The following is a 125256-nucleotide window of genomic DNA, read 5'->3' as shown; positions in this document are numbered from 1 at the left end:
ATTTATGGATTCCTGGACGCCACATTCCAGCCGGGGATGACCCGCTCCCAGTGCCAGGAATTCGTCGCCCGTGGTGGGTTTGGGGGATATTGGAGAATTCGGGGTGGGAGGTGGGAAGGGTCCTGAGAGGGGGCTTGGGGTCCTGGGAGAGGATCTGGGGGTACAGAGGAGTTTGGCTGGCATTGAAGGGTTTGGGCGTGTCCTGGGTAGGCATTTTGGGAACATGGAGTGGTGTAGGGGTCTTGGGAGAGGATTTATGGAACACGGAAGAGTTTGGGGGGTCCTGGAAGAGGATTTCGGAGCACAGAAGAGTTTGGGCAGCACTGAGGGGTCTTGGAGTGTCTTGGGGATTTGGGAACATTAATGGTTTGGGGGGTTCCTTACCTGTGTTCCCCCAGCACTGGCCCTGGCGATGGTGCGGGACGGCTCCAGTGGGGGGGTCATCAGGCTGGCGGCCATCACCGAGGAGGGAGTGGAACGGACGGTCCTGGCCGGCTCTGACCTGCCCTGGGGTGATGGTGGCCCCCCTGTTTGAGGGAGAGCCCCCCCCGCCAGGACCCCCGAATTTGGCAGGGGAGACAATAAACAGCTCTGCTGCCTCCGGTGGATTTTCTTGGGGTCTAGCTTTGGAGTCCCCTGCTGTCACGCAGTCCCTGGTGGGGGAAAGGCCACACCCACGGTGTGACAGACACAGACCCCCCCCCCCCCGCAGTGTGACAAAGATAAAGCACCCTGCAATGTCTGTAGGTCTTGCTTTAATTACATGATCACGATCCATGATTCATTAACAAAGCGCAGGGTGGAGGGTGCTGGGGGAAGGGCGGGGGGGAGGGGAAATCTGGGGGGCTCTTGCCCCACGCTTTGACCTTGATACTGGCTGGTAACAAAACCCCCAGAGGGGTGGGAAGGGGGCACATGGGGACGGCACCCTACAGTTTCTATAGGGCTGCCCCATAGGGACAAGACATCCCCTGCTGTCCCCATGGGAGGGATCCAGTGCCCCTGTATCAGGCCCAGGGCCCCTCCATAGGGCCCCAGGGCCACTTCATAGCCTTGATGGGGGTGGTCAGGCACTCCTATAGAGTCACCTAGCCTCCAGCCCCTGGTGGGGTGGGGGTCAGGCACCCCCACAGCACCTGAGGGAGAGGTCAGACCCCCTCAGAGCCCACGGGATGGGGTCAGATCCCCCCGACCCCCCCCCCCCCCCCCGGGGGGTGTCAGGCACTGAGGAAGAGCCGCTGGTACCACTTGTTCATCTGCTCAAGAAAGATGAAGGTGAGCACGGTGTGGGGGCCCAGGCGGGCATAGTAGGGGGTGAAGCCCTTCCAGAGGCTGAAGAAGCCCTCATACCGCACCACCTTCAGCAGCACATCCTGTGGGGGGAGCAGTGTGTCAGGGGGAGGGCGCCCAAAAATAAACCTAAAAAATGGCATGGATGCCTTTCCAGAAGAATGGGGAACCTTCTTGAAATAACATGGACGCACTCAAGAAGATGAGGAAGCCTGCCAAAACTATGAGAAACCTTCCAAAAATGACAGGGATCGCCCCTCCCTCCCACAAGATAACGGGGAACTTTCCCAAAATGCTAGGGGAGCTCCCCAAAATTATAGGCATCTCCTCAAAATTACCTGAATTTTTCCCCCCGCCTCCAATGACAGGGAACACCCCAAAAATCATGTAAACCCCCCCTCCCCCCAGTTGAAAGGGAACTCCCAAAATTACAGAGGAGCCCCTCCTAAACTGATGGGGACTCCCAAATGGTGTTGCCTCCCAAACCCTGCTCACTCACCAGCCCATTGCGGTACTCGGGTTTCCCGTCTATTGTCCGCATGTTCTGGATCCTGTTGGGGGAAATTTTGGGGTTAAACAGGCGGTTTTGGGGTGACCATGTACCACATTTGTGATTATCTAAGGGCGAGCAGGGGAGCAACCCCCCCACCCCCCAAATGAACCCACCGGGTCTTGACGATGTCGACGGGCATGGAGGCTGCCGTGGTCACCAGCCCACTGATCATGCTGGCACAGAAGTGGCACAGGATGTCGTCACGGAAATGCCCTGGGGGCACCCAAAAACATCAGAGGGGAATGGGGGGAGAGTGGACTAGGATTTATAGGATTTCCCCATGGCAGACCCACCCCCTGAACTCACCAGAGTCAAGCAAGAATTGTTTGGATTGGGAGTATGAGGCAAGTTGGGCAGCGTTGACCACCACGGCACGGGCCATGGTGGGGATACAGCCCTATGGGAAAACAGGGTGTTTGGGTGAGTCCTGTGTACCCCCAGACCCTGCCACATCACCCGCTGCATTCCCACTTTCCTCCACAGACCATGCTCTCCTCACCACAGCTGGAGACACAGCACTGGGATGGGAGACAGGAGTTTGGGGGATACCCAGCTTGCCCCCCCAGAGCATGAGGACACCCCCAGATCCTTGGGGAGGCAGCAGGGGAGTCATGGGAGGATCTTGGGGTCCCACAGCTCCCACTTACCCTCCACAGCGTGAGCACCCCTTCCTCCCTTGCCATCCTCACGAGGGCGTCAAACACGTTGTGATAGCCGCGGCGCTCACCAGGGGGCAGCCTGGGATTCGGGGCAAAAAAACGGGATTTTGGTAAAAAAAGCAGAGAGGGGGGCAGGTGGGGACGTAGATACTTGTGGTACGGTTGGGGGCTCACCTGCCATCAGCTGTCATGCGGATGAGGGCCACCTCAGCTGGGGTCCCCACAAAGGCCCCCGCAGCCCCTGCCGTCATTCCCATGGCTGCCTTGGCGAGGAATGGAGGGGGGGTCCCATCAGCACCGCCAAAACGCTCCAGGAGGACGCTGTAGATGCCCAGGCGGGTGGTGGTGTAGGTGGCCTGGCGTAGAAGCCCCGCTGACAGCCTGTGGGGACACAGAGAGTAGGGAGGAGTCCCCAAAATGGGGGGGCAGGAAAGAGCTTAAGGCTCGTAGGTGCTTGGAGTTTTGAGGGATCTGTATCCCCTGACCAGCAACCTCTTGCAGCATGGGACTGACCCCAGGGCATGCAGGGACAAGAGGTTTCAAGGGGATCCCAGGGGGTTCGGGAGTTCAAGAGATGTCCCAGAGATTTGGAGGTCCAGGATGGTTGCAAGGGGGTTCTGGGGGGCCCATACCCCGTGTAGATGCCTCTCAGTCCCTCGTGGCGCAGGATGGACCCCAGGGCGTGCAGGGACGTCCGGTACTCACGGCCCTTGGCCCCGGCCCCGCTCAGCTGCATCCGATTCTTCACCAAGTCCAGGGGCTGCACAAAGACTGTAGCCCCCATCCTGAAGGAAGGGGGTCGGGGGACCCCAAAAATACTTGAACCCCTCTCCACAGCTCCCCAAATCCACCCACAGCCCTCTCAGAGGAAACCTGGGTGACGAGGAAGTCTGAAGGAGCTTTGGGGATCTGTGGGGGGACACAGAACGGGTGTGAGGGGAGCTGTATGGGATTTCGGGAGGTTTGAAAGGGTGCAGTGGATTTGAATTTATTTTGGAGGGCAGTGGTGGGTCTGGAAGGAAGCATTTGAGGGATTCGGAAGGGATTTAGGGGAGGCTATGGGGGGGTAATGATCGGGATCGGGGGATATTAAAGGGTTTGGAGCGGGGGGCTGAGGGGTTAGGAGCGGCATCGGGGGTGGTTCAGGGGTGACCTGAAAGGTCTGGGCAGGGGGATGTCGGTTTGGGAGTGCGGGATCCCGGTTTTGGCGAGGAGCGGGGGTGTGAGGGGGGAGGCTCTCACCCGGCCAGGCCGCCGAAGAGAAACTTCACAGATTTCGGGGAAGTCTTGGGTCTCTCGGCCGCCGGCGCCGCCGCCATGACGGCCGGGCCCTGGTACCGGGGGCGCGGGGGGGGCGCGGGGTCCGGCACCGGCGGCGCCCCAAGGTGACTCGGGGGGGCGCGGCGCCAGTGCGCCTGCGCGGGGCGCTTGCGCGGCGCCGGGGCGGAGGCCCGAGCGGGGAGCGTAGCTCTGAGGGGAAGCGCCGCCTCTAAGGGGAGGGGACGTGACCGCGAGCCCCGGGGACCTGTTCCGCCCTCGCGTCTCTCATTGGTGGAGGGTGTTTTGGCGGGAAGGGAAATTGCTCAGTAACCAAGAGGATTGGCTAGGGCAGCGGCGGGTAGTAAGTAGCCCTACCCTTCTCTCGCGATATTTCGCCATCTCGGGGGGCCTGAGGGGAGCCGGAGGCGGCGGCGGCGGAAGGGGTCGACGAGCGGTACCTCACGCACTTCGTCCGCCGCTGCTCAGCGCCGTGGGGTGATGCCTGTCCCGTTCTATTCTAGGCGGTGAGTGCTGGGGGTACTAGGACGCTATGGGAGATATTGGGAAGCATTTGTGACACTGGGGGGCGCTGTCAGGAAGGCTTTTTGAGTATGCGGGGAAGCACTTGTTACACGCTTGGGATCGCTGGGAGGCACTCTTGGGTGCACTGACAGGCATTGGGCACAGTCTGGGTCTGCTGGGGGCAATCTTAGGTGCATCACTCAGCACCGGCGTCATTCGGAGTCCCCCTACTCATACTGGCACCTCCCACTGACCCCCACTACTGATTCTAACTGGGAGTCACTGGTGAGGTACTGCACCCCACCCCCGCTCCAGCACTTCCCCTCCAAACCCTGTCCCTTCCCTACAGCCCCTGCCCCAGTTTTGGGGTAGCCCTGAGGTGTTGGGGGTTGTTGGGGGACACTAGAGGGCCCACGGTGCCAGGGATGACACAGATGTTAACAGGTGACAGAATCACCTTGAGATGGAGTGGAAGGGGGGCAGTGACACTGTCCTACAAGATGTAGGGGTGCCATGGCTCCACAGGTGACAGTGATGGAGTGATGGTATGCCCCAACCTCACAGCCAAGGGGGTCACCTCGTGGCAGGGGCAAAGGCACGTAGGGGGCCCAACACCTGGGTCCCTCCCTGCTGGGCGAGAGGGGACAGGGGGAAGGACACCCCATCCACCCACGGCCCAACCCCTGATACCCCAGTTCCCCCCCGTGGGGCAACTGCGGGCCCTTCCCCCCCTCTGTGAGTCAGCCCGGGGGGGTGAGAGGGGGGGAACAGGAAGCATCAGAGCCACCACATTGCCCTTATAAGGACTAGACGGGACCGGAGCAGCTTCCGCCTGCCTGCCCGGATGTCTGGTCCTACCCCACATCTACCCCTCTACCCCACATCCCCATCTCTGCCCTATAGCACCTTCTTCATCCCACATCAGCTCCCCATCTCCCTCTGCCCCACCCTATCCCCCCACATCCGCACCTCTGCCCCACATCAACCCATCCCACCACCTCCCCACTTCTGCCCCACACCACTCTCTGAACACCTGGGGCCCTGCCTCACAACTTCCCAAAATATCTACAATTCCTGTCCCCCAATTCCCCACAGCCTCTTCTGTTTCCCCCAGATGTCCCCCAGCCCCTTGTTCTATCCTACCACCCCCCAGCTGCTGCCTGCACCCCCAACTGACTTCCCCTCTGCTGCTGGTGCAGCCCCTGCCATGAATGAAGCCCTCCAATAAAGCCTCTGCCCTCCAACGTTGCCTCCTGAGAGTCGGGGGGGTGGTGGGGGACATCATGGGGCAGGTGCTGCCCCATCGTGGACTTTGTCCCCCAGGGCATGGCAGCACCCTTGGACCCGGGTATCCGGGGAGGCCTCCTCCACCCAGGGTGGAGGGCAGAGCCGCACCCCATGGCCCCGGGCACACATCGAGGTTCCCCCCCACAGCACCCACATCCCTGAAATCCCTGACCCACAGCGACTCCCCACAAGGGCACTTTATTGCTGCCGGCAGCGGGGATTGGGGGGAATGACAAGGGGGTGGGGGATGTGGTCCTGCTGGTCCCTGGCAGCTCCTGCTGGTCCCTGGGGGTCCAGGGGTCCCTGGGGGGATCCCAGGGGTCCCCCCCAGCCCCCTCAGTACTGGCTGCGCCGCAGGTGATTGGCCATCTCATAACATTTCTTGTTGACGCAGCCACCGTGGACGCCCTCCTTGCCCATGGCCAGCACGATGGCTGCAGGGGTACGGGTATAAGGTGGGGGGGTGATCCTCAACCCTCCCAAAACCCCCATCAATCCCCAGACAGACAGGGGGTCAAGGGGGAAGAAGGGCAGGAAGCAACAGCTGGGATGAGGGACCCCAGGACTTAGCAAGGGGTAGTTTGGGGGCATCTGGGGCAAGGGGGAGTAGGGACATGAACGGGAAGCAGGTCAGGGGTGACACAGGTGACAGGGCAGCAGGTGACGTGGCCGGGTGGAGCTGTGCAGGGGAGAGGACACGGGGTGACATGGAGTGACACTGGGAAAGATGGGGGCACCTGAGGAGTGAGAGTGTTGAGAGTGACACTGGGTGACACTGGGATGCCATAAGATACATGGGAGGCACCTGCAGAGGATTTGGGTCATGGAGGGTGACAGGAACTGGTCAGGAGGTGATAAAAAGTGTCAGGGAGGTGTGGGGGCACGGGGATGGGGGGTGTGTGATACAGGGTGACAGGAGGGTGGAGGGGGGCAATGATACAGGGTGGTTCCAGGGGGAGGTGCCTCTTGTTGGTGATTTTGAGGGTGGGGGGTGTGCTGAGAGGGTGACGGGGATGACACAGGGTGTGGGGTAGTTGTGACAGAGGGGTAGTTCCAGGGGGTCCCTCACTCTTGTTGGTGATGGCGGCCGTGATGTTGAAGGTGGGCGCTCCAGCAGCCCCCTTGGTGCGCAGGTCCATGCTGTGCTCCCCCTCCACCAGCAGCGAGTCCCGGATGACGGAGCAGCGCAGCCCCCCCAGCGTCAGCCCCTGCACCAGCAGTGGCCCCCGCTCGGGGCCCACCAGTGCCGCCACCTCCGCTGGCTGTCGGTACAAGGGTCAGGGGCACCCCAAAAAACAGACCCCAAAAAAAACAACCCCCAAAACCCACCTGTGACCCCATAAGGAATATAGTTGGCTGGGGACTGCCATAATCCCCCCCTCAAGGCCCACCACTTTTGCAGGCTGGACAGGATGGGGACAGGTCAAGGGGACCCCAAAGGCTCACGACCCAGGGACCACCAAAACCAAACGCAGACACCAAACCCCCAGGCAGGGCCCCTGTAGGGCACTCAGCAAACAGGGACTCTTGTAACTCCCAGTCCATGACCATAAAAGGGATCCAGGTGTCCGGGGACCTCCATGACTCCTGCCAGGGACTCCACGTGTGACCCCTGATCCCCGACGATCACCCGAGAATATAGGGATCCCCATGACGCCCCAAACTCGGGACTCTCCAGGGCCGACCCGACCAGGAACCCCAAAACAACCCCCTCTAACCCCCCCAGGAACCCCATAAAGGACCCCTCAAACAAACATCCCTGGGACCCCACATTTAACCCAGACAACCCCATCGGGACCTCAAATCCAGGGACTCCCAAGAACCCCGTCATAGCCCCTCGGGTGACCCAGCCGTCTGGGGACCCCCATGAGGGCACCCCCAAACAGGGACCAGGGGTCCGGTAGCCCCCCTCTCCCACCATGAGCCTCCCCAAAATTCTCCCCTCCCCCCCATTTCCGTGGGGGGAAGTGGGGAGGGGGGAGGGGGTGCGCGCGCGCCGCCCCTCCCCCACAGGAAGCCCCGGCCGCCCCTCCTCCACCGGGAAGTGGCCGCATTCCGCGCATTTTTAGAGGGTTTTTAAGTGGGATGGGGTTCCTCCACCCCCACACCCCCCCCACGAGACCCCCGGCATCCACTTAGAGGACTGTAATAAAATAAATGGGAAGTGGGGAGGGAGGTCGTCGAACCACGTGGTGTTTGCCCATCCCCCCCTTCCCCGCCCGCCTGCGACCCCCCCAAAATGTTCGAAGCGGGGTTAAGGAGGGGACTGCCTCGCCGCCGGTCCCCCCCCCGCCTCCAGGCCACCCCCAGCACCGGCCCTCCCCGGCACCGGGTCCCCGGGTGTAGGCAGCGCCCGAGCCCCCCCCGCACCGCGCTCCACGCTGGCGCTTTTGCGTTTTTCTACCTTTTTTGTCCTTCCCGGAGCCCGTCGCGGGGGGGTGGGGGGAGGTCAGCCCCGCCCCTCATCGGCCACTGGGTCCCCCCGCCCTCCGCGCGCTTGGGCGGGAAACGCCTTGGCGCGCTGCCCCCCCCACCCCTGCCGGTCCCGGCTTCTCACCGTGATATTGGCGAAGGTCTTGCCGGGGGCGGCGGCCCAGACGGCAGGGGTGTCGCGATAGCCGACGATTGCAGCATCCTGGCAGGTGCCGTCCGCCAGCAGCGTCTCCACGTAGGGCGCCCACCCGCTCATGGCGGCGGCGGGCGGGCGGGCGGGGCGCGGGGGCGTGGCCTGCCGCGGGGGGCAGGGCTTCGCCGGGGAAGGGGCGGGGTTTTCGCTCGGCGCTTGCGCAGTGCAACCAAGGCGCGGCGGCGGCGGAGGAGCGGCGGCGGCGCCGCGCGGCGGTTTTCATAGGGGACGGCAGGGGGCGGGGAAGAGGGCGGAACCCTCAAATAGGCGGAGCTTTGGGGCGGGAACGCCCCTGGTCCCGCGCGCCGCGGAGATTGGGGGGGTAGGGGGCTTGTTATTGCGACCCTTCCCTCATTATCTCGACATCTTCCGCCCATTGCGATCCCCCGCGTTGTTCCAGCCCGCACCGTTACCGCCATCCCCGCACTCCCATTACTGGGAACCCTTCCTTTACCGCGCCCGTTCGCCTCCTTAACCCAAACCCGTCGTATTCTGGATCCCGCGATTATCACGGCGCATGACCCCCCCAGTATCCCGACTCTCTTCCGTTATTCCGACCCTCCCCATCACCTCGACCCCCACCCTTTTATTGTGCCACTGTTCCCCGTTATTCCGACTCCCCCCGTTATCGCGACACTCTCACGGTTATCGTGACCCCCCAGACTGATAACGAATCCCCCGTCATTGCGCCTGCTCCCCCTATATTGTGAATCCCGACTATTCTGATACACACACGCTCTTATCGTGACACCCCGCCCCGCGCTGGCCCCTCCGCGCAGCCCCGAACGGGGGTCGCTGGCGGGGGTGGTAGTTCAGTGTGTGTCTCGGGGTACAGGACTCCTCGCCCCTCCCCCCGTGGGTCGCGGTTTGACTCAGACCCGGGCGGGATTTTCCGGGGGGAGGGGGAGCGGTTTCACTTCCTGCCCCGGAGTGGGGGAGGGGCTCAGCGGTTGAGATCGGGGAAGGGGGGGGGGGGGGGGGGGAAACCGTGGTGTCCGGGATCCTCTCCCTTCGAGGGGGGCCGAGGGTGCCACGACCCCCAGAACTAGGTTGGGGGTGTCGAGGGTTCGTGAGGGTGCCCGTTCCCCTCCACTCCCCCCATAAAAGGCCCGGCGGGAACTTCCACGGGAAGTTATCGAAGCCACCGCCCCTCCCCCACGCTCTGGAACCCATGGGGCTGATTTTCCCCACCCCTGGTACTCCTTAGGGGCCGAACTCCCCGCTCCGGACCTTCTCCACCCCCAAAATCCTATCCCACCCAATTCACCCCCTCCCCTTCTGGCTGGTGCTGCTTCCCCCAGAGCCTTCAGACGGCGTACTAGCTCCCCCGGTTGGGGGTCGTGTTCTCGTGACCTTTGAGAGGGGCTAAAAATAGTCTCAAACCGGGGGGGACACGTAGGGACCGTCGTCAAGTGCCACCAGCCTCGAGCACTTGTGGCCCCACCTCGTTTGCCCCAGCGGGGTCTGAACTTGATCACGGTCCCTCCAGCGGGGAGGGGCGAAGGGAAAGGGATAAATAATCCCGTGGGACACCTGTGGGAGAGGGGCAGGGTCCCACGAAAAGGCAGCACTGGGTGAGAAGGGCCCAGACCCACCCTGCACCCCTTTGAGTGTCCTGAGTAGTGGGGAGGGCAGTCTGGGATCATTCACGATCCTCCATGGAGGGACATAGGGCCACCTCAGAGCACTTGGAGCTGGGGGGGGTGTGTCTGTGGAGATTAGGGTCAGGCTGGGACCCCCATGACTTTGGCCTTGTCTTCTGGGTCCCCTACCCCACAGCCATGTTCATCCACAAGATTGCAGCACTGGAGCTTCTGAAAGCAGCCATTGGGAAGGCTGGGTACCTGGACAAGGTGGTCATTGGCATGGACGTAGCAGCTGCCAAGTTCTGCTGTGATGGCAAATACAACCTGGACTTCAAATCCCCCCCCTGCATCCCAAGCACCTCATCACCCGGGGACAGCTCTACGAGACCTTCATCAAAGACTATCCCAGTGAGCACTGGCATGAAACTGGGTGGGCACTGAGAGGGACTTGGACGGAACTGGGAGGCACTGGGAAGCAGGAGAGCAACACTGAGGACTGGGAAGCACCGCAGGGCATTGGGATGAACTGAAAGACCAGGGGGTAATTGGGAGGCACAGGGTAGGCAGCCAGGGACTCTGATAGCTCATACAAGGCTGTGCCCAGGGCCCTCTCCCTTCCCCCCAGGTGACTGGGCCACATTGGTGCACTCTAGTACCTGCTGGTGGCCATTTCCCCACAGTGGTGTCAACTGAGAACCCCTTTGACCTGAATAACTGGGGGGGCTGGAAGTGGTTCCTGACACAGGCGGACATCCAGGTGGTGGGCAGTGACCTGACAGCGACATCCTGAAGCACATCACACAGGCAGGCGAGGCTGCAGGCACGCAGCTGCCTCCTGCTCAAGGTCAACCAGATCGCATCACCATGTCCACGCAGGTGAGTCCTCTGAATCCTCGTGCAGCTCCCCGTGCAAATGCCCAGCACTGAGCCCATGCAGGTGTGATCGTCGTGTGACTCCATGCCCTGCCAAATCCCCGTATAACCCTGTCGTTACGTAGTCCATCTAGGTGTGAGTGCACGTGCAAATCCCCCACCGCTGAAGCCATCAGGTGTGACTGCACACACAAACTCATACAAACTCTTGTGAAAATCCCCACCACTGAAGCCATCCAGGCCAAGCCTGTGCAAACCCTCCTGCAAATCTCTGTGGAAGCCCCGCAAGTCACTGCGTCCACCCAGGTGCGAGTGTATGGCCAAATCCTCGTGCAAATCCTTGGGAAAAGGCTCCTTGTGAAGAGGCCTCATGCAGACTGTTGTAAGAGGCGAGGTCTCTGCACAAAAGGTGCAAACCCCCCTCATCACTGTGGCCATGAAGTGCAAAGCCCTTGTGTAAAAACTTCATGCACAGCCCTTGTGCAAGCTCATGTCCCCATGTCACCTCCCATGACCCCTCCTGTGTACCCCCACAGGTGCAAGCTGGCCCAGAGGCATGGCTGGGGGGTCATGGTAATGCACCGCTAGGGTAAGACCGAGGACACCTTCATCACTGACCTTGTTGTGGGGTCTGGACTGGCCAGGGGAGTCCCCGCAAACCCTGTCACCCTCCCTGTTTCCTCCATGACAGCCTTCATTGTCCCCCGTCCCCCAGATCAAGACGGGTGCTCCCTGTTGTTGCTCCAAGCACTTAGCCAAGTACAACCAGCTGATGAAGTGAGGGGTCTCCACGTATCTGTGTCCCCTCCCTTGTCCCCAAATCTCTGTGTGTGTCCCCTTGTCCCCACATGTCCCCAGGGGTCCTGGCTGCCTCCATGTGCCCACCTCCCCCCCAGGGACCTGGGTAGGGTGCCCAAGCCCATCCCCGTGTCCCTCCCAGGAGCGTTCTTGTCCCTGTGTGTCCCCCATGTGGCCCCCTCTTCCACAAAGTCCCCCCATTTCGTGACCCCTGGATCATTCCCATGTCACCCCACTGAGGTCTTGTCCATTCCAGGATCCAAGAGGTGCTGGGGGACAAGGCCAATTTGGCAGGGCGCAAATTCCGAAACCTCAAGGGCCAAGTAGGAGGGGAAGAGCAGTGGGGCCCACCCTGGAGGCTCCATCAAGGGGTTCCCCCCACCTCCAATAAGCTTTGTGAAGTACCAGGAGCTCCCGACTTGTGCTTTGTTTGCGGAGTGCTGGACACACACACACGTGACCTGGGATGTGGAAGTGCCCACCTCATCCCAACTGCCCCACCAAAAGAGACATGGGGAGCAGGCGAAGAGATGAGGTGCTTTATCACCCCCCCCGGGTGTCCCCGTCACCCTCCCCCCACTGTTAAATACCCCTGGGGGTAGCCCCCCACCACCACCCTCCCATCACACACAGGGCCCCCCAGGACCCCCCCCGGCCCCACCCTCATCCTCTGCCTGCCGCAGCCGCTTCTTGGCCCGGATCTCGTTCATGGCCTCTTCGATGGAGCGCGTGTCCCGCTTGTTGGCCACCGGCACTGGGGGAGACAGGAGAGAGCCAGCTGGCTGTGACCCCCCAGCCCCCACAGAGAGAGCCCAGGTATTTGGGTGCTCAAAACCTCCCTGTGAAGGGACCCATTTGTCCAGGACACCCCCAAGCCTCCTGGACCCCCAAGACCTTAAGGACCCCCACAGGACCCTCTGCTCACCACAGCCGTACGCCTTGTTGGCCTCCATGGTGCGGGCAGCAGCTTTGGCAGCGTCAGAGCCGATCAGGTGCCGATATTTGTCCTTGTAGTCATTAGGGGGACCCGGAGGGGTGGAGCTGCACTCAAGCTCTGCCTCCTCCTGCTGTGCTGCCAGCTCCTGCAGGTGAGGAATCAGCAACGAGCCTCGCCCACGCTACCCACTCAGGCCACACCCAGCAAGCACATGCCACACATAGGGCAAGACCTGCCCCCACCGGGCATGCCACACCCATCTGGCCATGCCCTGTTGCGCCCCACCCATACCTCAACTGTGGGCTCATGCCCACTAAGCCCTGCCTACCCGGAGGCGACGCCGCTCTTCAGCTCGGGCCGGATCCCACTCTTCCCCACGCCGATATGCCTCCAGCTCCTCGTCCGACGGTGCAAACTCCTGGGGACAGTGGTGTCACCCTGTGCTCCCTCATCTCCCCCAGTCGCCCCTCCAGTGTCTCCCGCCATCCCCCACCTTTTTGAACACCATTACATAGCGACTATCCTCGTCATCTCCAAACGAGAAAGACGTCAGGCCGGCCACCTCTGCCACGTCGTGCCTGGGGGAACATGGAACTCCTGGCACTGGGGCTCCCCAGTGGGGTCCCTCCCCATGAGAGTCCCCAACTGCCCCAGGGGTGCTGCCATCCTGGGGTGTTCCTGTCCTACTCCAGTGTCCAACCCCAGCATACGCAATATTGCCCCACAGTGCTGCCATCGACCCCCAGTATCCTCCTAAGTGCCTTCCCACTCCCAGTTCCTCAGTGTCCCCAGTGTTCTCCCAAGTGCTCTCAGTACCACCGGCGTCCCCGCTGTCTCACCATTGCCCCCCAGTGCCCCACAGAGCACCCAGTACTCCCCCAGTGCCTTCCCAGTGTGCCCAGGACTCCACTCACAGGATGCTCCTCTCAATCTTGTTCATGGGCTGGAACCGGCGCCGGGGCTCCCCAGTGGCCTGGATGAACTGCGATACCTCTTGCTCCATCTGAGGACACACGGGCAGTCCATGGGGACCCAGGAATTTGTGGGGACTCGTGCAGAGAGCGCCAAAATGCCCAGTGACGCCTGACCCCCCCCACTCACCCTCTTTCTGAACTCAACCTTCTGGCGCTTCTCTTGCTCCTGCAGCTTCTTCATGCGAGCAGCTTGTTCTGGAGAGGAGAGGGAGTGTCAGGTCGGTGGTGACCCCCCAGAACTACCCAAGAGGGGGCGGAGGGGGGCGGGGCCAGCACCATCCCGGGGCGTCTCTCAATTGAGGCAGGGGCCTGGCCTGGCCTGGGCCGGGCCGGGCTGGGCCGGGCCGGGTTGGGCCGGGCTGGGCTGGGCTGGGCCGGGCCGGGCCGGGCCGGGCTGATTTTGGCCGGGCCGGCCTGGGCGGGGCGCGGCGCGTGACCAGAAGCGCCACACGGGGTAAAGGGGCGGGGGGCGGCCACCGCGGGGGCGTGGCCAGGCGCCCCCGCACTGTCACTCAGGAGAGCGAGGGCGTGCCCAGGGCGCTGTGGGCGGAGCCGGCGGCCCGTGAGGGGCGGGCGCCTGGGGAGCTGGGGGGGGAATGATTCTGAGGGCCAAGGGCCGGCACGCGCCGCTCCCCGCCCCGCCCGGTCCGTCGGTCGGTCGGTGCCCCTCCCCCGGTGCCTCCGCGCCCTCCCCGGCCCTGCTGACCCCGCGCCCGGCGCCGCGTCTCGCCATCAGCCGCGGCGGGCGGCCGCTCCATGGAGCTCAGGATGGAGCCCAGCAGGTCCAGCTCCGCCATCTTGCGACGGGACGGTACGTGACGGCGCGCGCTGGCCACGTCCCCAGCGTCGTACGTCATCGCGTCGGGGACGCAGGAGGGCCCGGGCAGCAGGGGGCGTGGCCCGCACTTTGGAGTTGGCGTCCCTCAGGCTCCGGCGGCTCCTCAGCGCTGTCCCCTCCCTCCCGACGTCCCCCGCAGTGTTCCTCCCCACGCACAAACACACGGGGTCTTTCATTCCCGCTTCCTCGTTTTTTAATGGAACTTTGTACAAAGAGCCCCCACGGGGCAGGGGGGAGTAGGGCATGCGGGGGGGGTACAGGGGCGAGTGGGGACGGGGCGCGGGGTGGCTCTTCCCCTTCTTCCCCTCCCCACGAGCCCTCCGGGGACACCCAGACACACAAAAACGACTGGGAGGGGACAGGAAGGGGATCTTCCCCCCCCCCCATGCCTGGGTCCCCCGTGGGGGGGAGTGGAGCCCCCCCAGTGCCTGGATCCCCAGTGGAGGGGGTCACGAGGCCAGACCCCGCGTCTGTAAACTGTCCACCTCCTTGTTCTGCTTTAGCTCCTCCATCCTGGGGAAGGGAACATGAATCGGGGAAGGAGGGAGACCAGGCTGTGTTGAAACTCCGCTCCCACAGTGTCACACGACCCCCGAGGATCACCTGTCTCCACCCCACCCCCATGTGACACCTCCCAGCCTCAACCCATGTCCCTGTGTTGCCCCCCAGGGTCCCCATTTCCCCTATGTCCAACCCAGTCCTCCACCATGTCCCCTCTCTGTGCCTCTGCAACATCCCCTTACCGGTGGCGGCAGCGCCGCAGGAACCTCATGATCTTCCGGGCTGCCTGGTCCTGCTTGAGGGTGAGGAAGGTGCCCCTGGGGGGAACGGAGGGGGTGGTGAGGACTCCTCTGTCCCAAATACTCTGTGACCCCAGTGTCCCCCAGGGCCCCTGGTCACACCGGTGCTGGCGGAGGCTACGGAAGCGCTGCTGGATGAGCACGGCTGCGCGCCGGCGCCGCTGGAATCGCTTCTGCTCCGCGTAGCTCCGGAACTTGCTCTGGATCAGGATGGCGGCCTGCGTCATCCGCTGGAAGAGGGCGAACTGGGGGGACAAGGGGACAGCAGTGTCACAGCACCCTCAAACAGGGACTCCGATGTCACCCCAGTGTCCCAGCACCCTCCGTGCCATCCGCTCGAACAGGGTGAACTGAGGGGACAGAGGGGGGCACCCCAAATCCACCCCAGCATCCCCAAGCAAGGACCCCAGGCATCCAGAGCCCTCAAAAAAGTCCCAAAAATCTGGGTGCACCCCCAACACTCCCCAATGGGACGCTGGTTACCTTCAGAGCGATCCAGGTCAGCTTGTGGGGCAGACAGAGAGGGTTAGGGGGTGTCTGGGGTGCCCGGGAGGTGCTCAGGAGGGGTCCCTGGGGCTTTTCGGGCCACCCACACCTCAGTACCTGCTTGTACTTGCGGTAGCAACGCTGGATGACGGCGGCAGCCAGCTCCTGCTGCTCCTTCAGCCTCCGGCCCTGGAGACAGTGAGGTTGGTTGCGGGGTCAGCAGTGCTAGGGAGGTCCTGGAGGGGCCCTGGGGGGTTTTGGGGGTGCCAGGAGTGGGGGTACACACCCGGTACTTGCGGAAAGCGCCCTGGACAAGGCGCGCGGCCTCGTAGAGCTCGTGCTGCTCCTGGTCACTGAGGGTCAGCAGGGCCACGGCCCCCCCCTCGCCCCGCGCTCCCCCTGACGCATTCAGGAACTCAGCCCAGCCCGCGGCCGAAGGGGGGGGCGGCCGCTCGGGGACCCCCGGGGACCCCCGTGAGGCCACCTCCGCTCTGGGGAGCACACAGGACACAGGAGGGTCAGGGGGCGAGGGCTGGTGCCCCACATGGGGATGGAAGGCACGCAGGAAGGAATTTGTGTGTCATGGAAATGTCCCCAAGAGGACACTGTGGTGTCCCAGGAGCCAGGCGATCCCCGCAGTGGGATATTGGGGTTTGGCAGGATGTGGGAGACCCCCACCATGGAGACACTGGAGTATAATAGGATGTAAAGGACCCTCCCAAAAGGATACTGCATGTCCCAGGCAATGGGACCCCCAAGAGTATCCTGGGGTGCTGCTGGATGGGGGTGACCCCCTCAGAGATCTGAGGGGCACCCCTGGACAACCCCCAACCCCAGGAGTACCTTTGGGGAGGCGCGGAGGGACGGTCAACGCTCTCCAGGTACGTGGCCAGCCAGGCCATGGCAGCACCAAGTCCTGCTGGCCCAGCTGGCCCCGGTGTCCCCGTCGTCCCCAGGGTCCCCCCTGCTGCTCCCAGTGCCCCTGGTGGCCCCCCCGGTGCCTCCTGCTTGATGCGTTCAGGGGTTGCCTCAATGATCTGTCGCGCCAGCGTCACCACCTCAGCCTGGGGACGGGGGACATTGGGACTCTCCTGCACCAACGGTGTCCCCAGCCCTGGCTGTCCCCCACCTTTACCTGCAGGGTGTCAGAGGGTGGGGCCAGAGTATCCTCAGGGGGGCTGGGGGGTACTGCCACCCCCCAGCTCTCATCTTCGGAGGGACCAGGGGGGCCAGGGGGCAGTGGGACAGAACCAGGACCCTCCGAGAGCCCCGATGGGGACGACAGGCTGCTGGCTGTGCTCAGCCCTGGGGACAGGGGCGACATGGCAGGGGGTTTAGTCCTGGAGAGACACACCCCTAGGGGAAGGGGGACATGCAGGACATGGCAAGAGGACAGGATGGGAACACATCAGGGACATGAAGAAGCTGGGGAGAACAGAGAACAAGGGTGACATGGGAATGCAAAGGGAAAACAAGAGCTGGGGACAAAGAACATGGAGAGGGAACTTGGCACACCTGGCTACACAGAAATGCTGGGGGAGGACAGGGGACATGAGGGGGACACAGCAGGGAAAGGCTGGAGGGGATGAGTGATGCCCTGGGGGCACACAGAAGGGGACAGGGAGGGAATATGGTGACAGTCACAGCAGTCAGAAGCAGTGAGGGGACAGTGAAGGTGGCCACACCAGGCTGGTGGTAACCGGGAGCCTGGGACCAGACAGGGACAACAGGACACTGCGCCAGAGGACAGGGAGGGTACAAGGTGCCAGGGCCATACCTGTGTCGGGGCTGGCAGAGAGTGGGGAAGGGATGCGCAGGCCAGACAGGTGACAGCGTGGGGACACGGGTGACACCTGCAGCTCCTCGAGGCGGGTGACCAGGGCCAGGTGGCCACGGGCACGTGCCAGGGCCAGCGGCAGCCGCCCCAGGGTGTCGGGGACGGCCAGCGCCCGCCGGTCCCAGCGGCACAGCCGCTCCGCTGCCTCCCGGTGCCCCAGGGCACACGCCCACATCTGGGGGCACAGAGGCACGTCTCAACAGGGTGTCCCCAAGGCATACCTTGTCCTGAGATGCCATCCCTGGTATCCCTCCACCCCATACCCTTGGTGCCGCTGCATTCCCAGCCCTGCCACCCTGTCCCCACTGTCCCCCACCACGTCCGCAGTGCCCTCAACATCGCTGGTGTCCCCTTACCAGGGGGGTGCAGGAGAAATGGTCCACATTGAGGGGGTCGATCTCCTGCTCCAGCTCCAGGCTGTCAACTGCCAGTGCCCTGCAAGGTCAGGAAGGGACAGTGTCACATCTCCTTGGGGACACAGCCTGGAGACGGTCATCTCAGGCACATTGCTTGGGGGGATGCCCGTCACTGTCCCCACCCCATGCCAGCCCGTGTCCCCAACCAGCTCCTGCCCCCAGGTGGCCCCCAGGTGTCCCCAAACGTCCCTGCTCACCGCCAGCGCCGAAGAGCCTCGACCAGGCTGGCGTAGCCCTGGGCAGCCGCCAGGTGCAGCAGCGTCATGCCACGGAACGTCACCCCGTGCGCCAGCATCGAGGTCCCCGATGTCCCCAGCGACGTCCCCGGCCAGCCTGGCCGTGCCATCATGGCCTCGCAGATGGCCACCACCCGTGCCTCAAAGGATGACCCTGGCCCCTGGCCCCAGTGACAGGTCAGGGCACACCAGGGCACATGGAGAGGGTGGCACAGGGGGGGGAGGGAGCACTTGGGATGCCTGGGAGGTGGCAAGGGATAGTGGAGGGGGATAGCGACCAGGGAACTCCAGGCCACTGTGGGACACGGAAAGGTAGAGGGGACATCAGGGGACATCAGGGAATGTCACAGAGCACCAGGAGACCCTTATGAAGGTACGTGGGGGACCCCAAGGAACACCAACCCATTCCAGCAGACACAAGGGATACCAGGCAACACCAGGGCACATGACGGGACATCGGAGACATCAGGACACCAGGACGTGAGTACGCAGAGATCTTCAGGGGCCACGCAGTGACTCAGGTGTTGGGGGGAGCCTCACCTGCTCAGGGGGGGGCTCGGAGGGGGCTCCCCGCGGGGGCAGAAGGGGTGCGGGGGGAGGCAGGGCCCCCAGACGTGTCTCCAGCTGCTCCAGGCGCTCCAAGATGGACAGACGGAACTGGGCCTCTGGGAGAGGGGGGACCTGGGGGTGAGGGGGGCACCCTAGCAGCCAGAGCTCCCCCAAACACCCTGACCCCAAATGGCGTCACCCTATGGGGAGAGGGACAGGTCTGGGGTCGCCACAATGGAACCCCAAAAGGAACCCAAGTGCCTGGGTGCCACCCCCCGGGGGCATGAGCTGCTTCAGGGGGTCTTGTTCCTTTCCGGGGGTGCCTCTTAGAAGGTCCTCACTCACCATCCAGTGCCAGCCAATCCAGCTGCGCCCCGGGGGGGCCCCGTGCTGCCCCCCGTGCCCGGTACTCGAATGGGGCCGCAGCCGAGAGCAGCCGAGGGGGACAGGCCACGCGCAGGGCGGCCACTCCAGCCTCATGGGCTGCGGGGGGACACAGAGGAGGGTCAGCACTGCGGGAAGGGGGGACACAAGTGGGGACCCCGTGTCGGGGACACTCACGGGGGCAGTAGCAGCGCAGGACACCCGGCTGGACCAGCGCGGCCGGAACCGAGGTGCGGTCGAAGAGACAGGAGTAGGCACCGGGGTCCCGCCATGGGCCTGTGATCAGCACCTTCACCCCGCCCTGGGGTGACACGGGGGGGTCACTGGGGACCCCTGGGGCTGGGAGGAGACGGGATGAGGGGGAGGACAGCCCCCCAAAGCACTCACCTCTGGGTATGACCATTCTGGGGAGAAATCGGTGATGGCCACAGGGGGGTCGCTTGTGGGGCCCGTGGGGGAAGAGGGGATGTGGGGAGTATCGGGGGGATCACGTGGGTTTGGTGGGACCCCCGTGTCCCCCACCAGCAGCTCTGGGAAGGGGAGGGGGAAAGGGGGCTGGGGCAAGGGGGCGGCACTGAGTTCACAGAGGGGGTCCTGGGCAACTGTGCCCTGTTTCCCCTTCTCCTCCTCCTCCTCCTCCTCCTCCACTTTTGGGGGCGCAGCTGGGGGCGGGGGGGGTGCACCAGGGGGAGCCTCGGCCTCGCAGCCGTAGGTCTGCCCGCGGCGGGGGCTGTTGAGGAAGCAGTCAGGGTCAAAGGCAGCCAAGGGGGGCGGTGCAGTGGGACAGGTCCCCTCGGGAGTCACCAGGTGCTGGCTAGGGGTCAGGCCCAGAGGCTGCTCAGGCCCCCCTGGCGCTGCCCCCCCACCCAAACTGGCCACCACCAAGAGCGGCAGCCCCACCACAGGGGCAAACGGGGGGGCTCGGGGCCCCTCGGAGTGTGCCGTGCCCCCCCCCAGGCCTGGGGAGGGCTGGGTGGTGTCAGGGGAGGAGGGGGTGGGTTTGGGGGGGTCCCCTGGCACGCCCCCCCCGCCCCCCCGCTCCACACTGGGGGAGATGATGCGGTGTCTGCTGCTGCCGCACTTGTGGCCCCGAGTGCCTGTAGGGGGCAAGAGGGGGGTGTTAGCAGGGGACAGAGAGGGTCTGGGAAGAGATTTCGGGATCACAAAGGCAGTCATGAGGGGAATTGGGGAAGATTAGGGAGTCTCAAAGAGATTCGGAGTGTTACAAGGGTGCTCAGGCATGACCAGAAGAATTTAGGGTTGTCCCACGGGGTTTGGGGCGGTCCTACACAGGCCCTAAGGATTTTCGGGGTCCCAGGGGCTGTTCTGCAGTCCCAGGGGCTTCTTGAGGTTCCCGAGGGGTTTCCAGGCCTCGCAGTGGGTTTGAGGGGATCCTAGGGAGGGTTCAGGAGTACCCCAAGAAGAGCTGGGGAAGGTCCCAGGGGGATGGGAATCCCAGTGGGGTCCCGAGGGGTTTGGGGGTCTCATTGAGCTGGAGGAGCCACAGGAAGCTGCAGTGGGCTCCCCAGGGATTTGGGGGGTTCAGGGGGGTTCTGTCTCACCCAGCCCCCCGGCGCAGAGGCAGACGTGGGTGCGGGGGGGCGGCCGGGCCTGGTGTCGCTCCAGGACGTGCTGCACCAGCTGCTCCAGGGACAGCCCGGGGGGAGCCCCCCCATTGCCGCAGCCCCACTTCACCCCGTGGACTGTGGGAGAGGAGGGGAAAATCCCTCAGGAAGGGGGTTGTGCGATGTGCTCTCTATCCAGCCCCCCAAAAGAGTCACACATACACCCCGCCCCATTTCATCCTGCAGTATGACAAGGGCAAAATTCCCAAAGAATGGGGTTTGAGGTGTCCTCCCCAACCTCCCAAAAACAGGCTCGCACTGTCTCAGTCCTACTTCACAGCAAAAGGGAGGCAAAATCCCACAAGAAGTAGCTTTGGGGGCAGCGTCCCCCTTCTCAGCCCTACTTTATCCCCCAGACTTTGAGAAAGGGGGCAACAAATGGGTCAAAAAAGGGGATTTAGGGCATCCCTCCCTCTCCCAAAATGCCAAGCCCTCCCCTCCCATCCCCACAACCCCACTTCTCCCCATGAACCATGGGTAAAACCCCTCTGGAAAAGGCTCTGGGGCAGCCCCCACTCACACATGGGGCGCAGCTGAGCCACCAGCTCTTCCTGGGACCACTTGAGCCACTCGCGGGGGTCGGCGGTGGCAGCGCAGATCGGGGGGGCCCCGGCACAGAGGGGGGGACTACAGAGCGGGGGGGCGCAGGGGCGGCCGCACTCCTCCATGGCCGGCACGTTCAGGTAGTGAACCAGGACGATGTCGGGGTTCTGGGGGGCACACAGAGGAGTTCTGGGGAGGGGCTGGGGGCCCGGGTGGCTGAGGGGGTCCCAGTGCCCCCCGTTACCTGCAGCAGCCAGTAGCAGCGGCGGTGGAAGGTGGGGACGATGGAGGAGTGGACATAGCAGCCGTAGAGGCACTGGGGGGACAGCACGGATTGGGGGACCCTGCCACCTTGACGAGAACCTCAAAGGAGCCTTTGAGGGCTCCCCACATCCTGTGGGGGCCTCATATCCAGGTATGGGGACCACAGACTTTCAGCTGCCTTGCTGGAGGAGCATGACACTCCCAAACTCCCCCCCTAGGAATCCCCATCACCCCCAAACCACCCACTGGTGGTCCTGACACCCCCAAACCCCATCTTGGGCATCTTCCAATACCCCCAAACCACCAACTAGGGAGCTCCTTACACCCCTAGACACAAAGCTGAGGATCCTGGACCACCTAAACTACCGGCTGGGCGCCCTCAGCACAGCAAAACTGTACCTTGAGGTCACCCAGCAACCCCTGATCCCCCTCTAGGGTGTCCTCAAGCCCTTCCCTGTGCATTCCCAACCACCCCCACCCAGGTACCCCATACCTGAACCAAGAGCAGCTTTATGGAAAGGGATGCTTTTTCAGGCATCAGGTGTTATTTTGGGGAGGGGGGACTCTGTTTTGGGGCCCCCCCGCCTCCTACCTCCACCCCCTGCACCTTCAGCTTCATGTGGTCCTCACGTGTTGTCTTCCCATCCTTGCGTTTTTTCCAGCAATATCCGTCCTTGCGGTACTTGACCTTCTTCCGGTTGTACAGGATCACCGACCCGTTCTGTGGCCTGGACATGGGGTCAGGGAGCCCCCTGGGAGACCCCAGGGCACCCCCCAGCCCCCCAGGGCACCCCCTGGTCCCCCCCACCTGGTTTTTGGGGAGCACGAGAGCCACTCGTCGTGTTTCTCAAAGGTGATGAGGTACGAGGCGATTTCCTGGGGGGACAGGTGGCCCATTTGTGTCCCCTGTCCCCCCCGTCCCCACCCACTGTATCACTCCGTTGTTCCACACCTGCTGACACATCATCCCCTGTCCTGCCATGTTCCTATCCCTGTCCCCCCATCCCCAGGCGACCCTCCCTCCTGCGTCCCTTTAATGCCCCCTCCCTGCATCCCCACATCCTCTCCCACGGGGATATCCCGCATGCCTTCCATGGCCCATTCCTGAGTCCCCACATCCCTTCCTGTGAGCCCCCCACGCCCCCTTGTACCCCCCCACCTCGTTGGTGTTCCAGCGCAGCTGCTCCTTGGGGAGGACAGGACATTTGGGCAAACGTTCCACCAGCTTCCGGGGCAGGAAAACCTTCAGGTGGCTCCTCTCTGCCAGGGGAGGGCTCAGTGTCCCCAGCGTGCATCCTCCCCGTCCCCTATGCCCCCTCTGTGTTCCCCTCCCCTTACCAGAGACCTCGGGGGGGTCCTTGCTGGTCATCTTGGAGCACGCACGGGGCCCTCAGGGCTCCCCTCGGGGGGCACAGGAAGGGCTGGAACCTGTAGGGACCCCCAGAAACGGGTGATAGGGTGGAGGAACAAGGGGATGACATCGGGGGGCACACGGCGCCAGGGACCCCATCACCATTCTCAGCACTTTCCTCTCTTATACCCAGTGTCTCCGGCCTAAAGCCGCCCCATATCCCCTCACACCCCCGCCCTATGACCCCACACATCCCTCCCCGCTGCACTCCCCGAGCATGACCTGTACCCCCATCTCTGCCCCACAGCCCCACACCCCGCCCACTGCACCCCACACCTCTCCCTATATCCCACCCCGCCCCACGGCAGCCCCACACGCCCCACTAATGGCACCCCCCCATCCCCGCCCCACACCCCTCCGGCCCCGCCCTCCGCCCCGCCCCGGCCCCCCCGGCCCCACCTGGTGCCTCAGGGCCGCCGCCGCCGCCGCCGCCGCCCCCGCCCCCGCCGCCCGCCGCCATCTTCCCGCCCGCCGGGGCCAGCGCCGACAGCGCCGCCGGCGCGTGACGTAGGCGCGCAAGAGGGCGGGGGCACGCCGCCGGCGGGGGGCGGGGCCAGCGCTGAGGCGGGGGCATTCGGGGTCGTGTGGGCGGGGAGACACCTGACCATAAACTTCATTAATTAAACTCCATAAACCTCATTAATTAAACTCTGCAAGTCCGCCGCTCTCAGGCCTTTTTTTAATTGTATGGAAGAATTCAAACGCACTCAGTCCTATCAACACAATAAGCTCTTCAATCAAAACTACTGCTTGTACTCTCGAACTACATAACTATTAAATAATAATGTTTCTAATTATGTGAAACATACCATTGGTACTGAAAACAAACGTTTCTTTAAGGCGATTATGGGGCCATTTTGAGGACTCGGAGGCTTTCTTCAGCCATTCTTGGGCCCTACCTGGAGCGGGGGGCCGAGGGTTCTCCGTGTCATGGGGTGGTCCTGAGGGTGAGGGGAAATGGAAGAAAAATGGGGGGAAATGGAGGAAAAAATGACAAAAAATTAGGGAAGAAGGATACGAAGAAAAAAGTGGAAGTCAGAAAATGGAGGGCAAGGGTAATGGAGGGGGAATTGAGGCAAAAAAAGCAGAAAAGTGTGGGAAGAAATTGGGCAAAAAGGTGAGGGAAGAGCGGAGCAAATGATTGAAAAAAGTGAGGAGAGAAACCTGTGAAATTTTGAGGGGAATGAAGGGAGGAAATTGGGAAAAACACCACGAGAATAGGGCCAGAATGGGGAGAAAGTGTAAGGAAAAAACACGTCAGCATAAGAAGAGGGGAAAGGGAGAAAAGTGAGAAAGAAAATGGAGAAACTGAAAGAAAACAAAGTGAAAATCGTGGAGAGAAAATGTAGGGAAACCTGAAGGAAAAGAGCAAGGAAAAAATGACGAGAAAATGGAGAAAATTATGTCAGAAAAGCGTGAGGAAAAAGCAGGGAAAGCCCTGAAGGAAAGGAGAGAGAAACGTGACGGGGAAAAAGGCGGGAAAAGCCGCCGCAGCTCTGGGGCTCAACTGTTCCGCGCTGCCCCTTTAAGAGGGGGCGGGGTATCGAGCCCCGCCCCTCGCGTCACGCTCCAGGCCCCGCCCCCGGGCCCCGCCCCCAGGCCGGCCCAGCCCCACCGGGCCCGGGCGCGGCCGCAGCCCCGGAGCCGCCGCGGAGCCCCCGGGCGGGGACAGCGCCAGCGACGGCCCGGGAACCCCCGGGCCGAGGGGATGTGGCACCGCGGGGCCGGTGAGCGGCAGCGGCGGGGGTGCGGGTTTGCAGTCTCTCAGGGCTCGAGTTGCAAATTCAGGGGGCTCACAGGGGCGTCGGGGCAGGCTTAGGGGGGCTATAGCGGGTCCTGGAGGGGCCGAGGGGTGTGGAAAGTGCGTTTAGGGGACTCCCGGGGAGCTAGCGGTAGATTTAGAGGGGCTGTGGGGTGGTTTGGGGGATGCTGGTTCAGGGGGTGTCGCGAGGGTCTGGGAGATTCAGGTCCCTAAAAGGCAGGTTTAGGGATCCTGTAGGGGTGTAGGAATTTGGTTTAGGGGGAACACGGGGTTATAGGAGCACGTTTAGGGGAACTGTAGGGGAAGTTGAGGAATACCAGGGCTCCTGAGCAGGTAGGGAACAGGTATGGGGGTCCCATTGGGGGTTTGATGGGTCTGAGCGGTGGAGAGAGTGAGTTTGTGGGGTGACATGGGTGTAGAGCCAGGTTTAGAAAGGCTGAAGTGGGATTTGAGGGTGTCGCGGGGTGTAGAGGTGGATTTAGGGGCGGTAGAGGGAGTTGATGCTGGTGTTGGGGTCTCTCGGGGTCACAGGGTCACAGCCTTTGTTTTCCGTGGTGGGGGGGCTCAGGCCCAGGGATGGGACCCCCCATTTTGGGGGGGGTCAATGACGGTCGGGGGCGGGGCAGGGGGTGTCATGTGCTGTTTATGCTGACCTGGAATTACCTGGGAAAGGGGGGATCCAGGGGGGAACCAGAGGGGTCACCCCCCTCTTCCTCTCTCCCTACCCCAAATGCTGCCCTTTGCCCCCACCCCTGATCTTTGACTCTGCCAAAGCGCCACCTGAGCTTTGGGGGTGCGGGGCAGGGTCGGCCTGGGGGCTCTTTCATCACCACCTCACCCAGCACCGCCCCAGGTTATTTTTAGGGCTCTCCTTGGGCGGGATTGAGGATGGGACACGGATCCAGCCCCCGCTTCCCTCCCGGCGGCCCCCGCTGTGGCGTTGCTGGGGGTGGGCATGAGCAGGGGTCCCCCACTCCTCACAGAGGGGTCCCGGGGGTGACGTTCCTCTGCCGCAACAGGGTGACACCGACACGGGCATGGCGGGCGCCTCGGTGAAGGTGGCGGTCAGAGTCCGGCCCTTCAGTGCGCGGGAGAGCAGCCGCCAGGCCAAGTGTGTTATCCAGATGCAAGGAAACACCACCTGTGAGTGGGGGTCGTGTTGGAGGAGGGGGGATCAAGAGGAAACAACCCAGGGGGGAGGGATTGCGGTGTGGGACCCCCCCCGTCCCCGTCCTTGGCCCGTGCTGGCCCCAGGCCCGGAGGACCAGCTGCCGCCAGCCTAAAAATAGCAAGAGAGGTTTTTGGGGAGGGTGATGGTGCTGTGGGGATTGAGGGTGACTGGGGGGGGTCACCCCAACCCAACTGTCACCTCCCCACCCCAGGCATCACCAACCCCAAGCTCCCCAAAGACGCCACCAAACACTTCACCTTCGACTACTCGTACTGGTCCCACACTTCGGTGAGTGCCGGGGCGGGCGCGGGGAGACCCGCGAGGGGCTGCGCGGGTCCCTCACTCACACCCCTGCAGGAAGAGGATCCCAACTTCGCCTCGCAGCGCCGGGTGTACCAGGATATTGGGGAGGAGATGCTGGCACACGCCTTTGAGGGCTACAACGTCTGCATCCTGGCCTACGGCCAGACCGGCGCCGGCAAGTCCTACACCATGATGGGGCGGCAGGAGCCGGGGCAGCGCGGGATTATCCCGCAGGTCCGGGGCCTGGGGGGGCTCCCAAGGGGCTTGGGAAGGGCTGGAGCCCCCCCCGCAGTCCCCAGCTCAACGCTGCTCACCCGCAGCTCTGCGAGGATCTGTTTGCCCGCGTCACTCGGGAAGGGTCACCTGAACTTTCCTTTTCTGTGGAGGTGAGAGGAATTAGGGAGTGTGGGAAGGGTCTCCTGAACTCTTCTTCTCTGTGGAGGTGGGGGGGCTTTGGGGGTTCAGAGCATGAGCCCCGGCTTGCAGATCTCCCCCTGGCAATTTGAGTGTTCAGCTCTTGCAGACTCACCACACACCCCCTACAACAGTTTTGGGGTTCATCTGCCACCCATCCCAACATTTTGGGGGCTCAGCTGTCCCCCCAGCTCAGTAGTTTGGGAGTTTCCCCTGTCACCATTTTGAGAATTCCTCCTCCAACATCCCCATCAATTTGGAGGTGTGCCCCAAAGTTGGGCTTTCGCTGGTCCCTGGTCTGGGTCTTTCCTCCCCATTCTGCGGTTTCACACCCTGACCTCCATGAGTGTTGGGGGCCCTCCTGACCTTGTTGGGGCCCCCAGGTGAGCTACCTGGAGATCTACTGCGAGCGGGTGCGGGACCTGCTGAACCCCAAGAGCCGGGGGGGGCTGCGGGTGCGGGAGCACCCCCTGCTCGGACCCTACGTGCAGGACCTGTCGCGTCTCGCCGTCGCCTCCTTCGCCGACATCGCCGACCTCATGGACAGCGGCAACAAGGCCAGGTGTGGGCACAGAGGGTTGCGGGGGCACCCCCGACCCCCAAACACCTCCAGGCACTGAGGGTCCTCCTAAACTCCCCCGCAGGACAGTAGCAGCCACGAACATGAACGAAACGAGCAGCCGCTCGCACGCCGTGTTCACCATTGTGTTCAGCCAGCGCCGCCGAGACCCGCTCAGCGACCTCACCACAGAAAAGGTCATGGGAGCCCCAAAGTCACCCCCAAAATCCATCCCACCCCTTTTGGATCAGCCCGAAGTCCCCCAGAAATCACCCCCTGCGTTCTCCTGAGTCCCCCCAAAATTCGCCATCATCTTCAGCCGGCACCGCTGCGACATGCTGAGTGATCTCACTGCAAGGAAGGCTGGGATCCTCAGACTCCCCCAAGGCCACCACCTCCAAAATCACCACCCAAAACCCTAGAGCCCTCCAAAACCATCCCCAAAATCCAGCCCCTAAAACCACCCTCAAAATTCCCCTGTCACCCATTGTTCTCCCCGCGTTACCTCAAAGTCCCTGCTGAATTCCCTCAAGCTCCTGAAAATATCCCCAAATTCCCACCAAAACCTCCTCCAAATCCCTCCAAGCCCCGGCCAAATATGCCCAAATTTCCCCCACATCCCTCACAAACTCCACCATGATTCTCTTCGCTCCCTCAAATCACTCCCACAACCCCACCAAACCCCCCAGATTCCCCCCAAATCCCCTCACACCCCCATTTCCCCCAGAATTCTCTCCTAAATCTCCCCAAATCCCTCTGCCCCCCCAGGTGAGCCGCATCAGCCTAGTGGACTTGGCAGGCAGCGAACGTGCTGATGCCTCAGGGGCCAAGGGAATCCGCCTCAAGGTGAGCAGTGACCCCCTGCACCCCCCAAAAAGAGGGGCGACTCCTCCCAAAGCCCTTCTGAACCCTCCTCCCCCTCCCCAGGAAGGTGCCAACATCAACAAGTCCCTGACCACTCTGGGCAAGGTCATCTCTGCCCTGGCCGAGGCGGTGAGTCTGGGGGTCACCCCCCTGCCTGCACCCACCCTCGGGGGTCCCCGTGTTTTTTGGGGAGCTCTCACAACCATCCTCTTCCCTCTTGCCCCTCCCCAACAGACCAGCAAGAAGAAGAAGCCGGATTTCATCCCATACCGGGACTCGGTGCTGACGTGGCTGCTGAAGGAGAACCTGGGTGGGTTTGGGGATGAGTGGGGGAGCATGATGAGGTTTTTTGGGGTTCCCAGTCCCCAGTAACTGCATCCCTGCAGGTGGGAACTCGCGCACAGCCATGATTGCGGCGCTGAGCCCGGCCGACAGCAACTATGAGGAGACGCTGAGCACCCTGCGGTGAGGGAGGGGGTTCTGGGGGTTCTCGGTGCCTTTTGGGGTGTGGGGAGGGGGGTCCCAGCCCTGATCCTGCCTTTTTTTGTCCTCCCAACCCCCAGCTACGCCGACCGCACGAAGCAGATCCGGTGCCACGCTGTGATCAACGAGGACCCGAACGCGCGGCTGATCCGGGAGCTGCGGGAGGAGGTGACGCGGCTGCGGGAGCTGCTCAGTGCTCAGGGTGAGGGGCTGGGGGGCATCTGGGGGGCTGTGATGGGGATTTTGTGCGGCTGGGAGAGGATTTAGGGGTTTTGAGAGACTGCGGGAGAAGACGTGGCTGTGAGAGCTGCTCGATGCCCAGGGTGAGGGGCTGGGGGGTATCTGGGGTTGTGAGGATGGAGTTAAAGGGGTTTGTGGGGTCTGGGGATCAGATTTAGAGGATTTTGTAGGGGAATGGATTTGGGGTGTTAGTTGCAGAGGGGTTTTGGGGGGAGAAGAGATTTGGGGGAGGAGCTAAGGTGGGGTTTGGGGGTACAGGGGGTTTAAGGGACTGTGGAGGGCACGGCGGTGGTGCTGGGGGGACAGTGAGGGTTTGATATGGGGGTGCAGGAGGCAACAGCCCCTCACACCGAGCCCCCGTCTACCCCAGGTCTCTCTGACACCACCCTCTCTGCCCCCCCCGCCACAACATCCCCCACCCTCAACGGGGGTCCGGGGCTGGAGCCCCCCCTGGGCCCTACTGAGGCCATGGAGCGACTGCAGGTGACCCTAAAACACCTTCCAGCCCCTCCCCTTATCCACAGGGACCCAGGGGGTCTGTGACCCCCTCCCCCAAACTGTGGGGGACTCCCCACAATCGTTGCTCCTCCCAGGAGACGGAGAAAATCATTGCAGAGCTCAATGAGACGTGGGAGGAGAAGCTGCGACGGACAGAAGCCCTGAGGCTGGAGCGGTGAGGGGGTGCCCCAGACCCCCACCACAACCCCCAAAACATTCCCCAACCCCACCAGATAGCCTGAACCCTCCCCCCAGCCCCACCACGGTTCACCTCAATGCTCCTTATGCCCCCCCCAGTGCCCCCATAGCCTCCAACACTCCCTAAACTACCCCATGCACTCTTGCCCCCTCCAAATTCCCTGTGCCCTCCAGGGAAGCGCTGCTGGCCGAGATGGGGGTGGCTCTACGGGAGGATGGCGGCACCGTGGGTGTATTCTCTCCTAAAAAGGCAAGTTGGAAGGGGCTGCGGCGGGCTTCACTGTGAGGGACCCCCCTCCCCCACCCTGCCTCTTATTTTTGTGCCCCCCTTCCCCAAAAGACCCCACACTTGGTGAACCTCAACGAGGACCCACTGATGTCCGAGTGCCTCCTATACCACATAAAGGATGGTGTGACCAGGTGAGTGGGGGGCTGTGGCACCCCCAAGCCCCCTCAGGGCCCCCCCTAGCCCCCTCCCCAACTTGCCCTGTGCCCCCCTCTTCCAGGGTGGGCCAAGTGGATGTGGACATCAAGCTGTCAGGGCCGTTCATCCGGGAGAAGCACTGCCTCTTCCGCAGCTGCCCTGACCCCTCGGGGGAAGGTATGGAATTCGGGGGGGGCACCAGATTTTGGGGTGCCCCTCCTTGCCCAGCCCCCTCCTGGCATACCTTAATTCCTCTTTCTCGCCCCCCCAATCGCTGCCACTGGAGCAGGTCACCACGGCCCCCCCAGGTACCGCTCCCCCCATGCCGGTGGGAGAGGGAGGGTCGTGGGACTGGGGGGGATTTGGGATTCCTGCCCCTCAGTTTAACAGCCAAGTGACTCGCCCTCCCCTTGTCCCCTCCTGAAGTTGTGGTGACCCTGGAGCCATGTGAGGGGGCTGAGACCTACGTCAACGGGAAGCAGGTGACGGAGCCGGTGGTGCTCAAGTCGGGTAGGGACCCCCAAAGTCTTCCCAAATCTCTGTGTGTCTCTCGAGAATCCTCCCCAGATCCTGTGGTTCTCCCTTGAACCTTCCCAGAAATCTCAGCGTGCCCCCCAGATTCCCCTCAACCTTCCACAAATCCTGTGTCGCCCCCATATTTTCTCTTGAATCCGTTATGACACTTTCAAACCCCCCTTTCCCACCTAAATTCCCCCAAAACTCCCTGTGACCCTGCCCAAATCTTCCCTAAATCCCCTGTGACCCCTCCAACACCCCCGAAACTAGGCCACCGCCTCATTTTGGGGAAGAACCACGTGTTCCGCTTCACGCACCCGGAGCAAGCGCGGCGGGAGCGGGAACGGGGGGCGTCGCCTGGGCCCCCCCCAGACTGGAACCTGGCGCAGCGGGAGCTGCTGGAGCAGCAGGGCATCGACATGCGCCTCCAGAGGTAGGGACACCACCTGGAGACACTTGGGGTCCACCCTGGGGTTAGCTGGGGGGGCTCACCCTGTGTGTGTCCTCGGCCCCAGGCTCCAGGACCTGGAGAACCACCCCCAGCTGGAGAAGGAAGCGTCAGATCAGCCACAGGTGAGAGGTGCATGGGGATCATTTGGGAATTCCGGCCTTACCTGGGTGTCCCACAGATAGTCTCAGTGTCCCAAGTGATCCCCGGGTCCCTAGATGTAGTCGGATGGCTTCTGGGTGTCACAGCTGTCTCTTGGGAATCCCTTGGGGGTGTTCCGGGTGTCCCCTGGCTGCCAGAGCTCCACTCTGGGCAGCTCCCACGTCCCCCAACACGTGCCCCGTGTCCCCCCGCAGCCCCCCGCCACTGAGGACGCCCCGTGCTACGAGGCCGGCTGGCGCCTGATCTCGTCACTGCGCCAGGCGCTGCCCGCGCCCGCCGTGCGCTCGGTGCTGCGCCGGGCCGGGCTCCCGCTGCCGGCTCCGGGCAAGCGCCGGGAGCCGCTGCGCGTCTACCAGATCCCGCAGCGCCGCCGGGGATCCCCGACCCCGTCCTCGCCGGCCCCGTCCCCGTCCCCGTGGGTCACCATGGCCGACCTGAAGGCTCAGGCCGTGCGGGAGCTGAGCCTCGAGGTGGCCCTGCGGGAGCCGCGGCCGGCGCGGCGTGAGCTGGAGGCGCTGAGCCTGGCGCGGCTGCGGGAGCTGTGCCGCCGCCACGGCAAACGCGAGCCCACCGAGCGCGACGGCTGGCGAGCCGTGGCCAGGGACGTGTGGGACGCCGTGGGCGGCGGCGAGGAGGATGAGGGCGGGGGCGGCGGCGAGCAGGTGAGCGAGGTGGAGGGGCTGCGGCTGCACCTGGACAGGCTGGCGGGGATCCTGCGGGAGGTGAAGCGGCAGAACAGCGCCAAGGACGAGCAGATCCGGGCCCTTCGCGACCGCGTGGGGCAGATGGAGCGCGTCATCCCGCTGCCGCCGGTGAGGGGCGGCCCCGGGCACCCCAGAGCCTGACCCACAGCACCCCGAATGGCCCTGGCATGGGCTCTGTCTGCCCACGGCACCGGCGGCCTGACCCACAACCTCCCACAGCACCCCTGAGCCGGACTCTGGCATGGGTCGCACCTCCACCATAGCACACCATAACCCCCTGATCCCAGCTGCCCCACACAGCGCCCTGACACCACAAATCCGCCCCTGACGCCCCCAAACGCGACTCCCACCCCACAACGCCTCTTTTCCTTCCCCAAACCCCCCCCGACTCCTCTAATCCTCTTCTCCTCCCTGCCTCAGGACGATGGTGACGAGGCCGAGCCGCCGCCCCAAGAACCTTCCCAGGAACCCCCCCCGGACCTCCCCCAGCCCAGCACGGATGGAGGGGCTGCGCCCCCTTCGCCCCCGTCGGCGGCGGCGGCGCGGCTGTGCCGGCTCATGGAGCAGGACCCGGCGTTCCGGCGGGGGCGGCTGCGCTGGCTGCGCCAGGAGCAGGCCCGGCTCATGGCGGGGGGCCCGCAGCCCCCCCAGCCCCCCCGCCGACCCCCGCGCTTCCACCCGGCCCCCCAGGACTCCAAGCTGCGTTTCCCCTTCAAGAGCAACCCCCAGCACCGCCTGGCTTGGGGAACCGGAGGGGACTCCCCCCAAGCCGAAAACAGTCCGCCCCCGCCGCCCCCTCCCTCGGGGCGTCCCCGCCGGGGATCCCTGGACGGGGGGTCCCCACCCCGCGCCCTGGGAACACCCCCGCCCCGTGTCCGCCGCCAGCGCTCGGCTCCCGACCTGAAGGCGCGGGGCCCCATCCCGTAGGGGGTGTGGGATTTTGGGGACACGCCCTCCCCCAAACGGACAATCACGGCCTCTCCCCCCCACCCCCACAATCGGGGGGGTCTCCTCGCCGGGGACGCCCCCAGCTGCTGTCACACTGCCCCCCCCCCCCGTCGCGTGTGTGTGTCTGTGGGAGGGGCCCTCGGTCAGGAGGGATTCTTACAGGGGAGTCCCTAATTATGGCGATTCCGCTAATTAAAAAGAAGCGCCTCATTTCTGGGGCCCCCCCCATTCTGGTGCCTCCTCTCTGCTGGCCCAGCCCACTCCAGCCTGGCAGCTCTGGCCCCGCCCCTGCCCCGCCCCTTTCTGCGGCTCGGGCGGGGCCGCGGCTCCAGCAGACCCCGCCCATACCGCGCGGCCCCGCCCCTCGCCTTCTATGGGCGTGCTGTGGGCGTGTCCGACAAATCCCCGCCCCTGTGGGCACCGCTGAGTTGATCCGTGTGTCCCGCCCCTTTGGGCGTGTCCCTACGTGGCCACGCCCTTTCCCGTTCAATACCGCCCCCCCCATCCCTGCCCGTACCCCGGTACCCCCCGGCCCCGTTCGCCCCGTTCCGGCCCCGTTCGCCCCGGCCCGGCCGCGCCATGAGCCGCCTCGGGCCGCCGCCGCTGCCGCTGCTGCTGCTCGGGGTGCTGGGGGCTCTAAGCCCAACCCCGTCCGCGGGGCAGGAACCAGCCCCGAGCCCCCACCCCAGCGCCCGGCCCAACGCCAGCAGGTAACGGCACCCCCGAGACCAGACGGGACCCCCGGGATAGGACACGGCACCCCCGGGACGGGACCTCCCCCAGAACGTGGCACTCCGGGACGGGACCGACACCCCCGCAGACAGGGCTTGGCCCGAGGCGGGACATTCCCAACACAGGACACCCTCGTCCAGAACCCCCGCGCGGTCCCGGACACCCGCCTGGGCACCGGGACTTTTTTGTTCCTCGGTCCAGAACCCCAACGGCGAGCTAGGAGCCCTTCTCAGACCCGAGATTGCCCCAAGAGCCCCCGGGACCAGGATCGCGCACAGCCCGGGACCCCTCTCTCGGGATCGGGGAACCCCCCGAGCTCGGGTTTTCCCCCGTCTTGGGTTCCCCGTGACCCGCCGTGTCCCCCCAGGCCGGTGTTCCCGGTATTCCCGTGCGGGGGGGACCATCGCGGGGAGTCGGGGTTCATCGCCAGCGAGGGCTTCCCCCGGCATTACCCCCCCGGCAGCAACTGCACCTGGACCATCACGGTACGAACCCCCGGGGCACCCCGAAACCCAGGGACACCCCACCTGCCTCCCAACCCCACCCCGCTCACCCCCACCCACCCGTGTACATCCCAACCCCGCCTGGCGCACGCCGAAACGCTGAGGTTTCCCCTTGGCTGTCCCAGTTCTTCCCCTCCTTGTGTCCCCAGGTGTTCCCGCATCCCGCGAGGGGCTGAGGGACAGGTGGTGGCACCGCTCTGTGTCTCCCGTGTGTCCCCCCCTTATGTGACTCCGTGCCACCCCCAAGAAACCCAAGGGGGGTAATATGCCAATGTCCCCAGGGTTCCTGATGTCCCCTGGTGTCCAGCCTGGCCCTTCAATGTCCCTAGATCCATAAAGACCAGGTGGTGACACCCCAAAGTGTCATCTGGGGACCGGGTGGTGTCACCCCAAAGTCCCCAAAATCCCCACCACCTCCCAGCTGCCCAAGGGCTGCGTGGTGACCCCCCAATGTCCCCTAGGTCCCTGAGGGCCAGGTGGCCACCCTCTCCTTCCGCATCTTTGACCTGGAGCCGGACCCTCTGTGCCGCTTTGACGCCCTCTCGGTGTTCGGGGGCCACGGCCCTGGGGCGCCGCTTTTGGGGCGCTTCTGTGGCACCTTCCGCCCGGGGGCCCTTCGGGCACCCCAAAACCGGCTCCGGCTGCACATGGAGAGCGACGGCGGCACGGCTGGGAGGGGCTTCCTAGCCTGGTTCAGCGCCGGCAGCCCCCCGACCAACGGTGGGTGAGAGAGGGCCTGGCGGGGAGACCCCCCCAAAAAAAACAAGGGGGAGGGAGCACCGCCGGCGAGGAGTAGGGACAATCCCACGGGGACACCCCCAAAACCACCCAAAGAGATCCCTGGAAATGTGGACGACTCCAAAACCTTACAGCAACAACCCCAAAGTCTTGTAGAAACCCCAAAATCCCCCAAACCCCCAAGGAGACCCCCAAAACCGTGTGGGCTGAGAGGCCAAAACCCCTTCCAGGAGGTCCTGGGGATCCTGGAATGAGATGGAAAAAGAGGGAAAAGCTGCGGAGGGCAGAGGAACTGTGAAGTTTGGAAAAGTGTGGAAGAAAACAGTGGGAATGAGGAGAAAGTGTGACTGGAAAAGGAGGGAAACATGTGAAACTGAAAACAGAAGGGGAAAAACCCTGATGGAGAAATGGGGGGGAAAAGTGAGAGGGAAAAAAAAAAAAGAGGGAAATTAATGAAAAGTGTGAGGAAAAAATGGAAAAGGGTGGAGAGAAAATGGGAGGAAAGTGTAAGGAGAAAACAGGGAAACAAGGCAAAAGTGCAAGGGAAGAAAGGAGGGGAAAGCTGAGGAGAAAAAGAGGGGAAAGTGTGATGGGATATGGAGAAAAATAAGAGGAAAAGAAAAAACGAGCATGAAAAACTGAAAAGAAAAATAATTCAAAACAAAACATAACAAAAAAAAAAAAAAAACAACAGAGGGAAGAATGACTGAAAAGAAAGGAAAAGTTTGAGGGAAAGGCCAGAGGGAAAAATGGAGCAAAGTGTCAGAAAAAAATGAAGGAAACTGGCACAAAATGGAGGCAAAAGCTGAAGGGAAAAGGGGGACAGGGAGCAGAGCTGATGGAGAGCAGGAGATCCCCAACACCCCTGTGGACACCCCCCAAATCCACATGGAGAACCCCCAAAGCCACATGGAACATCCCAACCCCCCCAATCCATCAAGGAACCCCCCAAAATCCCTTGGAAACCCCCATGGAGGCCCCTGAAACCACCCGAACCCACTCAGGCCCCCCCCAATCCAGCCCAACCCTTTTGCAGGGCCCCCCCAGGGACGGCGGCGTTCGGGGGTCTTTAATAAACCCCATTTTTTCGGGGAGTCCTGGCACTATTTTGATGGTGAGTACGACCCCCCCCCCCCCAAATTTACAAAAACATTCCCGGGGGGGGGTCACGCTCCCCAAATTCCATCTCCTCTCCCCAGTCCCAGGGTGGTTTTGGCAGAGCCCCCCTCCCAACCCCCACCCGAATTTTGGGGGGTCTCAGGGACAGAGAAGATGCCGGCGGTGTGGGAAAATAGGGGGAGGGGTGTGTCCAAACGTGTCTGTGCCCCCCAAAAATGTCACCCTGCCCTGCCCACTCCCCCAGAGCATCAGTTTTGTGGTGGGCGGCTGGAGAAGCCCCAGGGGAGCCTGAACACCCCAAACTGGCCAGAGGAGAATTATCCCCCCGGGATCAGCTGCTCCTGGCACATCGTGGCCCCCCCCGACAAGGTTTGGGGGGTCCTGGGCGAGTCAGAAGGGCGGACGGGGGGTTCAGAGGGGGTTTGGGGGAGGTTGGGGCGACACTGGGGTCGTTTGGAGGTGTCAGGAGGATTTGGGGAAGTCGGAGGGGATTTGGGGGATGAGGGGGGTCAGGAGGGTTTTGCAGGTGTCGGGGGGGGCTGGGAGAGCCATGGGGGGGTTGGGGGGGGGACAGGAGGGATTTGGGGGGGGTCAGAAATCCTTTGGCGGGTCGCAAGAGAATGTCGGGGGTGGCTGAAGAGAGACCGGGATGGTTCAGGGAGGCTCAGGAGAATTTGGGGAGGGGTCTGAAGGGGTTGAGGGAACCCGGGGGATTCAGGGGGATGTAGAGGGATCTGGGGCCGGGGGTTTGAGCCCGGATTTGGGTGGGGGGGTGCAGGTGGTGGAGCTGCGGTTCGGGAAGTTCGACGTGGAGCCCGACCCCCATTGTCGCTACGATTACGTGGCCGTGTTCGAGGGGGGGGCGCGGGACGACGCGCGGCGCCTCGGGCGGTTTTGCGGGGAGGAGACCCCCGGGTGAGCCCCCCCGAGCTCCGCAGCCCCCCCCCCCCGACCCGGCGGAGCCCCCCAACCCCGTGTCAGCCCTCTCAAACTGTCCCGATCCCTCCTCAATCCACCCGATTCCTCCTCAATCCACCCGATCCCTCCTCAATCCACCCGATTCCTCTTAAATCCACCCTGACCACCCTCAAACCACTCAATCCCCTCTGACAGCAACCTGTTCCCCCTGATCCCACCCCCCCGAACCCACCTGGGACTCCCCCGAACCCCTCCCGATCCCTCCGAATTCCTCCCGTTACCCCCAAACCATCCCGGCCCCTCCGAATCTCCCCCGCGCACTCCTGCGAGCCTCATGCTGACCCTCCAAACCCCTCCCGATCCCCCGCGGACGGCGCTCCGGACCCCCCGGGACCCTCCGTGTCCCCCCGAAAGCGTCCCCTGACCCCCGTGTCCCCCCAGCCCCATCCTCTCCAGCTCCCCGGAGCTGCTGGTCCAGTTCGTGTCGGATTTGAGCGTCACCGCCGACGGCTTTTCGGCCACCTACACCCTGCGGGACCGGGGCAGCGCCCCCGAGCCGCCCCCCACAAAGCCCCGGGGGGGCGGGAAGGGGAAGCCGCCCCCCAGCCCCAAAGCGGGGCCCCCCACGGCCGCCCCCGCTTTGGCGACCCCCTGCCCGCAGCGCTGCCGCCGCGCCGGGACCCTGCAGAGCAATTTCTGCAGCAGCGACTTCGGTGAGAACCCCCCCAAAAAATGAGGGGTGAGACCCCGACATGGGGGACGGGCTGTGGCAAATTCCCCAAAAGCAGGAGGGCGGGTGAGGACCCCCGAGAGGGGGAAAGTGTCTGGGAGTGCCCGAAACGGGGCTGGCGAGGGGGCGGTTGGGCTCCCCAAAGCCCCAGTCACGGCGTGCCCGAGGTTCTGGGGAGCCTGACCTCCCCATTCCTGTGCCTCCAGTGCTGACGGGGACGGTGAAATCGGTGTCGCGGGGGCCGCCCCAGGAGCCGGGCTGGGCCGTGGTGTCTGTTCTCAGCCTCTACAAGTCGGGGGCCCTGGAGGTCCCCCAGCCCGCCAAGGGGGCCACGCTGCGGCTGCAGCTGCCCTGTCGCCTCTGCCCCGCGCTCAAGAAAGGTGGGTGTGCCCGGGGGGCGCCTGGAGGGATCTCGGTGCCCCCCCCAAGTCCTGACACCCCCTCCCCAAATCTCTTCCAGGCTCCAGCTACATCCTGATGGGGCGGCTGGGCGGGGAGGGGGGAGCCCTGCTGCCCCCCGACGCCTTCGTCGTGCCCTACCGCCCACAGCAGCAGCAGATTTTGGGGAACCTCAGCAAGAGGCCGTGTCGGGGGACCCCCTGAGACCCCCCCCAGAGCTCCCCCGGACCCCCCCGCGTTGGGGGGACGCCCCCCCCACATACGCCAATAAAGGGTGCAGAGATGGAGCGTGTGAGTGAAGGTGCTGGGGGGACCGCACTCAAGGGGGGCACAGATTGGGCCCTCCAAAATGGGACCCCCCCCGGGACCTCCCCGTTAAATGGCACGGCTCCTTTAAGAGGGGCGGACGGCGGGGGCAGAAGGGGCGGGGCCAGAACCGAGGCGTGGCCCCCTTTGGGGCGTGGCTCCCAGCAGGGCGGGGCGCGTTGCTCACCTCAGCCCCGCCTCCGGCTCCCGCGCTCCTTCCCGCCTTGTCAATCATCGCTGTAACCCCCGGAAGGTGGAGCCGCCATTGCCCGTTCGCTCGCAGGGCGCTTATACCTCCACCTTCGCGTCAAACACGATTGGTTGGCTACACGTCAATCTCGGGCGCTGCTCCCGCCTCCTCGATTTCGACTGGCTGATGCCACCAAAATTTTCGTGGCCGTCACCAGGCAACGAGCTTCTCCTTCGCGCTCTCGATTGGTGGAGGTTTTGTTTTAGCTGAGACTGGCCGCAGTTGGGCAGAAGATGCCCTCAGTCTCCTGATAACGATGGGTTAAATTCCCCGTCAATCAAAGAGCGAACTCCCGCCCCTCTCCCGGCGCTGTCCCCGCTCGGCCCGGCCGATTGGCCGCCTCCCCGCGCGCGCTCGTTCTGATTGGCTGCCGCTCTGGCCCTGCCCCTGTGGCGGGGTCCGGAAGCGTCTGGGGCCCAGTCGCGCAGCGGCGGCCGCGGGGAGCGGAGCTCTAGGGCCGCCATGGCCGCGGGGGCGGTGGGGGCTGTCACGGCTGAGCTGCCGCCGCCGCTGGGCCGCCTTCCCGGAGGAGCCGGCACTGAGCGCGCCCTGGAAGAAGCAGAGGCCTCCGGCACCCTCAGTCTGGCCGGCCGGCGGCTTCGCGCCTTCCCGGCGGCGCGGCGCTGGGACCTCAGCGACACCACACAGGCCGGTGAGGCCGCGGCCCCGGGGCAGGACCCCCGACCCTTCCCCAGAGCCCGGGGTCACTCGGGGTGTTTCCCCCGACCCAAGGGAAGCCGGGGGTGCCCCGCCTCCCTCGGCGCCTCCCGGAGCCTGAGGCTCGCGGGAGATGCCGGAGGCGGGTGAGGACGCGCCGGGACGGGACGAGCCGGAGCGCCTGGTCCGGGCGGTCCGGTGGCTTCAGGTTCTCCGTCGCAGCTGGGCGGCTCTGGGTCCACGGACGGGGCGGTTGGGGTCCATCAGCACCCCTGTCCCCCGGGATCTGCGTCCCCTGTCCTTATCCCTGGCGGTCCTTTGTCCCCAATAGTCCACTTCCCTTGTCGCTGTCATTCCCTGTCCCTGTGCATCTCTTGACCCTATCAGTCCCCGCGCTGAGGATGCCCTCTCGCTGTGGGTCCCCGTCCCTGTCCCGCATGTTCCCCCGTGTCCCCCTCGTCCCTCCAGACCTGTCCCGGAACCGTTTCGGGGAGGTGCCAGAGGCCGCCTGCCGCCTGGTCTCGCTGGAGGGGCTCAGCCTGTACCACAACTGCCTGCGCAGCGTCCCCCCGGCCATCGCCAACCTGCAGGCCCTGGCGCACCTGGACCTCAGGTACGGTCCAGCCCCGAGAGACTGATTTGGAGGGGTCAAGCAGCTCCCCGTAACCCCGCTGTGTCCCCCGCAGCCGCAACCAGCTGAGTTCTCTGCCCGCCTGCCTCTGCCTCCTACCCCTGCGCGTCCTCAACGCCAGCAACAACCGCCTGGCCCAGCTGCCCCCGAACCTCGGCGCCCTGCGCACGCTGCGGCAGCTGGTGAGCGCCGGGGTCGAGCCCCGCGGGGTTGCGCCTGGACCCCGCTGAGCCCCGTTTCGCCCCGCAGGACGTCGGCTGTAACCGGCTGCGGGCGCTGCCGCCGGGGCTGGGGCAGCTGCGGGCGCTGCGGGACCTCAACGTGCGGCGGAACCAGCTGGCGGCGCTGCCCGAGGGTGGGTGACGGACCTGGGGGGGGGAAAGGGGGTCCCGTCGCTTTGGGAGGGTCCCGTCAATCCCGTGTGTCCGTGTGCCCCTGCCAGAGCTCTCGGAATTGCCCCTGGTCCGGCTGGATTTCTCCTGCAATCGGGTAGTCGCAATTCCGCGCTGTTTCCGGCGGCTCCGGCACCTCCAAATCCTACTGGCAGACAACAATCCCCTCCAGTTCCCCCCCGCCCAGGTGAGGGAAGGCCCGGGAGACTCCCCCGACCCAAAAAAAAGCTGCACCTGACCCCTCTGTGCCCCCCAGATCTGCCTGAAGGGCAAAGTCCACATCTTCAAGTACCTGGAAGCTGAGGCTGCCCCTCATCCTCCCCCAGCATGGTAAAGGAGGGGCTCGAAGAGGGGGACCCCACTGGCCCCTGCTGGGGGTTTTTGGGGTCTCTCACCGCTGTTTGCCCCCCACAGCCCCCCGGACGAGCTGTGTCCCCTCCGGCAGCGGGGGGGGCTGGACTCTGGCTTCCACAGCGTCGACAGCGGCAGCAAGCGCTGGTCAGGGAATGAGGTGGGATTTGGGGGCATTTTGGAGGGCACAGGGGAAATTTGAGGTGTCCCCTAACCTACTCCCCCTTTATGCACCCCCTTTGGCACCGTTTCAGTCCATGGACGAGTCCTTGGAGCTATCCCGGCAGCACAGGGAGACACGCAGCGGGGCAGGTGAGGGGAGTGGGACCCCCAAAACCCCTGTGAGCTCTTGTCACCTTCTGGGACACCCTGTCAGCCCCCTTGTCCCCACAGCTGGTGACAGTGACCCGGAGCAGCTGGAGGAGGAGCCCTCACCTGAGGTGATGTCACCCCCCAACCCTCTCTGATCCTCCCTAGTCAGGTTTTGGGGTTCCCCCCCAATCCTGGGCACCCCTTCATCCCCCAGGAGCAGCAGAGCCAGACCCCAAGAGGTGGCACCCCTGAGGGTATCAGGTGAGGGGCTTGGGGGGGTCTGAGGGCTCAGGGAGGAGTCTGGGGGGTTCTGAGCCCCCTCTCCCTGCAGGGTGGTCCCCACTTCCCAGCGACGCGCTAAGAATCTGGAGGTGTGGATGGAGAGAGAGAGGGAGAGGAGTCGGGACAGGTACTGGGGGATTGGGAAGTGGGGCTGGGGTGATGGATTCGGGGATGGGACAGGGGACGAGGGCCGGGCACTGGCTGCTCTCACCTCCCACAGGACCGTCCCGCAGAGACCCCCCCAGATGCGGCCACCAACGCTGGTGAGGACCTGGGTGACCTCATTAAGCTCAGTCCTAATTAACATGGGTCTTAATTACCCCTTCTCCCAGGCTCAGCTCAAAGTAACAGAAGTCTCAATTACCCCTGCCTCCCCCAGGAACCTGATGGAGCCCCTGGTGCCCCCTCCAGTCCCCCAAAACGCAGCACCTACCTCAGCCCCTGCTCCTCTTCTTCCCGAAGTGCCACCAAACCAGGTAGGACATCCCCCTCCCTCTCTGTCCCTGCCCCAGTGCCCCCCATGGCACCCCTCCTGGTCCCTGACCCCCCTGTATCTCCCCACAGCCGCCCTGGAGGCTGACCAGCGGGAGCTGATTGCTGAGGTGCGCCAGGTAACGCCCCCCCCTCCCCTCCCCTCCCCGTTTGTCTGTGAGGGGCTGGGGTCTGTTCCCCCCTCACACGCTCTCGGGGGGTCCCTGCTGTGCCCCCCACCCTCACAGAGCCTCGAGGCGCTACTGCAGCTGCAGCTCCCGGACGAGTTGGGGGATTCGGAGCTGTTGGGCCGTGTGGCCGCCCGCCTGCGCCCCTGGGCTGTGAGTGGGACCCCCAAAACACTCCCCAGTCCCCCGTATCTACCCAAAACACCTCGCTGAAACCTCCCCGCACCCGCCAGAGCCCCAAAACATCCCCTGACTCCATGAATGCCTGAAATAGTCCCCTGACCCTCCCAAATTCTCCCACCACCACCCATTCTACACAAAACCCCCCTCAGATCTCCTCCCAGGGCCCCCTGAAACCCCAAAATGCTTTTTAAAGCCCCCAAATCCCCCTGAACCTCTCCCCTGACCTCACCCATTACCCCAAAACACTTCTTTAAAGCCCCTGACACCTGCATAACTCCAATAAATGCCCCTCAAACCCTCCCTGAGGTCCCTTTCTCCCCGCCAGAGCCCCTCCAGAGCCCGACGGACGCCGCAGCCGCTCCCCTGCCACCACTCAGGGGGGGCCGAGGTACCATTTTGGGGGGTGGGTTGTGATTCGGGGGGTCCCGCGCCCTCCCACAGCTGACGCAGGGTCTCCCCCAGGTGAAGCCCCTGCACCCCCGGCGCACCCCCCCCAGGCTGCTCTTCGCTCTCTTCTACGGCCTCCTCATGGCGCTGCTTGTGGCCGCCCACCGCGCGCTCTTTGGCTGCTGAGGGACCCCCAAACCCGGGGGAGTCCCCCTGGCCCTGGGGGAACCCCCCAAACTCCCCTTTCCTTCCCTCCCACCCTTTTCTTGTGCCTTAATGCTGGGGAAACTGAGGCAGGGAAGGGAGAGGGGCTGAAACTCTTTCGCCCCCCCCCTCCCCCGGGGGTGGGACCTTAATTATTCATATTGTAATTAATTATAATGGATTATTATTTTATTATTATGAATTGTCACTATTATAATGAGTTGTTATATGAGACTGTGAGCATAATAAGTTAATAATTATAGTTAATTATAACTTAATTATGATGAAAAAATGTTAAAATACAGATGACCAAAATTTATTGTAATTAATTATTATTAAAAATACTATATTTAACTACTTTATCTCTGTTACTGTAATTAATATAACCATTATTTTGTTTCTAAGTGTGGACAGTCCCTTCAAAATTATGCTCGGCACATCCCTGCTCCTCTGTGGGGACTCGGGGGTCACCGGCTGGGCCCAAAACCTGAGGGGGTGTTCAGTCCTGCCCGTCTCCTGCTGCCACTGCTCAGCTTTTTGTCCGTTCTCGCCCCTCCTGTGCCCAAAAGGGGCTGGGCCCTCTCCGGCTGCGCTGTGCTGTCCCATAAATCCCCTCCCTAAGGCAGCCCCCATTCATTTTCCCCCTTACCTGCCCTTCCAGCGCGGCTTTGGCACCGTCTTTGGTGAGGGCAGGCCGCCATGGCCGCGCTCTCAGCCGTGAGGCCCCGGCCGCCATCTTGGCTGAGGGCGGGAAACTGAGGGGGGGGGGGGCGGAGCCACCATCTTTACTGAGGGCGGCAGCCGGGGCCCGGGAAACCGGAGGGGAGCTGAGGGAGGGGGCACCTCAGATCGAAGCCGTTTCTATCCAATATATATTAAATACCACGATAAATCTCTCGGAACAAAAATAAAACCTGGTCCCGGCGGAGGAGGAGGGGCGGTGCGCTGCCAGGGCCCCCGACAAGCCGGGGGTGCCGCGAGGGCCGGGCCGAGCCCCTCACGAGCAGCTGCGGTCATAGGAAGGGGTTGGTGGTCGGGTGCCTGATGCCGAACGGCGCCGCCGGGGCCGGGGCCGTCTGGGGGGCACAAAGCGGGGGGTCAGCAGCAGAGAATGAGAGTTCAGGAACCGCCCTCTCTGCCCTGGTCCCCTCCTCACCACGAAGGGGTTGGTGGAAGCTTTGGCAACGGTGAACCCACCGGAAGGCAACGCTGGGGGGAAAAATGGGGAGGGGTCAGTGGGGGCTCGGGCAGTGGTTGCCCCAATATTTAACACTCCCACTGCCCCCAGCTCTTACCGTCAGTCTGGAAGGGGCTGGGGAACCTCCCAGGAACAGGGGGGGAGCTGAATGTGGCACCTAAAAAAGGGAACACAGAATTGGGCCCCCCCAGATCCACCCTGGTCAGGAGAGGGGCAGTGCCGCAGGATCACTCACCGGGGCCGTTGCTCTGGAACGGGTTGGTGGAGGGTCTGGGGGCCACGGGGGCTGTGAAAGGGTTGGTGTAGCCTGGGGGGGGCATAGGTGTCATCCCTGGACCCCCTGTCGATTTTAGGGGTCCAAAGGTGGGGTGAACCCTGACTTACCCCCATGGGGCAGCACCGGGGGGTCACAGAGGGTCCTGAAGAGGCTGCAGGGGGGAGGAGGGTCAGGTGCTGCACCTCTGGCAAGGCGGGGGGAGGAAGGTGGGGAGGCAGTACCTGACAGAAGCTGCTCCCACTGTGGGCAGAACAGGGGTGGTCACGCCCTGTGCAGCCACACCTCCTGCAGGTGCAAGAGAGAAACCATGAGGGGCTCCCAAAAATTCCAGGCATCTCAGGTTGTCCCCATGTCCTTCCCCACTGACCCCACAGTTACCATGGAGTGGTGTTGGGACCCCAAGCCCCCTCCCCAGAACCCTTCAAGGAATGGGGAGACCCCAACTCTCCCTTGCCCATTCATCCCAGATGTCCAAAAGGTATGGGGGGCCACCAAACCCCTCCTTAGTCCCCCACAGGGTGAGAGGAGGACCCCAAGCCCTCTCCCAAGAGTACTGGTGGGTCCCTGGGTACCTGTGGTGGTGGGTGGGATGTGGAAGGGGGGCACAGCTCCCCCAAATGTCGGTGCTCCAGGGCTGGTTCCAAAGGCATTGAAACTGGGGAAGGCAGACCGGGGTGGGGCTGGGCCTGGGGACAGGGCTGGGGTCACTCAGAGCTGGTCACCAAGCTCCCAAGAGACTCCTGTGCTCTGCTACCACAGTGCTCCCAGCCCTCCTGGAGCCCACCTGTGCCCCTTTGAGCCCCTGAGCTCACCAGGGAAAGCAGCAAAGGCAGGTCCTGGGGCAGGGCCGGCGAAGGGGTCCCCCCCAATGTCAGCCAGGAGGTCGGTGCTGGCCTTTCGGGACGGCTGAGGAGGATGGTGGGTGGCTGGGTGGGGCTGGGGCAACACCACAAGGTCAGGGGGTGGCATTCCCCCTGGGCACCCACAGAAGTTTCCCGGTCTCACCTGTGGCAGTGTCCCTGTGTCCGTATGGAGGAGCTGAGGGGGCCTGGGCTCCGCTGTGGTGCTTTGGGGGGGTTTCGCTTGCTCTGGTGCCACGTACCTGTCATGGGAGGGCAGAATATTGACTGAGGGATCCTCACGTTGTGCTACCCACCGCAAATGTGCCCCAGCTCCTCTCGTACCATCGTTTCTTCTCGTATTTCTCCTGCAGGAACTCCTTCACCTTCTGGGGGTCATGGGAGTCGGGGAGCAGTGAAGTCCGGGGGTTGAAGGTGCCGAGCCAGACCCGCCTGCAGGCCTGGGGGGGTCGTGGAGGGGACATGGGGATGTGGGCAGGGTGGGATGAAGAGGGCAAAGCCTCCCCAGCCCCTCCCTTACCTCATTGCCATGCGCCTGCAGGAACAGCACCTCGGCCTCAGTGAATGTTGTCATGGAGATGGACTTGACGCGGTGGGGGGGGTTCAGTCCCCGCCTGGGTAGGGATTTGGGGGGTCAGCATCACCCCCGCGCCCATAAACACCCAAACTGGAGCTTTTTCTCTCCAAAAAGGGCCTTTCCGAGGCCCCACACATGGCACCGCGGCCCCGCCCCCAATATACACAGCCAATCAATGAGAACCTGAGCGGGTGGGGAACGCCCACCGCGCCCTGGCCCCGCCTACTCGGGTTCATTCAGCCGCGCCCCCACGGCCCCGCCCTCACACCCAGGGCCCCGCCCCGCTCACAGCGCCCCCGAGCAGCCGGTGCACACGAGGCTGCCCACGCTGATGTCCACGTAGGTGACGCCGCGCTGGCCGCATTCGAAGCAGAGCCGGTTGGCGGGAACGGCGCTCACCAGCTCCCGCACCCGCCGGCACCAAACCTCGGCCTCCGCGTCCCGGCCCGCGCTGCCCCTGCGGGCCCCGGGGCCTCCGCCGCGCTCCGCGCCCGGCCCGGTGCCGCCGCCGCCGCCGCCGCCGCCCGCCGCCATCTTCCCGCTCCCGCGGGCCCCGCCCCCGCCGCAGCGTTGCCGCTGATTGGCCGCATGGCGGGAGCAGCGCCCCCTGGCGTCCCGCGCTGCGCGGCGCCGCTTCCCGCCTTTCCCGTCCCCTCAGCGCCGGCCCGCCCCGGCCTGAGGGGCCTCGCCCCCCACCACCCCACCGCAACTGCGGGAAACGGCCCGTTCTGGGGAGGGTTCACGGAAAATCAGCATTTTCCACCACGGGCACGTTCCGCCTCTTCCCGCTGTGAGGGACGGGGTCCTGGGGGTCTCCGCACCCCTGGCTCTTCCCGCCCTTTTCGTCCCCTCAGCGCTCTCTCCCCCGACCCCCTCACGGACATGGGAGAAAATTCCTCTTTTGAGGTAATTTCCCGCCAAAGTCTCTATTATTGCTCCTCTCCACAACACGAGACGATCCGGGGAGTCTCAATGCCCTCACTCGGGGTCTCTCCCCCCCATTACTGATGCCCTTAGTGAGGGTTTTGTACCCAAAACCGAGGTGAGGGCTGCCTAATTTTGGTCATTCTCTTATCAATTCCTTATTATTCTCTTCGATTCGGGTGTTTTCACCCAATAACCCCTATTATTGCCCTCCATTTTGAGTCGTTTCCCCCCAAAATTCACTATTATTTCCACTTCTTTAGCCCTTTTTAGGAAATTTTCCCACAAAATCACTGCTATTTCTTCTTCCCCCAACCCATTTGGGGTCATTTTCTCCCAAACCCCTGTCGCCCCCCCTCTGACTAACTAGTGAGGGGCTGTAGGGGGGGGTCTCAGTCCCATTGTTGGGATGCTCCTCCCGACAAGCAATTCCAGCTGCATCTCTCTTTAATAGTGCACAGAACCACGTTACAAAACCCCCCGTCCCCACGCTCCCCCCCCCAAATTGGGGCCCCCCCGGACCCCGCGGGGACGAAGGCAATTCTGGTAACGGGGGCGGGGGGGGATGAGGCACAGAGGGCCTGGGGGGAGTCCCAGGAAAGGGTTGGGGGGGCCCGTTGCCCCCCCCCATGGTCCCCCACCCAAAAACCCAGAGGAGATCCCCCTTCCCCTCTCACAACCCCCCCCCCCGCACTGGGGGCCCCCCCTCCAACACAACTCCCACCCACCCCCCCCACAGGCCGCACTGCGGACCCCCGGAGTGGAACCCCCTCCCCGGCCCCTGCTTGATGCACCCCCATAAATACCCCCCCATAAATACATTGCAAAGCAGTTACAGCACCCTCCCCTTCCGGGGGCTGGACACCCCCAGCGAGGGGTGAACCCCCCGTTACCGGGGAGCTCTGCCCCCCCCTGTATAGGGACCCCCGCAGTTCACAGGGGGAGCTGTACTCCGATATTGAGACTCCACAGCCCCTTCGTGGGGGCCCCCCGCACTGGGGGGGGTTTAATCCCCCTTAATGAGAGGCTCGACCTCGCCCCACTTTTTGGGGTGGTTTTTTTTTTTTCCCCTCCCATTTTTTGGGGTCCCTCCCTGTTACCCCGGGAGGGGTGGTCTCCATCCTCCCGCGTTTGTGTCAGGAGCGTGTCCCCCCCTGATATTTATGAGGAGACAACATACCATAAATACCCACCCCATTTCTCCCCAACCCGGCCCAGCCGTGTCGCCCCCCCCTCCCCACTTTAGGACCCCCCCCCCTTTATCCTTAGGAGCCCCCCCATGATTTTGGGGACCCCCCCAAAGTATAGGGGCAGGATTTGGGGTGCTCCAGGCACCCCGGGGGGGTCAGATCGCGGTGTCCCAGAGCACGGCATGGGGCCGGCGGGCCGGGGGGGTGCCGGGGGGCGGCGGGGGCGGGGGGCGGCCCTCGGGAGCGGCCCCCCCTTTCCAGGCGGGGGGGGCGGGCAGGGGGGGCAGGCTGTCCTGCTTGCACAGCCCCCCCCCCCGCCCCCCCCGCGCCTTGATCTCGGTGCAGACGCAGCGTTTTCGGTCGATCACCTCCTGCAGCTGCCCGTCCCGGGGCCGGGGGGCGGCGGCAAAGCCCCCGCCGGGGACCCCTCCGGAGAGGGGGCGCGACGAGGGGGGGCCGCGTGGGAACGGGGGGGCCCCGGCCTGGCGCACCCCCGAGGTGGAGGCGGAGCGGCCCAGGCGGGGACCCCCGGGGAGCTCTGGGAGGGAGGAGGAGGGCGTCAGGGGGACGCGGTGTCACCCCCCCGCCACCCTCCAGGTGCCACCCCCTCCGCAGGCCAAAGGGTAACTCAGATTGTGCCAATCTCCGCGCCCACCCGAGATCTCTCTGCCCCCACAAATGTCCCCGATCCCCCCAGGATGTCCCCCGTGTCGCTCCGCGTGACCCCCGCTATCCTTACGCAGTCTCCCGGTGCCCTCCCGGTGTCCCCCCCCCCGCCAGCTTCACCAACAGGTGCGCCCCGAATCTCCCGTGCCCCCCGACTCCGGCCCCCCGCACGTACCCGAGGCTCTCCCGCAGGCGGGGAAGGTCTGGCACGGCAGGGGTGGTCCCGGCCGCCCCCGGGGCCCCTCGGCCCGAACGGGGATCCCCGAGGGGGGGGGAACCGCCCCCGCCCCCCCCCGCTCCTCCCGGGGGGGCTCCGGCGCCTCTGCGAACGGGGGGGGGAACACTGTCAGTCCCGCCCACAGGGCGTGGCCCCGCCGCAAGCCCCGCCCCCGTCACTCACTCTCGCTCTCCTTCCCGCGGCGGGCGGAGGCTCCGCCCCCCCGGCGAAGAGGCGGATCCTCCTCGCGGGCAGGGGCGGGGCCTCCCGCGGCCACGCCCCCGCGCAGGCTCTCGTAGGCGGGCGGGCGCTTCCCGGGGGGCGGGGCTTCGGCCGAAGGTGGAAGGGGCAGCGGCCCGAGCCCCGCCCCTCCCCGCTCGCGCCCCGCGCCTCCCGGCGCGTGGTGCGGGGGGAGGGGCGTGGAGTGGCTGCGCGCGCGGGCGGGGGGCGGCCCCTCGCGGCGCGAGGGCAGGGGCAGGCGCGAGGCGGCCTCGGGGGGCGGGGCCAGAGGGGGTGGGCGGGGCGGCAGCAGGTTGGGGAACGGCGGCGGGATGGGGGCGGGACCGGAGAACGGGGCGTGGCCGATGAAGGGGGCACGGCCGGAATGGGGGGCGTGTCCAGAGAAAGGGGCGTGCCCGGTGTACGGGGCGTGGCCGGAGTGCAGCACGGGTCCACCGAAAGGGGCGTGGGCGGTGTGGGGGGCGTGTCCGTAAAAGGGGGCGTGTCCCGAGAAAGGAGCGTGTCCCGGGCCCTCCCCCGCGGGCAGGGGGCAGCTCATCTCCTCGTAAATGGCCTCGGGCTCCTCGGCAGGTGGGGGGGGGGCTCCCCCCGGTCCCCCCCGCCGGGGATCCCCCCCCGGGATTCCCCGGGCGTCCCCCACCATCTCGATGTACACGGGCTCCTCCGCCTCCCCCTGCTCGGACAGAGGTGGTGGGGCTGCCCCGGCTGACAGCCGGGTCTGGGGGCTACGTGAGGGCTTCAGGGGGGGCGTCTGCCGCACGCAGCCCCCTCGGGGGGTGCCTGGGGAAGGGAAGGGTATCAGGGAATGGTACGCCCTCCATGCCCCCTCAGATTCCTTGCATCCCTTCCCTGCCACCCATACCTCCCCAGGACCCCACCCTGATCTCCCAAAGTCACCGTCCCCTCCCTGCACCCCCACCACGTTGAGCTCCTCACTTGCCCCCAGCTCCACCATAACCCCCCAGCCCCGACAAGCCCTCTCCCAAAGCCCGCCGGTTCCACTCACCACCTCTCTTGGCAGGCGGAGCCTCGAGGCCTCGACCCTCGGGGGGCCCTGTGCGGGGTCCAGGGGGGCGCAGGGGCACCCCTGAGTCAGGGAGCCCCACGGCATGGCAGGACAAGGAGCGGGGGGCCATGCCGGGGGCACAGGGCCGGGGGCCACGTTCCTGTGGCGCCGGCAGGGTCAGGAACCCTACGCGCAGTGGGCGCCGCAGGGACCCCCCCTCCCGTGCCTTGGGGACCCTGGGGAGAGGACAAAGGGGGTCAGGGCAACCCTGAAAGTTCTGGGGAAGCTCCAACCCCCTTAGAGATGCTCTGGGACTTTGCTCCTGTGCTGCAGGGGCACTTGGGCACAGGGGGGAACTAGGGTCCCCCATCTTTGGTGGTTCTGAGGTGCACAAGGTGGGCCAAGGGTCTCAGGGTCAATCCCAGGAGTACAGGGGGGCATTGGGGCTCTCACACGGGCGTCCAGAGAAGGAGAAGGGGTCCCAGGTTCCCTCAGAGTGAGTTGGTGCTCTTTGGGTCCTGCCAGAGAAATTCTGATGGGTTGGGTGACCTCCCAGGGTGGTCCTAAGGGATCCCAATGTCCCCTGAGTGGTTCAGGGTGGTCCTGCGGCGCCTGATGTTCATGGAGGGTGGTCCCAGAGGTACCGGTTTCCCAGCACGGTAGTCTCGGGCCTTTTCTGGGTCCCTCCCCGGCGGTCCCCAGGGGTCCCAGTGTCCTCCCCGCCATGTCCCCGTTGTCCCCTCACCCCTTGCGCGGCTCCTCCTCGCGGGGGCGCCACTCGGGGCGGCCCTTGCGCTGCAGCAGGTTCATGGCGGCCGCCGGGGGGCGCTCCTCGCCCAGGCGCAGCAGGGCGGCGGCGGCGGCGGCGAGCTCCGACCGCGGGGGGGCGCTCATGGCTGGGGGCGGGGCCTTCAGACTCCGCCCCCCGAATTCTGCTCCTGAGACCCACCCGGACCCCGTGTCCCGAGACCCCCCCGCCCCTCCCGGGCCGCCTCATGCCCCTGCCTACCGCCACCCCCAAGCCCCAAGCCCCCACCTGGACGTTAGGTCCCAATGCCCGCCCTACCAAAGCCCCCTGGACGCCCCGGTCCCCCCAGGACCCCCCTCCCCACCTGGAGGCTGGGTCCCCCCTGCCCTTCCCCCCCAGCTTGAGGAATCCTGGGGTGTCCCTGGCCCCCGCCTACCGGGTTCCCCAACACCACCCGGAACCCTCCGCCGTCATGCCGGGGTGTCCCCCGAACCCACCCGAACGCCTTTGGACACCCGGCTCCGTCCGCTCGCACCGATGCTGGGGACCCCCCCAAACCCGTCCGGTCCCCCCCAGAACCCCCCTCCCCACCCGAAGGCTCAAATTATCCTCAGTGCTGGGGTTCCCCCCTCACCCCCCCACCCCTCAGGATGCGGGGTCTCCCCACCCCACCCGGACACCGGATTGCTCTGTCCCCCCCAGGACTCTTGGCCTCCTCCCACCCCGCCCCTCGTTACCTGTCGCTTTCTCGGGGGTCCCAGGGTTGGGGGGGGGGGGGAATCCTGCGCCGCACCCCCCCCCCCACCGCCGCCAGCACGGCCGGGCCCGGGCCGGGGGCTCACGGGGGGCGTTGGCCCATGGCGGGGGGGGGTCTAGCGGCCTGCGGGGGAGGGGCAGCGGGTGGTCACCGGGTGCGGGAGGGGCACCGGGCCCACCCCCATCCCTCCCCTCCTCCCTCACCGGCCGCTCCCGCCTCCCGCTCGCGCCGCTCCATTGGCGCTGACGCAGCGTCCGGGACGCGCCGTGGCGGCGCTGGCGCCCCCTGGCGGAGCGGAGGACCCGCGGAACGCCGGGGGTCACGTGGTGGAGGGGCGCGCTCTGTGGGCGTGGCTTGCTGCTGCGGAGGCGGGGCCTGGGGCGGGGCGTGCCCGCGCGCGGCCCGGGAATGCCTTAAAGCGCAACATCACTTCCGATTCTCACTTCCGGGTCCTGCCGCCGCCGTCGCCGCCGCTGCCGCCGGTAACGGCTCCGGGCCGGCCCCGCCATGTTCCTCCTCCTCCTTTCGCCGCCGCCGCCTCCATGAGCCGCAAGAAAAGCGGCTTCGCCATCACCAGCGTCCGCGGCAGCAGCGGCAGCGCGCCCGGCGATGCCTCCGGCGCCGCGAGCGGTTCTTCATCTTCCTCCTCCGGCAGCCCCAGCGGGTCTCGGTTCCGCCTCGTTCGCTTACTGTCGCCGGGGGAGGTGCTGCGGCGGGGCCGGTGGCTCTGCCGCGATTTCTACGAGCGGGACGCGTCACCGCGGGGAGGTGGCGGCGGCGGGGGGAGGGTCCCGGTGTCGCTGGACGCCCCCCGGGCCGTCCCCGCCGCCCACCAGCCTCGTTCTCTCGGGGCCTTCGCGCAGCTGGTGCAGCAGGTGAGGGGGAGGGGTCTCCTGGGGTGGGGCCCGGGTGACCGCGCCCCCGACCCCCTCCCCTTTTGTTTACAGGCGCTGCCCCCCAAACCGCCGTCGCCACGCCCAGGGGGCGGGGCCGAGCTCAGTGCGCGCCTGGGATTGGCTGGCGAGGAGAGCGAGGACGAGGGGTGAGGCGGAACTTTTGCTCTGGGCACTTCCGGGGTGGGGGCGGAGCTGGACAGGTGCGAGGGAGGGGCGCCGGTTGCCCTCCCCCACCCGAAAAAGGGGAAGGAAACGGGGGGAGGGGGGTGTGAAAGCTCTGCCCCTCCCTCACCCCCCCAAGGGGTCCAGTGAGGGGCAGGGGCGGTGTCCATCGGTCCATCTGACACCGTCCTTGTCCCCCTCCAGCTCCGGGAGCGGCATCACCGCCATCGACAACAAGATTGAGAGGGCCATGGTGAGACTTGGGGGGGTCATGGTGGGGATCCCAGAGGGGCTCCTGGGCCTCAGCGGGGGGCTCTGGGTCCCAATGGCAGCTGTAGGACCTGGATTTGGGAGCTTTGGGTCCTGGAAGGGAGGCTTTAGGTCACAAGTGGTCACTATGGGGGCCTGCGGGAGGTGGATGTAGGATTTGTGTCCTGGATGGGGGGCTCTGGGGGGACCCTTACACCTCTCCCCGCAGGATCTGGTGAAGTCGCACCTGCTGCTGGCGGTGCGGGAGGAGGTGGAGGCGCTGCGGGAGCAGATCCGGGAGCTGAGCGAGCGGCGTACGGCGCTAGAGAGGGAGAACCGTGTGCTCCGGGCACTCGCAACCCCCCAGCAGCTGGCCCAGCTGCCGTCCCTGCAGCCCCCTGTGCCGCCCCCCGCACCACCCTGATGCCGGGGGGGCTCTCAGGAGGTTCTCAGGGGGCGGGCAGGGGGCCCACGCTCACTGTACCGCTGCTGCTTTATTGGGAGGAAGGGGGGGAGAGCCACCGAGCTCTCTGGCCCTTCCTGCGCAATGTCGGCCCTTTTTTAATAAACCTGCGATTTTTACAGCACGGGGGAGGGGCCGTATCAATTTTAGGGAAAACCCGAGTGAATTTGGAGTACATAAAAGGGTGCGCGCGGCTCCGGCCAAGGAGGGCCTCGAACCCGCGAAGTCCGAGGGGCGAGAGACCCCCGGGGGCCGCCATGTTGGGGAGGTCAGCAGGGGGCGGGCGCGGGCGCCATTCCTGTGAGGTCAGCGCCAGGGGCGTGGCCAGTGGCGGAAGAGGGCGTGGCTTCCGCCGCCATGAGGCCGCGCGCGGTCCCGCCGCCGCCGCCGCCGCCGCCCGGGGGGATCCTGAGGCGGGGGGGACGCGGGGGCGGCACCCGGCAGGTGGGGTGGGGGGACCAGGACAGCCCTGACACAAGAGAACCCTCGCACGGCCCTCGGTGACCCCAACCCTTCCCCTCCAGGTGCGTTTCGCGCCCAGCCCCGCGATCCGGGATGAGGAAACGGAGGATGAAGATGGGGGCATCCCCGCCCCGTCCCTGGCGACCCCCACCCTGCACAGCAGCCGGGGGGGCCCTGGCGGGGCCTCTCCCGAGCCGTTCGACGCCCCCGGGGCCGCGGCCGCGCTCCTGGGCAGCTCCTTCGCCGCCCGCAGCGCGCTGGGCGGGGCGGCGGCCGCAGGTCAGTGCCGAGGGGGGCTCGGTGCTCACCCACCCCTTTCTCCGTTTTGACCAAAATCCCTCCTTTTAGCCATGAACGTCCCCCAAACCCAGCGGCTCTTCTGCGGGCTCGTCAGCCTGGCCGTGCCGCCCCCGCCGGGGCCGCGGAGGGGGGTCCCGGCCCCTCCCGCGCCCACCCCGCAGGTGAGACCGGACCCCAAACCCTGCCCTGCGCCCCCCCGGTGCTGTCGGGACCCCCACCCTTTCCTGCTGTTCCCCCCAGGTGCCGGGGCCGCAGCTGAGGGTGCTGGCAGGCGGTGCTGGCGGGGCCATGGGCTGGCCCTGGCTCCCCCCTCACAGCACCCCTGAGCCCCCCCGGGCCCGCCCGCGCCCCCCCGGAGCCGCCTTTGCCATGTACCAGAAGCTGCAGCAGTGGGGGGGTTACTGAGGGGAAACAGCCCCCAGAAATCCCCCTTTATTCCCCAAAAAAATAAACAGTTATTTTTAACTTTAGATGGCGTGTGTGACCTCCTCTCGCCCTGCCTTTCCAAACCTCCCGCCCCCCCAAAAAGCAATTCCCCGCTGATCAATCACCTCCTTTATTCCGGGGCCCCCCCTCGCACAGAGCAAACCACGGCAAACGCCCGGGGGGGGGGAGGGAACACCCCAAAAATTGGGGGGAGGGGGGAAAACAGAGCCCCTCCCCCCGTTTGGCATCTGGTGGGGTGGGGAGCAACCCCCCCTTCCCCACCCCAGGAGCGTCAGGGCCCCCCCAGACCGGGGGCAGTTCTGGGGGGCTCAGGGGGCGTCACCTCGTCCCTTGTGGAAGAGATAAATTGGCCGCTGGAAGCCTGGGGGGGAAAAAGGAGGATGGGGTGAAGGGGGCCCCAGATTTACAACCCTTCCACTTCTCCCCAAAACACCCCAGGTACCCCCCAGCCCCAAAGTCCCCCTGGATCTGAGGTGATTCCCCCCGCTCCCAACCCCTCCTAATGTCTGGGTGCCCCCACCCCACCAGAACCTCATTTTCTATCACACCTGGTGCCCCCCACCCCCAACCCCCTGAGCCCTAAAACCCCCGTTGGATTGCAGTCCCACCCCTGGGATTTGGGGTCCCACTCCTGGGATTTGGGGTCCCCCCACCTTTGGAGCTGTGCTGGGGGGTCCCCAGGAGCTCGCAGCGCTCGAACCCCACCTCGGGGGACGTCAGGTATGCCGGGAACTGCTCCGGCCGCAGCCGGATCCGCTGGTAGTTCCGGTACGTCGTCTCCTGGGAACACGGGATCAGCCCCCAAGAACACCAAACACCCCCTGGAGACCCTGCCCCCCACTCCATCCCCTTCAAACGCACCAATCCCCCAAACCCCCTCCCCTCAAACATCCCCCCGACCCCTTGACAATCTCTGGGACTACCCCAACCCTGTCTGGAACCCCCGTGACCCCCCAAACACATCTCTACCCCCCCAACGCCCCCCCAGACTCACCGTGAGCCCCTTGCGTTTGCGGTAGGACTCCCAGGGCTGCGGCTCCAGCAGCAGGATCCCGCCGGGCCGCAGGTGCCGGAACGCCCTCCGGAAGAGCCGCTTGAGCCCCTCATCGCCCCAGTTGAGCTGCACCCACTTGGTGAGGGACAGCAGCAGCAGCACGTCGAACTCGGGGCGCTGGGCCCCCACGGCCTCCTCGCGCTCCGGGACGTAGTTCCCCTGTCGGGGGGCACGGTCAGCGAGCGGGGGGCACGGGGAAGGGGCTTGGGGACGAAGGCTGAGCCCCACAGAGGGGGCTTGGGGGGGAATGAGGGACGTGGGGCACCCCCTGAGAGGTTTGTGAGGGTGAGAGGCACACGCTGACCCCCACAAACGGGTTCTGGGGTACCCATGGGGGAGTTTCAGGGGGTGAGGGGAACTTGCTGAGCTCCACCGAAGGGTTTTGGTGGGTGAGGGGAGCGTTCTGAGTCACACACGGGGATTTGGGGGGGTGGGGGGCACACACTGAACCCCGCTCAGGGGTTTTGGAGGCCCCAGACTGAGGCCCTGAGTGCCCCACACAGACCCCAAGGATGGAATGGGGGGTTCCACATCACTCCAACCTCCTGGTGACCCCTTCAGACCCACTGACAACGCCCTGGAACCCACCCGAGACCACCCAAAATCCCCCTGCACCACCTGCCGCCACGCCAACCCATCTAAGATCCCCCCCAAAATCCCCCTGCACCACCTGCCACCACGCCAACCCATCTAAGATCCCCCCCAGACTCACTGGAGACCCCCAAACCCCCCGTTACCTCTCTAGATGTACCAAGACCCCCCCAAAACCCATCTAAGACCCAGTTAAAACTCTTCTTGATCCCTCCAGCCCCCTCAAACCCACCAAGACCCCCTAAAACCTTTACCGACCCCCCACACCTACCTGTCACCCCCTGAGAGCCACAGAGACTCCTGAAACGTTCCTCACGCCCCTTTCAGACCCACCAAGACCTTCCAGAACCCATCCCAAGCCCCCGTTCCCGCCTGTCCCTCCCCCAAATCCCCCCAAACCCCTCCTGTGCACTCACCGTGACGAACACGACGTTGTGCGGGAAATCGGCGGCCCCGGGCCCGTCGGGCGGGAGCTGCGGGGCAGCGATGGGGCCCCGGCTGGCCAAGAGCGCGGCGGGGAAGCCCTTCCTGGCCCCCCCCGCGGCGTCGCCGTCCGCCCCCAGCCCCTCGGACAGGTAGTGGCGGATGTTCTGCCGGGCCGAGCGGATCAGCCGCCCGTCAATGTCCAGCCCCACGACCCTGGCGGGCGCCCAGCGCTTGGCGATGCTCAGCGTGAGGTGCCCCACGTTGCACCCCACGTCCAGCACCTCCTTCCCCGCGAACCACTCGGGCCGCAGCACCCGCAGCCGCGCGTCCTCCACGTCCGGGTTGCGGTACCCGTAGTATTTGCAGTAATTCCCGTACTGGAACTTGCGCACCTGGTGCCGCGGCCGCTGCGCCGCTTTCCCGGGGGGCTTCGGCTTCTCGGCAGCGGGAGGGGGCGGCGGGCGAGGCCCCTCGGATTTGCTGCAAGTCCGTCGGCGCTTGCGGTGGCGGCCGGGGGCGGGGAGGGCGGCGGGGCACGGCGGGGCGGTGGAGGCGGCGGAGGGTTCGGCGGGGCGGGCGGGCTCCTCACCGGGCCCGCTGCCGCCGGTGGCGTTGGCGGCGTTGGCGGCGCTGCCCCGCTGCTGGCCGCGGTGGCGGTGCCGGCGGCGGGCGCTCTTGGCCGGGGACGCCAGGCGCAGCCCCTCGCCCGGCGCGTTCAGGCTCAGCGGGTCCGTGATGTCCCGCGGCACCAGGATCTCCACGGGGTCGCGGCCGCGCTGCGGGAGCGGCGAGGACTGCGGGGTGCGCGCGTTCAGCGCCCGGCTCACCTCCTCGTCCAGGAGGCTGTTGAGGTTGAGCGGGTCGAAGATGTTCCCGCCGAGCAGGAACTCGGACGGCAGCACCGGGCCGCACTCCGAGGCCGCGCGGCGCCGCCGTTTCCACGGCGGCTGCTTCGTTCCGCAGCTGCTGCGCCGCTTCCCGCCGCCGCCGCCCGCGGCGCGGAGGCCATTGCGGGGACGCGGCGGCTCGGGCGGGTCAGGGGGTCCCGGGGGTGGCGCGGCGGCGGCGGGAGGAGGCGGCGGCGGCGGCGGCACCAGGAAGGCCTCAGGCGCCGCCGCCATGGCGGCCCGGCCCGCGCCTGCGCGCTGCGCCGCGCCGCCCCCGCGCATGCGCCGCCGGAGGGGGGAGCGGGGGAAGCCGCGCGCACGGGGCCTCCGCGCCCGCCGCCTCCCGCCCGCGATGGCAGCGCCGCGCCGGCCCGGCGGGGCTTATATAGGCGAGGGGCGGGGCTAAGCACGGGAACGCCCACAGAACGGGGCGGGGAGGAACCGAGCCGCCAATAGGAGCGGCCGCGGAGCGCGCGGCGGCCAATAACGGGAGTCGGCGCGCGGGGAGACAAAGGGGGCCTGAAGAGCTCGGGGTGACCGCGGCGAGCGCCTGCCCCGAGACCGGGGGAGAACGGCGGGCGGAGCAGGAGGGGAGGGAGTGGGGGGGACCCTGCTGAAGGTCCGAGGGAAGGGCGAGGAGCGGGGACGGGGAGGGTCGGCGGCTGGAAGGCGGAGCAGGCGGGAAGAGGCCGCTCTGCGCGAGGGCCTCGCCGCGCGCGCAGAGGCTGCCGGTAGATGGAGTCCGTGCGGGGGCTGCGCGTGCGCAGTGCGAGCGCCTTCTGCCCACACACCCCCTCCCGTTCCAGCGCCGGTGTCTCCTCCGTCCCTGGGCCGCGTACTCACGTTACCGTTCCGTTCGTGATGTCACCGAACCGGTTCTCCCCCCCGCCCCCGCCCAACGCGCCCGGTAACGGAACGCACGGCGCGCGCGCGCGGGTCTCGCGAGAAACAGCGCGCAGTTCTCGCTGCGGCCGCGCGGCGGCGCCGCCGCGTCTCGCGAGAGCAGCGCGGTGTCTGGCGCGCGCCCCTCTTTCCCGCCCCTCGCTGTCACGCGCTCTCGCGCCGGCGCAGTGTCCCGGCACGCGCCTCCCGCGCCCCTCGTGACACAACCACCCTTGGTCACGTGACCCGGCACGCGGGAATCGCTGCCCGCGCTTCGTTTTGAGGCGAAAACCGCCAAAATCGGCGGAAAAGTCCCGGAGCCCCACACACGAACAGCCGCCTTTAACCCCCACCGCCACCAAGCCCCACAGGTGTCTCACAGCTCGTTTCTGGTAGGTTTTGCGAGCTTTAATGGTTTTTTTCCACATTTTTCCCCTCAGGGGCTGGCAGCCCCCTCAGGGGCACTTGCGCTCCACGCACTGCTTCCCGCCCTCCTCGTACTCCTGCTTGGAGATCCACATCTGCTGGAAGGTGCCCTGCGGGGAATTTGGGGCGTTTTGAGGGTTGTTGGGGAGTCCCAGGAGGGGAGGTGCCCCCGGCTCTCCCTGGAGCCCCAGACTCACGAGCGAGGCCAGGATGGAGCCCCCGATCCAGGGGCTGAAGCGCCGCTCCATGGTGCTGTTGCTGGCGATGAGCTTCAGCCGCATGCTCTGAGGGGGGGGGGTCACTGGGAGTCACTGGGGGAACAACTATGAACCACTGGTGGCAACTGGGAGCCACTGAGGGTGACTGGGAATCCACCACAGGCAACTGGGAGTGACTGGCAATAACCAAAACCCCAGAGATCCAGTCTGGGTACCCCCACCACCCCCAAATGTCCCTCAGAGGGGTTTAGCCCTCAGAGCTTTTAGGCTCTGGGTTTTACCCCAGCTCCCCAAATCCCCAGATCAGGGGGTCTCTCCCGGGGACAGTTTGGGGTTCCCATCCAGTTCCCCCTCCCAAATTGTGAGGGTCCCTCAGGGGGTAAATCTGGGGTCTCCTCCAGCCCCTCCCAAACCCCCGTCCCGATCTCGGGGGTCCCTCACAGGGGGAGTTTTCTGGGCCAGCTCCCGGTTCAGGCGGTCGGTGAAGCCCTGCAGCAGCGTGTTCCCCCCGGTGACAATGACGCTGCCGTAGAGACCCTGGGGGGCACACGGGGAGGGGAGCGGCAGGATTTGGGATATCCCTGCCGCTCCCCACACCCCCTGGAGCCCACAGCCCCGGGACGCACCGGCCGGATGTCGATGTCACACATCCCGATGCTGGTGGTGACCACGTGTCCCACGCCCAGCATGGTGTTCCCCGAGAGACCCTGAGGAAAGGGGGCATCAGGGGGTCCCAAAAACACCCCCTGAACCCTGTGCCCCCTGGGAATCCCCAGACCCCGCCTGAGACCCCGAAAAGCCTGCTGGGGACGCTTAAGACTTGAGTTTGGAAGAGTAAAAGAGCAGAACCCGGGGGATGGGGGTCCCCTAAAGCCCCCAGGACCCCAAAACCCCCGATCCCACTCAGAGATCCCCCTGAGACCCTCAAACCTTGACGTTGGAGGGGTCAAAGAGCCCCTCAGGGATGCGGAGCCGCTCGGCCCCGTAGTCAGTGTTGTACCCGTTGGGCATCTCGTAGTGAACCGTCGGCATCTGCGCTGCCACCCTGGGGGGAAAACAGTGGATTTTGGGGTCTTCCCCACCCCAAAATTCCTCCCCAAACCACCACAGAGTCCCAGCACTCACTGCTCGTCATAGGGAGAGTCCGAGACCTGCAGCACTGAGGCCTGGAAGTCCTGGATCACCTCCTGGGGGAAAAGGACCCCAAAAAAGGGGGTCAGGACCCCGAATCCCCCCTCAGGGGCTCCCCAAACCCCCCCTACTCACATTGCAGGTGAAGTTGTGCCAGGACTTGGACACCTGGGGCAGCTTCTCCTTCTTCTTCCAGCTCGGGGGGGCCCCTTCCCTCACCGGCTCCTGGGAAAGGGGGGGTCCCGGGGGCGTGGTCAGCCCCAAAGGGGCGTGGCTTGTGATTAATGATGCTAAAGAGGCGTGGTTAAAGGAAAGTGCTGGAGCATTCCCCGGGCTGGGGGAGCGGGAGGGATCCAAGGGTGACGTTAATGAAAGGGTGGAGCCGAATAATAGCACTGCACAAAATGGGCGTGGTCTGAAATGGGCGGAGCTAATGTACAGGGTGAATAAGATTTGGCTGTGCAAAAGGGGGTGGAGCTAAAGAATGAGCCCACCCCCAAATGGGTGGGGTTAAGGGATAAATCCCACCCCTGGCCACACCCACCTTGGCAGCGATCATGTAGGGGGGCACGATGTCGATGTTGAGCTCCTGGAACAGCTCCCGGCACTGCATGGAGATGAAATCCCCGGCCAGGGGCGACTTCACGATGCCTGTGGGGCGGGGCCCAGGTGAGGCTCCGCCCACCCCTCACCTGGGACAGGTGTGCGCTCACCTGGCTCTGGAGGGTGGCCCTTGCGCTTCTTCCAGGTGAGCCCTCACCTGTCCTGGGTGTGTCCCGGGTGTGTCCCGGGTGTGTCCCGGGTGTGTCCCAGGTGACTGTCCCCCACCCCAGGTGTGTCCCAGGTGTGTTCTCACCTGTCCCAGGTGTGTTCTCACCTTGCTGCAGGATGTACCCGTCGTGCACGGGGATGGCCGTGGTGTGGGTGGCCCCCGAGTCCAGCACCAGCCCCGTGCTGCGGCCGTTGGCGAAGCTGCGCCGGTCAAGGGTCACAACGGGGAGGGGACGCCGCTGACCACCCACCCAAACCCCCCCGGCCACACCCAACAGCCGCTGGACACGCCGCAGGGAGGGGCTGGGGGCACTCCGGTGACACTGGGGGTGGCACGGGGGACAATGACCGCAGGGACAGCCCGGGGGGGTCCCAGGGAGCGGCACGGGGAGGGGACCGCGGGGGTGACGCCGGGGATACGCGGTGAGCACGGCCGTCTTGCAGAGGAAGAAGGCCGGGATGTTGTAGTGCTCGAACATCAGCTCCGTCAGCTTCTCCCGCTTGGCCCTGGTGTTCCACTGCGGCACAGGACACGTTGGGGACACCGTGGGGACAGCCAGCCCCCGCCCGCCCCAGGGCTGGCACCTACCGGCGCCTCGGACATGAGCACCGGGTGCAGCCCCGGCTCCGACTTGACGTGCTTGCCGTAGGTGTGGTCCAGGATGGCCTGAAAACACTCCCAGTCCTCGACTGGGACAAACGGGCCCGGGTGACATCCCGTGGCCCCTGAGATGGCCCTTCTGGTGCCCCTGTGGCCCTGGGGGTGTCCCCACCCCGTGTCCCCTTTCCCCAGAGGTGTCCCAGGGATGTCCCTGGGGTGATCCCACACTGTCTCTGCTGTCCCACCACATCCCCAACGTCCTTCTGTGTCTCCCTGTGTCCCCCAACTCCTCCTCCTTGTCCCCAAATGTCCCCATGCTCTCCCCACATCCGTGTCCCCCCGTGTCCCCCCGTGTCCCCCCGTGTCCCCCCCGTGTCCCCCCGTGTTCCCCCGTGTCCCCCTCTCACTCATGCCGTTCTTGAGCGGTGACAGGACCTCCACGCCCTCGCGGGCCACGTGCAGGGCGTTGGTGTCGATGTAATAAACCTTGCCCCCCTTCTTGTCCTTGTCCCCGTCCAGCTCCAGGGACACCTCGTCCGGGGACAGCAGCCCCACCGTGGTGGGGAAATCCGCCTTGGGGACACCACGGCCCCGGTGAGGTCCCCGTGGTGCGCCCCGGGGATGGTGGTGGCATTGTCACCACCCCGGGGGCGGCCATGGGGACACCTCGGCCGTGGGGACGGCACTCAGGGGACACGGCGGCCTTGTCCGTGCGGGTGGGGGGACACGGAGGGGCCGCGGTGACACCGACCTTGGGACAATCCTCGCCGGCATAGCCGGCCCGCACCGAGAAGGAGCCGATGTCGAACACCAGGGCCCCGACCTCATCTGGGGGAGGGGGACACGGTGACACCGGAACCGCCCAGGACAATGAGACCCCCCCCGAAACACCCACGGATCCCCCCCCGCGTCCCACAAAACCCCCGCCTCGTGTTGGGGGGGACAGGACGGGGACACCGGGACCCCCCCGGTCCCCCCCGGGGACCCCCCCATCCCCCACCCCTCCAATTCCCCGTTGCCCCCCGCCCGTGCCCCCCCCACCCCCGCGGTGGCCCCGCCCCTCCCGCGGTGGCCCCGCCCCCCGCCATGGCCCCGCCCCACCGAGGCTCCGCCCCCAGGCCCCGCCCCCGCACCGCCGCCGTAGACGCCGCCGCTCATGGCCGCGTTCAGCACCGGGACAGCGCCGGCCGGGGGGGCGGGGCCTCGCCCGCGGCCAATCAGGGCCCGCCGTGCGGCGCGCGCGCCCATTGGCTGCGGCCGCCATGGCGCCGCTTAAAGGGGCCGCGGCCCTTTGTTAAAGAGGAGGGGGCGCGATCCGCGGGGCGAGGCTCCGCCCCTTTGTGGGCGGGGTCTGCAGAGGAGGGGGCGTGGCTTCGCTTCAGCCCCTCCCGCAGCACCGTCCCGGTCCCCGCAGTCCCCACCGCGGGGCGGGAATGAACGGTTTTGTCGGATAAAAACCCCGGAACGGCGGCTTCGGGGGCGGGGGGAAAAACCGTAAAAAAGAAAACCCCAAAACCACAAAAAATGTAGCGGGGGGGCGTGGTCTGATGTGGGCGGTGCCCGGTGGGCGTGTCTCCGTGAGGGGCGGGGCCACTGAGGGGGCGTGGCCTGGAAGCGGCGGCGGCGCGGGACGCGCGAGGTGCGGGGGGGGCCCGGGGGGAATCGGGGGGCGGGGGGCGCTCGGGGGTCCCCAGGGGCTCCCGGGGGTCCCACCGGGGCTCTCACGGTCGGTTTGCGGGGGGTTACGGGGCCGAGGGGGGTCCCTGTGGGGAATTCCGGCGTGAGGGAGGTGGGGGGGGGTCCCGGGGGGGTCTCTGGGGTCCGTTCCTGACGCCCCCTCCCCGTTTTCTCCCCCCAGAATGTCCTCGGGCCGCCCCGCAGCTCCGTCCCCGCCGCCGGGGGGGCTCCCCGGGCCGCCCCCCCCCCGCCGCCGCCGCCGGGGCCCGGCCCCGGGCCCGCCCCTCCCCGCCGGCGGCAATGACGTGTTCGTGACGTCACGCTCGGATTTCCGGGCGCAGCTGCGGCGCTGCCAGCGGCTGCTGGCGCCGGGCGGGGCTCCCGGGGCCGCTCCCGCTCCCGCTCCGCCCGGGGAGCTGCGGCTGCACGGGCTGGGCCTGGCCGTGCCCCGCACCATCAACCTGGCGCTGCAGCTGCAGGCGGGCGCGGGGGGGGCCCTGCGGCTCCACGCCAGCACCTCCTCCGTGCCGCTCCGCGCCCCCCGCCACCGCCGCCCCGCGGCCCCCGACGGACACGAGTCCGGGGACGGCGACGGCGAGGACGGGGATCCCCCCCGCCACAACTCGGCCATTCACATCCGCCTCTGCAGGGAAGCGCCCTGTGCCTGAGGGGGGCCGGGGGGGTCCCGGGGGCTCCCGGGGGGTCCCGGGGGCTCCCCCGGTGTCCTGGGCTCTGTCACCTGCGTGGGGACACCCGAACCCCGCCGCCACCCCGGTCCCCAGCTCTGTCGCGGCCGCGGGGACGCCCCGAGGGCACCGACGCCCCCCGGGGCCACCCCTGGGCGAGAGCAGCTCGAACCGGGGCCACCGGGAGCCGGAAAGGACTTGGGGACAACCGAGAGGCCACCGAGAGTCTGAGGCCACCGCGAGGCACCGGTGGCCTTGGGGACACTGTGACCTGACTGATGCTCTGGGGACACGCGCGATGCCACCGGTGGCTCGAGGCCACCGCGCTGCCACCGAGGTCGAGAGCACGGGGCCACCACCGCGTTCCCCCCGAGCCCCTCGATGTCACCCTGAGCCCCTCCCCGCAGCAGCCTCGGGGACTCCGGGGGGGACACGGGGATGTGACACCCGAATAAAGCCGGTGGCAGCAGTGACGCCTCGGGGGTCTCCGGGGGGATTCGGGGGAGGTTCGGGGGGGCGGGGCTGGGGCTTCCTCTGCGTCATCGGTGACATTTGGGGCAGGAAACCCCCAGGTGACAACGGGGGACCCAGAGGACGGGGGGGGGGGGCACAGGGAGAGGGTCCGGGTGACAACGGGGGGGACCCAGGTGACACGGAGGGACCCCAGGGGGGATACGTGGGGACGTGGGTGACGTGACAGGGGCGCAGGTGACACCGGGGACGTGCGACGTCCGCGGGGGGGGGGGGGGGAGGGTGGGAAAATGAGCGGGACCCCGGTGACAAAGGGACAGCCAGGTGACAAAAGGGCCCGAGGGGCAGCGCGGGGCTGGCAGGTGAGCAGAGGGGACTCCAGGTGACCCCCAGGTGCGCAGCCCCCGATCCCGGGGAGTCCCGGCTGCGTGGGGGAGTCCCTGCCGGGGGGGCTTCCAGGTGACACGGGGGGGGACCCGGCGGTGTCGGTGACGTCGCTGTCGCCGTCCCCCCGCCCCCGGGGTGCCCTTTGGCCCCGCTGGCGCCGGACCCGCGGCCGGGCTGTGCGGAGCCGCACGTACGGCCTGGCAGGGGGCCCGTGTCACCTCCCGGGTCCCCCGTGTCACCTCCCGTGTCACCTGGGTTCCCCGGCTCCCCTCCCGACTCCCCCGTGTCCGCCGTGTCGCCTCCATCCCGTTCCGTGTCCCTCGTGTCCCCGCGTCGCCTCCCCCGTCACCCCGCTCCCCTCCCGTCCGCCCGTGTCCCCCGTGTCCCCTCCGCCCGGCGTGTCCCCCCTCCCTCCCTGCCGCGGGGGTCCCCGGGGCCGCCCCCGGGGCCGCGGTGGCGCTGGGGACGGGGACAGTGACGGCGACAGTGACGCTGCCCCATTGTTCGGCCGCTTCCGCCGGCCCGAGGGATCCCGGGATCCCCCGGCCTGGCGCGTCCCCTTGTCACCGCGCGTGTGTCACCGCGCGCGTGTCACCGCGGTCCCACGGCCCCGCGGGGGTGTCCCCGTGCCATCCCAGTGGCCGTGTCCCCTCGCCCGCAGCCACGTGTCCCCGCGTCCCTCTCCATCCCTGTCCCCACGTCCCCATCCCTGTCCCCCCATCCCGATGTCACCATCCCCGTCCTCGTCTCCACGCCCCCTCTCATCCCCGTGTCCCCTCCTCTGTCCCCGTCCCGGCGTCCCTGTGTCCCCCCGTCCCGCACCTCCGTGCCCGGGACGATGTCCCCGTGTCCCCCCATCCTGATGTCCCCAGCTCTGTCCCCCATCCCTGTCCCCGGATCTCCCCGTCCCCCGGTCCCCACTTCTGTCCCCTCGTCCCCGGTCCCCCCTCTGCACGTGCAGCTCCTGTCCCTGTGTCCCCCCCTTGTCCCCCCCCCCGTGTCCCCCTCCGTGTCCCCCATCCGCAGCTCTCGGCGCCCAGGTCCCATCCCTGTGTCCCCTCCGTGTCCCCCCCGTGTCCCCCCCCCGTGTCGCCGCCGTGTCCCCCCCGTGTCCCCCCCGCCTCGCCGGCGCCGTGGCCGGGGCCGGGGGTGGCCCGTGGCCAGGGGCCGACGTGCGGCGGCCGGCGCGGCCTTTTCCTCGACGGTCTGGGGGGGGCGAGGGGGGAGCGGATGGAAAACCCCCCCCCAAGGGCCCTTCCGGCCCCGCGGCCCCTCGGATCAAACATTAACCGGGGCCGGGGCCGGGGGACGCGGGACGGGGACGGCCACAGCCCCGGGGCCACCAGGGACCCCCGTGCCATGAGCAGCCGGCGATGGGGGCGGCGGGTGAGTGCGGGGGGCGCGGGGGGGGCGCGGGGCTTGGGGAGGGGGCTGGGACATGGCGGGGAGGGGGGGTGGGAGTGACCCAGGTGTGCGGGAGGGATCCAGGTGTGCGGGGGAGGGGGGGACACCCACGTGCGCCGCGGGACCGGGCGCGGGAGGGGCGCAGGTAACCGGGGGGGACCCGCCGGGGGTCGGGGGGTCTCGGGGAGGGGTGGGGGACCCGCGTGGCTGGGGGGGGTCGGCAGTCGGGGGGTCCCCGCGCGTGTCCGGCGCGCTCAGGTGTCCGGCAGGTGGGGGGGGGGGGGGTCCCGGGTGTCCTAAAGGGTCGCGGCCTCTCGGGGGTCCCGGGGGTCCCCAGGGGCGCGGGGGGTCCCCGACATTTAGGGACGCCGAGACCCCGGGACATTCTCGGGGGCGGGGGCGCTCAGGTGAGCGGGGCAGGTATCCCGGGGGTCCCGGTGGTTCGGGGGGTCCCCCCGGTACCGGAGCCCACATCCCCGCGGGGAGCGGGACACGGCGCTCGCTGACCCCCCCGGGCCCCCCAGGGCTGTGCGCGCTGCTGCTGCTGCTGTTGGGGGTCCCGGGGCGCCCCCAGCCCCCCCCCGAGGGCCCCCCCTCGCTCTGCGACCCCCGAGTGATCGAACGCTTCATCCTGGAGGCCCGCGACGCCGAGCGGGGGGCGGTGAGGGGGCGCGGGGACACCGCGGGGACATCGCGGGGACACCGCGGGGACACCGCGGGGACACGGCGGGGACACCGCGGGGACATCGCGGGGACAGCTGGGGGGGCGTGACACCGAGCTGGGGCGGGAGGGGGGGGATCGGGACCCCCGCGGGGGCTTGGGCAGACGGGGACATCACGGGGGGACACGGGGACATCACGGGGGGGACACGGGGACATCACGGGGGGATACGGGGACATCACGGGGGACACGGGGACATCACGGGGGGGACACGGGGACATCACGGGGGGGACACGGGGACATCACGGGGGGGACACGGGGACATCACGGGGGGACACGGGGACATCACGGGGGGGACACGGGGACATCACGGGGGGACACGGGGACATCACGGGGGGGATACGGGGACATCACGGGGGGGACACGGGGACATCACGGGGGGATACGGGGACATCACGGGGGGACACGGGGACATCACGGGGGGATACGGGGACATCACGGGGGGACATCACGGGGACATCACGGGGGGACACGGGGACATCACGGGGGGACACGGGGACATCATGGGGGGGACACGGGGACATCACGGGGGGGACAGGGGGACATCACGGGGGGATACGGGGACATCACGGGGGGACACGGGGACATCACGGGGGGATACGGGGACATCACGGGGGGGATACGGGGACATCACGGGGGGATACGGGGACATCACGGGGGGACACGGGGACATCACGGGGGGGACATCCTGGGGATGTTGGGCACCTTAGAGGGGTTGGGGACACGGGTGGGGACACGGGGACCCCCTGGTGGGGTCCCTGAGGGGGTTGGGGACACGGGTGGGGACACGGGGAGGTCTCGGGGACTCCCGGGGGTCGTGGCGGGGGTGTCACTGCTGCCACCCCCTCCCCAGGCCGGGTGCGGCCCCCACTGTGACCTCCCCGAGCCCGTCGCTGTCCCCGACCCCGGCGTCAACTTCAACCTCTGGCAGAGCCTGGACGTGAGTGGGAACGGGGGGAAATCCCGGGAAATCGGGAAAAATGGAGAGAAGACGCAGGGAAATGGGGAAAACCGGGGGAAATCCCGGGAAATCGGGAAAAACGGGGCGGGGGAGACGGGGCAGAGTTGGGTGAAATCGGGGAGAAATGGGGGGAAATGTGGGGGAATGGGGATTAGCGGGGGAAGAAGGAAGTGAAGTGGGGAGAAATCGGGAATTTTGGGGTGAGATGTGGGGGAATGGGGCAAAGAGGGGGGAAATTTATGGGAGAAACTGGGAGAAACGGGAGGAAACGGGGGAGAAATGAGGCCAGATGGAGAACGGGGGAAAACCAGGGAGAAGTCGGAAAAACGCGGGGAGAAATGAAGAGGAATGGAGCAGAGCGGGGAGGAACCGGGAGAATCGGGACAAACCGGGGAGAAAGGCGGGGAGAAAGGCGGGGGGACGGAGAGGAACGGGACGGGAAGGGGGGAAATGGAGAGAAGTTGTGAAGATCGCGGGGGTGGCGGTGCCGGGGGTGGCGGTGCCGGGGGTGGCGGTGCCGGGGGTGGCGGTGCCGGGGGTGCCCCGCTGAGCGCTGCCCGCTGTCCGCAGGCGGGGTCCCGGGCGCAGGAGGTGGCGGCGGGACAGGCGGCGCTGGCGGCCGCGGTGCTGCGGGCGCGGGAGCTGCTCCGGGACCCCCGAGTGCGCCCCAGCCTGGACCGCGCCTACGGCGCCGCGCGGAGCCTGGCGCGGCTGCTGCGGGGGCTGCCCGCGCCGGTACGGGGGGCCGGGGGCGCCGGGGGGCTCCGGGAACACCGCGGGAGGGTCTGGGCGGCTCCTCGGGGCGGTTTGGGGGGGTCCCGGTGGTCCCTGCCCCGCTCGGGTTTGATTTTGGGGGGTTTAGGGGGGGTCGATGGCGGGTGCTGACCCCTCGCCCCCCCACAGGATCCGCCCCTGCCCTCGCCCCCCGCCCCGCTGCGGGTCCGGACCCTCCCCCGGCTCCTGGGGGTCCTGAGCCGCTTCCTGCGGGGGAAGGTCCGGCTCTTCCTGGCCGACACCTGCCCGCGGTGAGCCCGTCAGCGCCGACAGCTGTCAATCACCGCCGGGAACAGCTGTCAATCACCGCTGACAGCTGTCAATCACCGCCGGGGACAGCTGTCAATCACCGCCGGAGACAGCTGTCAATCACCGCGGGGGACAGCTGTCAATCACCGCCGACAGCTGTCATGCCGCGCCCAAAGGCACCACGCACAGTCGGCAGCTGTCAATCATCGCACAGCGCGGCCGGCCATCACCGGCAGCTGTCAGTCATCACCGGCAGCTGCCAATCACTATCGGTAACTGTCAATCAGCACCGAGAGCTGTCAATCAACACAAAGCCCCGCCGGTCATCAGCAACAGCTGCCAATCATCACGGACAACATCAGGACTGACAGCCGTCAATCATAGCAAGCACCGACAGATGTCAATCAACAGCACAGACAGCTGTCAATCATCAGCATCAGGAGCCGTCGCTCAACAGCACCCCCTCCCCTCCCCCCGGCACGTTGGACGTGCCGGCAGGTGATTGACAGCTGTCAATCATCCCCCTCCCGCCTGAGCGCCCCGGGCTGCCCAGGCCCCGCGGGTGATTGATTGACAGCTGTCACTCAGGGGAGACAGCGCCCCACCCCTCCCATGTAACTTAATGCAAACACGAGAGTATTTATGAGACCCCCGAGGGCTGCAGCGCCGGGACCCCAAAACTGGCACCCCCAAACCCTCCGAGACCCTCCTGGGGCTCCTCAGACCCCCCTCAAATCCTCCGGGACCCCCCAATCCCCGCCAATCCCAAACCTTGAACTCTCCCAAACACCGAGACCCCCCCAAGCTCTGGGAACCTCCAACCCCAGGACCCCCAAACTCCGGGGCCCCTCCTCAACACCTGCGGACCCCCTAAATCCTTGGGTGCCCCCCAAAAGTCTCTGATCCGCCCCCCCGAGCATTCCTGACAAACCCCAGAGCACCTGGGACCCCCCCAGGTTCCGGGGGTCCCAAACCTCGGAGTCCCCCCGAGACCTTGGGGTGTCCCCAGGACCCCCCGGTCCCCCCCGGACCCCCCGGTCCCCCCAGGACCCCCCGGTCCCCCCCGGAGCCCCCGGTCCCCCCCGGAGCCCCCCAGAACCCCCCGGGTCGGTGTCAATACGCGCCAGGACTCGGCGGCGCCAAGGCGGGGCCTCTCCAGGCCACGCCCACAGCCACACCCACCCCCACTGTGCCACACCCACTGCTCGCCAAGCCACGCCCCTTTCCCTACACAAACCACGCCTACCGCGCCTCTCGCCACGCCCCTTTACCTACACAAACCACGCCCACCCCACCTCTCGCCACGCCCCTTTCCCTACACAAACCACGACCACCGCGCCTCTCGCCACGCCCCTTTCCCTACACAAACCACGCCCACCGCGCCTCTCGCCACGCCCCTTTTCCTCACCTGCGGCGGCGGGGCCGCAGCGGCTCCGGGTGAGCGGAACCGGGGCAGGGATTCGGGGGCTTTGGGGGGGTCGCGGCCGTTGTGGGGGGCTCGGAGGGAGGTTCGGGGGTTCGGGGGTCACCGCGGAGGGCTCGGGGGGGGTTTGGGGGCTGGCGGGGGACGCAGGTTTGGAGTGGGGGAGGGCAAAATCCAAGCGGGGGCAAAGTCTGTCCCTCGGGGCGCGTGGAACCGCAGCGCCCGGGGACCCCCAGGACCCAACCCAGAGACCCCGGAACGCTCTGGGGACCCCCCCGAACACCCCCCGGAGCCACTGCCGGCGCTCGGACACCCTGGGGACACCCTGAGACCTCCCCCGAGCCCCCCAAATGGCTTTGGGGACCCCCGGGACCGTCCTGAGGCCCCCGGCGCCTCCCCCAGCCCAGCCAGGTCCACCCGGGACCCGCCGGGACCCCCGATGGAGACCCTCAGGCGCTGCTTCCGTGCACGGGTAAAGACCCCCCCAAAGAGACCCCCGGTCTCGGGGAGCCCCCAAAAGCCCCCCCCGGACCCCCCGTGACGGCGGCCACAGCCCCCCGGGGGGGGTCCCGTGTCGTACTCGCGGCACAGAGACCCCCGGGGGGGGGACGAGGAGGAGGAGGAGGAGGGGGCGGAGCCCATCGTGCAGCTGCCACGCCCCCGGACACGCCCCAGGCGCAGGCCACGCCCCCGGAAACGCCCGTGGCTCCACCCCTTGGCCACCCTGGCCCTGGGCTCGGCCACCGCTTTCGTGCTGGGTACGGGACCCCCAGTGACCCCCCCAGTGTCCCCCCATTGTCCCAGCCCCGCCCCCTGTGACCACACCCCTGTGACCCCACCCTCAGTGACCCCTCCCCTGTGACCCCTCCCCTGTGACCCCGCCCCAGGGCTGTTGGTGGCCGGGATTGGCCACACCCCGTGCAGGGGCGGGGCCGTGGGGGCGGGGTCTCTTACAGGAGGCCCCACCCCCGATGGAGTTTGGGGCGGGGCCAGCGCAGAGGCTCCGCCCCCCCGGCCCCGCCTGCGGGAGCTGCTGCGGCGTCACCTTTCGGAGGAGCGGGTGGAGGCCTGGGTGCGGTGAGTGACCACTGACCACTGCTGGCCACCGGCCATTCCCGAGTGACCCCGCTGCCACCACTGACCACTGCTGGCCACCAGCCATTCCCGAGTGACCCCGGTGCCACCACTGACCACTGCTGGCCACCGGCCATTCCCAAGCCCTGAGTGACCCCGGTGCCACCGCTGACCACTGCTGGCCACCGGCCATTCCCGAGTGACCCCGGTGCCACCGCTGACCACTGCTGGCCACCGGCCATTCCTGAGCCCTGAGTGACCCCGGTGCCACCACTGACCACTGCTGGCCACCGGCCATTCCCGAGTGACCCCGGTGCCACCACTGACCACTGCTGGCCACCGGCCATTCCCAAGTGACCCCGGTGCCACCACTGACCACTGCTGGCCACCGGCCGTTCCCGAGTGACCCCGGTGCCACCACTGACCGCTGACCGCTGTCCGCAGGGAGGTCAGCGCGGGGCCGCACGGGGCGGGGTCAGGGCGTGGCCGCGCTTTGGCCCAATCCGTGCTCAGCGCCCTGGCGGGGGCGGGGCTGACCCGGGCCTGGAGCCGCCCACAGCCCCTCCCCCTCCCGATACGGTAATGGGGGTCAGGGGGGTCATGGGGGGGACGGGGGGGTCAGCCTGAGCAGTGACCCCTGACCTTTGACCCCAGGGGGGAGGTGACCCTGCGCTGGGTGGGGCCGGAGGGGGAGGAGCTGGAGCGGCTCCGCCTCGACCCCGACGCTTTCTGTGCCTGGAGCGTCCCCGGCAACGCCACGGTGAGCGCTGACCTTTGACCCCTGCTGACCTCTGACCCCTGCTGACCTCTGACCCCTGCTGACCCCTGCTGACCTCTGACCTCTGCTGACCTCTGACCCCTGCTGACCCCTGCTGACCCCTGCCCTCTGCTGACCTCTGACCCCTGCTGACCCCTGCTGACCCCTGACCCCTCCTGACCTCAACCCCTGCTGCCCTCTGACCCCGCTGACCCCTGGCCTGCAGGGGGGGCTGGTCTACGGCCACTACGGCCGCCCCCAGGACCTGGCCGAGCTGCGGGCCCGGGGGGTCTCGGCCCGGGGTCACCTGATGCTGCTGCGGCTGGGGAGGGGCAGCCCCGCCCAGAAGGTGAGACCCCACCCCAAAGGTGAGACCCCACCCCAAAGGTGAGACCCCACCCCAAAGGTGAGACCCCACCCCAAAGGTGAGACCCCAGAGCCGGGGGTGCAGGACACATCTGGGACCCCCGCAGGTGGCGGCGGCGGCGGGGGCGGGGGCCGTGGGGGTCCTGCTGTACCCGGACCCCCAGGACACGGCCGGGCCCGGGGGAGGCCCCGGGCTGGGGGGGGACACGGCCGTGACCGTCCACGTGAGTCCTGGAGGGGGACACGGGGGGGATCTCGGGGGTCCCGGGGGGCTGGGGGGGAGTTTTGGGGGTGGGAGGGGTCTCTGAGGGTGCTGGGGGGAGATCCGGGGGGCACGGGGAGGGTTTGGGGGGCTCGGGGGAGCCTGGGGGGTGTTTTGGGGGGGGTCGGGGGTCTGACGTGTTCCCACAGGTGCAGGAGGGGGCGGGGGACCCCTTCAGCCGGGGGTTCCCCTCCTTCACCGGCCGTGCCCCCCCCGGGCCCCCCCCGGGGGTGCCCCCGATCCCCGCCCACCCCATCAGCGCCAACGTGGCCGCGAAGCTGCTGCGGTACGGACGGGACCCCCCCCCCAAAACCTGGGACCCCTCCCCAAAACCTGGGACCCCCTCCTGAAACCTGGGACCCCTCCCCAAAACCTGGGACCCCTCCTCAAAACCAGGGACCTCTCCCCAAAACCTGGGACCCCTCCTGAAACCTGGGACCCTTCCCAAAACCTGGGACCCCTCCCCAAAACCTGGGACCCCTCCTGAAACCTGGGACCCCTCCCCAAAACCTGGGACCCCTCCCCAAAACCTGGGACCCCTCCCAAAACCTGGGACCCCTCCCCAAAACCTGAGACCCCTCCCCAAAACCTGGGACCCCTCCTGAAACCTGGGACCCCTCCTGAAACCAGGGACCCCTCCCCAAAACCTGGGACCCCTCCTGAAACCTGGGACCCCTCCTGAAACCTGGGACCCCTCCCCAAAACCTGGGACCCCTCCCCGAAACCTGGGACCCCTCCTCAAAACCTGGGACCCCTCCTGAAACCTGGGACCCCTCCCCAAACCCAGGACACCCCTGAATGTGAAACTCCCCCAGGCCCATCTCCCCCTCCCCATTCCAGGGTTTTGGGGGTCCCCGGGCCCCCCCAGGCCCATCTCCCCCTCCCCATTCCAGGGTTTTGGGGGGTCCTGGCCCCCCCAGGCCCATCTCCCCCTCCCCATTCCAGGGTTTTGGGGGGTCCCCGGGCCCCCCCGCACTGGACGCCGCCGGGGGGGTCCCTGCGGTTCCTGCCCCGCCCGGGGGGGCGGCGGCTGCAGCTGAGCGTGGGGGGGGGGGACGCGCCCCGGGACCCTCACCAGCGTCTTCGGGGCCCTGCGGGGGCGGCTGGAGCCCGGTGAGGGGCGGGGCCACGGGGGGCGGGGCCGTGTGGGTGTGGTCGGTGGGTGTGGCCAGTCTGGGTGTGGTCTGTGGGTGTGGCCAGTGTGGGTGTGGTCAGGGTGGGTGTGGTCAGAGCACAGGCGTGGTTGGGGGGCCAATGGAATTCATGGGGTTGGGTTGGGCGTGGCTGGGTGGGTGTGGCCAGAGGGGCGTGGCCACTGCAGGGGGTGAGAAATGGGCGGGGCCAATGGGCCGGGGTGTGGTGGGTGTGGCCGGAGGGGGCGTGGCCTCCCTGACGCCGGCCCCGCCCAGACTGTTACATCATCGTGGGGGCCCAACGCGATTCGCTGGGGCCGGGGGCGGCGGCCTCGGGCGTGGGCACCGCCCTCCTGCTGGAGCTCGCCCGGTTCTTCGCCGCCATTGGCCGAGAGGGTGAGGGCGGGGCTGGGGCGTGTCCCCGATTTGGGGACATCGGGGGGGTTTGGGGTCCCCAATTGAGGGGGGGGCTTCAGAGGGGCCCACAGGGTGGGGGAGGGGGGCTCAAGGGGGGGGTCCTGGGGGGGTGTTGGGGGTGACCCCACCCCTGCCTCGCCCCCCCCCGCCTTTGGGGGGCCCCCCGGCCCCTCCGGACCCCCCCATCCCCGGGCAGGGTTCCAGCTGCGCCGGACGCTGCTCTTCGTCAGCTGGGACGGCGGCGAGTTCGGACATTTGGGGGCCACCGAGTGGCTCGAGGTGACCGCGCTGACCCTCCCCATCCCGGGGTGACCCCGGTGACCCCCCCCCCATCCCGGGGTGACCCCGGTGACCCCCCCCCATCCCGGGGTGACCCCCCCGGTGACCCCCCCCCATCCCGGGGTGACCGCGCTGACCCTCCCCATCCCGGGGTGACCCCCCCGGTGACCCCCCCCCCATCCCGGGGTGACCCCCCCGGTGACCCCCCCGGCCCCCCCAGGGCTACCCCGACCTCCTGCACACCAAAGTCGCCGCCTACATCAGCCTGGACCGGGCCGTGCTGGGTGCGCCCCTCCCCCTCCCCCGGACCGGTTTGGGGGGTGGGGGGGCGCCGCCCCTCCCCCACCCCCCCGAGCCCCTCCCCCACCCCCCCGAGCCCCGTTTCCCTCCCCCCGCAGGTGCCGAGCGGTTCGCGGTCAGAACCAGCCCCACCCTGGTGAACCTGATCGAGAGCGCCCTGGAGCAGGTGGGGGAGGGCACGGGGGGGGGGGGACGGGGAGGGGCCCCCAACATCACCCTCCCCCACCCCCCCCCCCCCCAAAAACAGGTGGAGAGTCCGAACGAGGGCGGGAAGAGCCTCCTGGAGCAGCTGACACGGCCGGGACGGGGCTGGGAGAGCGACGTGTGAGTGGGGACACACCTGGGGACACACCTGGGGACACACCTGAGACACCTGGGGACACACCTGGGACACCTGGGGACACCCGGGGACACCTGGGGACACCTGGGACACACCTGGGACACCTGGGACACCTGGGGACACACCTGGGAACACACCTGGGGACACCTGGGGACACACCTGGGGACACCTGGGGACACCCGGGGACAGCCGGGGACACCTGGGGACACACCTGGGGACACCTGGGGACACCCGGGGACACCTGGGGACAGCCGGGGACAGCCATGCCACCGATCCCTGACACCTGTGCCACCGCCTGGCCGTCTGCGCCACCTGGGGACACCTGTGTCCCACACTCACCTGTGTCCCTCTGTTCCCCCTGTCCCTCTGTCCTGTCCCTGTCCCCCTGTCCTGTCCCTGTGCCTCTGTCCTGTCCCTGTCCCTCTGTCCTGCCCCTGTCCCTCTGTCCTGCCCGTGTCCCTCTGTCCTGTCCCTGTCCCCCTGTCCTGTCCCTGTCCCTCTGTCCTGCCCCTGTCCCTCTGTCCTGTCCCTGTCCCTCTGTCCTGTCCCTCTGTCCTGCCCGTGTCCCTCTGTCCTGCCCGTGTCCCTCTGTCCTGCCCCTGTCCCTCTGTCCTGTCCCTGTCCCTCTGTCCTGCCCGTGTCCCTCTGTCCCTGTCCCTCTGTTCCCCCTGTCCCTCTGTCCTGTCCCTGTCCCCCTGTCCTGTCCCTGTCCCCCTGTCCTGCCCATGTCCCTCTGTCCTGTCCCTGTCCCCCTGTCCTGCCCCTGTCCCTCTGTCCTGTCCCTCTGTCCTGTCCCTGTCCCTCTGTCCTGTCCCTGTCCCTCTGTCCCTGTCCCTCTGTCCTGCCCGTGTCCCTCTGTCCTGCCCGTGTCCGTCTGTCCTGTCCCCCTGTCCTGTCCCTGTCCCTCTGTCCTGCCCGTGTCCCTCTGTCCTGCCCCTGTCCCTCTGTTCCCCCTGTCCCTCTGTCCTGCCCCTGTCCCCCTGTCCTGTCCCTGTCCCTCTGTCCTGCCCCTGTCCCTCTGTCCTGTCCCTGTCCCCCTGTCCTGTCCCTGTCCCCCTGTCCTGCCCGTGTCCGTCTGTCCTGTCCCTGTCCCCCTGTCCTGCCCCTGTCCCCCTGTCCTGCCCGTGTCCGTCTGTCCTGTCCCTGTCCCCCTGTCCCCGTGTCCGTCTGTCCCCGCAGGATCCGCCCCTTGTCCCCGGACAGTTCCGCCTTTCCCTTCACGGCGGCCGCGGGGGTCCCGGCGCTGGAGCTCGGCTTTGACGAGGTGCGGCCCAGGAGTGTCCCCAAATGTCCCAAGAGTGTCCCCAAATGTCCCAGGAGTGTCCCCAAATGTCCCCGCACCGGCTCCGCCATGTCCCCGTGTCCCCCGTGTCCCCGCAGGTGGCGGGTGGCTCCCGCGCGGCTCTGGGGACCCCCGAGGACACGCTGGCCCGGCTCGGGGCGCGGCTGCGGGGCCGCTTGCCCGCGGTGGCCCGCGCGGTGGCCGCGGTGGCCGCGCAGCTCCTGCTCCGCCTGGGCCACGACCCGCGGCTGCCGCTGGACCCCGGCGCGCTCGGGGACGCGCTGGTGCGACAGCTGGCCCCGCTGCAGGTCAGCGCAGACCAGTACAGACCAGTACAGACCAGTACAGACCAGTACAAACCTGTACAAACCAGTACAGACCAGTACAGACCAGTACAGACCAGTACAAACCAGTACAGACCAGTACAGACCAGTACAGACCGGCGCAGGAGGGATGGCGCTGCGGGGGCGCTGAGGGGCGGAGGGACACCGGGGGACACCGGGAGGGCACTGGGAGGACACCGGGGGACACCGGGAGAGCACTGGGAGGGCACTGGGAGGACACCGGGGGACACTGGGAGGACACCGGGGGACACCGGGAGAGCACCGGGAGGGCACTGGGGGACACCGGGGGACACCGGGAGGGCTTTGGCGGGACGCTTTCGGTCAGACCAGTCCAGCTCAGTCCAACCCCGTAAATCCCAGTACATCCCAGTCCCCTCCCAGTCTAACCCAGTCCATCGCAGTCCCCCCCAGTCCCCCCCAGTCCATCCCAGTCCCCTCCCAGTCCCTCCCAGTTCCCCCAGTCCCCCCCAGTCCCCCCCAGTCCCCCCCAGTTCCCCCAGTTTCCCCCGTTCCGCCGCCAGGCGCGGGCGGTGTCGCTGCAGTGCCTCTCCTCGGCGCGGGGGGGCGTTGTGCGCGCGGCCGCCTCGCTCCGTCGCGACATGTCGGGATCGGACAGCTCCAACGAGCGCCTCAACCGCGGCTTCAACGCGCGCCTCATGGCCGTGAGTGTCCCCGTGTCACCCGCCTGTCACCCGTGTCACCTGACTGTCCCCTCCGTGTCACCTGTGCCACCCGCCTGTCCCCTCCGTGTCACCTGTGCCACCCGCCTGTCCCCCTGTGCCACCCGCCTGTCCCCCGTGTCACCCGCCTGTCACCTGTGCCACCTGACTGTCCCCTCCGTGTCACCTGTGCCACCCGCCTGTCCCCCTGTGCCACCCGCCTGTCCCCCGTGTCACCCGCCTGTCACCTGTGTCACCTGACTGTCCCCTCGTGTCACCTGTGCCACCCGCCTGTCCCCTGTGTCACCTGTGCCACCCGCCTGTCCCCTCCGTGTCACCTGTCCCCATCCCTGTCCCCATCCCTGTCCCCTCCCTGTTCCTGTCCTTGTCCCTTCATCCTCCCCATGTCCCCCTGTGTCCCCATCCCCGTCCCCTCGTCTCTGTCCCTGTCCCCTCCCAGTCCCCCTGGGTCCCCTTGGCCCTGTCCCCTCCTGTCCCTGTGTCCCCTCCCTGTCCTTGTCCCCCCATCCTCCCCGTGTCCCACCACGTCCCACCGTGTCCCCTGCTGTCCCCTGCTGTCCCCTCCTGTCCCCGTGTCCCACCGTGTCCCCTGCTGTCCCCTCCTGTCCCCGTGTCCCACCGTGTCCCCTGCTGTCCCCTGCTGTCCCCTCCTGTCCCCGTGTCCCACCGTGTCCCCTGCTGTCCCCTCAGGCCGAGGCGTCCCTGCTGTCCCCGTTCGTGTCCCCTCTGGTCACCCCGTTCCGCCACGTCCTGCTGGGCCGGGGGGGTCACACGCTGCCGGCGCTGGTGGCCGAGCTGGGGACAGCGGGGACCCGCGGGGACAGCGTCCGGCGGCGCCTGGCCCTGCTGGCCTGGACCCTGCGCGGCGCGGCCGCCGCCATGGCCGGGGCCAGCTGGGACCGCGGGGACCTCGGGGACAGGGGCGGCCTCGGGGACAACGGCGACTGCGGGGACACCGGGGACACTGGGGACAGCTGGGGTGGCCTCGGGGACCGTGGGGACACCGGGGACAGCTGGGGTGGCCTCGGGGACCATGGGGACAGCTGGGGTGGCCGTGGGGACACTGGGGACAGCTGGGGTGGCCGTGGGGACACCGGGGACACCTGGGGTGGCCTCGGGGACACCGGGGACAGCTGGGGTGGCCATGGGGACACCGGGGACAGCTGGGGTGGCCTCGGGGACACCGGGGACAGCTGGGAGCGGGAGGACACGTGGGGTTATGGGGACACCTGGGAGCGGGGTGGCCCTGGGGACAACAAAGGGGACCTTGGGGACAGCGGGATCCATGGGGACACCGAGGATGGGGGTGGCCTTTGGTGACACTCGGGACGGTGGGGACACCTGGGAGAAAAGGGGACATTGGGACAGAGGGGACACTGGGACAGAGGGGACCTCAGTGGTGGCCTGGGGGACATCTTTGGGACACCTGGGGACACCCTGGGGACACCTGGGGGACACCTGGGGACACCTTGGGGACACCTGGGGACACCTGGGGGACACCTGGGGACACCTGGGGGACACCTGGGGGACACCTTGGGGACACCTGGGGGACACTTGGGGACATCTTTGGGACACCTGGGGACACCCTGGGGCACAGCCCCACCCCTCATTTGCATCAGCCACGTTTATTGGCTGCGACCCGGGATTGGGGACAATAAAAGCACCGAGGGGCCCCGCCCATTGCAGACCACGCCCATTGCAGACCACGCCCATTGCAGACCACGCCCATTGCCGGCCCTGCCCACTGCTGGCCACGCCCATTGCAGACCATGCCCATTTTAGGCCCTGCCCACTGCAGGCCACGCCCACACGCCCACGCCCATGTTGGTCCCGCCCACTCGTGTGTGACCGCCCCCCATTGGTGGCCACGTCCTCACAGGCCCCGCCCCTGAGACTGCCCCAGCCAGACCCCGCCCATTGGGTGGGTGGAGCCACATTGTCCTGGCAGCCATATTGTGATGGTGGCCATATTGAATTGGCAGCCATATTGAATTGGTGGCCATATTGTGATGGCAGCCATATTGAATTGGTGGCCATATTGAATTGGCAGCCATATTGAATTGGCAGCCATATTGAATTGGTGGCCATATTGAATTGGCGGCCATATTGAATTGGCGGCCATATTGAATTGGTGGCCATATTGAATTGGCAGCCATATTGAATTGGCGGCCATATTGAATTGGCAGCCATATTGAATTGGTGGCCATATTGAATTGGCGGCCATATTGAATTGGTGGCCATATTGAATTGGTGGCCATATTGAATTGGCGGCCATATTGAATTGGCAGCCATATTGCGACAACAGCCACATCCTCCTGGCAGCCATATTGTCCTGGCAGCCATCTTTGTCCCCCACCAGCTGCGTCCCTTACCGCCGTTCCCTGGCGGCCATCTTGCTGTGGGCGGGGCTGGGGGCGGGGTCAGCACTGGGGGTCCCCTTTGGGGGGGCTCCGGAGGCTCTGGGCGCCCTCCAGGATCTGCTGCTGGTGCCCGGCCGGCGTCACCCCCATGCGCAGCAGGTCCCTGGGGGGGACACGGGGGTCACCGCGGGGTCACCGCGGGGTCACCGCGGGGTCACCGTGGCTCCCCCTCGCCCCCCCGGGCCCGTGCTCGCCGCGCAGGCGCGGCAGCAGCTCCAGCGCGGCGACGCCGGCGCTGCGGAACGGCTCCTCGTACCCGCCCAGCCCCAGCCCCAGCCCCCGCAGCCACTCCCCCACCGAGGGCCCGGGGGACACCGTGGGGCTGGGGGTGACTGTGGGGCCGGGGGACGCCGTGGGGCCGGGGGACGCCGTGGGGCTGGGGGCTGCCGTGGGGCCGGAGGCTGCCGTGGGACCAGGGGCTGCCATGGGGCCGGGGGCAGCCGTGGGGCCGGGGGACGCCGTGGGGCCGGGGGCGGCCGTGGGGCCGGGGGACGCCGTGGGGCCGTGGGACGCCGTGGGGCCGGGAGCTGCCGTGGGGCCGGGGGACGCCGTGGAGCCAGGGGTGGCCGTGGGGCCGGGGGCCACCGTGGGGCCGGGGGCTGCCATGGGCCTGGGGGCAGCCATGGGGCCGGGGGACGCCGTGGGGCTGGGGGACGCCGTGGGGCCGGGGGGGCCGCGCTGCTCCAGGCAGGCCGGGGAGGAGCTGCGGGGACAGGGGCGGGGGTCAGAGCCACGGCTTGGGGACCCCCTCCCCAAATTCAGGTGTGTTTGGACCCCCCCTCCCCATGGGTTCAGGTGTTTTGGGACCCCCCCCCCATGAATCCAGGTATCCTGAGACCCCCCCCAATGGATTCAGGTGTTTTGGGGCCCCCCCTCCCCAAATTCAGGTGTGCTGTTCCAGCCCCATCCACCCTCCAGCCCCCACCCCAAAATAATCCAGGTGTGTTGGGACCCCCCCATGGATCCAGGTGTGTTGGGACCCCCCCATGGATCCAGGTATCCTGAGACCCCCCCTCCCCATCCTGCCCCCCCCAGGTGCGCCCCCCACCCCAGCTCACCTGTGGGGGTCGGCGGGGGGCACCCGGAGGCTCTCGGGGCGCCGGATCAGGCGGTCGAGGGCGCGCACGATGTGGGGGAAGGTGGGGCGGGCGCCGCGCTCGCGCTGCCAGCAGTCCAGCATCAGCCGGTGCAGCGCCGGCGGGCAGCGCGGCGGCGGCGGCAGCCGGTAATCCTGCTCGATGGCATTGATCACCTGGGGACAGGTGAGGGGACAGGTGAGGGGACAGGTGACAATCCTGCTCGATGGCATTGATCACCTGGGGACAGGTGAGGGGAGAGGTGACAATCCTGCTCGATGGCATTGATCACCTGGGGACAGGTGAGGGGACAGGTGAGGGGACAGGTGACAATCCTGCTCGATGGCATTGATCACCTGGGGACAGGTGAGGGGAGAGGTGACAATCCTGCTCGATGGCATTGATCACCTGGGGACAGGTGAGGGGACAGGTGAGGGGACAGGTGACAATCCTGCTCGATGGCATTGATCACCTGGGGACAGGTGAGGGGACACAGGTGACAATCCTGCTCGATGGCATTGATCACCTGGGGACAGGTGAGGGGACAGGTGAGGGGACACAGGTGACAATCCTGCTCGATGGCATTGATCACCTGGGGACAGGTGAGGGGACAGGTGAGGGGACAGGTGAGGGGACAGGTGACAATCCTGCTCGATGGCATTGATCACCTGGGGACAGGTGAGGGGACAGGTGAGGGGACAGGTGAGGGGACAGGTGACAATCCTGCTCGATGGCATTGATCACCTGGGGACAGGTGAGGGGACAGGTGACAATCCTGCTCGATGGCATTGATCACCTGGGGACAGGTGAGGGGACACAGGTGAGGGGACACAGGTGAGGGGGACACAGGTGACAATCCTGCTCGATGGCATTGATCACCTGGGGACAGGTGAGGGGACAGGTGACAATCCTGCTCGATGGCATTGATCACCTGGGGACAGGTGAGGGGACACAGGTGACAATCCTGCTCGATGTCACTGATCACCTGGGGACAGGTGCGGAGGCTTTGGGAGCATTTGGGGGTTTTGGGAAGGTCTGGGTGCCCCCTGGATTTTGGGGTCACTCCTGTCCTGGCCGGACACGTCCCCACGTGGCGGCGCCTCCTCGGTTTTTTTGGGGGGTACTGGTGGGAACTCGGGGGTTTTGGGGGCAGCCCGGGGGTTTTGGGGGCAGCCCGGGGGTTTTGGGGGCACCCCAGGGGTTTTGGGGGCACCCCGGGGGTTTTGGGGTCCCGGCTCTCGGGCTGACTCACGTCCTGGTTGGACATGTCCCAGTAGGGCCGCTCCCCGAAGCTCAGCACCTCCCACATGACGATCCCGTAGCTCCAGGCGTCGCTGGCCGAGGTGAAGGTGCGGAACGCGATGGCCTCGGGGGCCGTCCAGCGGATCGGGATCTTCCCGCCCTGCCCGGGGGGGTTTGGGGGATCAGGGGGATCCCCAAACCCCCGGGAAACTCTGAATCCCCTCAGGGAATCCCCAAAACCCCCAGGAAACCCCAAACTGCTCCGGGAAACCCAAAACCCACCCGGGACCCCGCTCCTGGCGGCCCCAAATGTCCAGGGCGGAATGTGACACAACTGGGAGACCCCAAAAACGACCTGAACCCACCGAAATCCCCCCGTGAGACCCCCAAAACCCCAAACCCACTGAAATACCCCTGTGAAACCCCCAAACCAGCCCCAAACCCACTGAAATCCACCCGTGAGACCCCCAAAACAACCCCAAACCCCCCCAAACCCCCTGTGAGACCCCCAAACCAGCCCCAAACCCCCCCAAACCCCCTGTGAGACCCCCAAACCAGCCCAAAATCCCCTCTATCCCCCCGTGAGACCCCCAAAACAACCCCAAACCCCCCCAAACCCCCCGTGAGACCCCCAAACCAACCCCAAACCCCCCGAAATCCCCCCCAAACCTGCCCCAAACCCCCTGTGAGACCCCCAAACACCCTCAATCCCCCTGTGAGACCCCCAAACCAGCCCCAAACCCCCCGAAATCCCCCCCAAACCAGCCCCAAAGCCCCTCAATCCCCCCGTTCCCGGCGGGGCCGGCACCGGGCTCTCACCAGCGAGCTGGTGTAGGTGGGGTCGCTGTCCCTGTCCCCGTCCAGCGCCCGGGACAGCCCGAAGTCGGACACTTTGCAGACCAGGTGAGCGTCCACCAGGATGTTCCGCGCCGCCAGGTCCCGGTGCACGAAGCCGGCCTCGGCCAGGTAGCGCATCCCGGCCGCGATGCCGCGCAGCATGGCCACCAGCTGCAGCGGGGACAGCGTCCCCTCCCGGCCCTGGGGACACCGCGGGGCACAGAGCACGTCACATCCCCGGGGCCCTGGGGAAGGGGTCGAGTGACCGTCCCCAGCACCCCCAGAGTCCCCCGCGTCCCCAATCCCAAATGTCCCAAATGTCCCCAAAGTCCCCCATGTCCCCAATCCCAAATGTCCCCAATCCCCAATGTCCCCAATCCCAAATGTCCCCAGAGTCCCCCATGTCCCCAGTCCCAAATGTCCCAAATGTCCCCCATGTCCCCAATCCCAAATGTCCCCAAAGCCCCCCATGCCCCCAATCCCAAATGTCCCCAATCCCCAATGTCCCCAGTGGCCCCAATCCCCGATGTCCCCAATTCCCAATAATGTCCCCAATGTCCTCAGCACTGTCCCCACCCTGAGCAAAGCATCAAGGGCCCCATGTCCCCAATGTCCCTGAGATCCCCAATGCTGTCCCCAATGTCCCCAATCCCCCCAATGTCCCCAGTGCCCCAAAAGTCCCCAGGGCTGTCCCCAGGCTGTCCCCACCCTGAGGAAGGCATCAAGGGCCCCGTGTCCCCAATGTCCCCAGGCTGTCCCCACCCTGAGGAAGGCATCAAGGGCCCCATGTCCCCAATGTCCCCAATGTCCCCAGGCTGTCCCCACCCTGAGGAAGGCATCAAGGGCCCCATGTCCCCAATGTCCCCAATGTCCCCGATGTCCCCAATGACCCCACCCTGAGGAAGTCATCAAGGGCCCCGTGTCCCCAGTGTCCCCAATGTCCCCAATGTCCCCACCCTGAGGAAGGCATCAAGGGCCCCATGTCCCCAATGTCCCCAATGTCCCCCGATGTCCCCAGTCCCCCAGGGCTGTCCCCAGGCTGTCCCCACCCTGAGGAAGGCGTCCAGCGCTCCGTGCAGCAGGAACTCGGTGACGATCATGGCGGGGGGCCCGGCGCTGACCACGCCGCGCAGCCGCACCACGTTGGGGTGCCGGAACTGCCCCATGCGCGCGGCCTCGCGCAGGAACTCCCGGCGCTGCCGCTCGCCCGCGCCGCCCTTGAGCGTCTTCACGGCCACCTCGGCCTCAGGCTGGCCCGGCAGGGACAGGCGCCCGCGCCACACCTCCCCAAATTCACCTGCCGCAGGTGGCACTCGCCTGTCACACCCCGAAATCCCCTCAAAGCTACCCCAAACCCGCCCAGAAACCAACGGAATCCACACAGAACCACTTAAACCCACCCAAAATCACCCCAGAAACCAACGAAATCCACACAGAACCACTTAAACCCACCCCAAATCCCCCCAGAAACCAATGAAATCCACACAGAACCACTTAAACCCACCCAAAATCCCCCCAGAAACCAACGAAATCCACACAGAACCACTTAAACCCACCCAAAATCCCCCCAGAAACCAACGAAATCCACACAGAACCACTTAAACCCACCCAAAATCCCCCCAGGAATCAACGAAATCCACACAGAACCACTTAAACCCACCCAAAATCCCCCCAGAAATCAAAGAAATCCACACAGAACCACTTAAACCCACCCAAAATCCCCCCAGAAATCAACAAAATCCACACAGAACCCCTTAAACCCACCCAAAATCCCCCAAAAACCAACAAAATCCACACAGAACCACTTAACCCCAAACAAAATCCCCCCAGAAACCAACGAAATCCACACAAAACCACTTAAACCCACCCAAAATCCCCCCAAAAATCAATGAAATCCACACAAAACCACTTAAACCCACCCAAAAACCCCAAAAATCAACAAAATCCACACAGAACCACTTAAACCCACCCAAAATCCCCACAGAAACCAACGAAATCCACACAGAACCACTTAAACCCACCCAAAATCCCCCCAGAAACCAACGAAATCCACACAAAACCACTTAAACCCACCCAAAATCCCCACAGAAATCAACGAAATCCACACAGAACCACTTAAACCCACCCCAAATCCCCCCAGAAACCAACGAAATCCACACAGAACCACTTAAACCCACCCAAAATCCCCCCAGAAACCAACAAAATCCACACAGAACCACTTAAACCCACCCAAAATCCCCCCAGAAACCAACGAAATCCACACAGAACCACTTAAACCCACCCAAAATCCCCCCAAAAATCAACGAAATCCACACAGAACCACTTAAACCTACCCAAAATCCCCCCAGAAACCAACGAAATCCACACAAAACCACTTAAACCCACCCAAAATCCCCCCAGAAACCAACGAAATTCACACAAAACCCCTTAAACCCACCCAAAATCCCCCAGAAACCAACAAAATCCACACAGAGCCACTTAAACCCACCCAAAAACCCCAAACTCGCCTGGGGGACCCCAAAACCCGGATAAATCCACCCCAAAACCCCACCTGTGCAGCCCCGAACCCGCCTGAGATGGGTGGGACTCACCTGTGGGACCCCAAAATCCCCCAGGACCCCCAGGGAGAGCCGCTCACGCCCCCCCGAATGCACCTGGGCCAGGTGAGACACCCCAAAACCCCCCCGAGCCCCCCAGGGGCGCTCCCGGGGTCACCTGCGCCGATGACCTCCTCGATGGTGACACAGGTGACGTCGATCTCCTGCGCAAAGTCCCTCAGGGCCACCTCGGGGTCCTCGTAGGTCAGGGGGTCGATGTAGAGCTTCCCACCTGGGGGGGGACAGCGGCGTCACCTGGGGTCACCTGGGGTCACCCGGGGTCACCTGGGGTCACCCAGTGTCACCTGGGGTCACCCAGTGTCACCTGCTGCCACCCCCCACCCCCGTGGGGACACTGAGGAGCGTTTTTGGGGACGTTTGGGGAGGTTTGGGGTCCCCCCCTTACCGAGCCCCCCGGGGGCGGGGCTGCGCCGCTGCTTCTCCGCCCGGAGCCGCCAGCGCCTGCGGGGATGGGGGGACACGGGGATGGAGACCCCCCCAGAGAGCCCCAAAAAACCCCAAATCCTCCCCAAAATCCACCCCAAACCCACCCAAATCCACCCCAAATCCACCCAAACACCTCAAAATCCACCCAAACACCTCAAAATCCACCCAAACACCTCAAAACCCACCCAAACACTCTCCAGAGACCCCAAACATCCCCAAATCCACCCAAACACCCCCAAATCCACCCCAAACACCCCAAATCCACCCAAACACCCCCAAATCCACCCAAACACCTCCAAATCCACCCAAACACTCTCCAGAGACCCCAAACACCCCCAAACCCATCCCAAACACCCCAAATCCACCCCAAACACCCCCAAATCCACCCCAAACACCCCAAATCCACCCCAAACACCCCCAAATCCACCCCAAACACCCTCAAATCCACCCAAACACCCCCAAATCCACCCAGACACCTCAAAATCCACCCAAACACTCTCCAGAGACCCCAAATACCCCCAAATCCACCCCAAACACCCCCAAATCCACCCAAACACCCCCAAATCCACCCCAAACACCCCAAATCCACCCCAAACCCACCCCAGACCCCTCCAGAGACCCCAAACCCCAAAAATCCACCCCAAACACCCCAAATCCACCCAAACACCTCAAAATCCACCCAAAAACACTCTCCAGAGACCCCAAACACCCCCAAATCCACCCCAAACACCCCCAAATCCACCCAAACACCCCCAAATCCACCCCAAACACCCCCAAATCCACCCAAACACTCTCCAGAGACCCCAAACACCCCCAAACCCATCCCAAATCCACCCCAAGTCTTCCCCAGAACCCCCCAGAGACCCCCAAATCCCCCCCAAACCCCCCCAAACCCCTCACCTGAGGCACACCAGGGTCCCCCCCAGCAGCGCCAGCACCAGGAGCCCCCCCAGGGCAGCGGCTCCGGCCACGACCCCCCCGGGACCACCCCGGGACCCCTCTGCGGGAAAAGGGGGGGTCAGGGGGGTCTGGGGGTGATCTGGGGGGGATTTGGGGGAATTTACGGGGATTTGGGGAGGTTTGGGGGGGATTTGGGGGAATTTACGGGGATTTGGGGGGGATCTGGGGGGGATTTGGGGGAATTCACGGGGATTTGGGGAGGTTTGGTGGAATTTATGGGGATTTGGGGGAATTTACGGGGATTTGGGGGGGATTTGGGGGAATTTACGGGGATTTGGGGGGGATTTGGGGAGGTTTGGGGGGGATCAAAGGAATGTGGGGGGGTTCTCAGGGGTGTCTGGGATGTTTTGGGGCACTTTGCGGTGTTTGGGGTGGTTTTTGGGGTGTTTTTAGGGGAATTCCGGGGTCTCACCGCTGCCCGGGGCGCTGACGGTGGTCTCGGGCCCGAAGTCGCCGTAGCCGCCCTCGGAGCGGGCGCGGACCCTCACCCCATAGAGACCCCCCCGGCGCAGCCCCCCCAGCTCCGCCCGCGGCCGCGGAACCTTCAGGAACTGGGGGGGCCCCTCCCCGCCCCCCAACTGCGGGGGTCAGGGACCCCGAAAAAAAAACCACAAATCCCCCCCCCAAACAACCCAAATCACCCCCAAAATAAACCCTAGAAAGCCCCGATGTCCCCCAAAATAAACCCCCCAAAAAACCCAAATCCCTCCTCAAAATAAACCCCACCAAAAAACCCAAATCCCTCCCCAAAATAAACCCCCAAACAGCCCAAATCACCCCCAAAATAAACCCCCAAAAAACCCCAAATCCCCCCCAAAATAAACCCCACCAAAAAACCCAAATCCTCCCCAAAATAAACCCCCAAACAACCCAAATCACCCCCAAAATAAACCCCCCCAAAAAACCCCAAATCCCCCCCAAAATAAACCCCCCAAAACCCCAAATCCTCCCCAAAATAAACCCCAAAAAAACCCAAATCCTCCCCAAAATAAACCCCCAAAAAACCCCAAAATCCCCCCAATACAAACCACCAAAAAACCCCAAATTCCCCATAAAAAACCCAATTTCCCCGCCCAAAACGCCCCAAATTCCCCCGAAATGGCCCCAAATCCCCCCCAAGCCCCCTCCTCACCTTCTCATAGTATTTGACCTCGTAGTCCAGCACGGGGGGCCCGGGGGGGCCCGGGGGGGGGCTGGGCCAGGCCAGAGTGACCCCCCCGGGACCCCCCCCCACCCGGACCACGTCGGACACGGGGGGCGGCACTGGGGGGCGAGGGGGGGGGTTTGGGGTCATTTTGGGGTGATTTTGGGGTGATTTTGGGGTGATTTTGGGGGGATTTGGGTCTCACTGTCAGCCCCGGTGGTGATGTTGGTGTCGGGGGGTTCCCGGGGGGGTTTTGGGGTGGTTTTGGGGTGATTTTGGGTTATTTTGGGGGTCTCACCGTCGGCGCCGGCGGTGACGTTGATCTCGGCCGCGGGGGGGTTTTTGGGGTGGTTTAGGGATGATTTTGGGGTGATTTTGAGGTGATTTTGGGTTATTTTGGGGTGATTTTGGGGTGATTTTGGGGTGGTTTGGGGTTATTTTGGGGTGTTTTGGGGGTCTCACCGTCGGCGCCGGCGGTGACGTTGATCTCGGCCGCGGGGGGCTAGGGGGGTTTTTGGGGTGGTTTGGGGTGGTTTTGGGGTTATTTTGAGGTGATTTTGGGTTATTTTGGGGTGATTTTGGGGTGGTTTGGGGTTATTTTGGGGTGTTTTGGGGGTCTCACCGTCGGCGCCAGCAGTGACGTTGATCTCGGCCGCGGGGGGCTCGGGGGGGTTTTTGGGGTGATTTTGGGGTGGTTTGGGGGGGCGTTTGGGTCTCACTGTCAGCCCCGGTGGTGATGTTGGTCTCGGGGGGTTCCCGAGGGGGTTTTGGGGTGATTTTTGGGTGGTTTGGGGGTGATTTTGGGGTGTTTTGGGGTGATTTTGGGGTGTTTTGGGGGTCTCACCGTCGGCGCCAGCAGTGACGTTGATCTCGGCCGCGGGGGGCTCGGGGGGTTTTTGGGGTGGTTTGGGGTGGTTTTGGGGTGATTTTGAGGTGATTTTGGGTTATTTTGGGGTGATTTTGGGGTGATTTGGGGTGATTTTGGGTTATTTTGGGGTGCTTTGGGGGTCTCACCGTCGGCGCCAGCAGTGACGTTGATCTCGGCCGCGGGGGGCTCGGGGGGTCCCGGGGGGGTTTTGGGGTGATTTGGGGTGATTTTGGGGTGTTTTGGGGTGTTTTGGGGGTCTCACCGTCGGCGCCGGCGGTGACGTTGATCTCGGCCGCGGGGGGCTCGGGGGGTTTTTGGGGTGGTTTGGGGTGGTTTTGGGGTTATTTTGAGGTGATTTTGGGGTGATTTTGGGGTGATTTGGGGTGGTTTGGGGTGATTTTGGGGTGTTTTGGGGGTCTCACCGTCGGCGCCAGCAGTGACGTTGATCTCGGCCGCGGGGGGCTCGGGGGGTCCCGGGGGGGTGACCCCGCTGCGGGCGCTGACCCTGAAGCTGTAGGTGACCCGCGGCCGGAGCCCGGCCACGCTGACCGCGGGGGTCCGCAGCCCCTGGGGAGGGGGCGCCCAGGCCAGGGGGCCGCAGGGGCCGCACGGGGGGGGCGCCCCGCGGGGGGGGGGACAGGCCCGGCACCCCACATTGTAGCGCAGGTCCGGCCGGTCCCCCCCGGCCCGGGGGGGGCTCCAGGACAGCCGGACCCCCGAGCCGTTCACCTGGGCCACCAGGGCACGGGGGGCTGAGGGAGGGGCTGCGGGGGGAAACGGGGGGGGGGGGTCAGGGGGGGATCGTCCATGGGACCCCCCCAAATTCCCCCCTGGGAGGTCCAGAGACCCCCTGAAATATTCCCAGCGGGACCTCCAAAATCCTCCCCCAGGACCCCTCAAATCCTCCCCAAAACCCACCTCGAGACGCCCCAAACTCCCCCCCCCCGAGCTCCCCAAATCCCCCCAAGACCCCCCCCCATAAATTACCCCCAAATCCCTCCGTCCAGGGGGACCCCTCCCTCCAAAACGCCGCAAAATCCCGCAGCCGAAAAGCCCCGAATTGCCCCGAATTTCCCCCAAAGCCGCGCGCACCGGAGCAGCGGTCCGAGGGTCCCTCTCCGGGGGCGCGGAAGAATCCGGGGCGGCAGGGACAGGAGGGGGCTCCGGGGGAGGGGGCTTCGCTCTGGGGGGGGCAGGGCTGGCACCGACCCCCCCCCGCCTCCGCCTTGAACGTCTCGGGGGGACAGGCTGGGGACAGGGGTTAAAAATCCCTAAAGCACCCCAAAAATCCCCCGGAGACCTCCCGCCGGGACACCCCCGACTCTTTTGGAGCCCCCCCAGACCCTCTCAGGACCCCAGAAAAACCCCCAAAAACTCCAGTCCCACTCACGCCGACACCACAAACCACTCGAACACCTTGAAAACTCCCCAAAGCAGCCCAAAAACAGCTCAAAACCAACCAAAACTCTGCAAAACCAACCCAAAACTCACGGCGGCAGCCCGTGCCCTCACTGCGCTCTATGCCGGCCCCGCACAGCGCCTGTCTCACACCCAAACCACCCAAAACCAACCCCAGAATACCCAAACCCAGGAAAAATCTCCCCAAACTCACGGCGGCAGCCCGTGCCCTCACTGCGCTCTATGCTGACCCCGCACAGCGCCTGTCCCACACCCAAAACCACCCAAAACCACCCCAAATCTCCCCAAACTCACGGCGGCAGCCCGTGCCCTCGCTGGGCTCCATCCCGGCCCCGCACAGCGCCCGTCCCACACCCCAAACCGACCCCAAAACACCCAAAATCACCTAAAATCACCCCAAACTCACGGCGGCAGCCCGTGCCCTCACTGCGCTCTATGCTGACCCCGCACAGCGCCTGTCCCACACCCAAAACACCCCAAAACACCCAAACCCACCCCAAATCTCCCCAGACTCACGGCGGCAGCCCGAGCCCTCGCTGGGCTCCATCCCGGCTCTGCCCAGCGCCCGTCCCACACCCCAAACACCCAAAACCACCCAAAATCACCCAAAATCACCCCAAACTCACGGCGGCAGCCCGTGCCCTCGCTGGGCTCCATCCCGGCCCCGCACAGCGCCCGTCCCACACCCAAAACCACCCAAAATCAGCCCAAATCACCCCAAACTCACGGCGGCAGCCCGTGCCCTCTCTGGGCTCCATCCCGGCTCTGCCCAGCGCCTTTCTCACACCCAAAACACCCAAAACCACCCGAAATCACCCCAAATCTCCCCAGACTCACGGCGGCAGCCCGTGCCCTCGCTGGGCTCCATCCCGGCCCCGCACACGCAGCCCAGCGCGGGTGGCTCTGCCCAGCGCCCGTCCCACACCCAAACCACCCAAAACCAACCCCAGAATACCCAAACCCAGGAAAAATCTCCCCAAACTCACGGCGGCAGCCCGTGCCCTCACTGCGCTCTATGCTGACCCCGCACAGCGCCTTTCTCACACCCAAAACCACCCAAAATCAGCCCAAATCTCCCCAAACTCACGGCGGCAGCTCGTGCCCTCGCTGGGCTCCATCCCGGCCCCGCACAGCGCCCGTCCCACACCCAAAACACCCAAAACCACCCGAAATCAGCCCAAATCTCCCCAGACTCACGGCGGCAGCCCGTGCCCTCGCTGGGCTCCATTCCAGCCCCGCACAGCGCCCGTCCCACACCCAAAACCACCCAAAATCACCCCAAATCTCCCCAGACTCACGGCGGCAGCCCGTGCCCTCGCTGGGCTCCATCCCGGCCCCGCACACGCAGCCCAGCGCGGGTGGCTCTGCCCAGCGCCCGTCCCACACCCAAAACCACCCAAAATCACCCCAAATCTCCCCAGACTCACGGCGGCAGCCCGTGCCCTCGCTGGGCTCCATCCCGGCCCCGCACAGCGCCCGTCCCACACCCAAAACCACCCGAAATCACCCAAAATCACCCCAAATCTCCCCAGACTCACGGCGGCAGCCCGTGCCCTCGCTGGGCTCCATCCCGGCCCCGCACACGCAGCCCAGCGCGGGTGGCTCTGCCCAGCGCCCGTCCCACACCCAAAACCACCCGAAATCAGCCCAAATCTCCCCAGACTCACGGCGGCAGCCCGTGCCCTCGCTGGGCTCCATCCCGGCCCCGCACACGCAGCCCAGCGCGGGTGGCTCTGCCCAGCGCCCGTCCTCCCGGCAGTACATCAGCGGCACCCCCTGCGCCGCCGGCACCGCCCCGGCCACGCACGCCCCGGCCACCGGGGCCACCAGCTCGGCGGGCACGGTGGCCGGGAAGCGGGCGAGGCGCGCGGTGGCGGCGGGGCAGCGGCGGAAGAAGAGGCGCACGGAGAGCAGCGCCATGCAGGCTCCCAGGTCCTGGAAGGCCAGGTAGAAGCCGGCGCGGCTCAGCGGGCCCAGCCGCAGCACCTTGCGGTTGACGCGGGCCCCCGGGCCGCCCCCGGGCCGCGACAGGTGCTCGGCGGCCACCGTGTCCACCTTCACGTAGGGGTTCTCCATCCAGGGCGGCGAGGTGGCCGTGGCCGTGTCCGCGTCCGACTCGTGGTAGAAGACCGAGAAGGTTTCCTTGCAGGGCCGCGGGGGCCCGGCGGGGCTGCGGCGGCGCCGGGCGGGGAACGGGCGCGGAACCGGCGGCCCGGCGGAGGAATCGGGGCGCTCGGAGCGGACAGCGAGGGGTTCGGGGGGATTTCCGAGGAGATCGGGGTCTTCGGGGTCATCTCCGTGGGGATCGAGGGGTTTGGGGTGGTTCCCGTGGAGATTGAGGGGTTTGGGGTGATTTCCGAGGAGATCGAGGGGTTCGGGGTGGTTTCCATGGAGATCGAGGGTTTCGGGGTGGTTGCCATGGAGATCGAGGGGTTCGGGGTGGTTTCCATGGAGATCGAGGGGTTTGGGGTGGTTGCCATGGATATAAAGGCTGGGGGAGCCATTGCCATGGAGATGCGGGCGGTTGTCAGGGTGGTTGCCATGGAAATCGGGGTTGTCAAGGGCATCCCCGTTGCCAGGGGGGTGCCCGGGTCCGGGTGTGTTTGGAGTCCCCGCCGGGCTGTCACTGTCATTGTCACTGTCACTGTCACTGTCACTGTCCCGTGTCCCCCGTGTCCCCAGGCTGTCACTGTCAGTGTCCCGTGTCCCCCGTGTCCCCCGTGTCCCCCGTGTCCCCCGTGTCCCCAGGCTGTCAGTGTCACTGTCCCGTGTCCCCCCGTGTCCCCCGTGTCCCCCGTGTCCCCCGTGTCCCCAGGCTGTCAGTGTCACTGTCACTGTCAGTGTCCCGTGTCCCCCGTGTCCCCCGTGTCCCCCGTGTCCCCCGTGTCCCCAGGCTGTCGCACGCCATCACGGTGAAGCGGATCTCGGCCAGCACGGTGGTGGCGGCGCCGCGGGGCACCCAGCGGGACCGGAGCCAGCTGTTCTGGGCGGGGCTCCAGCTGTTCTGGGCGGGGCTCCAGCTGTTGTGGGCGGGGTCCCGGCCGGCCCCGCCCCGGCCCCGCCCCGAGCACACCTCGAAGGTGCGAACGGCCCCGCCCAGCTCCGCGTCCAGCGCGCTCAGCTCCTCCCACTGCGGGGACACGGGGACAGGGGGGACAGGGGGACATTGGGGGGACATGGGGACAGGGGGGACAGCGACACGGGACACGGGGACATGGGGACATGGGGGACATTGGGGACATTGGGGACATTGGGGACAGGGGGGACAGGGGGGACATTGGGGACATTGGGGACACGGGGGACACGGGGGACATTGGGGGGACATGGGGGACATTGGGGACAGGGGGGACAGGGGGGACAGGGGGACAGCGACACGGGACACGGGGACATTGGGGACGGGGGGGACACGGGGACATGGGGGACACGGGGGACATTGGGGACGGGGGGGACAGGGGGACATTGGGGACAGCGGAGACAAGGGATGGGGGGACACGGGGGGGACACGGAGGTGAGCGGCGTCAGAAACCTCCTGTCCCCCCCCCGTGTCCGTGTCCCCCCCGTGTCCCCCCCGTGTCCGTGTCCCCCCCGTGTCCCCCTCCCGTGTCCCCCTCCCGTGTCCCCCCCGTGTCCCCCCCGTGTCCCCCCCGTGTCCCCCGTGTCGCACCTGCCCCTCTCCCTGCGGGTGGACAGTCCACTGAAGGTCACTCGTCTCCAGCCGCGTGTCCAGCAGCGTCTCTGGGGGGTCAGGAGGGGTCAAACACCGGGGACCCCACAGAGACCCCAAAGATCCACACCAGAGACCCCAAAAATACAACCCAGAGACCTCAAAACTCCAGAGACCCCAAATCCACACCAGGGACCCCAAAAATACAACCCAGAGACCCCAAATCTACTCCAGAGACCCCAAAGATCCACACCAGGGACCCCAAATCCACACCAGGGACCCCAAATCCACATCAGAGACCCCAAATCCACCCCAGAGACCCCAAATCCACACCAGGGACTCCAAATCTACTCCAGAGACCCCAAAAATACAACCCAGGGACCCCAAATCCACACCAGGGACCCCAAATCCACATCAGAGACCCCAAATCCACCCCAGAGACCCCAAATCCACACCAGGGACCCCAAATCCACCCCAGAGACCCCAAACCCACCCCAGAGCCCCCCCGTGTCGGGACCCCCCTCACATCCCAGGGGTCTCTGACCCCTCGAAGGGTCCCGGGGGTCCCCAAACCCCGAAATTCCCGGAGCCCCCGCCCCAAATCCCGGGGGGTCCCGGGGGTGCCACTCACCCTCCTCCGCCAGCCCCAGGGGGACCCAGAGCCACAGCAGCCACAGCCCCATGGCGGGGACCCCAAAGCGGGGGGACCCCAAATCTGGGGTGATCCCAAATCCAGAGGGGGATCCCAAAATCCAGCGGGGATCCCAAAATCCAGAGGGTGATCCGAAATCCGGGGTGATCCCAAAATCCGGGTGGGTCCCAAAATCCGGGGTGATCCCAAATCCAGAGGGGGATCCCAAAATCCGGGGGGGATCCCCAAATCCAGCGGGGATCGCAAATCCGGAGGGGACCCCAAATCCGGCGGGGGATCCCAAATCCAGAGGGGATCCCAAAATCCGGGGGTGATCCCAAAATCCGGCAGGGATCCCAAATCCGGCGGGGTCCCAAAATCCGTGTGGGTCCCAAAATCCGTCGGGGATCCCAAATCCGGCGGGGTCCCAGAGCTTCCGAAGGGTCCCCAAAAAATCCGTGGACACCCAGAACGAGTCCGTGAGGGTCTCAGGAATTCGGGGGGGTCGTTCCCAAAGCTCCGGGAGGCTCCCAGAATCTGCCGAGGGTCCCCGAAACCTCTCCCGGGGGGTCCCGAAACCTCTCCTGGGGGTCCCCGAGCTGTCCTGGGGGGTCTCCGCGCTCTCCCGGGGGTCCCCGAGCTGTCCTGGGGGTCCCCGAGCTGTTCTGGGGGTCCCCGAGCTCTCCCGGGGGTCCCCGAAACCTCTCCTGGGGGTCTCCGCGCTCTCCTGGGGGTCCCCGAGCTGTTCTGGGGGGTCCCCGAGCTGTCCTGGGGGTCTCCGCGCTCTCCCGGGGGTCCCGGGGTCCCGGCGCTCCCGGGCTTTGGGGTTTCCCGGGACTCGGGGGGTCCCGGCCGCCCCCCCCGCCCGGTTCTGGGGGTCCCGGTGCCGTTTTTGGGGCGGTTCGGGCGCTGCTGGAGCCGCCCCTCCCCCCCCGGGGGTCGCGGGGGTCGCGGGGGGGGCGGGGCGGGGCCCCCCCCCACAGGAAAAGGAGCCTTTGTCCAGCGCTTCCAGGGAGGGGCCGGGATGGGAACTGGGAGGGACTGGGAGGAACTGGGGGGGACTGGGGGGGGCTGAAATGGGTCTGGGGAGGAACTGGGAGGGACTGGGGGGGAACTGGGGGGAACTGGGGGGAACTGGGAGGGACTGGGGGGGAACTGGGGGGAACTGGGAGGGACTGGGGGGGAACTGGGGGGGAACTGGGGGGGACTGGGGGGGGTTGAAATGGGTCTGGGGGGAACTGGGGGGAACTGGTGGGGGGTTAAATGGATCTGGGGAGGGATTCAGGGGGTACTGGGGGGACTGGGGGAAACTGGGAGGGACTGGGAGGAGTCTGAGTGTGGAGTTACTGGAATAACCGAGTGTACAGGACCAGTACAAACCAGTATGGGTGTGCACGGGCCTGTGCAGGGCAGTGTGTGAGCAGTGAAACACCAGTACAAACCAGTACGGGCCTCTCTGGACCAGTAAAGAACCAGTACAAACCAGTACGGGCCTCTCTGGACCAGTAAAGAACCAGTACAAACCAGTACGGGCCTCTCCGGACCAGTAAAGAACCAGTACAAACCAGTACGGGCCTCTCTGGACCAGTAAAGAACCAGTACAAACCAGTACGGGCCTCTCCGGACCAGTAAAGAACCAGTACAAACCAGTACGGGCCTCTCTGGACCAGTAAAGAACCAGTACAAACCAGTACGGGCCTCTCCGGACCAGTAAACAACCAGTACAAACCAGTACGGGCCTCTCTGGACCAGTAAAGAACCAGTACAAACCAGTACGGGCCTCTCTGGACCAGTGAAACACCAGTACAAACCAGTACGGGCCTCTCTGGACCAGTAAAGAACCAGTACAAACCAGTACGGGCCTCTCTGGACCAGTAAACAACCAGTACAAACCAGTACGGGCCTCTCTGGACCAGTAAAGAACCAGTACAAACCAGTACGGGCCTCTCCGGACCAGTAAACAACCAGTACAAACCAGTACGGGCCTCTCTGGACCAGTAAAGAACCAGTACAAACCAGTACGGGCCTCTCTGGACCAGTAAAGAACCAGTACAAACCAGTACCGGGATGTCACCAACCCTTACAGGCGTTCCAAGTGTTCTGGGGGGGCACTGGGGGTTACTGGGAGCACTGGGAGGGCACTGGGGGGTTACTGGGAGCACTGGGGTGATCCCAGAGGGTTACTGGGAGCACTGGGGTGATCCCAGAGGGTTACTGGGAGCACTGGGAGGGCACTGGGGGTTACTGGGAGCACTGGGAGGGCACTGGGGGGTTACTGGGAGCACTGGGAGGGCACTGGGGGTTACTGGGAGCACTGGGGTGACACTGGGGGGTTACTGGGAGCACTGGGGTGATCCCAGAGGGTTACTGGGAGCGCTGGGGTGACCCTGTGAGTTTACTGGGAGCACTGGGAGGGCACTGGGGGGTTACTGGGAGCACTGGGGTGATCCCAGAGGGTTACTGGGAGCACTGGGGTGATCCCAGAGGGTTACTGGGAGCACTGGGAGGGCACTGGGGGTTACTGGGAGCACTGGGGTGATCCCAGAGGGTTACTGGGAGCACTGGGGTGACACTGTGAGTTTACTGGGAGCACTGGGGTGACACTGAGGGGTTACTGGGAGCACTGGGGTGACACTGGGGGGTTACTGGGAGCACTGGGAGGGCACTGGGGGGTTACTGGGAGCACTGGGGTGACACTGGGGGGTTACTGGGAGCACTGGGAGGGCACTGGGGGGTTACTGGGAGCACTGGGGTGATCCCAGAGGGTTACTGGGAGCACTGGGGTGATCCCAGAGGGTTACTGGGAGCACTGGGGTGACACTGGGAGTTTACTGGAAGCATTGGGGTGACACTGGGGGCTACTGGGAGCACTGGGGTGATCCCAGAGGGTTACTGGGAGCACTGGGGTGACACTGGGAGTTTACTGGAAGCATTGGGGTGACACTGGGGGTTACTGGGAGCACTGGGGTGATCCCAGAGGGTTACTGGGAGCACTGGGAGGGCACTGGGGGTTACTGGGAGCACTGGGAGGGCACTGGGGGGTTACTGGGAGCACTGGGGTGGCACTGGGGGGTTACTGGGAGCACTGGGAGGGCACTGGGGGGTTACTGGGAGCACTGGGGTGATCCCAGAGGGTTACTGGGAGCACTGGGAGGGCACTGGGGGTTACTGGGAGCACTGGGAGGGCACTGGGGGGTTACTGGGAGCACTGGGGTGATCCCAGAGGGTTACTGGGGTGATCCCAGAGGGTTACTGGGAGCACTGGGAGGGCACTGGGGGTTACTGGGAGCACTGGGAGGGCACTGGGGGTTACTGGGAGCACTGGGAGGGCACTGGGGGGTTACTGGGAGCACTGGGAGGGCACTGGCACAATGGCGGCGCCCAGGGCAGCCTCAAGAGCCGCTCTGCGCCTGCGCGGAGCCCGGCGAGACAAAATGGCGGCGGCCCCGCGTCACGTGACGCGCGCGGAGAAGATGGCGGCGCCGGGGCAGGGGCGGGGCCGGCGCGCGCGGGAGCGGCGGCCAATGGGAGCGCGGGATTAGGAGCGGCGGCAGCGCGAGCTCCCCCGGGGCGCGGCCTGAGCGGCCCCCGCCGCCATCGAGAGGAGCGGGACCCTGGGCGGCTCCCGCGGCTCCTTCCCACCGGCGCCACCGCGGGTAAAACCCCGGCGGGCGCGCACGGCCCAGAAGCGGCGCGGTCCTCCCGTCCTCCCGGAGCGGCCGCCGCCGTCCTCCCGCCCCCGTCCCGCCGCTTCGGCGGCGCCGCCGGACGTCACTTCCTGCCGGCGCGGGCCGGAAGCGAGCGGGCAGCCGCGCGCGGGGCCGGGACCGCGCGGGCAGGTCCGGGGGGTCCCCGCGTGACGTCACGGACGGAAGGCGTGACGTCACCGGGGCCGCGGGGGGGGGGTCAAGGCCGGGGGGGGGCCCGGGGGGTTGGGGGGGGGGGTCGGGGCCTGCGGGAGCCGCAAAGGATCACGGGATGGGGGGGCCTGAGGGGCTTCGGGGGTCCTGGGGGGGTCTGGGGGCGGCGGGAAGGCCTCAGTCGGGGTCTGGGGTCGGTTTGGGGGGTCTGGGGTCAGTCTAGAGGGTCTCGGGGGTCTGGGGGCGGCGGGAAGGCCTCAGTCGGGGTCTGGGGTCAGTTTGGGGGGTCTCGGGGGTCTGGGGGCGGCGGGAAGGCCTCAGTTGGGGTCTGGGGTCAGTCTGGGGGGTCTGGGGTCAGTCTGGGGGGTCTGGGGGTCGGTTTGGGGGGTCTGGGGTCGGTTTGGGGGTGCTGGGGTCAGTTTGGGGGGTCTGGGGTCGGTTTGGGGGGTCTGGGGTCAGTCTGGGGGGTCTGGGGTCAGTCTGGGGGGTCTGGGGTCGGTCTGGAGGGTCCCGGGGTCGGTTTGGGGGGTCTGGGGGGTCTGGGGGTCAGTTTGGGGGGTCTGGGGTCAGTCTGGGGGGTCTGGGGTCAGTTTGGGGGGTCTGGGGTCGGTTTGGGGGGTCTGGGGGTCAGTTTGGGGGGTCTGGGGTCGGTCTGGGGGGTCTGGGGGTCAGTTTGGGGGGGGTCTGGGGTCAGTTTGGGGGGTCTGGGGTCAGTCTGGAGGGTCTGGGGGTCGGTTTGGGGGGTCTGGGGTCGGTTTGGGGGGTCTGGGGGGGGTCTGGGGGGTCGGTCTGGGGGTCCCGGCGCCCCCGTCCCCGCCGTGACCCCCGGTGTCCCCTCAGGATGGGGGACAGCGATGACGAGTACGACCGGCGCCGCAGGGACAAATTCCGGCGGGAACGGAGCGACTACGACCGGTCCAGGGAGAGGGACGAGAGGAGGAGGGACGACTGGAGTGACCGGTGAGAGGGGCCGGAGTGACCGGTGAGAGGGGCCGGAGTGGCCGGAGAGAGGGGCCGGAGTGACCGGTGAGAGGGGCCGGAGCGGCCGGAGAGAGGGGCTGGAGTGACCGGTGAGAGGGGCCGGAGCGGCCGGAGAGGGCACAGAGTGACCAGAGAGGGGCACAGAGTGACCGGTGAGAGGGGCCGGAGTGGCCGGAGAGGGGCCAGAGTGACCGGTGAGAGGGGCCGGAGTGACCGGTGAGAGGGGCCGGAGTGACCGGTGAGAGGGGCCGGAGCGGCCGGAGAGGGGCTGGAGTGGCCGGTGAGAGAGGCACAGAGTGACCAGAGAGGGCACAGAGTGACCAGAGAGGGCACAGAGTGACCAGAGAGGGGCTGGAGTGACCAGAGAGGGCACAGAGTGACCACAGAGGGGCACAGAGTGACCAGAGAGAGGCACAGAGTGACCAGAGAGGGGCTGGAGTGACCAGACAGGGCACAGAGTGGCCAGAGAGGGGCACAGAGTGGCCAGAGAGGGGCACAGAGTGGCCAGAGAGGGGCACAGAGTGGCCAGAGAGGGCACAGAGTGACCAGAGAGGGGCACAGAGTGACCAGAGAGGGGTCGGAGTGGCCAGAGAGGGCACAGAGTGACCAGAGAGGGGCACAGAGTGGCCAGAGAGGGCACAGAGTGACCAGAGAGGGGCACAGAGTGGCCAGAGAGGGCACAGAGTGACCAGAGAGGGGCACAGAGTGACCAGAGAGGGGTCGGAGTGGCCAGAGAGGGGCACAGAGTGACCAGAGAGGGGCTGGAGTGACCAGAGAGGGGCTGGGAAGGGCTGGGGGCACTGGGAGGGGTCCAGCGATCCCAGTTTACCCCAGTTTGGGGTCTGGGGGCACTGGGAGGGGTCCAGTGGCCCCAGTTTACCCCAGTTTGGGGTCCCTGATGCCCGGCTGACCCCACGCAGGGACTGGGAGCGGGGCCGGGAGCGGCGCAGCCGGGATTACCGGGACTACGACCGGACTCGCCGGGAACGCTTCTCGCCCCCCCGGCACGAGCTGAGCCCCCCCCAGAAACGGCTGCGCAGGGACTGGTGAGAGACCCCCAAAACCCCCCAAATCCACCCCAAAACCCCCCAGAAACGGCTGCACAGGGAGAGACCCCCAAAACCCCCCAAATCCACCCCAAAACCCCCCAGAAACGGCTGCACAGGGAGAGACCCCCAAAACCCCCCAAATCCACCCCAAAACCCCCCAGAAACGGCTGTGCAGGGAGAGACCCCCAAAACCACCCCAAAACCCCCCAGAAACGGCTGCACAGGCACTGGAGAGAGACCCCCAAAATCCCCCAAATAAACACCAAAATCTGCCGGATTTTTCCTCGGAGATGACCCCGGAGCGGCCGTTCCACGGCCTCGCTGACCTCCCTGTGGCCGCAGGGATGACCGGGGAACTGACCACTGACCCTCAAACCCCACACTGACCCCCAAACCCTGCAGTGACCCCCCAGACCCCACACTGACCCCCAGACCCCACACTGACCCCCAGACCCCACACTGACCCCCAAACCCCACACTGACCCCCAAACCTCACAGTGACCCCCAAACCCTGCAGTGACCCCCAAACCCCACAGTGACCCCCAAACCCCACACTGACCGCTGTCCCCTGTGGCCGCAGGGATGACCACGGCACTGACCCCTGACCCCCCAGACCCCACACTGACCCCCAGACCCCACACTGACCGCTGTCCCCTGTGGCTGCAGGGATGACCACGGCACTGACCCCTGACCCCCCAGACCCCACACTGACCCCAGACCCCACACTGACCGCTGTCCCCTGTGGCCGCAGGGATGACCACGGCACTGACCCCTGACCCCCCAGACCCCACAGGGACCCCCAAACCCCACACTGACCCCTGACCCCACACTGACCCCCCAGACCCCACACTGACCGCTGTCCCCTGTGGCCGCAGGGATGACCACGGCACTGACCCCTACCACAGCGGCTACGAGCTGCCCTACAGCGGGGGCGGGGCCGGCCCCACCTACGGCCCCCCCCAGACGCCCTGGGGCCCCCACGAGATGCAGCACCAGCTCCTGCAGCACCAGCTGCTGCCCATCCAGGCCAGGTGAGCCCCAAAAACCCCCAAAATCACCCCAAAAACTGACCCGGCACCTGCAGCACCAGCTGCTGCCCATCCAGGCCAGGTGAGCCCCAAAAACCCCCAAAATCACCCCAAAAACTGACCCGGCACCTGCAGCACCAGCTGCTGCCCATCCAGGCCAGGTGAGCCCCAAAAACCCCCAAAATCACCCCAAAAACTGACCCGGCTCCTGCAGCACCAGCTGCTGCCCATCCAGGCCAGGTGAGCCCCAAAAACCCACAAAATCACCCCAAAAACTGACCCGGCTCCTGCAGCACCAGCTGCTGCCCATCCAGGCCGGGCGAGCCCCAAAAACCCACAAAACCACCCCAAAATCGGGATCCCCAACAACAACCCCAAGTTCTCCCATCATCAAAGCCCCTGATGTTGACCCCAAACTGCCCCAAAGAAACCCCAAACTGCCCCAGAGTGACCCCAAACTGCCCCATGGTGACCCCAAACTGCCCCATGGTGACCCCAAACTGACCCCAGACCCCACTGTGACCCCCAGGCTGGGCACCATCGCGGAGGTGGACCTGGGCATGGCCCCCCCGGTGATGGAAATCCCAAATAATGACCCCAAACTGCCCCAGACTGACCCCAAACTGCCCCGTGGTGACCCCAAACTGACCCCAGACCCTGCTGTGACCCCCCAGGCTGGGCACCATCGCGGAGGTGGACCTGGGCATGGCCCCCCCGGTGATGGAAATCCCAAATAATGACCCCAAACTGACCCCAAACTGCCCCAAACTGACCCCAGACCCCACTGTGACCCCCCAGGCTGGGCACCATCGCGGAGGTGGACCTGGGCATGGCCCCCCTGGTGATGGAAATCCCAAATAATGACCCCAAACTGCCCCAAACTGACCCCAGACCCCGCTGTGACCCCCCCAGGCTGGGCACCATCGCGGAGGTGGACCTGGGCATGGCCCCCCCGGTGATGAAGAGCTTCAAGGAGTTCCTGCTGTCTCTGGACGACGCCGTGGACGAGACGGAGGCGGTCAAGCGCTACAACGACTACAAGCTGGATTTCCGCCGGCAGCAGCTGCAGGAATTCTTCCTGGCGCACAAGGACGAGGAGTGGTACGTGCTGGGGGGAGCCTGGGGATGTTCTGCACGCCCCCCAAAAAACATCTCGGCTTCCCAAAAGCGCCGCTGCGTGCTGGGAAAGCGGGGATCCGGAATGATGGTGCCTAAAGGCGGGTGTGTTCCCCAAAAAAAGGGTGTGTTCCCCAAAAAAAGGGTGTGTTCCCCAAAAAAAGGGTGTGTTCCCCAAAAAAAGGGTGTGTTCCCCAAAAAAAGGGTCTGTTCCCCAAAAAAAGGGTGTGTTCCCCAAAAATCTGCGTATTCCCTGAAAAAACAGCACCCCAAAAAAGGGTTGGCAGGCCAAGGAAAGCAGGGGTGTTCCCAAAGAGACGCCGTGTTCCCAAAAATAATTAGAATCCTAAAAGAAAAAAAACCCCACAATTGGCGTTTGGGAAAAAAACGGTGTTGGAGAAATAATGCTGTGCCTCAGGGAAGTTTGGGGTCCAGAAAAAAAAGAATGGGGTTCAAGGAAGATTTGGGTGCCAGAAAAAAATTGGGGTTCAAAAGAAAAATAAAAGTTAGAAAGAAAAAACTGGCAGTCCAGAAAAACATTATATTACCTCCTCACCAAAAAATTGTGCGGAATTAAAAGTGCATCCACTTAAAAGAGTTTTGTGTGGAAAATAAGAATAGAAAGAAAGTTTGCACAGCTCCTTAAAAAGTGTTCTTTTAGAAGACTTGTGCATATAATAAATGGTTTGCACCCAAAAAATTTGATGCAGTTAGAAAAAATTTAAAATTGTAAACATATTTGTGTTTTAGAAGGGATGCTGTATTCCCCTGGAAAAATACCCAAAAGAGAATCTGCAACCAAAAAAAATTGTGTGCTAGAAAATTTCTGTACTTCTCTCTAAAAATGGGTAACACCCCCCCAAAAAATTCTGTCATTCCGAAACGGATTTCCAAAGCAGGGTTTGCATCCCAAAAATGCTTTCATTCCCCAAAAAATGCTCTAATTCCAAAAAAACAATTCTGGACCCCAAAAATCTTCCCCAAACTCGCTCAAAGTGGGGGGGGGGTCTCCCCCTGCCCTGTGGGGTCGCTCAGGTCGGGATTTGGGGTGGATTTGGGGTGGATTTTGGGGCTCTCTCCAGATTTAACGCTTCCCTTCTCTCCCAGCGCCCTCGGGAGCCGGGTTTGGGGTGGATTTGGGGTGGTTTTGGGGCTCTCTCCAGATTTAACGCTTCCCTTCTCTCCCAGCGCCCTCGGGAGCCGGGTTTGGGGTGGATTTGGGGTGGATTTTGGGGCTCTCTCCAGATTTAACGCTTCCCTTCTCTCCCAGCGCCCTCGGGAGCCGGGTTTGGGGTGGATTTGGGGTGATTTTGGGGCTCTCTCCAGATTTAACGCTTCCCTTCTCTCCCAGCGCCCTCGGGAGCCGCGGAGCCGCCGGGCGGGGCAGGCAGAGAGGGCGGGGCCGCGCACAATGCGGCGAGGTCACAGTGCAGGACGCAGCCAGGGACCTTTGTTGTTTTATTTTTGGGGGGGTTTGTGCCAAAAAAGCGGCCGATTTCGGGGCCGGGGTTTTAAAATCGCCGCAGTTTTCGGGGCCCGGCGGACGGCGACGCTCGCGGCGAGTGTAGGTATGGACCCCCCCCCAAACCCCACGGGACACCTGGAACACCTCGGAACGCCCTCAAAGACCCCAGAAACAGCTCAGAATGCCCAGAAACGCCCCAAAACCACCCAGGAAACCCTGAAAACACCCTCAAAAAGCACTTCCAAACACCCCAGAAACAGCCAGAAACGCTCCTGAAAGTCCCCCCAAACCACACCAAAAACGTGCCAAAACACCCCCAAAAAGTTTCAAAAACACTCTCAAAAGGTGCCCAAAGTACACTCAAAATAATGTGAAATCATCTCAAAGCATATCTGAAAACTCCTAAAAATCACAAACCTGTATTTCATAGTTGTTGAAAAACACCCCCAAAAATACAAGAAACGTTTCTAAAAACATCCCTGCAAATGTCTCAAAGCAGCCCCAAAAATGCTCTCAGAAGAGCCTCAAAACCAGCCCAGAACACTCCAAAAACGTGCCAAAAGTCTTGAAACCATAGAAAAGTCACACCCGAAACATTCCCGAGAGCTAAAAAAGCCTCCAAAAATTCCTGAAAACACCTCAAAGCACCTCTGAAAACACCTTCAAAATACCACCCAAAGCAGCGTAGAAACTGCCCCAAAATTCCCCCCAAAAACCCTGAACTCATCTTAGAGCAGCAGAAATCCCCCAAAACCTGAAGCCCCTCTGAGGGGGCTCCGATCTCCCCCAGTTTAGGGGTCACTGGGGGTCCCAGCTGTACCAAACGGGGATCCCCACCCTCCATTTATACCAGACTCGGGGTTCCCCCATAAATTTGGGGTCTCCCCCAAATCCCCGAGACCCGGAGTCCCCCTCCCCAATTCAGGATTTTCCCCATCCCCGCTTGTGTCAGACCGAGGGTTCCCTTCCCTTCCCAAACTCTCCAAACTGGGCTCCCCCCTCCCCAAAAATCCCCGATTCGGGGTGCCCCTCCATAACCCTGCGGGCCCAGGGGGTTGTGAGCGGCCCCCTGAGCCCCGCTTTCCCCGTTTCTCCCCGTTTTTCCCCCGATTCCCAGGTTCCGCTCCAAGTACCACCCGGATGAGGCCGGGAAGCGGCAGCAGGAGGCCCAGGCCGCCCTCAGGAACCGCCTCGGGGTCTTCCTCTACCTCTGGGAGCACGGCTGGTTCGACAACCTGCTCCTGGACATCGACCGTGCCCCCCAAATCATCAAAACCCTCGACGCAGGTACCCCAAAAGCATCCCTGCTATCCCAAAAGCTCCTCTCGGAGCCCTTGGAGGCACCCGCTGGTGGTGGCAGCCTGGAGTTACCCAGGGAATTACCCCCCGACACTCTGAATCACTGCTTACAGCCGCAGAGGCCACCCCAAAGTTCCTTCCTGATGCTCCAAAAATATCCCAAACATCCCGACAATCCCTCCCTGGCACTCCAGAAAAATCCCTTAAAGTGTTCCTGGTCCCCCAGGAACATTTCTGACCTGTTCTTCGGAGTCTTCTTCGGGGTTTCCGACCAATTCTTGGGTGTTTCTTCCCCATTTCCGTGTTTCTTGACCCATTTTTGGGTGTTCTTAACTTATTTCCCTGAGTTTTTTACATATTTTTGGAGGTTTTCAATCCATTTCACAGAGTTACTGAAAACAGAAGCACTGAGGGGAGGAAAGGGCAGGAGAGTGTGAGGGGAGAAAAAGGCGGGAAGGTGTGAGGGGGGGAAAAGGGCGGGAAAGCGTGAGGGGAGAAAAGGGCGGGAAAGCGTGAGGGGAGAAAAAGTCAGGAAAGTGTGAGGGGAGAAAAAGGAAAGTGAGGGGAGAAAAAGGCAGGAAAGTGTGAGGGGAGAAAAAGGAAAGTGAGGGGAGAAAAAGGCAGGAAAGTGTGAGGGGAGAAAAAGGAAAGTGAGGGGGGAAAAAGGAAAGTGAGGGGAGAAAAAGGAAAGTGAGGGGAGAAAAAGGCAGGAAAGTGTGAGGGGGGGAAAATGGAAAGTGAGGGGAGAAAAGGGCGGGAAAGTGTGAGGGGAGAAAAAGGAAAGTGAGGGGAGAAAAAGGCAGGAAAGTGTGAGGGGAGAAAAAGGAAAGTGAGGGGAGAAAAAGGCAGGAAAGTGTGAGGGGGGAAAAAGGAGAATGTTAGGGGAGAAAAAGGCAGGAAAGTGACAGGAGAAAAAGGCAGGAAAATGACAGGAGAAGAAGGTAGGAAAGTGGGAGGGGGGGAAAGTGTGGGGGGAGAGAAAGGCAGGAGAGTGTGAGGGGGGGAAAAGGGCGGGAAAGCGTGAGGGGAGAAAAGGGCGGGAAGGTGTGAGGGGGGAAAAAGGAAAGTGAGGGGAGAAAAAGGAAAGTGAGGGGAGAAAAAGGCAGGAAAGTGTGAGGGGGGGAAAAAGGAAAGTGAGGGGAGAAAAAGGCAGGAAAGTGTGAGGGGAGAAAAAGGAAAGTGAGGGGAGAAAAAGGCAGGAAAGTGTGAGGGGAGAAAAAGGAAAGTGAGGGGAGAAAAAGGCAGGAAAGTGTGAGGGGAGAAAAAGGAAAGTGAGGGGGGAAAAAGGAAAGTGAGGGGAGAAAAAGGAAAGTGAGGGGAGAAAAAGGCAGGAAAGTGTGAGGGGGGGAAAAAGGAAAGTGAGGGGAGAAAAGGGCGGGAAAGTGTGAGGGGGGGAAAAAGGAAAGTGAGGGGAGAAAAGGGCGGGAAAGTGTGAGGGGAGAAAAAGGAAAGTGAGGGGAGAAAAAGGCAGGAAAGTGTGAGGGGAGAAAAAGGAAAGTGAGGGGAGAAAAAGGCAGGAAAGTGTGAGGGGGGAAAAAGGAGAATGTTAGGGGAGAAAAAGGCAGGAAAGTGACAGGAGAAAAAGGCAGGAAAATGACAGGAGAAGAAGGTAGGAAAGTGGGAGGGGGGGAAAGTGTGGGGGGAGAGAAAGGCAGGAGAGTGTGAGGGGGGGAAAAGGGCGGGAAAGCGTGAGGGGAGAAAAGGGCGGGAAGGTGTGAGGGGGGAAAAAGGAAAGTGAGGGGAGAAAAAGGAAAGTGAGGGGAGAAAAAGGCAGGAAAGTGTGAGGGGAGAAAAAGGAAAGTGAGGGGAGAAAAAGGCAGGAAAGTGTGAGGGGGGGAAAAAGGGGAATGTTAGGGGAGAAAAAGGCAGGAAAATGACAGGAGAAGAAGGTAGGAAAGTGGGAGGGGGGGAAAGTGTGGGGGGAGAGAAAGGCAGGAGAGTGTGAGGGGGGAAAAAGGAAAGTGAGGAGAAAAAGGCAGGAAAGTGACAGGAGAGGAAGGTAGGAAAGTGAGGGGGGGAAAAGGGTGTAGAGGGAGAAAAAGGCAGGAGAGTGTGAGGGGAAAAAAGGCAAGAGAGTGTGAGGGGAAAAAAGGGGAGGAGAGTGTGAGGTGGGAAAAAGGGGAGGAGAGTGTGAGGTGGGAAAAAGGAAAGTGAGAGTAGAAAAAGGCAGGAAACTGACAGGAGAAGAAGGCAGGAAAGTGACAGGAGAAGAAGGCAGGAAAGTGACAGGAGAAAAAGGCCAGAAAGTGACAGGAGAAGGTCGGAAAGTGAGAGGGGGAAAAGAGTGTGAGGGGAGAAAAAGGCAGGAGAGTGTGAGGGGAGAAAAAGGCGGGAAACTGTGAGGGGAGAAAAAGGCGGGAAAGTGTGAGGAGGGGAAAAGGTGGTGAAGTGTGAGGGGGAAAAAGGGGAAAGTGTGAGGGGAGAAAAAGGCGGGAAAGTGTGAGGAGGGGAAAAGTCAGGAAATGTGAGCGAATGATGTGGAGGGAGGTCATGAGGGGACACCCATTTCGGAATGTTTCTGATACAATTCCAGGTGGTTTTATTCCAATTTCAGGTATGTTTAATCTATTCTCATGTGGTTGTTACCTGTCTTTTAGTCCTTTAAAGCCAATTTTTGGGTTTTTTTCACCCAATTTTGATTTTTTTTTTTTCTCAATTTTCACATTTTCCCCCATTTCCAACAATGATTAAGATGGAGGGGGGAAAAGGATCCTTCCCCCTCTCAGTTTCTAATCCTATTTTCAGGAATTCCTGGCCCGTTTTTGGGGCGTTTTTAACCCTGCTGTTGGTGTTTGTTCCTGCTGTTTTCTGTGTTTTCCAGCGGTGATTAAGATGGAAGGGGGTACAGAGCACGACCTGCGGATCCTGGAGCAGGAGGAGGAGGAGGAGCGGACAGAAAAGGCCGAAGGCCCCAAAAAGGAGGAGCCGCGGCCACCGGAGCCCCCCGGGAAAGGCCCCCCAGAGCGGCCCGATGGCGATGACAGCACCAAGGTCGGGGGCTTTGGGGTTCCCTGGGGAATTCTGGGGTTCCCTGGGGAATTTTGGCGTCTGCTGGAGTCACTTCGGTCCTTGTGGTCTTTTCTGGGGATCCCTGAGGGGATTTTTCAAGTTTGCTTTTATTCTCAGGGGGTACTTTAGGGTCACCTGGGGGTCTTTTGGGGTGCCCACGGTCTCTTTTAAGGCCCCCTAGGGCTATTTGGGGTCCTTTTTTGCCTCCTGGGGTGTTTTTCGGGGTCTGTTTTTGGGGTTCTTTGGGATCCCTTTTGTCCTTTGGGGTCCTCTTTGACCCCCCCCCCTCCCCACAGGCCGAAGGGGCGGAGCCAGGGGCGGAGCCTGCGGCAGGGGCGGGGCCAGAGGAAGAGGAGGAGGGGCCAGACAAGGGGCCCAAGGCTGAGGACGGTGACAAGGAGGGCGGGGCCAAGGTACGTGGACACGCCCCCAAATGACCACACCCCACAAAGCTCCACCCCCACATCCCTCCAGTAATGCTGATGAGGCCCCGCCCCTCTTCATTAACCACCCCAGCTTATAACGAGCCATGCCCCTTTCTAACGAACCACATCCCTCCCCAAGAGCCCCACCCCATGGAAAGCACCGCCCCTCTACACAAGCCACACCCCTTTAAAGGCCCCTCCCCTTCAGGCACCCTGTAGGCTCCTCCCATCCTCATTAAATCACTTTAAGCCCCACCCCTTCCACCCTGGCCACGCCCCCTGACGCCCCCCCCCCAATGCTGTCCCTGCAGGGGCGGCCACGCCAGCGCAGCCGGGACAGCGAGGACGGGGACAGTGACAGCGGGGACAGCGAGGGGGGGACACGGAGAGCCCCGGGCAAGGACGGTGAGGGGACAGGGAGGGGACACGGAGAGAGGACAGGGGACACGGGGGACAGGGACAGTGAGGGGGGGACACGGAGAGCCCCGGGCAAGGACGGTGAGGGGACAGGGACAGTGAGGAGGGGACACAGAGAGGGGACAGGGACAGTGAGGAGGGGACACAGAGAGGGGACAGGGGACAGGGACAGCGAGGGGGGGACACAGAGAGCCCCGGGCAAGGACGGTGAGGGGACAGGGAAGGGACACGGAGAGAGGACAGGGGACACAGGGGACAGGGACAGTGAGGGGGGGACACGGAGAGGGCACAGGGGCACAGAGAGGGGTCTGGCGGGTTCATGAGGGAACATGGGGGGCCATTCTGGGGGTTTTGGGGTGTGTTCTTTGGGTTGGGGGAATCCCTGAGGTCCTGGCGGGGGTCTGGGGGGTGTTTGGGGTCTCTGAGGGTGTTTGGGGTTGGGGTCTCGGGGGGGGTTTGGGGTTTGGGTCTCTGGGGTGTTTGGGGTCTCTGAGGGTGTTTGGGGTCGCTGGGGGTGTTTGGGGTCTCTGGGGGGGATTGGGGTCTCTGGTGGGGTTTGGGGTTTTGGGGGGTTTGGGGTCTCTGGGGGTGTTTGGGGTTGGGGTCTCTGGGGGGTTTGGGGTTGGGGTCTCTGGGGTGTTTGGGGTCTCTGGGGGGGTTTGGGGTTGGGGTCTCTATGGGGTTTGGGGTCTCTGGGGGGTTTGGGGTCTCTGGGGGGGTTTGGGGTCTCTGAGGGTGTTTGGGGTCTCTGGGGGGTTTGGGGTTGGGGTCTCTGGGGGGGTTTGGGGTCTCGGGGGTGTTTGGTGTTTTGGGGATTTTGGGGCAGGTCTCTGCAGTGTTTTTGGGGTGTCCCCCCTGACCCCAGCCCGTGTCCCCCCCCCCCGTCCAGAGGAGCCCAAGGAGGACAAAGGGCACGGCCAGGACGAGGCCGGGACCCCTCCCCCCACGGCCGCCCCCTCCCCCCCCCAGAAGGGCAAGGAGGGGGTCCCGGGGGGGGTCCCGGGGGGAGCCCCCGAGCCGAAGCCGCGGCCGCTGCACAAGACGTGCTCGCTGTTCATGCGCAACATCGCGCCCAACATCGCGCAGGCCGAGATCGTGGCGGTGAGTGAGGGGCAGGGGGGGCCCGGGGAGGGGCCGGGAGCCCCCCCAGAGCCCCCCCAGAAACGCCCCCTGTGCCCCCCCCCCCCAGCTCTGCAAGCGCTACCCCGGCTTCATGCGCGTGGCGCTGTCGGAGCCGCAGCCCGAGAGGAGGTGAGGGGGTTTAGGGGAGTTTGGGGGGATTTGGGGGGATTTGGGAGAGTTCTGGGGGGAGTTCAGGGGGATTTGGGGGAGTTTTGGGGGATTTGGGGGAGTTTTGGGGGGATTTGGGGGGATTTGGGGGAGTTCAGGGGGGTTTGGGGGAGTTTTGGGGGGATTTGGGGGAGTTCAGGGGGGTTTGGGGGAGTTCTGGGGGGATTTGGGGGAGTTCAGGGGGATTTGGGGGGGATTTGGGGGAGTTCAGGGGGATTTGGAGGAGTTCTGGGGGGTTTGGGGGGGATTTGGGGGAGTTCAGGGGGATTTGGGGGGGATTTGGGGGGAGTTTGGGGGGATTTGGGGGGGATTTGGAGGAGTTCTGGGGGGTTTGGGGGAGTTCTGGGGGGTTTGGGGGAGTTCAGGGGGATTTGGGGGGATTTGGGGGAGTTCAGGGGGATTTGGGGGAGTTCTGGGGGGTTTGGGGGGATTTGGGGGAGTTCAGGGGGATTTGGGGGGGTTTGGGGGGAGTTCTGGGGGATTTGGGGGAGTTCTGGGGGGATTTGGGGGAGTTCTGGGGGGTTTGGGGGAGTTCAGGGGGATTTGGGGGGATTTGGGGGAGTTCAGGGGGATTTGGGGGAGTTCTGGGGGGTTTGGGGGGGATTTGGGGGAGTTCAGGGGGATTTGGGGGAGTTCAGGGGGATTTGGGGGAGTTCTGGGGGATTTGGGGGAGTTCAGGGGGGAGTTCTGGGGGATTTGGGGGAGTTCAGGGGGGAGTTCAGGGGGATTTGGGGGAGTTTTGGGGTTTGGGGGAGTTCAGGGGGATTTGGGGGGGATTTTGGGTGGATTTTGGGGTTTTTTGGGGCTCACAGAGAGGTTTTTTCCCCTCTCAGGTTCTTCAGGAGGGGCTGGGTGGATTTTGGGTGGATTTTGGGGGTTTTTGGGGCTCACAAAGAGGTTTTTTCCCCTCTCAGGTTCTTCAGGAGGGGCTGGGTGGATTTTGGGTGGATTTTGGGGTTTTTTGGGGCTCACAGAGAGGTTTTTTCCCCTCTCAGGTTCTTCAGGAGGGGCTGGGTGGATTTTGGGTGGATTTTGGGTGGATTTTGGGGGTTTTTGGGGCTCACAAAGAGGTTTTTTTCCCCTCTCAGGTTCTTCAGGAGGGGCTGGGTGGATTTTGGGTGGATTTTGGGGGTTTTTGGGGCTCACAAAGAGGTTTTTTCCCCTCTCAGGTTCTTCAGGAGGGGCTGGGTGGATTTTGGGTGGATTTTGGGTGGATTTTGGGTGGATTTTGGGGTTTTTTGGGGCTCTCAGAGGGGTTTTTTCCCCTCTCAGGTTCTTCAGGAGGGGCTGGGTGGATTTGGGGGGGATTTTGTGTGGAATTTGGGGGTTTTTGGGGCTCACAGAGGGGTTTTTTTCCTCTCTCAGGTTCTTCAGGAGGGGTTGGGTGGATTTTGGGTGGAATTTGGGGGTTTTTGGGGCTCACAGAGGGGTTTTTTCCCCTCTCAGGTTCTTCAGGAGGGGCTGGGTGGATTTTGGGTGGATTTTGGGTGGATTTTGGGTGGATTTTGGGTGGAATTTGGGGTTTTTGGGGCTCACAGAGGGGTTTTTTCCCCTCTCAGGTTCTTCAGGAGGGGCTGGGTGACCTTTGACCGCAGTGTGAACATCAAGGAGATTTGCTGGAGCCTGCAGAACATCCGGGTGCGTTTTGGGGAATATTGGGGTGAATTTGACAGATTTTGGGATGTTTTTTGTGTTTTCCCAGCTGCGGGAGTGCGAGCTGAGCCCCGGTGTGACCCGGGCTGGATTTGGGGTGAATTAGGGATGATTTTAGGGTAAATTTGATGGATTTTGGGATGTTTTGTGTTTTCCCAGCTGCGGGAGTGTGAGCTGAGCCCCGGTGTGACCCGGGCTGGGTTTGGGGTGAATTAGGGATGATTTTGGGGTGAATTAGGGATGATTTTGGGGTGAATCTGAGTGATTTTGGGATGTTTTTGTGTTTCCCAGCTGCGGGAGTGCGAGCTGAGCCCCGGGCTGGGTTTGGGGTGAATTAGGGATGATTTTGGGGTGAATCTGAGTGATTTTGGGGTGAATTAGGGATGATTTTGGGGTGAATCTGAGTGATTTTGGGGTGAATCTGAGTGATTTTGGGGTGAATTAGGGATGATTTTAGGGTGAATCTGAGTGATTTTGGGATGTTTTGTGTTTTCCCAGCTGCGGGAGTGCGAGCTGAGCCCCGGAGTGAACCGGGCTGGATTTTGGGGTGTATTAGGGATGATTTTAGGGTGAATTTGATGGATTTTGGGGTATTTTTGTGTGTTCCCAGCTGCGGGAGTGCGAGCTGAGCCCCGGGGTGAACCGGGCTGGATTTTGGGTGTATTTGGGGTGATTTTGGGGTGAATTAGGGATGATTTTAGGGTGAATCTGAGTGATTTTAGGGTGAATTTGATGGATTTTGGGATGTTCTGTGTTTTCCCAGCTGCGGGAGTGCGAGCTGAGCCCCGGAGTGAACCGGGCTGGATTTTGGGGTGAATTAGGGATGATTTTGGGGTGAATTAGGGATGATTTTAGGGTAAATTTGATGGATTTTGGGATGTTTTGTGTGTTCCCAGCTGCGGGAGTGCGAGCTGAGCCCCGGAGTGAACCGGGCTGGATTTTGGGGTGAATTAGGGATGATTTTGGGGTGAATCTGAGTGATTTTGGGGTGAATTTGATGGATTTTGGGGTGTTCTGTGTGTTCCCAGCTGCGGGAGTGCGAGCTGAGCCCCGGGGTGAACCGGGCTGGATTTTGGGGTGAATTAGGGATGATTTTGGGGTGAATTAGGGATGATTTTGGGGTGAATTAGGGATGATTTTAGGGTGAATCTGAGTGATTTTGGGATGTTTTGTGTGTTCCCAGCTGCGGGAGTGCGAGCTGAGCCCCGGAGTGAACCGGGCTGGGTTTGGGGTGAATTAGGGATGATTTTGGGGTGAATTAGGGATGATTTTGGGGTGAATTAGGGATGATTTTAGGGTGAATCTGAGTGATTTTGGGGTGAATTTGATGGATTTTGGGATGTTTTGTGTGTTCCCAGCTGCGGGAGTGCGAGCTGAGCCCCGGCGTGACCCGGGCTGGATTTTGGGGTGAATTAGGGATGATTTTGGGGTGAATTAGGGATGATTTTAGGGTAAATCTGAGTGATTTTGGGATGTTCTGTGTGTTCCCAGCTGCGGGAGTGCGAGCTGAGCCCCGGGGTGAACCGGGACCTGACGCGGCGCGTGCGGAACGTGTCGGGGCTGACGCAGCACCGGCCCGTGGTGCGCCACGACATCAAGCTGGCGGCGCGGCTGGTGCAGGCCCTGGACGCGCGGGCGCGGCTCTGGAGCCCCCCGGGAGCGGCCGCGGCGCCCGAGACCCCCGGGGACGGCGGGGACAGCGCCGGGGACACCGAGCCCCCGCCCGCCGCTGAGCCCGGGGTGAGCCACAGCAGGGGGACAGACACCGGGGGGACGGGGTCCTGTAGGGTGTCACAGTGTCCTGCAAGGTGTCACAGTGTCCCCTGGGGTCCTGCAGGGTGTCACAGGGGGGACAGGGTCCTGCAGGGTGTCCCCAGTGTCCCCTGGGGTCCTGCAGGGTGTCACAGGGGGGACAGGGTCCTGCAGGGTGTCCCCAGTGTCCCCTGGGGTCCTGCAGGGTGTCACAGGGGGGACAGGGTCCTGCAGGGTGTCCCCAGTGTCCCCTGGGGTCCTGCAGGGTGTCACAGGGGGGACAGGGTCCTGCAGGGTGTCCCCAGTGTCCCCTGGGGTCCTGCAGGGTGTCACAGGGGGGACAGGCTCCTGCAGGGTGTCACAGTGTCCCCAGTGTCCTGTAGGGTGTCCCCATGGTGTCCCCATGGTGTCCCCTGGGGTCCTGCAGGGTGTCACAGGGGGGACAGGGTCCTGCAGGGTGTCACAGGGGGGACAGGGTCCTGCAGGGTGTCACAGTGTCCCCATGGTGTCCCCATGGTGTCCCCTGGGGTCCTGCAGGGTGTCACAGGGGGGACAGGGTCCTGCAGGGTGTCACAGGGGGGACAGGGTCCTGTAGGGTGTCACAGTGTCCCCAGTGTCCTGCAAGGTGTCCCCAGTGTCCTGCAAGGTGTCCCCAGTGTCCCCTGGGGTCCTGCAGGGTGTCACAGTGTCCCCAGGGGTTCTGCAGGGTGTCCCCAGTGTCCCCAACGCTGTCCCCAATGCTGTCCCCAGGCGCAGAACCCGGTGCTGCGGCACATCCCCAGTGTCCCCAGCGCTGTCCCCAGTGTCCCCAATGTCCCCAACGCTGTCCCCAACGCTGTCCCCAGGCGCAGAACCCGGTGCTGCGGCACATCCCCAGTGTCCCCAGTGTCCCCAATGTCCCCAATGCTGTCCCCAGTGTCCCCAATGTCCCCACGGCTGTCCCCAGGCGCAGAACCCCGTGCTGCGGCACATCACCGATTACCTGATCGAGGAGGTGAGCGCGGAGGAGGAGGAGCTGCTGGGGCAGGGCCAGGCCCAGGGCCAGGGCCAGGGCCAGGGCGCGGCGCCGGCCGAGGACGCGGCACGCGAGGCCAACCCGGCCGAGGTCACCGTGGAGCGCGACGAGAAACTGCTCAAGGTGGGGCTGTGTCCCCTCTGTGCCGCCCTGAGCGTGTCCCTGTCCCCTGGGTGTCCCATGGGTGTCCCCTGGGTGTCCCCTGGGAGTCCCCAGTGTCCCCAGCATCCCCTGGGTGTCCCCAGTGTCCCCAGCATCCCCTGGGTGTCCCCAGCGTCCCCTGGGTGTCCCCTGGGTGTCCCCTGGGTGTCCCCTGGGAGTCCCCTGGGTGTCCCCAATGTGCCCTGGGTGTCCCCTGGGTGTCCCCAGCATCCCCTGGGTGTCCTCTGGGTGTCCCCTCTCTGCCACCCTGAGCGTGTCCCTGTCCCCTGGGAGTCCCCTGGGTGTCCCCTGGGAGTCCCCTGGGTGTCCCCAGCATCCCCTGGGTGTCCCCTGGGTGTCCCCAACATCCCCTGGGTGTCCCCTGGGTGTCCCCAGTGTCCCCAGCATCCCCTGGGTGTCCCCTGGGTGTCCCCTGGGTGTCCCCTGGGTGTCCCCAGTGTCCCCAAGGTCCCCTGGGTGTCCCCTGGGCGTCCCCTGGGTGTCCCCAGTGTCCCCTGGGTGTCCCCAGCATCCCCTGGGTGTCCCCTGGGTGTCCCCTGGGTGTCCCCAGCATCCCCTGGGTGTCCCCTGGGTGTCCCCTGGGTGTCCCCAGTGTCCCCAGTGTCCCCAACATCCCCTGGGTGTCCCCAGCGTCCCCTGGGTGTCCGCTGGGTGTCCCCTGGGTGTCCCCAGCATCCCCTGGGTGTCCCCAGTGTCCCCTGGGTGTCCCCAGCATCCCCTGGGTGTCCCCTGGGAGTCCCCTGGGTGTCCCTGGGTGTCCCCTGGGTGTCCCCTGGGTGTCCCCAGTGTCCCCTGGGTGTCCCCTGGGTGTCCCCAATGTCCCCTGGGTGTTCCCTGGGTGTCCCCTGGGTGTCCCCTGGGTGTTCCCTGGGTGTCCCCTGGGTGTTCCCTGGGTGTCCCCTGGGTGTCCCCAGTGTCCCCAGCATCCCCTGGGTGTCCCCAGTGTCCCCAGTGTCCCCTGGGTGTCCCCTGGGTGTCCCCTGGGTGTCCCCAGTGTCCCCAGTGTCCCCTGGGTGTGGCAGGTGCTGGACCGGCTGCTGCTGTACCTGCGGATCGTGCACTCTGTGGATTACTACAACACCTCCGAGTACCCCAACGAGGACGAGATGCCCAACAGGTGCGGCATCATCCACGTGCGGGGCCCGCTGCCCCCCAACCGCGTGTCCCACGGCGAAGGTGAGCCCCAAAAACCCCCAAACCACCCCAAAATAACCCTGAACCACCCCAGAATAACCCTGAACCACCCCAAAAACCCCAAAACCACCAAAACCACCCCAAAACCACCCCAAAACCACCCCAAAACAACCCCAAAACCTCCTCAAATCCAACCGCGTGTCCCACGGCGAAGGTGAGCCCCAGAAACCCCCAAAACCACCCCAAAACAACCCCAAAACCACCCCAAAACAACCCCAAAACCACCCCAAAACAACCCCAAAACCTTCTCAAATCCAGCCGTGTGTCCCACGGCAAAGGTGAGCCCCAGAAACCCCCAAAACCACCCCAAAATAACCCTGAACCACCCCAGAATAACCCTGAACCACCCCAAAAACCCCCAAAACCACCCCAAAACCACCCCAACAACCCCAAAACCTCCTCAAATCCAACCGCGTGTCCCATGGCGAAGGTGAGCCCCAAAAACCCCCAAAACCACCCCAAAATAACCCTAAACCACCCCAAAATAACCCTGAACCACCCCAAAATAACCCTGAACCACCCCAAAAAAACCCTAAACAGCCCCAAAAACCCCCTGAACCACCCCAAAACCGCCCCAAAAACCACCAAAACCACCCCAAAACCTCCTCAAATCCAACCGCGTGTCCCACGGCGAAGGTGAGCCCCAGAAACCCCCAAAACCACCCCAAAATAACCCTGAACCACCCCAGAATAACCCTGAACCACCCCAAAAAAACCCTAAACAGCCCCAAAAACCCCCTGAACCACCCCAAAACCTTCTCAAATCCAGCCGTGTGTCCCACGGTGAAGATGAGCCCCAAAATCCCATTTTTACCCCATTTTTGTCAGTTTTATGGGGTTTTTATGGGGTTTTGGGCATTCCCAGTGACCCCAATATCCCATTTTCACCCCGTTTTTGTGGTTTTTATGGGGTTTTTGTCACTCCTGGTGACCCCAATATCCCATTTTCACCCCGTTTTTGTGGTTTTTATGGGGTTTTTGTCACTCCTGGTGACCCCAATATCCCATTTTCACCCCGTTTTTGGTGGTTTTATGGGGTTTTGGGCATTCCCAGTGACCCCAATATCCCATTTTCACCCCGTTTTTGTGGTTTTTACGGGGTTTTTGTCACTCCTGGTGACCCCAATATCCCATTTTCACCCCGTTTTTGTGGTTTTATGGGGTTTTTGTCACTCCTGGTGACCCCAATATCCCATTTTCACCCCGTTTTTGTGGTTTTATGGGGTTTTTGGCATTCCCAGTGACCCCAATATCCCATTTTTACCCCATTTTTGTCATTTTTACGGGGTTTTTGTCACTCCTGGTGACCCTGGTGTCCCCCGCTGGCAGTGGCCGAGTGGCAGCGCGGTTTCGAGGCCCGGCTGGCCCCGATCCCAGTGACCCCAATATCCCATTTTCACCCTGTTTTTGTGTTTTTTACGGGGTTTTTGTCACTCCTGGTGACCCCAATATCCCATTTTCACCCCGTTTTTGGTGGTTTTATGGGGTTCTGACCGTTCCTGCTGTCCCCCGCTGGCAGTGGCCGAGTGGCAGCGCGGTTTCGAGGCCCGGCTGGCCCCAATCCCAGCGACCCCAATATCCCATTTTCACCCCGTTTTTGGTGGTTTTATGGGGTTTTGGGCATTCCCAGTGACCCCAATATCCCATTTTCACCCCGTTTTTGGTGGTTTTATGGGGTTTCTGTCACTCCTGGTGACCGTGGTGTCCCCTGCTGGCAGTGGCCGAGTGGCAGCGCGGTTTCGAGGCCCGGCTGACCCCGATCCCAGTGACCCCAATATCCCATTTTCACCCCGTTTTTGTGTTTTTTACGGGGTTTTTGTCACTCCTGGTGACCGTGGTGTCCCCCCCTGGCAGTGGCCGAGTGGCAGCGCGGTTTCGAGGCCCGGCTGGCCCCGCTGCTGGCCGGCCCCGGCGCGGTGCCCGAGGAGGAGGCGCAGCGCCTCGGCCGCAAGGACCCCGAGCAGGAGCTGGAGAAATTCGTCAGCGCCAACACCCAGGAGCTGGGCAAGGACAAGTGGCTGTGTCCCCTCAGCGGCAAGAAGTTCAAGGTGGGGACATTGGGGACATTGGGGACACTCTGGGGACATTGGGAACACTCTGGGGACACCCTGGGGACATTGGGGACACCCTGGGGACACCCTGGGGACATTGGGGACACCCAGGAGCTGGGCAAGGACAAGTGGCTGTGTCCCCTCAGCGGCAAGAAGTTCAAGGTGGGGACATTGGGGACACTCTGGGGACATTGGGGACACTCTGGGGACACCCTGTGATCATTGGGGACACTCTGGGGGCACTGGGGACACCCTGGGGACACCCTGGGGACATTGGGGACACTCTGGGGACATTGGGGACACTCTGGGGGCATTGGGGACACTCTGGGGACATTGGGGACACTCTGGGGGCATTGGGGACACTCTGGGGACACCCTGGGGATACTGGAGGACAGTGGAGGGTCAATCCCCCAATCCCAATGTCCCCTGGATCCCTCGATGTCCCCTGCTGTCCCCTGCTGTCCCCAATGTCCCCAATGTCCCCAATGTCCCCTGCTGTCCCCACTGTCCCCACTGTCCCCAATGTCCCCAGGGCCCCGAGTTCGTGCGCAAACACATCTTTAACAAGCACGGGGACAAGATGGGGCTGTGTGACCCCGATGTCCCCTGGCTGTCCCTGATCCCCCGATGTCCCCTGCTGTCCCCTGATGTCCCCCAATGTCCCCTGCTGTCCCCAGGGCCCCGAGTTTGTGCGCAAACACATCTTTAACAAGCACGGGGACAAGATGGGGCTGTGTGACCCTGATGTCCCCTGATGTCCCCGATGTCCCCTGATGTCCCCAATGTCCCCAATGTCCCCAGTGTCCCCAATGTCCCCTGCTGTCCCCTGCTGTCCCCAGGGCCCCGAGTTCGTGCGCAAGCACATCTTTAACAAGCACGGGGACAAGATGGGCGCCGTGCGCAAGGAGGTTTTGTTCTTCAACAATTTCCTGATGGACCCCAAGCGCCCGGCCCTGCCCGAGGGCGGCAAAGGCGGCCCCGCCGCGGGCCCCAACGCCGGTCAGTGCCACACCTGTCTCACCTGTGTCACACCTGTGTGTCACCTGTGTCACCTGTGTGTCGCCTGTGTCACCTCCTGTGTCACCTGTCACCTGTGTCACACCTGTGTGTCACACCTGTGTCACCTCCTGTGTCAGCTGTGTGTCACCTGTGTGTCACCTGTGTCACCTGTGTCACACCTGTGTCACCTGTGTGTCACCTGTGTCACACCTGTGTCACCTGTGTGTCATCTGTGTGTCACCTGTGTGTCACCTGTGTGTCACCTGTGTCACCTTCTGTGTGTCACCTGTGTGTCACCTGTGTGTCACCTGTCTCACCTGTGTGTCACCTGTGTCACCTGTGTCACCTGTGTCACACCTGTGTGTCACCTGTGTCACCTCCTGTGTCAGCTGTGTGTTACCTGTGTCACCTGTGTCACCTGTGTGTCACCTGTGTCACACCTGTGTGTCACCTGTGTCACCTCTGTCACCTCCTGTGTCACCTGTGTGTCACCTGTGTCACACCTGTGTCACCTCCTGTGTCACCTGTGTCAGCTGTGTCACCTGTGTCACACCTGTGTCACACCTGTGTGTCACCTGTGTCACCTGTGTGTCAGCTGTGTGTCACCTGTGTCACCTGTGTCACCTGTGTCAGCTCTGTCATCTCCTATGTGTCACCTGTGTCACCTCCTGTGTCACCTCCTGTGTCACCTGTGTCAGCCATGCCACCCTCATTGTTCCTTGGGGACACTTCTGGTGACCCCTGAGTGACCCTGAATGACCTTTGACCCTCCTGAATGACCCCTTTGACCCCTGAGTGACCCCCGAGTGACCTTTGCCCCCCTGAGTGACCCCAAGTGACCCCGTGTCCCCCCGTGTGTCCCCTGTGTGTCCCCCGAGTGACCCCTGAGTGACCCCGAGTGACCTTTGTCCCCCGTGTGTCCCCCGTGTGACCCCCGAGTGACCCCGTGTGACCCCTGAGTGACCCCTGAGTGACCTTTGCCCCCCGAGTGACCCCGTGTCCCCCGTGTGTCCCCAGGGCTGGCTCCGGGGGGGCTCCCGTACCCCCCCCAGTCCCCGCAGGGGCTGCTGCCCTACGGGACCCCCCGGCCCCCCATGCTGGGCTACGGAGGTACCGGGGAAATCGGGGGGAAACCGGGAAAAACTGGGGGAAATCGGGGCATTTTGGGGCATTTCGGGGAAAATCGGGGAAAATCGGGGGGAAAACAGGGGAAAACGGGCAAAATTGGGGAAATTGGGGAAAATCGGGGGAAATCGGGGGAAAACGGGGAGAAATCGGGGGAAAATGGGCAAAATCGGGAAAATCGGGGAAAATCGGGGCATTTTGGGGAAAATCGGGGAAAATCGGGGGAAATTTGGGGCATTTTGGATGAAATTTGGGGCATTTTGTGTGAAATTTGGGGCATTTTGGGTGAAATTTGGGGAAAATTTGGGGCATTTTGGGGAAATTTGGGGAAAATAGGGGCACTTTGGGGAAATTTGGGGCATCTTGGGTGAAATTTGGGGAAAATCGGGGCATTTCGGGGCATTTCAGGGAAAATCGGGGAAAATCTGAGCATTTTGGGGAAAATTGGGGCATTTTGGGGGGAAATTTGGGGCATTTTGGGTGAAATTTGGGGAAAATCGGGGCATTTTGGGGAAATTTGGGGCATTTTGGGGCACTTTGGGTGAAATTTAGGGAGGTTTGGGGGGGGATTGGGATAAATACGGGAGGTTTTGGGGGATTTTGGGGAAAATTGGGGCATTTTTGGGGATTTTGGGAGAAATTTGGGGAAAATTGGGGAGGTTTGGGATAAATATAGGAGGTTTTGGGGCGATTTCGGGGAAAATTGGGGCATTTTGGGGCATTTTGGGTGAAATTTGGGGAGGTTTGGGATAAATAAGGGGGATTTTGGGGATGTTCTGGGGAAGTTTTGGGGGATTTTGGGGTGGTTTGGATGTTTTGGGGTGTTTTGGGGTGTTTTGGGGTGTTTCTGGGTGGTTTTTGGGTGTTTTTGGGGTGTTTTTGGGTGTTTTTGGGGTGTTTTTGGGGTGTTCCTGTGTGTTTTTAACCCCTTTTTGCCCGCAGGGTCCCACCCGTACCCCCCCGGGCCCTACGGGGGTCGCGGCAGCTACGAAACCTTCCGGGGTCAGGGGGGGGCCGGGGGGGGGTACCTGAACAAACCCCGCAGCAGGTGAGCGGGGGGACCCCGGAAACGGGGAAAAAACCCCGAAAATGGGGAAAATACCCCAAAAACGGGATCGGGGACCCCAAAAATGGGATTGGGGACCCCGAAAACGGGGAAAAAAACCCCGAAAACGGGATCGGGGACCCCGAAAACGGGGGAAAAAACCCCAAAATCGGGATTGGGGACCCCAAAAATGGGGGAAAAAACCCCAAAATTGGGATTGGGGACCCTGAAAATGGGGAAAACCCCAAAAACGGGATCGGGGACCCCGAAAACAGGGAAAAAACCCCAGAAACGGGATCAGGGACCCCAAAAATGGGGAAAAAAACCCCGAAACGGGATCGGGGGCCTCGAAAACGGGGAAAAAAACCCCGAAATCGGGATTGGGGACCCCAAAAATGGGGAAAAAACCCCAAAATCGGGATTGGGGACCCCAAAAATGGGGGAAAAAACCCCAAAATCGGGATTGGGGACCCCAAAAACGGGGAAAAAACCCCAAAATCGGGATCGGGGACCACAAAAACGGGGAAAAAACCCCAAAATTGGGGAAGGGGTTTGGCCTTGGAGGGTCCTGATCCGAATTTGGGGGACCCCCACCCAGTTTTGGGGTCCTGTGGTGATTTGGGGGGGTCTGACCCCGATTTTGGGGCGTTCCATCCCAATTTGGGGGCGTTTCAGAGCCCTGGGATGAACCATTCGCTTTTGGGGCGTGGGGAAATTGAGGGGTCCCTTTTTGGGGTGGCTTTGGGGGTCCTGGGTGGGTTTTGGGGTCCGGTCCTTGTTTTGGGGTGCATTTTGGGGGTCTGTTGGGTTCTGTCTGTTTCCTGTCTGTGTTTTTGGGGTCCAGGCAGTTTTTGGGGTGTATTTTGGTTTTTCTCTCTGTTTTTGGGGTGTATTTTGGGTTTTCTCTGTGTTTTTGGGGTGTATTTTGGGGTTCTGTCAGTTTTCGGGGTGTATTTTGGGGTTTTTTCTATTTTTGGGGTGTATTTTGGGGTCCAGGCAGTTTTTGGGGTGTATTTTGGGGTTCTCTCTGTTTTTGGGGTCTATTTTGGGTTTTTTCTGTTTTTGGGGTGTATTTTGGGTTTTTTCTGTGTTTTGGGGTGTATTTTGGGGTCTTTCTGTGTTTTTGGGGTGTATTTTGGTTTTTTTCTGTTTTTGGGGTGTATTTTGGGTTCTGTCTGTTTCCTGTCTGTGTTTTTGGGGTCCAGGCAGTTTTTGGGGTGTATTTTGGTTTTTTCTGTGTTTTTGGGGTGTATTTTGGGGTTCTCTCTGTCTCCTCTCTGTGTTTTTGGGGTCCAGGCAGTTTTTGGGGTGTATTTTGTTTTTTTTCTGTTTTTGGGGTGTATTTTGGGTTTTCTCTGTGTTTTTGGGGTGTATTTTAGGATCCAGGCTGTTTTTGGGCTGTATTTTGGGGTTTTCTCTGTCTCCTGTCTGTGTTTTTGGGGTCCAGGCAGTTTTTGGGGTGTATTTTGTTTTTTTTCGGTTTTTGGGGTGTATTTTGTTTTTTCTCTGTGTTTTTGGGTTCTGTCTGTGTTTTTGGGGTGTATTTTGTTTTTTTTCTGTTTTTGGGGTGTATTTTGGTTTTTCTCTGTGTTTTTGGGGTTCCTGACGCCGCTGTCCCCCCTCCCCAGGATGGTTCGTGGGGACCCCCGGGCCATTGTGGAGTATCGGGACCTGGACGCGCCCGAGGACGTGGATTTCTTCTGACCCCGCCCCTTTTGATACGGCCCCGCCCCCCGGACCCCCCAATAAAGGAGCACCCTCAGCGCCGGGGCCGTTTTGGGGCCAATTCGGGGATTTTTGGGATTTTCGGGATTTTTTGGGATTTTTTGGGATTTTTTTTTTGGGTTTTTTTGAGCGCAATAATGGCGGCGCCACCCCGAGGCCCCGCCCCGTGACGTAATGAAGGCGGGATTGCAACTCGATCGTTTATTGGTTCTCAATGTCGGCGCAGCGGCCAATCAGCGGCGGGATTGAGGCTCGCCCAATCAGGATGCGGGCAGCAGAGGAGGCGGCGCGCCATTGGCTGTCGCCCAGCAACAGCCGTGACGTCAGCGTGACCGCGTTCCCGCGCCCAATCAGCGGCGAGGGCGCGACGGCGCCGTTCTTAAAGGGGCAGCGCCCGCGGGAGACCCGGCGCCGGTGCTGTCCACTTCCGGTCACTCCCGGGGGCCCCGTGTCCACTTCCGGTCACTCCCGGGGGCCCCGTGTCCACTTCCGGTCAATCCCAGTCTGTCCCAATGATTCCAGCCCCTCCCAAACCCTCAAAACCCCTTAAAAAACCCCAAAACCTCTCAAAAAACCCCAGAAATGCCCTTAAAAAAAACCCATAAAAACCCCAAAACCCCATAAAAACCCTTAAAAAAAATCCATAAAAAACCCCAAAACGCCTCAATTCCCCCCAAAACGCCTCAATTCCCCCCAAAACGCCCCTCCCCCTCCCCGCTGCTGCCCCAGCCCCTCCCCCAGGGATTTTTTGGGGCTCTCCGGGGATTTTTGGGGTCCCCCCGGGGGTTTTCAGGCGATTCCCGCTGCCCCCGCCGGGTTTTGGGGTGTTTCAGGGAGGTTTTGGGGTGTTTTGGAGTGTTTTGAGCAGTTTTGGGGTGATTTAGGGTGGTTTTGGGGTGTTTCAGGGCGGTTTTGGGGAGTTTTGGAGTGTTTTGAGCAGTTTTAGGGCAGTTTTAGGGTGGTTTTTGGGTCAGTTTGGGGTGTTTTAGGGTCCCTAGAGGGCCATGGCCGCCCAGCCCAGGATGAGCAGGGACAGTTTGGGGGTTTTAGGGTGGTTTTAGGGTGATTTTGGGGTGTTTTAGGGTGATTTTGGGGTGATTTTGGGGTGTTTTAGGGTGGTTTTGGGGTGGTTTTGGGTCAGTTTTGGGTGTTTTGGGGTCTCTAAAGGGCCATGGCTGCCCATCCCAGGATGAGCAGGGACAGTTTGGGGTGATTTTGGGGTGTTTTAGGGTGATTTTGGGGTGATTTAGGGTGATTTTGGGGTGTTTTGAGCAGTTTTGGGGTGTTTTAGGGCAGTTTTAGGGTCTCTAAAGGGCCATGGCCGCCCATCCCAGGATGAGCAGGGTCCCCCCCAGCGGCGCCGCCCGGTTGAGTTTGGGGTCCCCGGTGAGGCCGTGCAGGTAAAAGGGGGCACAGAAGAGCCCCAGCCCCGCCAGCAGCAGCGACCCGGCCTGGGGAGGAATTGGGGGAAATTGGGGGGAATTCGGGGAAATTCGGGGGGAATTTGGGGAAATTCGGGGGATTTGGGGAAATTCGGGGGGATTTGGGGGGATTCGGGAAGGATTCAAGGAGTTTAGGGGGGATTTGAGGGGGAACCGAGGGGTTTAATGAGGATTTTGGGGGGGATTCGAGGGGTTTAAAAGGGATTTTGGGGGGAATTGGGGGGGTTTAAGGAGGATTTGGGGGGGATTTGGGGGATTTTGGGGGGATTTGTGAGGTTCAAAGTGGGATTTGGGAGAGATTTGAGGGGTTTGAGGAGGGGGAAGAGGATTTTGGGGGATTCAGGGTGATTTAGGGGGATTTGGGGGTTTAAAAGGGATTTTGGGGGGAATTCGAGGGGTTCAAGAGGGATTTGGGGGATTTTGGGGGGATTTTTGGGGTTTAAGGAAGGGGAAGGGGAGCTGGAGGGGATTTGAGGGGTTTAAAGGGGGGTAGAGGGGATTTGGGGGGTCCTGGAGGAGATTTGGGGAAATCTGGAGGGGATTTGGGGAGGTTTTGGGGGGGTTGAGGGGTCCCGAGAGGGCAAAAAGGGGAATTTGGGGGAATTTGGGGGGATTTGGGGGATTTGGGGAATTTGGGGATTTTGGGGGGATTTATGGGGTTTAAGGAAGGGGAAGGGGAGCTGGAGGGGATTTGGGGAGGTTTTGGGGGGGTTGAGGGGTCCTGAGAGGGCAAAAAGGGGAATTGGGGGAATTTGGGGGGATTTGGGGGATTTTGGGGGATTTTGGGAGAAGGGCATGGGATTTAGGGGAGCTGGGAGGGTTTGGGGTGGTCCCAGGGGGGATTTTGGGGTGAATTCGGGTGATTTTGGGGTGAATTCGGGGTGAATTCAGGGATTTTGGGGTGAATTGGGGGGGGTTTAGGGTGAATTTGGGGTGATTTCGGAGTGTTTAGGGGTGAATTCAGGGATTTTGGGTGATTTCGGGGTGTTTTGGGGTGATTTCAGGGTGATTTTGGGGTGTTTTGGGGTGAATTGA

General features: G+C 64.4%; 20 protein-coding genes and 1 long non-coding RNA gene across 26 annotated transcripts in view; 12 read left to right on the top strand and 9 right to left on the bottom strand.

Annotated features, from left to right (window-relative positions):
- The window catches only part of PSMB6 (proteasome 20S subunit beta 6), a 2897-nt gene extending 2289 nt beyond the window's left edge, over nucleotides 1-608 (top strand). The window contains exons 5-6 of the mRNA XM_058828499.1: nucleotides 1-73; nucleotides 399-608. The exon at nucleotides 1-73 is cut by the window's left edge and continues 72 nt beyond it. Of these exons, the coding sequence (XP_058684482.1) occupies nucleotides 1-73; nucleotides 399-535 (210 nt within the window). The 3' untranslated portion in view covers nucleotides 536-608. The remainder of the gene's footprint in view (nucleotides 74-398) is intronic.
- Nucleotides 609-735: 127 nt separating this feature from the next.
- Nucleotides 736-3944, bottom strand: SLC25A11 (solute carrier family 25 member 11). 2 transcript variants are annotated; one of them, XM_058828497.1, is made up of 8 exons: nucleotides 3745-3940; nucleotides 3135-3287; nucleotides 2677-2883; nucleotides 2491-2581; nucleotides 2150-2240; nucleotides 1957-2056; nucleotides 1790-1841; nucleotides 736-1373 (listed from the first exon to the last, which is right to left on the bottom strand). In XM_058828497.1, the coding sequence occupies exons 1-8, from the start codon at nucleotides 3819-3821 to the stop codon at nucleotides 1218-1220; spliced, it is 927 nt and encodes a 308-aa protein (XP_058684480.1). In that variant the 5' UTR covers nucleotides 3822-3940; the 3' UTR covers nucleotides 736-1217. The 2 variants fall into 2 exon arrangements, with proteins under 2 accessions (XP_058684480.1, XP_058684481.1); XM_058828498.1 differs by lacking the exon at nucleotides 3135-3287 and having other exon boundaries at nucleotides 3745-3944.
- Nucleotides 3945-5753: 1809 nt separating this feature from the next.
- On the bottom strand, nucleotides 5754-8305 carry PFN1 (profilin 1). The gene is made up of 3 exons (XM_058828500.1): nucleotides 8129-8305; nucleotides 6641-6833; nucleotides 5754-6005 (listed from the first exon to the last, which is right to left on the bottom strand). The coding sequence occupies exons 1-3, from the start codon at nucleotides 8258-8260 to the stop codon at nucleotides 5908-5910; spliced, it is 423 nt and encodes a 140-aa protein (XP_058684483.1). The 5' UTR covers nucleotides 8261-8305; the 3' UTR covers nucleotides 5754-5907.
- A 1228-nt stretch (nucleotides 8306-9533) lies between these two features.
- ENO3 (enolase 3) lies at nucleotides 9534-11844 on the top strand. The gene is given in 3 exon segments (XM_058828518.1): nucleotides 9534-10128; nucleotides 10131-10191; nucleotides 10464-11844. Coding segments are annotated over 3 exon segments (444 nt in total). The 5' UTR covers nucleotides 9534-9855; the 3' UTR covers nucleotides 10574-11844.
- Nucleotides 11845-11981: 137 nt separating this feature from the next.
- On the bottom strand, nucleotides 11982-14237 carry SPAG7 (sperm associated antigen 7). Its single transcript, XM_058828517.1, has 7 exons — nucleotides 14072-14237; nucleotides 13493-13560; nucleotides 13306-13394; nucleotides 12885-12969; nucleotides 12720-12809; nucleotides 12380-12536; nucleotides 11982-12208 (listed from the first exon to the last, which is right to left on the bottom strand). Exons 1-7 carry the CDS (start codon nucleotides 14220-14222, stop codon nucleotides 12078-12080), a joined length of 771 nt encoding a protein of 256 aa, XP_058684500.1. The 5' UTR covers nucleotides 14223-14237; the 3' UTR covers nucleotides 11982-12077.
- A 161-nt stretch (nucleotides 14238-14398) lies between these two features.
- CAMTA2 (calmodulin binding transcription activator 2) lies at nucleotides 14399-23298 on the bottom strand. 2 transcript variants are annotated; one of them, XM_058828509.1, is made up of 22 exons: nucleotides 23154-23296; nucleotides 22682-22771; nucleotides 22503-22603; nucleotides 22152-22219; nucleotides 21936-22071; nucleotides 21324-21395; nucleotides 21057-21246; nucleotides 20474-20614; nucleotides 19299-20008; nucleotides 19089-19212; nucleotides 18873-19010; nucleotides 18519-18643; nucleotides 17940-18139; nucleotides 17683-17761; nucleotides 17267-17501; nucleotides 16625-16794; nucleotides 16333-16553; nucleotides 15776-15980; nucleotides 15607-15678; nucleotides 15106-15248; nucleotides 14947-15021; nucleotides 14403-14716 (listed from the first exon to the last, which is right to left on the bottom strand). In XM_058828509.1, the coding sequence occupies exons 2-22, from the start codon at nucleotides 22710-22712 to the stop codon at nucleotides 14653-14655; spliced, it is 3300 nt and encodes a 1099-aa protein (XP_058684492.1). In that variant the 5' UTR covers nucleotides 22713-22771; nucleotides 23154-23296; the 3' UTR covers nucleotides 14403-14652. The 2 variants fall into 2 exon arrangements, with proteins under 2 accessions (XP_058684491.1, XP_058684492.1); XM_058828508.1 differs by having other exon boundaries at nucleotides 14399-14716; nucleotides 14947-15248; nucleotides 23154-23298.
- Nucleotides 23299-24323: 1025 nt separating this feature from the next.
- KIF1C (kinesin family member 1C) lies at nucleotides 24324-32674 on the top strand. Its single transcript, XM_058828510.1, has 22 exons — nucleotides 24324-24481; nucleotides 25536-25659; nucleotides 25899-25975; nucleotides 26045-26224; nucleotides 26311-26376; nucleotides 26788-26966; nucleotides 27049-27160; nucleotides 27732-27809; nucleotides 27891-27956; nucleotides 28062-28137; nucleotides 28214-28292; nucleotides 28391-28512; nucleotides 28921-29033; nucleotides 29144-29223; nucleotides 29421-29496; nucleotides 29587-29666; nucleotides 29753-29847; nucleotides 30097-30180; nucleotides 30457-30619; nucleotides 30702-30759; nucleotides 30991-31608; nucleotides 31921-32674. The coding sequence occupies exons 2-22, from the start codon at nucleotides 25554-25556 to the stop codon at nucleotides 32425-32427; spliced, it is 3015 nt and encodes a 1004-aa protein (XP_058684493.1). The 5' UTR covers nucleotides 24324-24481; nucleotides 25536-25553; the 3' UTR covers nucleotides 32428-32674.
- A 268-nt stretch (nucleotides 32675-32942) lies between these two features.
- On the top strand, nucleotides 32943-37885 carry PCOLCE (procollagen C-endopeptidase enhancer). Of its 2 annotated transcripts, XM_058828512.1 has the most exons (9): nucleotides 32943-33158; nucleotides 33548-33665; nucleotides 34145-34403; nucleotides 35458-35535; nucleotides 35785-35909; nucleotides 36319-36455; nucleotides 36900-37171; nucleotides 37395-37568; nucleotides 37649-37885. In XM_058828512.1, the coding sequence occupies exons 1-9, from the start codon at nucleotides 33028-33030 to the stop codon at nucleotides 37789-37791; spliced, it is 1437 nt and encodes a 478-aa protein (XP_058684495.1). In that variant the 5' UTR covers nucleotides 32943-33027; the 3' UTR covers nucleotides 37792-37885. The 2 variants fall into 2 exon arrangements, with proteins under 2 accessions (XP_058684495.1, XP_058684496.1); XM_058828513.1 differs by lacking the exon at nucleotides 35458-35535 and having other exon boundaries at nucleotides 32944-33158; nucleotides 37649-37883.
- A 650-nt stretch (nucleotides 37886-38535) lies between these two features.
- LRCH4 (leucine rich repeats and calponin homology domain containing 4) lies at nucleotides 38536-42917 on the top strand. Its single transcript, XM_058828511.1, has 17 exons — nucleotides 38536-38795; nucleotides 39269-39413; nucleotides 39487-39613; nucleotides 39681-39786; nucleotides 39874-40010; nucleotides 40080-40153; nucleotides 40238-40334; nucleotides 40429-40486; nucleotides 40568-40614; nucleotides 40701-40747; nucleotides 40818-40895; nucleotides 40989-41031; nucleotides 41148-41244; nucleotides 41333-41379; nucleotides 41488-41580; nucleotides 41936-41998; nucleotides 42073-42917. Exons 1-17 carry the CDS (start codon nucleotides 38606-38608, stop codon nucleotides 42181-42183), a joined length of 1560 nt encoding a protein of 519 aa, XP_058684494.1. The 5' UTR covers nucleotides 38536-38605; the 3' UTR covers nucleotides 42184-42917.
- A 58-nt stretch (nucleotides 42918-42975) lies between these two features.
- On the bottom strand, nucleotides 42976-46686 carry AGFG2 (ArfGAP with FG repeats 2). Of its 3 annotated transcripts, none has more exons than XM_058828516.1 (12): nucleotides 45513-46686; nucleotides 45057-45150; nucleotides 44861-44976; nucleotides 44682-44778; nucleotides 44489-44612; nucleotides 44249-44362; nucleotides 43898-43961; nucleotides 43784-43827; nucleotides 43635-43706; nucleotides 43497-43556; nucleotides 43358-43410; nucleotides 42976-43277 (listed from the first exon to the last, which is right to left on the bottom strand). In XM_058828516.1, the coding sequence occupies exons 1-12, from the start codon at nucleotides 45701-45703 to the stop codon at nucleotides 43215-43217; spliced, it is 1092 nt and encodes a 363-aa protein (XP_058684499.1). In that variant the 5' UTR covers nucleotides 45704-46686; the 3' UTR covers nucleotides 42976-43214. The 3 variants fall into 3 exon arrangements, with proteins under 3 accessions (XP_058684499.1, XP_058684498.1, XP_058684497.1); XM_058828515.1 differs by having other exon boundaries at nucleotides 42981-43277; nucleotides 44489-44582; nucleotides 45403-46684; XM_058828514.1 differs by having other exon boundaries at nucleotides 42987-43277; nucleotides 45403-46681.
- Nucleotides 46687-47382: 696 nt separating this feature from the next.
- Nucleotides 47383-51169, bottom strand: LOC131574107 (neuronal tyrosine-phosphorylated phosphoinositide-3-kinase adapter 1-like). Its single transcript, XM_058828495.1, has 7 exons — nucleotides 51065-51169; nucleotides 50842-50984; nucleotides 50102-50252; nucleotides 49357-49592; nucleotides 48294-49130; nucleotides 48069-48215; nucleotides 47383-47765 (listed from the first exon to the last, which is right to left on the bottom strand). The coding sequence occupies exons 3-7, from the start codon at nucleotides 50248-50250 to the stop codon at nucleotides 47383-47385; spliced, it is 1752 nt and encodes a 583-aa protein (XP_058684478.1). The 5' UTR covers nucleotides 50251-50252; nucleotides 50842-50984; nucleotides 51065-51169.
- An 89-nt stretch (nucleotides 51170-51258) lies between these two features.
- On the top strand, nucleotides 51259-52755 carry LOC131574113 (TSC22 domain family protein 4-like). Its single transcript, XM_058828503.1, has 4 exons — nucleotides 51259-51736; nucleotides 51809-51903; nucleotides 52124-52172; nucleotides 52398-52755. The coding sequence occupies exons 1-4, from the start codon at nucleotides 51404-51406 to the stop codon at nucleotides 52590-52592; spliced, it is 672 nt and encodes a 223-aa protein (XP_058684486.1). The 5' UTR covers nucleotides 51259-51403; the 3' UTR covers nucleotides 52593-52755.
- A 1-nt stretch (nucleotide 52756) lies between these two features.
- Nucleotides 52757-53863, top strand: PPP1R35 (protein phosphatase 1 regulatory subunit 35). Its single transcript, XM_058828504.1, has 4 exons — nucleotides 52757-53075; nucleotides 53156-53372; nucleotides 53442-53554; nucleotides 53634-53863. The coding sequence occupies exons 1-4, from the start codon at nucleotides 52989-52991 to the stop codon at nucleotides 53796-53798; spliced, it is 582 nt and encodes a 193-aa protein (XP_058684487.1). The 5' UTR covers nucleotides 52757-52988; the 3' UTR covers nucleotides 53799-53863.
- Nucleotides 53864-53933: 70 nt separating this feature from the next.
- Nucleotides 53934-57162, bottom strand: MEPCE (methylphosphate capping enzyme). The gene is made up of 4 exons (XM_058828501.1): nucleotides 55902-57162; nucleotides 54835-55053; nucleotides 54494-54620; nucleotides 53934-54201 (listed from the first exon to the last, which is right to left on the bottom strand). Exons 1-4 carry the CDS (start codon nucleotides 57078-57080, stop codon nucleotides 54149-54151), a joined length of 1578 nt encoding a protein of 525 aa, XP_058684484.1. The 5' UTR covers nucleotides 57081-57162; the 3' UTR covers nucleotides 53934-54148.
- Nucleotides 57163-57251: 89 nt separating this feature from the next.
- Nucleotides 57252-62358, bottom strand: ACTL6B (actin like 6B). The gene is made up of 14 exons (XM_058828502.1): nucleotides 61961-62358; nucleotides 61579-61655; nucleotides 61235-61400; nucleotides 60816-60916; nucleotides 60647-60744; nucleotides 60333-60427; nucleotides 60000-60106; nucleotides 59591-59680; nucleotides 59450-59511; nucleotides 59255-59369; nucleotides 58951-59031; nucleotides 58766-58861; nucleotides 58304-58390; nucleotides 57252-58216 (listed from the first exon to the last, which is right to left on the bottom strand). The coding sequence occupies exons 1-14, from the start codon at nucleotides 62073-62075 to the stop codon at nucleotides 58136-58138; spliced, it is 1371 nt and encodes a 456-aa protein (XP_058684485.1). The 5' UTR covers nucleotides 62076-62358; the 3' UTR covers nucleotides 57252-58135.
- Nucleotide 62359: 1 nt separating this feature from the next.
- Nucleotides 62360-63659, top strand: POP7 (POP7 homolog, ribonuclease P/MRP subunit). The gene is made up of 2 exons (XM_058828505.1): nucleotides 62360-62466; nucleotides 62686-63659. The coding sequence occupies exons 1-2, from the start codon at nucleotides 62375-62377 to the stop codon at nucleotides 63170-63172; spliced, it is 579 nt and encodes a 192-aa protein (XP_058684488.1). The 5' UTR covers nucleotides 62360-62374; the 3' UTR covers nucleotides 63173-63659.
- Nucleotides 63660-65270: 1611 nt separating this feature from the next.
- On the top strand, nucleotides 65271-69124 carry EPO (erythropoietin). The gene is made up of 5 exons (XM_058828506.1): nucleotides 65271-65434; nucleotides 65977-66113; nucleotides 67027-67113; nucleotides 67705-67869; nucleotides 68038-69124. The coding sequence occupies exons 1-5, from the start codon at nucleotides 65422-65424 to the stop codon at nucleotides 68161-68163; spliced, it is 528 nt and encodes a 175-aa protein (XP_058684489.1). The 5' UTR covers nucleotides 65271-65421; the 3' UTR covers nucleotides 68164-69124.
- Nucleotides 69125-69552: 428 nt separating this feature from the next.
- Nucleotides 69553-78662, top strand: LOC131574106 (transferrin receptor protein 2-like). Its single transcript, XM_058828494.1, has 19 exons — nucleotides 69553-69594; nucleotides 69983-70052; nucleotides 70134-70338; nucleotides 70468-70657; nucleotides 71099-71233; nucleotides 71309-71414; nucleotides 71638-71779; nucleotides 71837-72001; nucleotides 72189-72325; nucleotides 72985-73152; nucleotides 73449-73568; nucleotides 74089-74152; nucleotides 74267-74334; nucleotides 74416-74492; nucleotides 75688-75772; nucleotides 75889-76098; nucleotides 76656-76796; nucleotides 77505-77868; nucleotides 78613-78662. Exons 2-19 carry the CDS (start codon nucleotides 70020-70022, stop codon nucleotides 78660-78662), a joined length of 2460 nt encoding a protein of 819 aa, XP_058684477.1. The 5' UTR covers nucleotides 69553-69594; nucleotides 69983-70019.
- Nucleotides 77805-94472, bottom strand: EPHB4 (EPH receptor B4). Its single transcript, XM_058828493.1, has 20 exons — nucleotides 94415-94472; nucleotides 94120-94267; nucleotides 93489-93559; nucleotides 92704-92954; nucleotides 91492-91979; nucleotides 89498-89653; nucleotides 88828-89169; nucleotides 87526-87656; nucleotides 86806-86971; nucleotides 86334-86433; nucleotides 85393-85448; nucleotides 85105-85218; nucleotides 83439-83686; nucleotides 82372-82590; nucleotides 81563-81712; nucleotides 80293-80486; nucleotides 78369-79337; nucleotides 78294-78324; nucleotides 77918-78229; nucleotides 77805-77827 (listed from the first exon to the last, which is right to left on the bottom strand). Exons 2-17 carry the CDS (start codon nucleotides 94169-94171, stop codon nucleotides 79235-79237), a joined length of 2841 nt encoding a protein of 946 aa, XP_058684476.1. The 5' UTR covers nucleotides 94172-94267; nucleotides 94415-94472; the 3' UTR covers nucleotides 77805-77827; nucleotides 77918-78229; nucleotides 78294-78324; nucleotides 78369-79234.
- A 3352-nt stretch (nucleotides 94473-97824) lies between these two features.
- SRRT (serrate, RNA effector molecule) lies at nucleotides 97825-122795 on the top strand. Its single transcript, XM_058828492.1, has 20 exons — nucleotides 97825-97958; nucleotides 98820-98939; nucleotides 99881-100006; nucleotides 100885-101040; nucleotides 101950-102138; nucleotides 104736-104905; nucleotides 107739-107908; nucleotides 108223-108339; nucleotides 108663-108756; nucleotides 109658-109869; nucleotides 109958-110019; nucleotides 111618-111696; nucleotides 113203-113451; nucleotides 114410-114601; nucleotides 115663-115816; nucleotides 117689-117882; nucleotides 118725-118884; nucleotides 119902-119994; nucleotides 120952-121057; nucleotides 122683-122795. Exons 2-20 carry the CDS (start codon nucleotides 98821-98823, stop codon nucleotides 122756-122758), a joined length of 2718 nt encoding a protein of 905 aa, XP_058684475.1. The 5' UTR covers nucleotides 97825-97958; nucleotide 98820; the 3' UTR covers nucleotides 122759-122795.
- Nucleotides 122796-123664: 869 nt separating this feature from the next.
- LOC131574105 (uncharacterized) lies at nucleotides 123665-124233 on the top strand. The gene is made up of 3 exons (XR_009276378.1): nucleotides 123665-123677; nucleotides 123731-123830; nucleotides 123894-124233. It is a non-coding gene; the product is annotated as an uncharacterized LOC131574105 (long non-coding RNA).
- Nucleotides 124234-125256: the final 1023 nt, after the last annotated feature.

The sequence above is a fragment of the Poecile atricapillus genome, assembly GCF_030490865.1.
Source record: "Poecile atricapillus isolate bPoeAtr1 chromosome 36 unlocalized genomic scaffold, bPoeAtr1.hap1 SUPER_36_unloc_4, whole genome shotgun sequence".
Taxonomy (NCBI): Eukaryota; Metazoa; Chordata; class Aves; order Passeriformes; family Paridae; genus Poecile; species Poecile atricapillus.
The sequence above is the reverse complement of the archived record's forward strand: the minus strand, read 5'-3'. Positions and strand labels throughout refer to the sequence as shown.

What these genes read in the sequence shown, in the direction of transcription:
- AGFG2 (XM_058828514.1), bottom strand. Translation starts at nt 45,647, where the DNA reads ATGGCGGCGGGCGGCGGCGGCGGCGGCGGCGGCACCGGGCCGGGCGCG. An exon ending in ACCGGCTGCTCGGGGGCGCT is followed by an intron (nt 45,151 to 45,402) that starts GTGAGCGGGGCG and finishes ATCCCTACCCAG; the next exon opens with GCGGGGACTGAACCCCCCCC. An exon ending in CTTCCACCAACCCCTTCGTG is followed by an intron (nt 43,278 to 43,357) that starts GTGAGGAGGGGA and finishes TGTGCCCCCCAG; the next exon opens with ACGGCCCCGGCCCCGGCGGC.
- EPHB4 (XM_058828493.1), bottom strand. Translation starts at nt 94,171, where the DNA reads ATGGGGCTGTGGCTGCTGTGGCTCTGGGTCCCCCTGGGGCTGGCGGAG. An exon ending in GGGACATGTCCAACCAGGAC is followed by an intron (nt 80,487 to 81,562) that starts GTGAGTCAGCCC and finishes ACCTGTCCCCAG; the next exon opens with GTGATCAATGCCATCGAGCA. An exon ending in CCCCCCGCCGACCCCCACAG is followed by an intron (nt 79,338 to 80,292) that starts GTGAGCTGGGGT and finishes TGTCCCCCCCAG; the next exon opens with GGACCTGCTGCGCATGGGGG.
- EPO (XM_058828506.1), top strand. An exon ending in GCGACGCCGAGCGGGGGGCG is followed by an intron (nt 66,114 to 67,026) that starts GTGAGGGGGCGC and finishes CCCCCTCCCCAG; the next exon opens with GCCGGGTGCGGCCCCCACTG. An exon ending in ACCTCTGGCAGAGCCTGGAC is followed by an intron (nt 67,114 to 67,704) that starts GTGAGTGGGAAC and finishes CGCTGTCCGCAG; the next exon opens with GCGGGGTCCCGGGCGCAGGA.
- CAMTA2 (XM_058828508.1), bottom strand. Translation starts at nt 22,712, where the DNA reads ATGACCAGCAAGGACCCCCCCGAGGTCTCTG. An exon ending in GAGGCTCTTCGGCGCTGGCG is followed by an intron (nt 17,762 to 17,939) that starts GTGAGCAGGGAC and finishes CTGACCTTGCAG; the next exon opens with GGCACTGGCAGTTGACAGCC. An exon ending in CTGCGGCGCTGCCGCCACCG is followed by an intron (nt 14,717 to 14,946) that starts GTAAGGGGATGT and finishes TCCCTTCCCCAG; the next exon opens with GATGGAGGAGCTAAAGCAGA.
- KIF1C (XM_058828510.1), top strand. Translation starts at nt 25,554, where the DNA reads ATGGCGGGCGCCTCGGTGAAGGTGGCGGTCAGAGTCCGGCCCTTCAGT. An exon ending in AACTTTCCTTTTCTGTGGAG is followed by an intron (nt 26,377 to 26,787) that starts GTGAGAGGAATT and finishes TGGGGCCCCCAG; the next exon opens with GTGAGCTACCTGGAGATCTA. An exon ending in CCCTGACCCCTCGGGGGAAG is followed by an intron (nt 29,848 to 30,096) that starts GTATGGAATTCG and finishes CCCCTCCTGAAG; the next exon opens with TTGTGGTGACCCTGGAGCCA.
- SLC25A11 (XM_058828497.1), bottom strand. Translation starts at nt 3,821, where the DNA reads ATGGCGGCGGCGCCGGCGGCCGAGAGACCCAAGACTTCCCCGAAATCT. An exon ending in CTCTTCGGCGGCCTGGCCGG is followed by an intron (nt 3,288 to 3,744) that starts GTGAGAGCCTCC and finishes CCCTTCCTTCAG; the next exon opens with GATGGGGGCTACAGTCTTTG. An exon ending in GTCGACATCGTCAAGACCCG is followed by an intron (nt 1,842 to 1,956) that starts GTGGGTTCATTT and finishes TTCCCCCAACAG; the next exon opens with GATCCAGAACATGCGGACAA.
- POP7 (XM_058828505.1), top strand. Translation starts at nt 62,375, where the DNA reads ATGTGGGCGGTGCCCGGTGGGCGTGTCTCCGTGAGGGGCGGGGCCACT. An exon ending in GGCGGCGCGGGACGCGCGAG is followed by an intron (nt 62,467 to 62,685) that starts GTGCGGGGGGGG and finishes TTCTCCCCCCAG; the next exon opens with AATGTCCTCGGGCCGCCCCG.
- LOC131574107 (XM_058828495.1), bottom strand. Translation starts at nt 50,250, where the DNA reads ATGAGCGCCCCCCCGCGGTCGGAGCTCGCCGCCGCCGCCGCCGCCCTG. An exon ending in GAGGAGGAGCCGCGCAAGGG is followed by an intron (nt 49,593 to 50,101) that starts GTGAGGGGACAA and finishes TCCTCTCCCCAG; the next exon opens with GGTCCCCAAGGCACGGGAGG. An exon ending in CCGCGGGAAGGAGAGCGAGA is followed by an intron (nt 48,216 to 48,293) that starts GTGAGTGACGGG and finishes CCCCGTTCGCAG; the next exon opens with AGGCGCCGGAGCCCCCCCGG.
- LOC131574106 (XM_058828494.1), top strand. Translation starts at nt 70,020, where the DNA reads ATGGAGACCCTCAGGCGCTGCTTCCGTGCACGG. An exon ending in GGTGAGACCCCACCCCAAAG is followed by an intron (nt 71,780 to 71,836) that starts GTGAGACCCCAC and finishes CCCACCCCAAAG; the next exon opens with GTGAGACCCCAGAGCCGGGG. An exon ending in GACAGCTGGCCCCGCTGCAG is followed by an intron (nt 76,099 to 76,655) that starts GTCAGCGCAGAC and finishes TTCCGCCGCCAG; the next exon opens with GCGCGGGCGGTGTCGCTGCA.
- LOC131574113 (XM_058828503.1), top strand. Translation starts at nt 51,404, where the DNA reads ATGAGCCGCAAGAAAAGCGGCTTCGCCATCACCAGCGTCCGCGGCAGC. An exon ending in TCGCGCAGCTGGTGCAGCAG is followed by an intron (nt 51,737 to 51,808) that starts GTGAGGGGGAGG and finishes TTTTGTTTACAG; the next exon opens with GCGCTGCCCCCCAAACCGCC. An exon ending in ACAAGATTGAGAGGGCCATG is followed by an intron (nt 52,173 to 52,397) that starts GTGAGACTTGGG and finishes CTCTCCCCGCAG; the next exon opens with GATCTGGTGAAGTCGCACCT.
- PCOLCE (XM_058828512.1), top strand. Translation starts at nt 33,028, where the DNA reads ATGAGCCGCCTCGGGCCGCCGCCGCTGCCGCTGCTGCTGCTCGGGGTG. An exon ending in GTCCTGGCACTATTTTGATG is followed by an intron (nt 35,536 to 35,784) that starts GTGAGTACGACC and finishes CCACTCCCCCAG; the next exon opens with AGCATCAGTTTTGTGGTGGG. An exon ending in TGCGGGGAGGAGACCCCCGG is followed by an intron (nt 36,456 to 36,899) that starts GTGAGCCCCCCC and finishes GTGTCCCCCCAG; the next exon opens with CCCCATCCTCTCCAGCTCCC.
- SRRT (XM_058828492.1), top strand. Translation starts at nt 98,821, where the DNA reads ATGGGGGACAGCGATGACGAGTACGACCGGCGCCGCAGGGACAAATTC. An exon ending in ACAAGGAGGGCGGGGCCAAG is followed by an intron (nt 108,340 to 108,662) that starts GTACGTGGACAC and finishes CTGTCCCTGCAG; the next exon opens with GGGCGGCCACGCCAGCGCAG. An exon ending in GCGACGAGAAACTGCTCAAG is followed by an intron (nt 114,602 to 115,662) that starts GTGGGGCTGTGT and finishes TGGGTGTGGCAG; the next exon opens with GTGCTGGACCGGCTGCTGCT.
- PPP1R35 (XM_058828504.1), top strand. Translation starts at nt 52,989, where the DNA reads ATGAGGCCGCGCGCGGTCCCGCCGCCGCCGCCGCCGCCGCCCGGGGGG. An exon ending in GGGCGGGGCGGCGGCCGCAG is followed by an intron (nt 53,373 to 53,441) that starts GTCAGTGCCGAG and finishes CCCTCCTTTTAG; the next exon opens with CCATGAACGTCCCCCAAACC. An exon ending in CTCCCGCGCCCACCCCGCAG is followed by an intron (nt 53,555 to 53,633) that starts GTGAGACCGGAC and finishes TGTTCCCCCCAG; the next exon opens with GTGCCGGGGCCGCAGCTGAG.
- LRCH4 (XM_058828511.1), top strand. Translation starts at nt 38,606, where the DNA reads ATGGCCGCGGGGGCGGTGGGGGCTGTCACGGCTGAGCTGCCGCCGCCG. An exon ending in TGCGCACGCTGCGGCAGCTG is followed by an intron (nt 39,614 to 39,680) that starts GTGAGCGCCGGG and finishes TTCGCCCCGCAG; the next exon opens with GACGTCGGCTGTAACCGGCT. An exon ending in TGATTGCTGAGGTGCGCCAG is followed by an intron (nt 41,380 to 41,487) that starts GTAACGCCCCCC and finishes CCACCCTCACAG; the next exon opens with AGCCTCGAGGCGCTACTGCA.
- SPAG7 (XM_058828517.1), bottom strand. Translation starts at nt 14,222, where the DNA reads ATGACGTACGACGCTGGGGACGTGGCCAGCGCGCGCCGTCACGTACCG. An exon ending in AGGTTGAGTTCAGAAAGAGG is followed by an intron (nt 13,395 to 13,492) that starts GTGAGTGGGGGG and finishes GTGTGTCCTCAG; the next exon opens with ATGGAGCAAGAGGTATCGCA. An exon ending in AAGAGCGGCGTCGCCTCCGG is followed by an intron (nt 12,537 to 12,719) that starts GTAGGCAGGGCT and finishes CCTCACCTGCAG; the next exon opens with GAGCTGGCAGCACAGCAGGA.
- PFN1 (XM_058828500.1), bottom strand. Translation starts at nt 8,260, where the DNA reads ATGAGCGGGTGGGCGCCCTACGTGGAGACGCTGCTGGCGGACGGCACC. An exon ending in AGACCTTCGCCAATATCACG is followed by an intron (nt 6,834 to 8,128) that starts GTGAGAAGCCGG and finishes TTGTACCGACAG; the next exon opens with CCAGCGGAGGTGGCGGCACT. An exon ending in GGCCGCCATCACCAACAAGA is followed by an intron (nt 6,006 to 6,640) that starts GTGAGGGACCCC and finishes GTACCCCTGCAG; the next exon opens with CCATCGTGCTGGCCATGGGC.
- MEPCE (XM_058828501.1), bottom strand. Translation starts at nt 57,080, where the DNA reads ATGCGCGGGGGCGGCGCGGCGCAGCGCGCAGGCGCGGGCCGGGCCGCC. An exon ending in ACAACGTCGTGTTCGTCACG is followed by an intron (nt 55,054 to 55,901) that starts GTGAGTGCACAG and finishes GCCCCCCGACAG; the next exon opens with GGGAACTACGTCCCGGAGCG. An exon ending in CCCCCAGCACAGCTCCAAAG is followed by an intron (nt 54,202 to 54,493) that starts GTGGGGGGACCC and finishes TTTCCCCCCCAG; the next exon opens with GCTTCCAGCGGCCAATTTAT.
- ACTL6B (XM_058828502.1), bottom strand. Translation starts at nt 62,075, where the DNA reads ATGGGCGCGCGCGCCGCACGGCGGGCCCTGATTGGCCGCGGGCGAGGC. An exon ending in ACCGCTCAAGAACGGCATGA is followed by an intron (nt 60,917 to 61,234) that starts GTGAGAGGGGGA and finishes CGTTTGTCCCAG; the next exon opens with TCGAGGACTGGGAGTGTTTT. An exon ending in TGGCCCAGAAAACTCCCCCT is followed by an intron (nt 58,391 to 58,765) that starts GTGAGGGACCCC and finishes CCCCCCCCTCAG; the next exon opens with AGCATGCGGCTGAAGCTCAT.